This window comes from Ahaetulla prasina, chromosome 3 (genome assembly GCF_028640845.1).
Source record: "Ahaetulla prasina isolate Xishuangbanna chromosome 3, ASM2864084v1, whole genome shotgun sequence".
NCBI classification, from domain to species: domain Eukaryota; kingdom Metazoa; phylum Chordata; class Lepidosauria; order Squamata; family Colubridae; genus Ahaetulla; species Ahaetulla prasina.
This window is the reverse complement of record NC_080541.1, coordinates 148,846,339-148,990,517: the sequence shown is the minus strand read 5'-3', so window position 1 is coordinate 148,990,517 and position 144,179 is coordinate 148,846,339. Positions and strand designations below refer to the sequence as shown.

General features: G+C 40.4%; 1 protein-coding gene across 11 annotated transcripts; it reads left to right on the top strand.

Annotated features, from left to right (window-relative positions):
• Nucleotides 1-32,101: 32,101 nt before the first annotated feature.
• Nucleotides 32,102-120,265, top strand: LRRC8D (leucine rich repeat containing 8 VRAC subunit D). Of its 11 annotated transcripts, XM_058174971.1 has the most exons (4): nucleotides 61,206-61,465; nucleotides 61,674-61,822; nucleotides 63,475-63,540; nucleotides 117,268-120,265. In XM_058174971.1, exon 4 carries the CDS (start codon nucleotides 117,270-117,272, stop codon nucleotides 119,844-119,846), a length of 2,577 nt encoding a protein of 858 aa, XP_058030954.1. In that variant the 5' UTR covers nucleotides 61,206-61,465; nucleotides 61,674-61,822; nucleotides 63,475-63,540; nucleotides 117,268-117,269; the 3' UTR covers nucleotides 119,847-120,265. The 11 variants fall into 11 exon arrangements, with proteins under 11 accessions (XP_058030952.1, XP_058030950.1, XP_058030949.1 ...); XM_058174969.1 differs by lacking the exons at nucleotides 61,206-61,465; nucleotides 63,475-63,540 and adding an exon at nucleotides 32,102-32,367 and having other exon boundaries at nucleotides 117,268-120,264; XM_058174967.1 differs by lacking the exons at nucleotides 61,206-61,465; nucleotides 63,475-63,540 and adding an exon at nucleotides 32,102-32,372 and having other exon boundaries at nucleotides 117,268-120,264.
• Nucleotides 120,266-144,179: the final 23,914 nt, after the last annotated feature.

Genomic DNA, 144,179 nt, shown 5'->3' with positions numbered 1-144,179 from the left:
GGCTCGTTCAAAACATATCTCTAAGTCACTTACTGATATTATTATATCTCCATTTTATTTTTCCATTACAAAGCTCACATTTAATTCTCATGGATTCTCCACAGCTGGATTTTTATCTAGCTTGCTGCAGTTCATTCAACATCTATCATCCACATATAGTTTTGACAAGCTGAAATATTGAGTTTCATCTTACAGAATAATTTAGGCATCACGTAATACTTGTCCAACTGATTGGGTGTTGTATTAGCTGCAAAAGGATACACTAAGATTATGCTTCATGTAGCATTCTTGACAATTAAGTCCTAATAATTGCCAATGAGTAGTTGGGGCTTGGGGAGGTTCTATTTTTTAAGCAGCTCAGAGAACTGTCATCTGTTCTGTATTAGGAGTGCAATCTTGCACTTCATTAAAAATTGCTCTTTGCCGTAATGATATAGCTTTGGTCATTTTCCAGGGAAATTTAATTTACAATGCAACCTTATATTGATTATAACATTTTGATTATAACCTTGTATAACCTGTTTTATTTGTATTTGGCAGGGGCACTTTAATTTTCTGATAGAGTGTGTCTACTTTATATTCTTTGCCAAAAGCTTGAAGAGCTGCTTTTAAATATTAAAACAGAGTATACAATAATATGCATCAAAAACAAAATAGCAATTGAATATCAGCACAATATAAAACTGATTTCTTAAAAGATTTAAACGAGTCATTAAGGAAAATCAAGAAAATGCCAAACATTCCTTTGAAAAGAATCTACTACTACTACTACTACCATCCAGGGGTGAAATCCAGCAGGTTCTGACAGGTTCTGGAGAACCAGTAGCAGAAAGTTTGAGCAGTTCGGAGAACCAGTAGCAGAAATTTTGGGTAGGTCAGAGAACCGGCAAATACCACCTCTGGCTGGCCCAGAGTGGGCTAGGAATGGAGATTTTGCAATATCCTTCTCCCAGGAGTGGGAAGGGAATGGGGATTTTGCAGTATCCTTTTCCTGGAGTGAGGTGGGAATGGAGATTTTGCAGTATCCTTCCCCTGCCACGCCACGCCACCAAGCTATGCCCAACCAAGCCACACCATGCCCACCCGGCCACACCCACAGAACCAGTAGTAAAAAAATTTAGATTTCACCACTGCTACTACCATACTGCTACATAAATAGTAGAAGTAGCAGTAGTACTGCTGCTGTTGCTACTATTTAAGCCTGCTACTTTCTATTAAATGGACTTCATGTGGCTCATGTAAGATGCATCCCGTCCAATCATCAACAATGTATTCCCCCTCCCAATGTATTAAAATTTTAGCCTAAAATAAACCTAAATAAAATAAACACATAAAAGCTGCATAACAACAGCACAACCATAAAAGGCAACCTTCTCCAAAATGGTTGTCCTCCAGACACCCTTCCTGGACTGATCTTAATGACCAAATAGGAGAAATATCTTAATAATTAGGGTTAAACAGCATGCCCATGTTCCCGTTCTTTGGAGTCCTTCCACTTCAACACTTTTTAGAGCTGTACAGATAAGAGTTTTTATTTCATTGGTTGTATGCAGCCCAAGCATTTCCCTACCCCTTTGCATTCCTCGTGTAGAACAACATGGCATCAGGAAAGAACACTCTTCTTATCTATTTTTGATCATTTCTTTTTTGCAGGAAAATGGGCAGTGGTGAAATCCAATTTTTTTTACTACAGGTTCTGTGGGCCTGGCTTAGTGGGCGTGGCTTGGTAGGCATGGCAGGGGAAGGATACTACAAAATCCCCATTCCCTCCCCACTCCCAGGGGAAGGATATTGCAAAATCTACACTCCCACCCCTCTCTGGGGCCAGCCAGAGATGGTATTTGCCAGTTCTCCGAACTACTCAAAATTTCCGCTACCGGTTCTCCAGAACCTGTCAGAACCTGCTGGATTTCACCCCTGAAAATGAGCTTACATACCTTTTTAATGTATGAGTAGCCAAATCTGATACTTGGTTTGCTACAATGTATGCCTTCCAGGAGATAGAAAGAGAACCTAAGCCTCACAAGGAGTTGAATAACTTTACTTTTACTTTACTTATTTTTTATTACTTTATTTATTTTATTTCCCAGCTTCATTGTTTGGTTTTTTTACAAATAACTCAAGGTGATGAACATACCCAACGCACCTTCTTTCCCCTATTTTTCCCACAACAACAACCCTGTGAGATGAGCGAAGCTGAGAGAGAATGAGTGACTGGCCCAACTGGCTTTCATGGCTAAGGTAGGACTTGAACTCACAGCCTCCTGCTTTCTAGTGTAATGCCTTAACTACTAGACCCTAACTGGTTCATGAAACCTGAATGCCAACAGGCATCAAATGCAGAAGTCAGGGAGGAGACTAAATGAAATCAATAGGATAACATTTGATAATGCACTCATGGGGTAGTTTTTGAGGTCATGCTGAGCCATGATTTAATGAATAAATGACAAGTTTAAAACAATATACTGCCATAATCCATGCTTTATAAACCACAAAAGCTAGGATTCACCCAACGAACTATGTAAAAAACCAAGCAAACAACATTTTGAGTTAGCATGATGCATATATCTGGCCAGATATTTACTTGGAGATTCCAATTTATGTAGTTTTGTTTAAATATTTGCTCTTACAAGCCGGGGTTGGCTTATATCTGGTCTGAATTCTTCCAGCAGATTCTTGGCTCCTGCATTTAGTGAACATTTGAGTAAGTCTCCCTCAGTTGTCCTAATTTCCCTTCTCCAATAGATGTCTTTCAACTCTTGAAATAATGTCTTCAATCGTTTGTTTTACATCATTTTTCTTAGTTGAGAAAAAGGTAGGCCGATGCACATAGAGATCATTGGAGATAAATTTGAAAGAAAAAAAAAAGCATGGGATGAAATGAAACAGGATGAGATTCACATAAACAACTGAATAAGACAGGCGTCTGACTAAAGATGAAACTTTAGTCAGTGCCAGTAATGGAAATGGATTGCAAAAGGAAAAAGGGGGAAGGGAAAGCAACAACATGTTTATCCTGAGGCCAGAGAGGAAGTTATATTGTCTTAAATGATCTGGACTCCAGGAAAGAGTGAGCTCAATTTTAAAGTCATTTATTTTTTAAATTCAGTTATAGTATCTTAAAGGCCAGCAAGGAGTCATTCGGTCTTCAGTAATGGAAACGTGTGCATACAGAACCAAGACAACAGAACCAACTATCTTACAAACAACTTGGTATATTCAAACATTTTAATTTTTATCCTTGATCAGATGACCAATAATACATTTGGTCATCGTTTGAGAGACACATTTCTTTATCTAAACTTTATCTTCTGACTTCCTGCCACTTCCTCACTGACTAGGGAATTGGCAGGGAGCAATGAAAATGACAGTCACATAATGGAAGCCAGGGGTGAAATCCAGCAAGTTCTGACAGGTTCTGGACAACCGGTAGTGGAAAATTTGAGCAGTTCGGCGAACCGGCAAATAAGAGTGGGAATAGAGATTTTGCAATATCCTTCCCCCAGGAGTGGGGAGGGAATGGGGATTTTGCAGTATCCTTCCCCTGCCACACCCACCAAGCCACACTAGTGTTGTGACCCAGACCCAAGTAGGTAGCAACAAACTCAGTCCGTGATAAAATAAACTTTATTCAAACAGCTGGGAATTACTTCATTCCCAGCATCGTGTAACTCAAAATAAAACAAAGGCCTCACAAATACACATTCTTCAGTTATCATAAACCTGAGTCCAATTAGGCAAACTGCCAAAGGCCCTTCCTGATAAATGTCCAGAAGTCAGAGCAGAGAATGGAGCAAAGAAGGCAGTTACAACGTTTTTTTCCAGCAAGCTGAAACACCGGTGCTGGTCTTGTTTTAAAGCTTATGGGAGGGGCCAATCATCTCTTGGCCCTACTCCTGAGTTGTCCTCTCTGCTTGAGCTGCTCTTGCCTTTTGCAGCTCTTCTCATGCGAGCATTAGGAACAGGCTCCTCCAGTTCCTCTTCCTCACTATTATCAGTCTCTGGAGGCTCTGGAGTCCAAACCTCACTTCCCGATGGCCCTGGCCTCACCTCCACCTCATCACTGTCCGATTCCATTGTCAGCACCATAGACTGCTGACAGACCACAACACTATCCCTCACCGCAGGGCCCTTCCCCCGGGGCTGACGATCCGGATGCGGCCGGGACAGGAATTGGTCATGGAAGGCTTTCATTAAGGCAGGTGCATGCACAGAGGTTGCATCCTCCCAGGTGAAGTCCTCAAGCCCATACCCCTTCCATTCAACAAGATACTGGAACCGTCCTTAAGGGCTGCCTCATTCCAGGCTGAATCCTGGCTAAGCAGCCGAAACTCACTGATATATTCCTGCAGTGGTTTCCGGTCCTGCTTCGGGGTCTACAGTCATCTAGTGGCAGTCTGCATTTTGATAGGGTCCTCATACATCCGTCTGAGATGATCACAAAAACCCCTGAAATCATCCAACAGAGGACTATCCTGCACCAGCAGGGGCGTGGCCCAGCGAACTGCAGAGCCTGAAAGCAGGCTGAGTACAAACCCCACTTGATCTCAGTCAGTGGGAAAGTCCTCCCTTTTCAGGCTGATAAAAAGCCGGCATTGTCCCATAAAAGCAGGAAACATGGCTTGAGTACCATCACACTTGCCTGGCATGGCAATATGACCTCTTCTACGGAGAGAGGGAGAAGCTGAAGCTTGGAACTGAGCCATCTGTTGCAGATAACAAAGCTACTTGCTTCTGAAGCTGCTCATTCACGGCACGGAGCTCCTCCATTGTTAGAGGTTTGTTGACTACTTCTCCTCATGGGCCGGAAAACAAACTGTTGTGACCCAGACCCAGGTAGGTAGCAACAAACTCAGTCCATGATAAAATAAACTTTATTCAAACAGCTGGAAATTACTTCATTCCCAGTGTCGTGTAACTCAAAATAAAACAAAGGTCTCACAAACACACATTCTTCGGTTATCACAAACCTGAGTCCAATTAGGCAAACTGCCAAAGGCCCTTCCTGATAAATGTCCAGAAGTCAGAGCAGAGAATGGAGCAAAGAAGGCAGCTACAGCGTTGTTTTCCGGCAAGCTGAAACACCGGTGCTGGTCTTGTTTTAAAGCTTATGGGAGGGGCCAATCATCTCTTGGCCCTACTCCTGAGTTGTCCTCTCTGCTTGAGCTGCTCTTGCCTTTTGCAGCTCTTCTCATGCGAGCATTAGGAACAGGCTCCTCCAGTTCCTCTTCCTCACTATTATCAGTCTCTGGAGGCTCTGGAGTCCAAACCTCACTTCCCGATGGCCCTGGCCTCACCTCCACCTCATCACTGTCCGATTCCATTGTCAGCACCATAGACTGCTGACAGACCACAACACTATCCCTCACCGCAGGGCCCTTCCCCCGGGGCTGACGATCCGGATGCGGCCGGGACAGGAATTGGTCATGGAAGGCTTTCATTAAGGCAGGTGCATGCACAGAGGTTTCATCCTCCCAGGTGAAGTCCTCAAGCCCATACCCCTTCCATTCAACAAGATACTGGAACCGTCCTTAAGGGCTGCCTCATTCCAGGCTGAATCCTGGCTAAGCAGCCGAAACTCACTGATATATTCCTGCAGTGGTTTCCGGTCCTGCTTCGGGGTCTACAGTCATCTAATGGCAGTCTGCATTTTGATAGGGTCCTCATACATCCGTCTGAGATGATCACAAAAACCCCTGAAATCATCCAACAGAGGACTATCCTGCACCAGCAGGGGCGTGGCCCAGCGAACTGCAGAGCCTGAAAGCAGGCTGAGTACAAACCCCACTTGATCCCAGTCAGTGGGAAAGTCCTCCCTTTTCAGGCTGATAAAAAGCCGGCATTGTCCCATAAAAGCAGGAAACATGGCTTGAGTACCATCACACTTGCCTGGCATGGCAATATGACCTCTTCTACGGAGAGAGGGAGAAGCTGAAGCTTGGAACTGAGCCATCTGTTGCAGATAACAAAGCTACTTGCTTCTGAAGCTGCTCATTCACGGCACGGAGCTCCTCCATTGTTAGAGGTTTGTTGACTACTTCTCCTCATGGGCCGGAAAACAAACTGTTGTGACCCAGACCCAGGTAGGTAGCAACAAACTCAGTCCATGATAAAATAAACTTTATTCAAACAGCTGGAAATTACTTCATTCCCAGTGTCGTGTAACTCAAAATAAAACAAAGGTCTCACAAACACACATTCTTCGGTTATCACAAACCTGAGTCCAATTAGGCAAACTGCCAAAGGCCCTTCCTGATAAATGTCCAGAAGTCAGAGCAGAGAATGGAGCAAAGAAGGCAGCTACAGCGTTGTTTTCCGGCAAGCTGAAACACCGGTGCTGGTCTTGTTTTAAAGCTTATGGGAGGGGCCAATCATCTCTTGGCCTTACTCCCGAGTTGTCCTCTCTGCTTGAGCTGCTCTTGCCTCCAATTCCTCTTTCCAGTTCTCTCCTCCAGTTCCTCTTCCTCACTATTATCAGGCTCTGAAGGCTCTGGAATCCACACCTCACTTCCCGATGGCCCTGGCCTCACCTCCGCCTCATCACTGTCCGATTCCATTGCCAGCATCATAGGCTGCTGACGGACCACAACACTATCCCTCACCGCAGGGCCCTTCCCCCGGGGCTGACGATCCGGATGCGGCCGGGACAGGAATTGGTCATGGAAGGCTTTCATTAAGGCAGGTGCATGCACAGAGGTTTCATCCTCCCAGGTGAAGTCCTCAAGCCCATACCCCTTCCATTCAACAAGATACTGGAACCGTCCTTAAGGGCTGCCTCATTCCAGGCTGAATCCTGGCTAAGCAGCCGAAACTCACTGATATATTCCTGCAGTGGTTTCCGGTCCTGCTTCGGGGTCTACAGTCATCTAATGGCAGTCTGCATTTTGATAGGGTCCTCATACATCCGTCTGAGATGATCACAAAAACCCCTGAAATCATCCAACAGAGGACTATCCTGCACCAGCAGGGGCGTGGCCCAGCGAACTGCAGAGCCTGAAAGCAGGCTGAGTACAAACCCCACTTGATCCCAGTCAGTGGGAAAGTCCTCCCTTTTCAGGCTGATAAAAAGCCGGCATTGTCCCATAAAAGCAGGAAACATGGCTTGAGTACCATCAAACTTGCCTGGCATGGCAATATGATATCTTCTACGGAGAGAGAGGAGAAGCTGAAGCTTGGAACTGAGCCATCTGTTGCAGATAACAAAGCTACTTGCTTCTGAAGCTGCTCATTCACGGCACGGAGCTCCTCCATTGTTAGAGGTTTGTTGACTACTTCTCCTCATGGGCCGGAAAACAAACTGTTGTGACCCAGACCCAGGTAGGTAGCAACAAACTCAGTCCATGATAAAATAAACTTTATTCAAACAGCTGGAAATTACTTCATTCCCAGTGTCGTGTAACTCAAAATAAAACAAAGGTCTCACAAACACACATTCTTCGGTTATCACAAACCTGAGTCCAATTAGGCAAACTGCCAAAGGCCCTTCCTGATAAATGTCCAGAAGTCAGAGCAGAGAATGGAGCAAAGAAGGCAGCTACAGCGTTGTTTTCCGGCAAGCTGAAACACCGGTGCTGGTCTTGTTTTAAAGCTTATGGGAGGGGCCAATCATCTCTTGGCCTTACTCCCGAGTTGTCCTCTCTGCTTGAGCTGCTCTTGCCTCCAATTCCTCTTTCCAGTTCTCTCCTCCAGTTCCTCTTCCTCACTATTATCAGGCTCTGAAGGCTCTGGAATCCACACCTCACTTCCCGATGGCCCTGGCCTCACCTCCGCCTCATCACTGTCCGATTCCATTGCCAGCATCATAGGCTGCTGACGGACCACAACAACTATGCCCACCAAGCTACGCCCACAGAACCGATAGTAAAAAAATTTGGCTTTCACCAGTGATAGAAGCTGACCATGGCAACATGGTGGTGGTGCCGCAACACAGCAGCATTGAAGCAGCCAGGCCTTTTTGCCAAATTCAATCCCATAGGAGTCATGGGTCCCAAATTTTGGACACATGCTGTAAGTTAACTCTACTGAAGTTCTTTGATTCAGAAATGGTAACCCTCTGATGCGCTGTTTCGCCCAATTGAAGATTTCAAACAATCAAACAGACACAAGAGTTTCAGTAGAATATAGATGAATATAGATGAGTTCATTGGATGTTGCTGGAATATCTAGGAACACTTCCTGGGTTGTTGGGGAGAAGTAATTCAGTGGAAGATTGATGCTTTTAGTACAATTAAATCTGGAGATATGCTGATTCTCACAAGGAGCTGGAAGAGCAAAAATGGTGATGTAAGCACATCGATGCTACAATTTACATAATCACATCAGTCACCCCATGAAAGTACAAAATTGTGCTGTTTGTTTGATGATGTCACTGCATATGTGGCATATTGGTGTCACTGCAATTTGATGTGGAAGCTGTAGGCCTTTGGGTCTCTTATTTAAGGGAGTAAATAAGGCTGCTAGAATAGAACTGAGAGGAGAGATTCTTTTGTTTTTTTAATTAAAGTTTTATTAAACATAAAAATTAATGTAAACGAATAAAAAGAAAAAGAAAGAATTTCAAATTTCCTTTGTAGCAAATATCAATACAATTACAAAATTACCTCTAACCCTATGATTACAAATATTTTTTCTAATGGTATTACTCTTTCCTCCCCACCAAAAAATCAAACCACAAACATTTGTGCATTTTTCTGTTTCATGCAAAAAGTCTATAAGAGATTTTCAATCAACCATAAGTGTAATTATTGTTTTTGTCTCTACTCAAAGCAGTTAATTTAGCCATCTCTGCAAGCTCCATCATCTTCACCAACTATTTCTTTGGTGTAGGTACTGTTAAGCCTTTCCACTTTTGAGCATATAATAGTCTCATTGCAGTTATCACATATGAAAGCAAAGTTCTGTGACATCTTTTAGTTGCTTGCCCATTAATCTCAAAAGTAAAGTCTCTGGTTTCAGTTATAACTTAAAAAACCAACCTGTCTTCCATTGAGGACCTGTATACTGCACGAATCAAAAAGAGGGGTATGAAAATATTTACAGATTCCTCACATCCTGGACATAAACTGTTTCAACTCCTACCCTCAAAAACGACGCTATAGAGCACTGCATACCAGAACAACTAGACACAAGAATAGTTTTTTCCCGAATGCCATCACTCCGCTAAACAAATAATTCCCTCAGCACTGTCAAACGATGTATTAAGTCTGTACTATTATTAATCTTCTCATCATTTCCACCATCCATCTCCTTCCACTTATTACTGTAACTTTGTTGCTTGTATCTTTACGATTTATACTGATATTGTTTCCTGATTGCTTATTTATAGCCTATGACTATCATTAAGTGTTGTATCATTAAGTGTTAAATTTGTAACCTATGATTATCATTAAGTGTTGCACTTGATGAAGGTATCTTTTCTTTTATGTACACTGAGAGCGTATGCACCCAGACAAATTCCTTGTGTGTCCAATCACACTTGGCCAATAAAAAATTCTATTCTATTCTGTAAAAAAAACTTTAAAATCTTCTTAATTGATGCATGTGTTTGTATCCAAAATGATTCAGCATTTTAAAAATGTCCACCAAACATGATAAAATGTTACTTCAGGTTGTTCACATTTCGAAAGACATTTCCTTGACAATTTCTTGCTGACAAATTCCAACGATACCTCATTTTATAAAAATTCTTTTTACAGCTAAAAAACATAATGTGCAATCCTTTCAACTGCACATTTTCCCACTGGTCAATTTGTGTATCACAGCCAAAATGTTTAGCTGATTTTATCACACATTCTTTCACTTGTTCGTCTTCTGTCTCATATTTCAGTAAAAGTGCATACATTTTAGCAACAATATGTTCATATGAGTACGTAATTCTCTTCCAAATTCAGTCTTACTTTGTTCAAAACCACAAATCTTTTAACCACTTTAAACCCTTCTGTTCATTGTATATAAGAAAAACATAGGCAAGAATATCCTCGAGAGGAGAGATTCTCAAGGACTACAGTGCAAACAAGGTATTTGGTCTAATGCCTGGCTAAAAAGCAGGAGACCGTGAGTTCTAGTTCTGCCTTAGGCATGAAAGCCAGCTGGCTGACTTTGGGCAAATCATTTCATCTCAGGCTAACGCACTTCATGGGGTTGCTGTTGTAGAGGACGGAGAGTATTAGATATGTTTGCGACCTTGATTTATTTAAAAAAACAACAACAACTGCTGGACCAAACTGGCTCTGCTAATTCCTGAAATAGTGGAATCCTCCCTTTTTTAATAGTAGATCCCATTCTATTTTCTGTTAATCCTTGTGGTAGTAGATCATTCCATGCTCTTTTCTTCTTATGTTATGTATTTGTAATAAGAGGTGGGTTTCAGCAGGTTCTGACCAGTTCTGGGGAACCGGTGGAGGAAATTTTGAGAAGTTCGGAGAACTAGTAAATACCACCTCTGACCGCCCCCGTCCCCATCTATTCTCTGCCTCCCGAGTCCTAGCTGATCAGGAGGAAATGGGGATTTTGCAGTAACCTTCTTCCCCTGGAGTAGGGATGGAATGGAGATTTTACAGTATCCTTCCCCTGCCATGCCCACCAAGCCACGTCCACAGAACCGGAAGTAAAAAAATTTGAAACCCACCACTGATTTGTAAGTAAAGTAGACCATACTATTAGTACTCATTCTCCTCATACACACTGGTTCCAAAACCCAATGGAAAGGGCCTGATTCTATCTAGCACTATCCCAGAGTAGCAAATACAGACAAAAGCCAACAGATTGGGGGAGAGGTTGATTCCCTTTGCATCTTAAGAATGCTTGTCTTCAGCAATTGCATCATGGGATTTGTTATCATCAGAACCAAGGCCTTGAAAAATAAAATTAAGAGAGGTGGTGAGGAATCATCTGTCAGTGTCCCTTTCAAAGCATGGTTGCAATTCTGTTTAATCTTCTGCAAAAAAATAATAATAATAAATCACTGTCTATGTGACCAACTAAAAAGGTTGCCTTATGAACGTCTTTAAGGAAATGGTACACACCCTGACAGGAAGAGTTGGCTATTTTGAGACTTCCTTTAATCATTCTGAACTTTGACATTTCTTTCAGTCTCTAACTATGCTGTGCTACTCTGGAGCCTGGGATGGATATGACTCAGCAGGGCAAATTCTTCCAGCATTGCCCCAGGTCTGTGGTTGAACATCTGCAAGTAAACATATCAAGTAGGGAGGAACTCACCTATAATAAGACTTTTGTTCATAAGCATTCCTAAAACCTTTTATTCACTTTAAACCAGGGGTGTCCAAACTTGGCCCCTTGAAGAGTGGTGGACTTCAACTCCCAGAATTCCCCAGCCAGCATGAGCTATAAATATGAGCAAGTTGCTGGCTGGGGAATTTTGGGAGTTGAAGTCCACCACTCTTCAAAGGGCCAAGTTTGGACATCCCTGCTTTAAACCCTTCTGTAATTGTAAACCCTTTTGTTAATTCTATATAAGGAAAACCTGGATGAGAATTCTTGAGAGTTACTGGAATGCAAGAATAACTGCAAGAAAAAGGAGACACAAAAGCGTTTGGGGATAAATACTGAGGAAAGAGTAGATGAGAGGTTATCCTTAGAAATTTGTAAATAAATAAATAAATAAAATGTTGTGGTGCACAGTGTAGGAGTGTGTCTCCTACAGTTGCAGTTCAGCAATAATCACTAAGCAATGGCCAACAAATTGGCCATTTGCTACTTGCTCTGTTCACAAGGGTTAACAGCAACCAAAATGAGAAATTGAATGACTGTACTGAAATGCTGAAGTTATTATTAACCTAAGCACTCCCTCTATATTTTTGGGGAAACATTGTCTTTGTTCCAACATCAATCTGGCATCAAACAATCAAGAAACAGCAGATAATACAAATATATATATATGTGGTTCCATCACTTTGTTGGGAAGATGTTTCCATTATCTGCTCGCTGAAAGACTCAGAATAAATCACTCACATGGAACATCGTACATTCTTAAATGCCGACACTGATGATTATTAGAAGGAATGGCATGATGAAGATCAGCCGGGACATAATTTTGTCTGGCTTGGGAAAGATGGCTGATGCAACTGGGAGGTTAGACTTGGCTTGGCAACCTTGCTATTGAGAAGATATATCTTCAGAAGTATCGATTGAGTAGGCAACAAACTTTCTTGATCTTCTATTTAAGTAGAAAAACAGTGAAAGAGTTCTGAAGGTTCTCTTTTGACCACCCTAATAACCCCAAATTGCCTGAGTTCACACACTGCACCTAGCCAGGATGTTTCAATTTTTAATTTTGTTGTTTTGGGCTTCGTATGGTCATGGATGCAATTTTCAGCTTTGAAAACTCAGTTAATAGGCAACCAGTTTGGTTTAGTGGGCACCAGGCTAGAAAGCGGGAGACCATGAGTTCTAGTCCCTTCTTAGCCATGAAAGCCAGCTGGACTAGTCACACTCTCTCAGCCCAACCCATTTCACAGGGTTGTTGTTGTTATTGCGGGGAAAATGGGAGGAGGAAAGAGTATTAGGTATGTTTGCTGTTTTGAGTTATTTATTTATTTTTTATTATTTTTTTATTATTTGAATTTATATCCCGCCCTTCTCCAAAGACTCAGGGCGGCTTACACTGTGTCAAGCAATAGTCTTCATCCATTTGTATATTATATACAAAGTCAACTTATTGCCCCCAACAATCTGGGTCCTCATTTTACCTACCTTATAAAGGATGGAAGGCTGAGTCAACCTTGGGCCTGGTGGGGCTTGAACTTGCAGTAATTGCAAGCAGCTGCTGTTAATAACAGACTGTCTTAGCAGTCTGAGCCACCAGAGGCCCCCTTTTTTTATTTATAAAAATAATAATGGTGGGATATAAAGAGAGTGCATTTACTCAATAAACTATAGTTAAGTTATGCCTTAAGGCAGTGATGGCTAACCTTTTCTGGACCGAGTGCCCAGAGTGTGCGCGTGAATGTGCATGTGCAAACCCAAACCCCCAAAATGCATGCGCGTGCAGCCCCTACGTGTGCCCTGCCCCCCGTGCATGCGTGCACTGGCCCCCTCACACGCCCTGCCCTTGATTGCACATGCGGGTCCCCCACCGTTCCCCACTCCCCCACACATGTGTGCCCCCGCACACATGCACAGGTGGCCCTGCGCCCCCCCTGATGCATGCGCATGTGGGCCCCTGCACGCGCCCCACCCCATACGCATGCATAGCAGAGACTTGAAGACCAACTGGCTGGTGGGAGGCGTGTGCGCATACATAGCAGAGCTGAAGTGGGGCGATGGATCAAGTGCCATCAGAGAGGGCGCTCCGTAGCACTTCTGGCACAAGTGCCACTGGTTCACCATCACAGCCTTAGGATCATATATTATTTCAGTCACCTTTTTTGTTGTATACAGGGCACGATCATAAAGTTTCAATTTACTTTGTGAATATTGCAACTCAAAGCAGGCTGTTTCATAAAATTCCCTGGGCGACTATAGAATGGCCCTTGTGAGTGAAGGCCCTCTCTTGATCAGCTTCTCTCATCTTGCTTCTGCTTCCTCCCCATTGAAATATAGGTATGTATGTGTATATATACAGACTGAGTAACCAAAGAGAAATACCACAGCTTAAAAACGGAATGTTTCATCTTGCATCTTACTTCTTCATCTACTCTGATATGAGTAGCAATGAAGCTTTTGTCACAGTTCAGCCAGTCTCACATATTTTCAGTAATCCTTGTCTTACTTCCCTCCTTTGTGCTTGGAATTTCTCTGTAAATAAACAGTTTGCTTCCTTTCTGCCCCCAGTGGGACTGAGTGATAGCCCAAAGGCCTAGGACTTTTTATTTTTTTTCCTCCTTCTAAGATAGAAATCGAAGATTTTTGCACAAGCTTCAGGGCATGATCTATAAAAAGAACCTATCTGAGGAACTATCTCACCCCACTGGGATTGGCTAACCCCACCCAGGCCAGTAGAAGAGGCATAATTGGGATCCCATTGGTTAAGGAATTTCAGCTGCCAGTGTCCAGGAGAAGAGCCTTCTCTGCCATGACTCTTGCCCTTTGGGACCTTGGGGCCCCCAAAGTGAGATCTGCACCTATCCTTTTGACTTTTGACTAAAGGTTTGAAGACTTGGCTCTGCCAGTTGGCCTGTGGCCCCAATATGGATTCATCAAGATGGAGGGGCCTGAGGGAATTAAGACGAAACCCCACCTCTCCTCCGTGGGCCTCCTGAACCCTTCCTCCCCCAGCTTTTTAATTGTAAATCATTACAATATTGATTGCTTCAATATTTTATTGGCTTTTAATGGTTGTTAGCTGCCAGAGTCACCACTAGCAAGATGGGCGGCAAACAAACCTAATAAACAAAGGGTTGTTGTTGTTGTTTTTTATTTAAAATGACAGTGACTTTAAAGGAATGGTCCCCAACCTTTCTGGCTTTGTGGACTGGGAAGGAGGTGGGAAGGGGATGGTTCCAGGCAAGTAGCGTGCATGGATGACCATCGATCATCACGATGGAGCTTCATGCACCCACGCTCACCTGCCACTTCCATAGCCCAGTTCTGAATAGGACCCTACTGGCCTGTTGGTAGATTGCAGCTCAGAAGTTGGGGACTCCTATGTGGTAGACATGTGTAGAAGCAAAATAATACTGGGCAAGAATTTGTATGTGGTTGGAGAAGATGACGCAGCAGCATATTGATTTAAAACCAGAGATATTCCTGTTGGGGATTTTACCAGGGAATTATAGTAAAGAAAATGTATATTTGATTATTCATGTAATAACTGCAGCTAGAATTGTATTTGCACAGAATTGGAAAGGTAAAGAGATTCCTGCAGATGAAAATGTGATTAAGAAAATATTGGGATGTGCAGAAATGAATAGAGTAACACTTGCAATTAAAGGAAAGGAAGAATATGATTATTACAATACATGGGATTTATTTTATCAATGGTTAGAGAATAAATATGAAAGTAACGTATAATAAAGTTAAGAAGAGAAATGTTATGATAATAAATATGTTAAGTATTAAGCATTAATATTAAAATAAGAGTAGGTATAAATAATGAATATGGTAGTAGCTTTAATTGCTATGCCACAAAAAAATTGCACCCAGACGACACACTGTTTAATGAATGATGGAATGTTTTGTATTAAAAGAAAATTTTAAAAAAATTCAAAAAAAAAGAAGAAGTTGGGGACCCCTGCCTTAAAGAAGCTTCAGAAAGATTCAGTACCCCATCTGTTTAAACCCAGAACTTGGGGGATCTTATTCCACTGATATTTCCAGAAGGATAATATTTATCATGCTTTTATGTCTGTTTTCCTTTCTTTTTGATAGTAGATTTAATAGTGATCAGTAAATTGCACTAATTTAAAGTTAGTACAATTTATTAATCAGTATTATCAGCATCAGTAAATTGCGCTATCACATTTTTGTTTTGTGACAGGGAGTGCAGTTGACAAATCTTAGGAGAATAATCATTCAAAAAATCTTATACAGATAGTCCTCGATTTGCAACAATTCGTTTAGTGACTGGTCAAAGTTGCAACAGCAATGAAAAAAGTAACTTATGACTGTTTTTCACAGTGGAAACCTTTGCAGCATCCCCATGATCATGTGATCAAAGTTCAGATGCTGACTCATATTTATGATATCTGCAGGGTCCTGTGATCCTCTTTTGTGACTTTCTGACAAGCAAAGTCAATGGGGAAGCCAGATTCACTTAATAATTGGGTTACTAACTTATCAACTGCAGTGATTCACTTAACAACCATGGCAAGAAAGGTCATAAAATGAGGCAAAACTCACTTAACAAATGTCTCACTTAACAACAGAAATTTTGGGCTCGGTTGTGGTCGTAAGTTGAGGACTACCTGTGGTGAAAAATCTTCGGCCAGGTAAGGCTAAAAAGGTGAAAAACCCAAGTTAGTTCTTGCATATTCAGTGCATGGGTACAAAGCTTACATGGTACAGGTACTCCTCGATTTATAACCACAACTGGGAACCACAACAGATGTTCTGTTGATAAGTAAGGTGGTTAAGTGAATTGTGCCCAATTTTAAGACCTCTTTTTGACATGGCTGTTAAGTGAATCACTGCAGTTGTAAAGGGTTATCATACAATCGTTGGCTGAATCTGGCAAGCTTCCGCTATTGACTTCAGTTGCCAGAAGCTGGCAAGGTTGCAAATGATGATCACATGACTTTACAGTGCTACAACTGTTGTTAATACATGCTGGTTGCCAAGTGCCCAAATTTTGATCAAATGGTTGTGGGGGTGCTGCAAGGGTTGTAAAAATATGGACCAATCAGAAGTCACTTTTTAAAATGCCATTGTAACTTCGAAAGATCACTAATCAAATGGTTGTTAAGTCAAGGAGTAGCTGTACATACAAAACTCTTATTTCCAAGCAATAATATTCATCCGTGGCATATTTAGAAAAACAGAAAATAATCTACAGCACTGCAATCCAGTGGACACTGGAAAGGGGCATCATAAGATTTTTAAGAACAGAGAATAATTTCTTGCCTTAAAAAACTTCCTATTCGTGGAGAAATGTCCACAAGCAGGGGTGAAATCCAGCAGGTTTTGACAGGTTCTGGAGAACCAGCAGCGGAAATTTTGAGTAGTTTGGAGAACCAGCAAATACCACCTCTGTCTGGCCCCAGAGTGGGGTAGGAATGGAGATCTTGCAATATCTTTCTCCCAGGAGTGGGGAAGGAATGGGGATTTTTCGGTATCCTTTCCCTGCCATGCCCATCAAGCCACACACCCCAAGCCACACCATACCCCCTAAGCCACGCCCACAGAACTGGTAGTAAAAAAAATTGAATTTCACCACTGGTCCACAGTCCTTACCTTTAAAAAAAATAAGTCAGTGCTCTGACATCAGAGAAAGCAAATTATTCAGGCCTTGGGAAGGCCTGAATCAGTAAAATCCAAAGCCTTCCTAGTTACTTGATATTCTTCCAATCCAACATGGAAGTCCAAAACCAGCCCTGAACTGATGAGTTCAGGCCCCCCTTGTAGGTCCAAAAGGAAGGTAAAAAGGAAAGGAAGTGTAGGAAAAGACAAAGGGCCTGTCTCTGATTCACCCTCTTTTCATAGTAGACTATCTCAGTCTATGTTTCAAGAAAGGGAGCCCATTCCAGGCAAACGTTCAAGTCACACATGAGTTTTCAATTTTAAAGATGAATAACATTAACTTTCCATAACAAAACAAGGCACACAGGTGTCACTCAACCGCAAGTTATTGTTGAGGTCAGTTTCACTTCTAGGGGCTTCATGGATCAGAAAAAATGAGAGGTAAATTGAGAGAGAACAGTCCTTAAACAGATACATCAGTTTTATCAACATTACCAGCACAAAGCACAGAACCTGGGATTGAAGGTGGGAGGAGAAGCAGTGGATTTAAAATGGTAGAGACCAATCAGACTTTGAGAATGATTTCATTCCGGTTTGCAATAAATTTATCTACCTAGACCATTTACTGGGGATATGTGACTGAGAAGCTACCACTAAGTCCAAGCATAACAGCCAAGTCAAGCTATGTGAAATTGGGGCATTTATTGACAAGCTGTGATTTGGGTACCTTGACAAAAAAAACCAAACCCTTTTAGACAAAGGCCTATCTGATCTACTTTGCCCCGCTTCCTTTTTCCTTCTGTTCAGAACAATTCCCTAGTTTTCTTAGAAATGTTTTTAGAAGTGGTTTGCCACTGCCTTCTTCCTAGGGCTGAGACACCCATCTGGGTTTGTAGCGATAGAAAGACTAAGTCTCACAGGCTCCTGATTTCTAGCCTGATGCCTTAACCGCTACACTACACCGACTCTCAATGTACATAATTAATGTTAAATTATATTTAATATTTATTATGAACTTTTCTATTAGAATGTGCAACATCTGTTTTAAATTAAAAATGTGAGATTCTGTATCCATTTGGTATGGAAATCAGCTGGTAAGAGATTTGAAATGTCTCATCCCCTGACTAATAATTTGCTCCATTCAATGCTTCCATCTCTGGTTGTGCTGCAAGCAGAAACATGTCTTTAAAAGATCACTTAAAATACATCTTTCTTTCCTCCTTCTGGGTACTGAATCAAAGAATTGGACAGAGCAAATTAGGCCATGGAATTCAAACATTTGCTTGGTTTAAGAGCACAAATGAAAACATTCCCAACAAATGTCTCTCTCTCTTCTGTTTGTATACATCTGGTCAAGAGCAGCCCATTCATTTTCTTTGGAAAGCGATTCCACTGTTGACATGTTTTTGCTGTTAGGATGTTCTTACTAATGTGCAGCTAAAATCTGCTTTCTTGTAATTTTAGGCCATTATTCCATGTCCTGAACTCTATGATGATAGGCCTGATATCTGTGTGACATCTTTTCCTGTAATTAAAGAATGTCATCCTATTCCCCTTCAATCTTCTCTTCTTAGGGCTAAACATACCCAGTTTGTTTCCTCAACTTCTCTACTTAAGACTAACCGTATTTTTCGCACTATAACCATGATGGCGAACTATGGCACGTGTGCCACAGGTGGCACGTGGAGCCATATCTGTGGGCACGCGAGCGTTGCCCTAGCTTAGCTACAGTGCACAGGTACGCACTGGCCAGCTGAGTTTTGGGCCTTCTGGGCCCACCGGAAGTCAGGAAATGGGCCATTTCCAGCCTCTGGAGGGCCTCCGGGGGTGGGGGGGTGGGGAAGGCCTCTGGAGCCTGGGGACGGTGAAAAACAGGCCTACCAGGCCCACCGGGCCATCGCATGCCAAAAGCGGAGAGACTGCAGGGGGGTCCCATGCGCATGCAAGAGGAATCCCACATGCATGCAAGGGAGGCGGGGCGCATTGAATTATGGATGTTAGCATACACATGCAACCCCCCCCTGCGCTCCCCCCATTTTTGGCACGTGGTGGCAAAAAGATTACCCATCACTGCACTATAAGATGCACTGGCTCATAAGACGCACGGTAGCTTTAGAGGAGGAAAGCAAGAAAAAAAACCTGCTTCTGTCTCCCAGCATCCTTCCGGTATTCTTCTGGCTAGCGTCCTTCCAGCAAACAGCCTGGTCAGCTTCAGCACATTATTGCAGCCCCAGCACATTGTTCATCAGGCCTCCGCTCTTTTGTGTCCACCACCGGTCAACTGAGCTGAGCTGCCGCTGCCACCAGGGAACACTGGAGCCTTCGTTGCTGAGCAGCTGATTAAGGGTTGGATCAGCCTCCTGGAATACTGCCGATGAGCAGCAGGTGGTGGGAATTGACGCCGCTGTTGCCGATCACTACCGCTGCCTATTGCCACTGCCACCTATCGCCACCTCCTATCACCTATTGCCACCGCCGCCATCCCCACCACGTAGAACATCCTGATTGGCGGTATTCCGGGAGGCCAATCCAACCGCTGATCACCAGTGAAGGCTCCAGCATCCCCCAGTGGTGGTGAACGGTGGCAGTGGTGGCACTAACTCCCCTCCCCCCCACCACAATATTCGGTCTCTAAGACACACAGACATTTCTGCCCCCTTTTTTTGGAGGGGGGGAGTGCGTCTTATAGTGTGAAAAATACGGTAATTTCCAGTTCCCTGCTTTTTGCATTTACACCAGTTCCAGTTTGCTGAATCCTCCTTAAAGCATGGTGCTGAGAACTGGAGAGTTCTTATTATAAATTGTGACCAGTATAAAACAGGAGAATAACTATTTCTGGCAATTTGGAAACTTTACGGTACTTCTCTTGATGCAGCCGTGTGCTGCATTTACATCATACTGCTGACTCATGTTCACTTTTTGATCAATCAAGTGTAATATTTTTGCCAAACTAACCCTAACCTTAGCCCAAACTACAGAGTTCCCTTTTTGTGCGTTTGTTTTTTATTTCCTAAGTGAAGGTTTCCATTTTTTTCCAAAAGACTAGAAATGGATGAAAAACCCCAGATGCTTTCTCTGAATTGGTTAACCCATAGAGCCAAACTTGTTCTGTATAAATCTGGTTTATTAAGCTACCATTCATTTCACATATCACTTTAAGCCATTAACCATGATTTGAAACTACATGGAAAGTTAACTATTCTACAACCCTGATATATTGGCAGGCCAATGCTGTATGTGCTGTTTAAGTAAAAGAATCTTATTAAAATTAATGTATATATGTATGTATGAATAAATGAAGCTGGGATGCTGAAAAACATTTTGTAAACAAGCAAAGTATTATCTGTAATGACATCCTTATTTATGAATAAGGAATCCCCAGACATCTTTAGAAAAGAAGAATGATAGGGAACTGCAGCCCAGAGCATCGTTCGCAAGCATATCTAGCTACTCCTACCACCAAAAGGCAAATTAAGTGATAAATGAGGTGATAGAAGATGCTGGATGGTTAAAAGACAGAGCAGGGCACAAGTTCCTCAGTTTGCCTTCTGGAAAATGATTGTTTTGTGATTAGTCATAGGCCAACCCCTTCATGGCATCCATTTTTGAGAGGGTTTTTGCAACCTGTTCTCAACATTCTAAACCAGGGGTTTCCAACCTTGGCAACTTTAAGACTTGTGGACTTCAACTCCCAGAATTCCTCAGCCAGCTTTGCTGGGACTTCTGGGAGTTGAAGTCCACAAGTCTTAAAGTTGCCAAGGCTGGAGACTCCTGTTCTAAATTGTCTTTTGGACAAAAGATAGCCAATTCTTGAGCCAGAACCCTGAGAGGAGACTCATATGACAGAAGTACATTTTTTGGGGGTAATATTGCTTAAATGAGCTGAATTGTTCATTTAAAGCCAGTATTGGTGCTGGGGAAGATACAGTTAAGCCATCCTTTGGCTTCTTCCAAGATTCCATCATTCTATTCACTTTGCCTACTGAAATTCTCCGAGAATATAATCTTCAAAGCACCCTTTTCCTTTTAATAAAAATAATAACAAGGAGGAAATTATCAGCTCTATGTCTGTTTTCACGTCTGTTTCTAAAATTCCACATTGTATTACAGATGCTTCATAATTCTCATTCCTTTTCAAAAATAAATATATGAGAAATTAATTAGCAAGGCAGTTTCATCAGAGGAACTCAAGGTTCAAGCAGACTGCTAGAGTTACTGGCAAGGCAAAGAAACAGGCAGTTTTTCCATTACCTCAGCTCATGAGTATCTCTGGATTCAGTGAATGTGGCCGAAGATCATTGTAGGTGACTGATCTACTCCAGGGAAGCATATTCCTTTCTTTATTTGTAGATATAAACCCTTATTTTAGTACATCTAATAGTCTCCAGCAAGCAGAGATAGTGATACATTAGCCACTATGCTAAAAGCATCAGCATTCCATTTGCAATTTATTATAAAACAGTCAGAGAAATGGCCAACAGAAATGTATTCCCCTACCATACCACGCCATGGTTCTAACCATGATTTAAGGAATGTATTTCTACTGATTTGGGTGTACAGGATATCCTCCATCTATGCCCACAATTGAACCCAGAATTTATGCTGCTAAGTGAGAAATTTGTTAAGTCAGTTTCCACCCATTTTACACCTTTTCTTGCTACTATTGTTAAGTGAATCACCGCGGTTGTTAAATTAGTAACATGGTTGTTAACTGAATCTGGCTTCCCCATTGACATTGCTGGTCAGATGGGTCACAAAAGGTGATCACATGGCCTCAGGATACTGTAACCATCATAAATATGAACCGGTTTGTCAAGCATCCAAGTTTAAATCACGTCACCATGGGGATGATGCAATAATCATAAGTGTGAGAAATGGTTATAAGTCATTTTTTCCCCCAGTGACGAAGTAACCTTGAATGACCACTAAACTGTTGTAAGTAGAGGACTACTTGAACCTAATAAACCAAGCCACGCATCAAATCAGTGGTGAAATCCAAATTTTTTTACTACCAGTTCTATGGGGGTTGGCTTGGTGGGCATGGCAGGGGAAGGATACTGCAAAATCTCCATTCCCTCCCCACTCCTGGGGGAAAGATATTGCAAAATCTCCATTCCCTCTTCATGCCTGGGGGAAGGATATTGCAAAATCTCCATTCCCACCCACTCCTGGGGAAAGGATATTGCAAAATCTCCATTCCCTCCCCACTCCTGGGGGAAGGATATTGCAAAATCTCCATTCCCACCCACTCCTGGGGAAAGGATATTGCAAAGTCTCCATTCCCTCCCCACTCCTGGGGGAAGGATATTGCAAAATCTCCATTCCCACCCGCTCCTGAGGAAAGGATATTGCAAAATCTCCATTCCCATCCCACCCTGGGGCCAGCCAGAGGTGGTATTTGCTGGTTCTCCGAAGAACTGAAAATTTCCGCTACTGGTTCTATGAAATGCTCAAAATTTCCGCTACCAGTTCTCCAAAACCTGTCAGAACCTGCTGGATTTCACCCCTGCGTCAAATGCTATTATTATCTTGGGCACGCATTTTGTTTTTGTTTTTTTGGTGTGATGCTAAGAATTCTATCACTAGGTCACGTCCTCACATGGAGAAACAATAGACAATTAAATGTCCAGGACTATTAGAGGTACAAAATGTTCTCTATGGTACTGCGAAATTTCCAAGGGAAATACTGTGCAAGGCAGTCTGAACTACCATATCTGCTTTTTGAGTGAATCTTGGCTCAGGAAAGAGCACAGATCATGAACAAGAGGTATGGAGGATCCCAGAATATTACTAAGGTAAGGCTTTCCCTCTTTTAATTCATTTCTGATCTAACTACCCTATTATAGGCAGTCCTCAACTTATGACCACAATTGATCCCCAGATTTACATTGCTAAGTGAGAAATTTGTTAAGTGAGCTTTGCCCCATTTTAGATTTTTTTCTTGCCACATTTAAGTGTTAAGTGAATCACTGCAGTTGTTAAATTAGTAATCCAGTTGTTAAGTGAATCTGGCTTCTCCATTGGCTTTGCTTGCCAGAAGGTCACAAATGGTGATCCTATGACCCCGGGAAACTACCATAAATGTGAGTCAGTTGTCAGGCATCTGAATGTAAATCACATAACCAGGAGATGCTGCAACGTAAGTGTGAAAAATGGTCATATGTCACTTTTTTCAGTGTAACTTCAAACGGTCACTAAATGTACTGTTGTAAGTCAAGGACTACTTATATAAACTGTAATTCTGTAAAAAATAAAAAAGCCCAATATTTTCTATGGAAGCCAGCCTGTTATGCCATTTTGAAACAGCAGGCACCTGAAAGGGATGAAAATATTTCTCTAATGTAGGGTACATAGGTATAGGGTTCTTTGCTTTGTTTTGCTTTATTTATTTATTTTATTTATTTATTTATTTGTTTATTTGATTTTTATACCGCCCTTCTCCCAAAGGACTCAGGGCGGTGTACAAGCAAAAGTAAAAACAGACAATACAATATACAATTTAAAATGCAAATTAAAAAACTTATTATAATTGGCCTAAAACTTTAAAATATATAAAAAACTAAAACCCCATTTAAAAATTAGTAGTAGAAAATTTAAAATCAATAAAATTTAAGCTTTTTATGAGATTATCTCCCAGTTTCAACTATAATGAGAAAAAGAACATTTAAAAAAAACCCTGTACAATATAATCTAGGAAATACCATTAAACACACCCATCAAATACAATAGATGCCTCCTGAAAAAGCATCTGTTATCAGCCCTGCAAGATCTACATCAAAACATCAGGAGTATAAACATCAGATGTTTTATTTCTCCCCCCAATGCCTGGTGAATACTGAATTGGACACAGATGTAACAAACGTTATCACGATGCTAATGAACCATAATTCTGCATCAACGTGAGATGAAGTAAAACAAACAGGCGGTAATGGTTTCCCAAAGGACTATGAAATCAAATCTAAAGGGATGTGCGGAATATACAGATGATGTTGCTAAGAAACAGCAGTAATTATTGAAAGGTTCAGCTCCAGGAGGAAACATCCTTGATTGGCCATTCTAACTAGCTAGCAAAATACTTAATTGGTGAGGAGGGAATAGTGACCTGGTAGCAAAGCCTTCTCCAATTTGACAATAGCTCAAGCATAAGTTGTTTATTCTAGTCAGCCAAAATATTAAATGACTGGTTGTAAGGGGGAAAGCGGCTTCCATTATTTCTCCAGCCCCACCCACCCCTTTTGGCCCAGAATTAAAAGCTCCCAATGGCTACTGATTCCATGGAAGGGGGTGGGTGGGGCAGGGAATCAAGACAAATTAAATTAGCTAAACAACTTAACAATTTAAAGTTACATGGAAGATACAATCAGTGTTATTGATACAATAAGGATAAAATAGGTGATACACTGAAAGAAAGAAAGAATAGAATTTTATTGGCCAAGTGTGATTGGACACACAAGGAATTTGTCTTGGTGCATATGCTCTCAGTGTACATAAAAGAAAAGATACGTTCATCAAGGTACGACATTTACAACACAATTGATGGTCAATATATCAATATAAATCATAAGGATTGCCAGCAACAAGTTATAGTCATACAGTCATAAGTGGAAAGAGATTGGTGATGGGAACTATGAAACGATTAATAGTAGTGCAGATTCAGTAAATAGTCTGACAGTGTTGATGGAATTATTTGTTTAGCAGAGTGATGGCCTTCGGGGAAAAACTGTTCTTGTGTCTAGTTGTTCTGGTGTGCAGTGCTCTATAGCGTCGTTTTGAGGGTAGGGGTTGAAACAGTTTATGTCCAGGATGTGACGGATCTGTAAATATTTTCACGGCCCTCTTCTTGATTCGTGCAGTATACAGGTCCTCAATGGAAGGCAGGTTGGTAGCAATTGTTTTTTCTGCAGTTCTAATTATCCTCTGAAGTCTGTGTTTTTCTTGTTGGGTTGCAGAACCGAATCAGACAGTTATAGAGGTGCAAATGACAGACTCAATAATTCCTCTGTAGAAATGTGTATATCTGTTTTTGTTGCTGATATTTTCACTGGAATTCCAAGACCCATTAGCCTGAGATCCCGGATATATGACCTAATATAATATGATTTATTTGGTTCTGGCTTTGTTCATAAATGTAATATGCTGTTCAAGTCTATGAATAGCTGTATGTTCTGTTCTACCAACTGCAGTATTTGAGGACTTCCTGAAACCTGGTATATTAAAGACATTTTAAAAACGAATAATTGTGGAGCGTGAAATAATGGGCACTTTAATGACTATAGGAAGCTGTGTTGCGTTTTTATTATTCTTTAGACATTTTATGGACTTGTAACATTTGAGCCTGAAAGTAGATGAGTCAAATAATGCTATGAACAAAACAACTTGAAATAATTATGCTTGCTGTCTGGATCTATGTTACCTGGGATAGCTTTAATTCAATCCTGTGAATCCATTGGGTGTGCATGTATCAATATACTTGACAACACATCTTTTGCCCGCCCAATTTACTTGATTTGATATTAGAGTTTGTTAAAAAATAAATAAAAAGGAAGCTTATAGACAGAATTTTATTGCCAGGCCTTTTCTGCATTCTACATAAAGCACAGTCACATTCTTTGAAACTAAAAATGATGGTTCTCAGTGTGTTGTTTGAAAGGTAGCATCACTTTGCCTTCTGGTACTGTTGGTTCTTCATGATTTACTGTTCCAGCCATGACCATCATTTTGTAAAACCTCTCATGACAACGTGCCCAGTGGACCATAAAGTTTGAAGACCCATAAACCAGATATCAATGTCTGTCACACTCTTTGGGCTTCCTGATTTTAATTTGGCCAGGGATCTCATCTGACCTAGCTTACTTAGTACTGTCCTTCTTTTAAAGCTGCTGTGATGTTCTAATTTAAATCTGATTTTACTTCCATTGAGGTTATCAGCCAATCTTGCATCCACTGTTATTTCTGGAGCCTGGTAGTTATAATTTGCCATTCTCCTTTGCAAGCACCAACTTTCACTCTCTATTATTGGCTTGTCATCTAGTTCCAAGTTCACTTTAGCTGTTTTATGATCCAATTCTGTCATCAGCCATATTCCATTTTGCTTGAAATGCCTATCCACATGCTATTTTCTACTCTGTTCTTACACTGGAAATAGTGACTTGTGTTTTGGAGATGAGATAGAAATAAGTTCATAAAAATAAGAGTAATAAAAGAATAAAAGTATTATTTGTCAACTAGAAAATATTGTATTTATTTCAGGTTTATTAATAAGGCATGATAGGAATATTATTTTAAAATAAGAATATACATTAGCTCAGATGTCATTTCTCATTCCTTGACTGTCTTTGTAAAATCCATGTTTCTATTCTTGCTTCAGCTGATACTATTTTAACATATGCTGTCCTGTTCCTTTGAGAATTTATTTTCCATGTCATCCTTTACTCATAAAAATGAATAGAAAACAGGGCACAGTTACCATTAATCTATTTGGTAATTTATTCATCATGTGTGTGGAAATAGCAAAGAATTCTAAGAACAATCCAATTATCTGATTTCCTTGTAGGTTTCTGCTTTCCATCAGAAGGAAATGCAGTAGAATATGACTTTTCTCTATCTTGTATTTACTCTTTTCTAATTTTTAGTATAAAGTATAATATTAATGGCATAACTAAATTAAACCATAGCTGCATCTAAAATTTGTAATGATTGGTTCATTCAACTCCTACCTTATGCATAAACTAGTTTGGTTATCTATAAATTGTAGCTTTATTTGTACAGATAGATATAGAAACCCAGACCAAGCTCAGATAACGTTCGATAGCAACATTCAATACACAAACGTCTCCTAACAAACTAACGTTTATGCATAGTTTTATGCATTTGTATTTGATAAACAGAAACAAGGCCTGAGTAAATGCATAAAGGTTTTCACAAATCTTCAGTTTAGCTTTTTATTACTTTACAAAGGTAAAGGTTTCCTCTGTCCAGTCATATCTGACTGTAGGAGGCATGTACCATATAACCATAATGTCACTTAAAAGTTTTAAAGTCGGATCAGTGAACTTGATTTTATTAAGCAGGTCCGCTGGAGTAATCGGTCTTCTTCATTTGTTTCAATTGAGATTGGTGTTGCAATTCTTGTGGCTCTGGTCTTTATACACAGACACTAGACAGCAGAGGGAGCTCTTTGAGAAGAAGAAAAGTCAAGTCTACTAGAGTCATTAAACAGCAATTTGATCTTTAATATGAATACATTAATTTAAAAATATTTCAAATATTATTTTAAAAATATTATTTTTAATCCTAATTGATCAATTAGTGACTTTTTAAAAATATTCAACATGAAGAGTTTGGGGATGCAAGAATAAAGACAGAAGCAAGTCAAAGAAAAATCAGATTTTTGCGTGGTTCCTGCACTTAACATTCTACATACTGTAGTTACATTCAAATTGAATTATTGAAAAGTTTACTGCCTCGGTAAGACAACCATATTTGGAATGAATATTAGATGGCAACATGGTGATAGAGAAAACCCCAACTCTCTGCAGCCCGGATCTGGTAGATCTGTATATTAGGCCTCCTTGAAAGAGGAATAGCCCACAAAATATATTTAGACTTTCAGTTGGACACATAATAGTTAATATTTTTTGTTGCACCCCCTTCAATAATGCAGAAATATCTTAGGCATTTCCCAAGTCATGTACAGCTTGGAAAATAAGCCTGTCAAGTTTTTCCCATGACATAAACATCTCCCACTTCCCTTTTAGTTTCATTTTTTCCCCCCAAGGCGGTGATAGGGGAAAACTCTAATAGTTCAGCACACTACGGTAGTTTTCCAGATAGCTCAGAATCCTCCTGGGTTCTTAAACTGTTCTGGAAAGAATTAATGCAGGGTTAATAAAGTTTATCTTTCAGCGTTTATGTCTATGCTACTAAAATTCTCATTGTCATAACCTTTATTTGGACAAAATGGTACATCATAGTTCGATGTTTTAATGTGTACTGTATATTCAGTTTTGCTAGAGTTAATAAAATTAAAGGCATTCTAGATGCTTGAGCTGCCAATTAATCTTTGAGCTTTTGTAATATAAATTTGTTTACCTATTAATGCTTCGTGCCCAGTTAATTTGGAACCTTGAACCTTTTCTATCTCATACCCTGGCTGTTAGTTAATATTTATTATTGAAATTTAAAATACATTTAGTACTTTTAATGGCACTTGCTTATTCATTATTTATGTTTGTCCTCCCTTTCCTCCAGAAGTTCAAGGCAGTTTATGTGGGAGACCTCCCTTCATTGGATTCCCACAATAATCTTGCAAGGAAGGTTGGAATGAGAAAAAATGATTGATCAAAAGTCACCAGTGAGTTTCCACAGCTGACAGTAGACTAGAACCTGAATCTCTCATTTTTCACACTTACGATTATTGCAGATTCCCCACGGTTCACGTGACCAAAATTCAGACACTTAGCAACTGATTCATATTTATGACGGTTGCAGTATCTCAGGATAATGTTACCACCTTTTGCAACCTTCTGACAAGCAAACAATGGGGAAGTCAAACTCACTTAACTTACTAACTTAACAACTGCAATGATTCATTTAACAAATGTCTTGCTTAGCAACATAAATGTTGGGCTCAGTTGAGGACTACCTGTACCATAATCTTTATTACATTGCTATGTATGTATCAGTGGTGAAATCTAATTTTCTTTCCTACCAGTTCTGTGGGCGTGGCTCGGTGGAGGTCATGTGACTGGGTGGGCATGGCTATGTAATCATGTGACTGGGTGATCAAAAGACATAAACTCATTAACAATGTTCTGCTGGAGCAGGGTTGGACTAGATGACCTCCAGGTCCCTTCCAGCCCTGGATTATCCTCTGAAGCTGCGTCTAGTGCCAGGTTGGTAGTCCTTCCTTCCTCTCCTTTTTCCTTCTTTCCTTCCTTCCCTCACTCCTCCCTCCTTCTTTCTCTTTGCTCTCCTCTCTCTCTCTCTCTCTCTCTCAAAAACGAACCCCCCCCCACTTTTTGCCTAGCAGGCTTCAGCTTTTTTACCTTTTAAAAAATGCTTTTAAAAGGTAAAAAAAAGGCTCTGACGATCCCAGCTGAGTTGCAGATTGACATAGGTTTTTTTTTTACTTTTAAAAGCACTTTTTTACAACCTATTCCAGCCGAAGAGGTTGTAAAAAATGCTTTTAAAAGTAAAAAAAAAAAAGGCTCTGACGATCGTGTGGCTCAGCTGGGTATGGGCAGGTGGAGGGGAGGGATTTTTGCTACCGGTTCTCCGAACCACCCACTGCCATTGCTACCGGATCGGCCGAACTTGAATTTGGCACGGTGATTCTAAATCACGGTTTAATATATTGTGAGAATCCTCCAAGTTGTGGCTTTTCTATAAACCAGTGGTCACCAACTGGTGGTCCGTGGAAAATTTTGGTGGTCCGCAGAAAAATTATTTGTATTTTTAATATTGCATTAAATTAAGAGTCCTCAAACTATGGTCCCTTGGCTGGATACGTGCAATGAATGTTTGTGTTGCTGCAGAGTCTCCCCCTTTGGGGTCTTTTTGTGCAGGTCGGAGGGGGACAGAAATTCTGACTTGGGGTCTGCTTCAGCCTCCTTGGGTGGGGCTTTGAGCAATGGCTGGAGGAAAGTGCCGCTGGTGGCGATGAGAGAGAGAGCCTCATTCCAGTGGGACTGCATCATGGCCTGGAACTGGCTGACTATCTCAGCCTGCTAAGCCTCTAGGTGCCAGTACCTGGCCTTGCACTCCCGCAGGTCTTCCCTCTGCTTGGAAAGCCTATGCTCCTAGTCCTCAGTGAGGTGCTTCTACTGAGCGTCCTTCTCGGTCAGATCCAATTTGAACTGAGCTGTTTTGCCAACTCTTTCTCATAGTGGTTGCTTAGCTCCATCAACTGCTTCCTGCTGGGACTCTAAGGAACCCAGGCTGGCAGGCAAGGAGTGGCTGGGAGGGAAGGGGCGAGTAGAGGCTGGTGAGGCAACCCTTGACGTGAATGACAGTGAGTTGGCCACACCAACCCAGTCACATGACCACCTAGACATGCCCACCCAGCTGGTCATTAGGCAGATCATATTAGTGGTCCATGGGATTTAAAATTATGAATTTAGTGGTCCCTGAGGTCCGAAAGGTTGGGGACCTCTGCTATAAACCATGGTGAAACAAACCATGATTTAAAAACCATAGCTTTCTGAAAGGAAGATGGGCCGTTAAGGAGTATCTGGCCCCAAGTCAGCCCAAGCCTCAAGAGGGAACATCAAATGCCATTCTGTTCCTTTTCTCAAACCAAGTTCCATACAATTCAAGGATAATCCAGTTATTTTGACATCCAAGGCAATTAAAAAAACAACTAACAATCATGTCACTACCGGAACCAAGTTCTGCTACTAATGGAAATCACCCATTAAAGGCAGGCCTAGACTCAAAATTTTCTCTTAATGCTTTCAATGCATTGGGTGATCCTGGGACCCTTGTTTCCAGCTTATTTGGCTCAGAGGGTGACTATTACCTGTCTGTCAATTATTACCTACCTGTCAATGACTACTTCAGTTTCAACCACAACAATACAAGAGCACACAATAGATACATACTTAAGGTAAAGCGCTTCAAACTCGACTGCGGAAAATATGACTTCAGCAAGAGTGGTCAACGCCTGGAATGCACTACCCGACTCTGTGGTTTCATCCCCAAACCCCCAAAATTTTAACCTTAGACTGTCTACTGTGAACCACATCCCATTATCTAAGAGGTGTGCAAGGGGCGTGCATAAGCGCACCAACGTGCCTACCGTCCCTGTCCTACCGTCCCCATTTATTCGTATCCATTTCCTGTATTCATAATCATGTTTATACTTATATCTGTTCTCTTATACATGACAAATAAATAAAAAAAATAAAAATTGGGGGGGGGGAACTTGAAAGGAAGGACCACTCCCTCCCCTCAACTGGGGTGTGTGTGTTTGAAATAGAATAGAATAGAATATGAATATGAATAGAATTTTTTATTGGCCAAGTGTGATTGGACACACAAGGAATTCGTCTTGGTGCATATGCTCTCAGTGTACATAAAAGATACAAAGAAATACAAAGGAAATCAAAGCTGGGTTATGACAGACTAGAATAGAATAGAATAGAATAGAATTTTATTGGCCAAGTGTGATTGGACACACAAGGAATTTGTCTTGGTGCATATGCTCTCAGTATACATAAAAGAAAAGAAAAGATACGTTCATCAAGGTACAACATTTACAACACAATTGATGGTCAATATATCAATATAAATCATAAGGATTGCCAGCAACAAGTTATAGTCATACAGTCATAAGTGGAAAGAGATTGGTGATGGGAACTATGAAACGATTAATAGTAGTGCAGATTCAGTAAATAGTCTGACAGTGTTGAGGGAATTATTTGTTTAGCAGAGTGATGGCCTTTGGGAAAAAACTGTTCTTGTGTCTAGTTGTTCTGGTGTGCAGTGCTCTATAGCGTCGTTTTGAGGGTAGGAGTTGAAACAGTTTATGTCCAGGATGCGAGGGATCTGCAAATATTTTCACGGCCCTCTTCTTGATTCGTGCAGTATACAGGTCCTCAATGGAAGGCAGGTTGGTAGCAATTATTTTTTCTGCAGTTCTAATTATCCTCTGAAGTCTGTGTTTTTCTTGTTGGGTTGCAGAACCGAACCAGACAGTTATAGAGGTGCAAATGACAGACTCAATAATTCCTCTGTAGAGCTGGATCAGCAGCTCCTTGGGCAGTTTGAACTTACTGAGTTGGCGCAGAAAGAACATTCTTTGTTGTCCTTTTTTAATGATGTTTTTGATGTACTAACTGCCATTGCCCTCCTCTGCCTCACAGCAAGGCCCGGCCTGGATGCAAAAAAAAAATAAAAAATGAATCCAATGGGGTCGCCGTCAATGGGCTGCAGTGTTAGCCGGCATTCCCCCCCCCCCTTCCTCCTGGGCGCATCTCCGCGCTCTTCCCCGTTCACCTGTCATCCGGGACGGTGTAGAGGAGAATTCCCGCCATTGGAGGCAATCTGTAAAAAAAAACAAAAAAACCCGAGCAAAACTCCCCCCCCCACCACCAAAAAAAAAGCAACCGGGCACGCGCCGGACTTCCCTTCCAGGGGCCCTGGCTTGGTTTGGCTGCAACCGCACCTGAACTGCGAGGCGGGGAGCAAAAGGCGTCGCCAGCAATCACATGGGCTCTGCTTCTGGTGCCATTGGATAGGGCCTAGCCATTAGCTTCGCTCTGCGTTGAGAGAAACGAGCGATAGCCGGACCGGGCGTGATTACAAAAAAAATAAAAATTAAAAAAAAAATGGTGGAGGTTTGCTTTTTTCTTCTTCCAGCCAAGGCCGAAGAGGTAAGCTTGCGGGCTTCGTCTAAACCTTGCCTCGCCCGGGTTTGGACCGCGCTCCCTCGCCCGGCGCTTTTGGCCCCGCCTGCATGGGCTCGGCTGCTAGAGTGAGTCGCTTCGCCGGGGCTGCTGCTGCTGCTAGGTGAGGTGCGTAAAAATATACCCGGTGTGCCGGGTGATTTAATATTATTGCTAACCGGTCCTCGCCCGGTTGTGTTGCGGATCAGAGATTTTTGTGCAGTCTCAAGCTAATGTCGGACATCCTTTTTTTTTTTTTTTTTACAACAATCTTGGTCGGTGGGCCGGTATTGGCGTCCCTTTGTGGAGTAGGGGGGAGGAAGAAGAGGCGCTTAGTTCGCGAGGAAGCGATTCGCCTTCGGTCTCTTGAAGCACAAAGCTCAGATCGTGTGTGTGTGTGTGTTTGGAAAGTCAGACTTTGCCTTCAGTGAATCTTGTGCTCAGGTAAGTGAAGGTAAGATTATGTAGCCTTAAGACTTTAAACTTGCACCTGTTTACCTGGAAGTCAGTGCAAGTAGTAATCACCTCCAAGCTTATTTCGTGGTTTGTTTAATGAGTCAGGATTGCGAACGGTTGCAATATTGACAAAGCCATGATATGGCAGTATGTGATACTGAACACAACTTTTGCTGGTATTAATAGGCGTGTTTATTCTTGCCCTGCACATAAATTTGGATTTGAACTTTGGATTCTCTGGGTTTTTTATTTTGGACTGTGCTGCACTATAGCTCTCTTTTGCAACTAGAAAGACAAGATAGCTCTTTTCCGCGCATTTCTGACTGCTTGGAAAGGGTGCTTAAGACTTCTGGTTTCTTGGGCCACATACCTCTCTTCTCTCCTTTTGTAAAAGTTAAGAAATATCTGAAATATTAACAGAGTGGAAGGCTTGTGACAAGGTCTGCAAACTATCTTCCGTGCTACTGTGTAAACTATATGGTATTAACTATCTGAATGAGAATGGATTTTCCCGGTAAAGATGAAACTTCATCTCCTTGTAAATTAACGAAATAAAATTCAGTCAACTATAGTTTGTTTGTTTTTTGCAGAAACCAACTTCATTCACAATATGAGAAAAATAAAGTACTGGGGGTTTGCCTTTTTGTTTTAAAGACAAGCCTTGCAATGCTGGATTAAATTAAATCTTATTCAGAAAGGTGTATGTCACAGTTGTGTGACTTCATCTTCTGAGGGAATCTTCAGGTCACTCCCTTCCCCTGTTTCTTTGGGCTGATGTAAGAGAAGTGGGTTTTTTTTGCCTGAAGAACAAACCCAAAATCGATATAAGCACTATCTAAAGGTGTAAAAATAAACAAAGGTGCTAATATCACTTAAAAAGACATCAACTGCAAAGGCCAAGCATTCTAAAACATGACACCAATGTATGAGAAATGCTTAGGGTTTTTGCCATACCAATAGACAACACAGTAAAATATCCTCTTACCAAGATCTGATGCTTCCCATTCATGAGAAAGACAGTTATGAATGGAAACTGGAATGCATCCAGAATTGTAGCTAGACCACTGAAATTGGGAAGGCTAATATCCTCAGATTAAATTCCATTTCAAAAGTCTTTTGTTTTTTCTCTCCCCCCCCCACCTCTTTCTCACTTCCACCCCACCCACCCCTTTGGCTGCCAACAGAGACTTGTCCTAAATGTTGAGGATAGCAGCTGCTGCTGAGAAAAGAAAGTAACTAATTGTACTGCTGATATGGGAAGGAAAGTACGGTAATTGGAGGGAGATGAATCTCTCCATCGTTGAGTACTGTATGTGCCAGGAAAAAGGAGGAAGTGTGTTACAGTGTAGGTGTGGTAGAAATGAAAGGCTATAAAATGAAATGTTATTTGCCATGCCCTCCAGGCATCGCTCTTTTAATTTGTGACGCCTCAGGTGGCAGCAAATGCATTCATGTCCTTTTTTGTGCTGGGAAAAGCATCGTAAGGACTTTTTATAGTTCAGTACTATGTCTTCAGGTAGTATAATCTTGTTTATGGCAGATTTAACAGTTTTCCGCTGGATTAAAGATTCTTTGGTTTGCTCTTAAATGGCAGCTCCATAATATTTCTATACAGGTAGTCCATAGTTGAGCCCAAAATTTAGAATAGAATAGAATAGAATAGAATAGAATAGAATTTTATTGGCCAAGTGTGATTGGACACACAAGGAATTTGTCTTGGTGCATATGCTCTCAGTGTACATAAAAGAAAAGATACGTTCATCAAGGTACGACATTTACAACACAATTGATGGTCAATATATCAATATAAATCATAAGGATTGCCAGCAACAAAGTTATAGTCATACAGTCATAAGTGGAAAGAGATTGGTGATGGGAACTATGAAACGATTAATAGTAGTGCAGATTCAGTAAATAGTTTAGTTGTTTGTTTTTGCAGAAACCAACTTCATTCACAATATGAACGATATTGAACTGTAACCCGATTATTCTTTTGTTACTTATGCAGTTGGGTATCTGTCACATTTTGCGACAAACCTAATACCAAACAAGCGTGCAACTTGAAATAAATCAATCACATGACTCCAGGATGCTGCATCAGTCATAAATGTGAGTCAGTTGTCAAGCATCCATATGTAAATCACGTGACCATGGGGATGCAACAGTGGTTATAAGTGTGAAAAGTGGTCATAAGTCACTTTTTTCAGTGCCGGTGTGACTTCAAATGGCCACTAAATGAACTGTTGTAAAGTGAGGACTACCTCTAATTCAAAATAACATTTCAAAATATTGTGAAACGATCTTGTGAGAGTTCCCTGCTTTGCCATCCTATCTGTCGTTCAGTTAGTTACCAGGTAAATCTGGCTTCCCTATTAACTTTGCTTGTCAGAAGGTCGTAATCACACTGACCATTTGAAAAATGGTCATAAGTCTCTTTTTTCAGTAACGTTTTAACTTTGAATGGTCACTAAATGAACGGTTGTAAGTTGAGGACTACCTGTAATATTAAATCAGGGGTGGACAACTTGTGCCCTTTCAAATGTTGCAAACTAATGGAATAAAAATCACTCGGCTATAGGTTTTTTTTTTTGCAGAAGCCAACTTCATTTATAATATGAACGATATTGAACTGTAACCCCGATTATTCTTTTGTTACTTATGCAGTTGGGTATCTGTCACATTTTGCGACAAACCTAATACCAAACAAGCGTGCAACTTGGAAATAAATCAAGATTCATACCATATAGCAGAGGTCCCCAGCCTTTTTGACACCAGGGACCAGTTTTGTGGAAAGCAATTTTTCCACAAATCAGAAGGGAGGATGGGGAGGGCCGCACAACCTAGATCCCTTGCATGTGCAGTTTACACAAGTGTTTGAGAATCTAATGCCTGATGATCTGAGGTAGAGTTGAGCCTTGATGCTAGGGAGCTGGAGAGCGGCTGCAAATAAAGATGAAATTTCGCTTGCTCGCCTGCCGCTCACCTCCAGCTGTGCAGCTCGGTTCCTAACAGACCATGGACTGATAGTGGTCCATGGCATGGGGGTTGGGAATCCCTGCCATATAGGGCCTACAGCAAGTTTTTCTCTGTAATCTTAAGCATCTTTATTCATTGGAGATAGGGAACCTTACTCAGCAACATCTGGAGGGCTAAAACTGCTGGGAATTCAAGGAACAGAAGTTGCTTGAGCTATGTTATGGTTTAGCATTGTGACCCAATCAAGTCACAATGCTAAACCTCTGGTGGTTCAACAGACTAATGCAGTCTGTTATTAACAGCAGCTGCTTGCAATTACTGCAGGTTCAAGTCCCACCAGGCCCAAGGTTGACTCAGCCTTCCATCCTTTATAAGGTAGGTAAAATGAGGACCCAGATTGTTGGGGGCAATAAGTTGACTTTGTATATAATATACAAATGGATGAAGACTATTGCTTGACATAGTGTAAGCCGCCCTGAGTCTTCGGAGAAGGGCGGGATATAAATGCAAATTAAAAAAAAAAGTCTGTTTAGGAAACAACTGAGAAGGGAAAAAGTGTTTCAGCCAGCGTAGTGTAAGCCAAGCTGCAGCTACCTTGGCAATAACAGGTCCATTTTTCTTGATAAATAAGCAAAGGCTCTTGAAGATGAGGAATTAAGCATGTGGATTGTTTAACCATTAACATCACTGTACAGATAAACAGTCTATTGGCCCTGTCCTGATTTAGGAAGGTATGACTTATGATCCTTTAATAGTACAATGAAGTCCATTATATTCAGTAGGTTGATAACTATTAAATAGAATATTTATATCCCTCTTTTCCAGGAAAAAATATACTGTTAAGGCAGTTAAAAATAACATGTGGATAAAATAACAGCATTTTGAATTAAGCTGTTACATCTCAAATAAAAACATCCAATAAAAAAGATTGTTGAAGAAGTATATTAAGGAAGCCGAGACAGCTGTCAACAGGGTTTGAATAGCACCAAAAAAAAAAAAAAAAAAGGAGGGAGACCAAACTTAGTCAAGGAATGAGCAGGCTGACGCTGAAGACAGAAAGAGGCTTCTAAGATCAATCATAGTTATCTCCTTGGACTTTGCAGCTGTCTTATGGGAATTTGGCCCAAATTATGAGATGGGATAGCTGTCTCTCTAACATTCCTGTGAAATTGCCATCTACATTAGAGGGATTTAAGAAAGCAGTCTGGTTATTTTAGCAGGTCTTTGAGAGGGAAATGAATTGAGGGAGATACTTCCTGCGTACAAATATACATACATACATAAATTAATTAATTAATGATTCTTCAACATAGTATTCAACTGTGTATTCTTGTTTATCTGGTTTATTTCTTAGTTGTTTTAATCTTTCTTATGCATAGAGGGTTGTAAACCGCCCAGAATCAACTAACAATTGAAGTGGTAGGTAAGCCTAATAAAACCAATAAGTACTTTGCAGGGAACAGTTTTCTACTCTAGAGTATGTCCTGAACAGCGATCATTTTTAAAACAAACCATCAGAAGGGAAGAAAAGCAGGAACTTGTGTTACCCCTTTAAGCCAGCCCATATATCTCTTGTTTACAGTATTCCCGCTATGCTAAGAATATCCTTGGTTGGACTCAAAAAAGTCAAAATGGCAGCTACAGCAGAGGTAGGCTACTGCTGGTGGTTCTGACTGGTTCACCTGAACCGGTTGTTCTGATTCTGCGCGGTTTGGAGAACTGGCAAATCGCACCACTGGCTGACCATTTTTCCAGCCAAAATCTGCCCGAAAAATGGCCCGAAAAACACCTAAAGCAGGCCGTTTCAGGGCCATTTTCAGGCCCTGATCTGTCCCCAAAAAAGGCCTGAAAATAGCCCTGTAAATGGCCCAAAAAAGCTGGCTGTGAGGGGAAAAGAAGAGGGTGAGCAGGACCCACACGTGTCCCGGGTCCCCTTGTCCCAGATGTAGTAACCTTGCATTCTTCCCCTCTCTGCTAACCCCCTTCTTCGCAACGGAGACTGAGAAGGGGGCGGCTTTTTTGTGTGCTCCCATCTCTGTGTGGCACTCTCCCCTCAATGCTAGTGGCCACTGCTGGTCCCTTCTCCCTCTCCGTCTCTTCTGCTGGATCCAGCTTACCCAGCCTAGCTTGATGCAGTCTCTCTCTCTCCTCTCTCTCTCTCTCTCTCTCTCTCTCTCTCATACACACACACACTGAGGTTGTATTTTTTTTCCTCCCGCCCACCCCCCCCACCAGAGACCCCTGGATTCCCTCCCCAACCCTGCCTGTTCCATACTGGTACCACCCACACTAGTGATGTAGAGTTGGCCATGCCCACTCAGTCACATGACCTCCCAGCCAGTCATTAGGGCAGAGAACTGGTTGTTAAAAAATTTGAAGCCCATCACTGAGCTACAGTGCCCCTTTTAACCGCCCCTTTGCTGTGGTTGCGGTTGCCATTTTGACATTCCCCGCTCCCCGGCTGAACTGTGCTGAAAAATGTTACTTGTGTTTCTATTGAATTTACAGCAGCTAATTATGAATTTGCATCTGTATGTCTTAGATTTGCAAATGGAAATGGGTCGATATTATTTTGGCAATATAGGAATGGTCACTCTAGGGACTTTTCACTTTTTCTCACCAATGCTGTTTTACCTAGGAAGGAGAATCAATCTGCTTTTTTCAGAAGCTCTTTTCTCTCATCATAGCAAATCAGAGCTAGATCTCTTCCTTAATTTACGATTCACACTACTTCCCTGTGCATAAGTCTTTAACCTACTTTTTCCAAGGCCTTTTTAAGGGGCATTAAAGGAAGAAAACTATTTTCTGCTTCCCTTCTAAACTTTGTTGAGAGGATTAATCTGGCCTTTCATGTTTTTGCATTATTACCGACATTACAAGACATGAAAGCTAGATAAACCTTCTAACTAATGCGGTATAATCATGATTTTTTTATTTTTAATATGAGTGCATGATCAATATTGTGTACACCTTCATTTTTGAGCCCTTGAAAGTTGTTGTTCATTAACCTGAGTTGCCACTTTTCTATCATTTGCAGATTTTTCTGTTTAATCTGCTGTGCACCAGCCCACTCTTAAGTTGTGGTTAAATATGCCACAGTTGGTTCTCAAGGACTATCTAGTCATTATTTTACAATCATAGCTTTTGCTGAAGATGAAACTAATAACAAATTGCATCTGTTCTTTTTGGCATTAGAAAAATGTTTTTCTTCCTTCTACCAGAAGTAAAGAGACTAAGGAGTCATCCAGACAGCTGCTTTAATGTGCTTTCCTTCAATCAGTGAAGTTGCACTGAAGTATGTTGGCAGAATTTGGACTGTCCTGATAGCTGATCTTTATTGATTTATAGGGCCACCTTTATGTAACTCAACCAACATCATTCTCACCAAACATGAACAATAAGAATATGTTGAACAAACATGAACAATAACATGAACAATAAGAAGAAAACTTACGTTATTAAAAGATAACTAGGATGTGTAAAATGGTAAACTGAATGGAATAGATGAAAACGACCAAAAGTTATTGACTGGGAAAAAGTCAAGGCTTGACTGCTTTTCCAAAGGCCAGCAGGGTTGGGCTTGTTGTATGTGGGAGATGTTTGTAGACAGCATGGACCCTGAAAAGGCCCACTTCCTAGGTCCCATGAGATGGCAGTACTTAAATGAGGGGAACCTGGAGTGTGTCTTCCTTAGGGGGAAACAAAGCCCTAGTGGCATAGTGGTTACAATGCAGTATTGCAGGCTGATTCTGCATTCCACTACCAGGAGTTCAATCCTGACAGGTTTCGAGGTTGACCTTTCATTCTTCCGAGGTTGATAAAACGAGGAGTCAGATTGCTGGGGGCAATAGGCTAACATTGCAAACTACCCAGAGAGTACTACAAAGCACTGTGGAGCCACATATAAGTCAAAGTGCTATTGCTATATGTGAGTCAGACAGATGTTGTTGGAAGCAGGACTTTCAAGGTGATAACCAACATCTTGAATTACATCTGGATTAGTGGTGGGTTGCTACCGGTTCTGCCCGGTTTGGGAGATCCGGTAGTGGAAATTTTGCTGTGAGAGTGAACCGGTTTGCTCCTAATGTCAGTTGGGCCCTCTATCCCGCCCCCACGCTATACCTACCTTTATTCCTTTGTTTTTAGCTCAGCTGTAAAGTACGGCAGACTGGATTGCTATCCCTCAGCTGTTTTTTTACTCCTTGCGCTTGCATGAAATGCAAGTTTGGTGCGCGATGCGAACGGGTGGTAAAACTGGTTAGAACCCACCACTGATCTGGATGCTTGTTGGGAGCCAGGGCAACTTGGCGCATAGCAGTGTCCCAAGTGCATTGGGTGCATAACTACCTACACTTGCATTCTGGACTGAAATAAAGAACTTAACATAAACTAAAGTCAGGAAGAAAAAAAAGAAAAACTCAGAGAAAGTGAAAAATGCAAGAAAGAAACAAATTAAGGAAAAGGAAGACACAGAGAAGTGGTTTCTGATATTCTTCACAGCATTTATAAGTACAATTATACTTTAGCCTCTCTCTACATCATGATACCGTTTTAGGTCAGAGGGGAAACTTGTTAACGTTAAAATAAGCCATAGGTTTCTCCTCTTGTTTGTTCTGGCTAAAAAGGCCATTATGCTCAGTTCAGCCCCAAGGGGCATGGCAAACAACACCCAGCTGGCATTAGTGTGCCACCAAGCTTTAGTCAGAGTTGTCTGAAAAAAATATGGTTGCTTTTTACTTGTAGATAATCTAAAAGTATAAAATAGGGTAAAAAATAGTTGGAAATGGAGACAGTCAAGAAAAAAAAAAACTCTTATACTGTATGCTATGAAACTCATCTGTTTAGGATATGAGTTTACATTTGGCTTTATAGTTCACTATACAAAGTTCAAAAGAACATCGTTTTAAGAGAGGGTAGGTTATTACCTTAGCAAGATTGCACAAAGAGAAAACTACAATCCCTTTCTAGTGTAAATGTCTGAAGCAAGAAGGTACAATAGTTATTTCTGTGTATAGGGAACAGGAAGAACCTTTGCTTGGTAAAACATAATCTTGGCATTCAAAAGTCAGTACCTGTCTGCTGCTGCTGCCATGATCATCTGCCTGATTTTGTGCCTGGGATCGACCTTTCCAGAATTTTCCAACCTTGGTAAATCTCTGGTATGTGGTCTACAACTCCCAGAATTCTCAGCAAGCACTATACTGGCTTAAAAAAAATCAGGCTTCGAAATCTATACACCTGCAACTTGCCCAGGCTGGGAAATACTGAGTTAGAATAGGCAAAAATCATTGAAAATGCAAAACGTTAGATCCATGATGGCGAACCTATGGCATGCGTGCCAGAGGTGGCGTGTGCCATCACCAGCTGGTCTTTGCGGGTGCCGGAGTGCCGGAAAACTGCCTGAAAATGGCTCCAAAACCAGCCAAAAAACAAACTGTTTTTTGGGCTTTCAGGCCTTTTTCAGGGCCATTTTTGGGCCATTTTTGAGGCCAAAAATGGGTGGAAAACGGCCTGAAAAACAGGCATCCATGCGCCGGCCAGCTGGTTTTTGGGTTTCTGGTACTCTGGTTCCGATTTGGACACTTGGTGCCAAAAAGGTTTCCCATCACTGCGTTAGATGTTAACATGATATATAGTTTTATCTGATAGAATTGACCCTACAAGGAACAAACTTTGGAAGAAAAGGAAAATATAACTAAAATTACTTTTTAAAATTCCCATTATTTTCAGTTTTTTAAAAATATTGTTACCTTCTATTTCTTAGTGTAGTCCTGAAATATTAATCAGGATTTCTATTTGAAAATTTGAGGATATTTGTAAACATTGCAGTATTTTCCAGTGAAATATAACACTACAGCCCAAGATTAATTTCTGTGTGCTAAGCAACTACATTAGACCAACATTTTATTTTAATGTGTAAAAAATAAGTTTGTTTCTATCGGGTGGATATTACTGGAGTTTTGTAAAAGTCTGTAGCTGCAGAAACAGCCTGTTCAATCAAACCTGGGATTTCATACTAGGAATCAGAAGCAAAGAAACTGAAAATAAAATTGCCAACATTCTAATATTCATACACTAATTTTTTAAAATACAGTATATGCATGTATACAATTTTGATTGCTAGATCTGAAAAAAGATATAAAGCTGGAAAAAGAAGCCTTGAGAATCTTCCTTACAGGAAAAGACTGTAACATCTGATTTTTAATTTTTTTTTGAAAAAAAGATGACTCAAGGAAGATATGGTCAAAGAAAGTATTATTATGCATGGGCAGAAAACAATTTCATTAGGACTAAAATGAAGATGCTCCCTAAAATGGGAGTTGGTATGATCAAACACAGATGCAAAGCACGATTTGGAAAACAGAATAGTGTTCTCTGGGGATAATTCTCCCTATGGTGTAGACTAGAGAAACAAAACATCTCTCTCAGGTGATTTTGATTCTTCTTCTCTGTTGAGTCTAATTGAGAAATGACCCTGAGACCAGCTGCTGTGCCTGCCTTTTCCCAAAGATGCTTAGTGTAAAGAATTATGAGGCAGCCATTCCCAGTTACAACCCTTCCCTGTTGTAACGTCCCAATGCCATACAGTCTCTCAAGAAACATTAAACAGAGGGCTGCGTGATAAGCTGCTACCCCTCAGATGACCATACAAGTCTTGCTACCAAACTTGCTAGAGAGTAGGAGGAAAGGAAAAATTGATACTGTTTTCCTAAAGTGTAATGACTACTGTGACCCAGCTTGACCTCAGCTCAAATAGCCACCCTTTGGATCAGATGTGTTTCTGTAGAGACATCCTTCACTGTTTTGGGGAACAAAGTTGCCTTCAAACCTGACCAGCTACATGTTCTGGCTTCTTTTGCAGAGTCTTCCAAACTCCTAATAAATTCTTTGTGCTTGCAGTTGAATGATTGACATTGCTTATTGATGGCAGACCATTGATGACACTGCCATCTATTAAAGGCACCACTCCTGGAGAGGACAGATGGGTTGATCATTTAGTCCAGTTCTTCTCCTCCCTCCTATCCCCATCATGAACTTTTAAGTGTTCCTTTCCTTCCCTTTCCCTTTCCCTTCCCTTTCCTTTCCCTTTTCCTTTCCCCTTCTTTCCTGTCCTGTCCTGTCCTGTCCTGTCCTGTCCTGTCCTGTCCTGTCCTGTCCTGTCCTGTCCTGTCCTGTCCTGTCCTTGTCCTTGCCCTTGTCCTTTCGTCTTTGGGAATAGGGCTTCAATACCACTAGTTTCACAACAGTAGGACTTTGCAGAGAATTTTGAATACCATAGTGCAGTGTTGGCAAACCTATGGTACGCGTGCCGGAAGTGGCACGCAAAACCATCCCGTGCCAAATGCGTGGTCTCACCGGCTCCTCAGCTGGCCGTTGCATGCGTGGTGCCAACAGACCCTGGAAGTGCAGCGGTCCATCGCGCATGCGTGAGCTGGCACCCGGCATTCCGGGTTGGCATCACGCACATGCGCGATGGATCGCCACACTTCTGGGGTTGCCGGCACCACGCGCGCGATGGCCAGCTGGCCGGCGTGTGTTTGAGCGCATGAATGCGACAAGAGCCGGCGAGGCCACGCATTTGGCACGGGATGGTTTTCCAGCACGCGAGAACACGAAAGGTTCGCCAATAGTGAATTGAAACTATTCCTTCTCAAGTAATCAACATCCATTCTGAATTATCTTGATCTACCTTGAAATGTTCAGATCTTTGTTCAGATCTGAAGCATAGCTTGCTAACAAGAAAGAAAATGATACAGTACTTCAGTGTTTTGCTAATCAATATTTTAGGCTCAATATTTTGTGTGCAGAATTGTAGCACTCTCAACAAATTATTATTATTTTTTGATGTAAAAGTACCGGTAAAATCTTTCCCATCTTTGCCTACATATTCTCTTTAAACATATATAACAATTGCCTGTACATCAAAGCTGTTAAATGTATCTTCGTATTGAGGAAGTTTTGTTCAAATATAGAAAGTCACATGATTTCTTTCCCTGGCTTAACCATTTGTAAGTTGCTACTCATTCCTGTTATACTGCAGTATCTGAATTTCTTGTTAAATGTAAATATTTTTGACATCAAGTAAAACAGTAACATGTTTCTTGAATTTTAATGTTATTTTCTTTCAGAATTGATTCTTCCAGCATGGTGATTTAAAAAAAAAATAAAGCTTGAAAAATAGTTTCTGAAATATCAATGCAAAGAGAAACATCTCTTTAAAATTAAGTTCAAAACACCTTTACTAGCCAGAATTGATGTAATCAATTCAAGTAAGTTTTTGGTAGTGTGAGACAAACGTCTTGTCCATTTGGAGTGACAGCAAGATTTTCAAGATTCCTGACCCGCTTCTCTGAGCCATGTTTCTCGGTTGGTGCAAATTATAATTGGCAAAGAGATTTAATACTTTTTCTCTATTGCTGGGATCTCACCCATTATTCCTCTTTGCCTCCTTGTAGCTACTTTTTAACTACAACATTTATACAATAATTGACTTCAAACATTTTCTGGTTTGGCGTGACTTTGGTGCTCTGGCTTGGTGATTTAAATTGCAATGATAGTTATGAATTTTTAGGTTAGAATATTGCCATTGGAACGAATAGAGTAAGTGATTTGATAACCCTTTAGCTGCTTTTATTATGGCAGAAACGTCAAAAAGTTCAAAAACTTGGTTGAGTTTATATGGTCCTCATTTCAGCTACCAGCTACTGAATTTTAATTGTACCTTTCCTTTTATACAAGGAAATAAAAAATATTTATTGCTCATAATCAATTCATTTACAATTAACTTTTAACCCTATGACTGTATAACTCAAACCTTTTGAACTTTGAGAGGTGTTTTGATATTGATGCTGTTCAAGTTTATTGTTTTATGAGAATTTGATGAGGGGGAGGGCTGTGGTCTACCCTGATTTTGGTCACAATAGTGAACAAGCAGTTTTAGTTATATAATCAAGACCACTCCTTTCAGAGAATTGACTTTGAGTAACAAAAATACTGGATATACTATAGAACTAGATAAATGACAAAGGGCCTCTGGTGGCTCATCAGGCTAATGCAGCCTGTTATTAACAGCAACTGCCTGCAATATTGCAGGTTCAAGTCCCACCAGGCCCAAGGTTGACTCAGCCTTCCATCCTTTATAAGGTAGGTAAAATGAGGACCCAGATTGTTGGGGGGCAATAAGTTGACTTTGTATATAGTATACAATTGGATGAAGACTATTGCCTGACATAGTGTAAACCGCCCTGAGTCTTCGGAGAAGGGCGGGATATAAATGCAAATAAAAAAAAAACAAAAAACTTTGGGATAGAAACTACAAATTGACAATGGCAACCATGTACAAGGAAAACCTGTATAAAATGTTTTATAGCTGGCATTTGCAACCGGCAAAGCTAGCAAAGATGTTTAAAAACATGTCCGCTAAACATTGGAAATGCAACCAGGCTCGTACTATCATATGTAGTGAACTTGCTCAAAAGCTAAAAAAATTTGGACATGATAATGATAAAGCAACATAAAGATTTAAAGTCAGAAATATTTTTGTTAGGAATTTTGCCAGAAAAATATAATAAAGGAAATATATATCTAATACTACATATTAACGGCAGCAAGAATTGTATTTGCACAACACTGGAAAAATGAGGAAACGCCTTCAGAAGAAAATATAATCAAAAAAATATTAGATTGTGCAAAAATGGATAGGTTAACGCTAAAGATAAAGGATAAAGAAGAGACAGAATATTTTTAAACTTGGGATTTGTATTATCAATGGTTAGATAATAACGGTAGAAATTAGAAGTTGGAAGAATAGTATTATATACAAGTAAAGAATATCATTATTACTATTATGTATATGTAAAATGATCCAGACAATACACTGTCTATTAAATATTTATATATGTTAAAGAAAAATGTATAAATAAAAATTATTTTTTTTAAAAAAATACTAGCATTTGGTCATAGGACACATGGTTCTGGTTCTGGTTCTGATATTGACTTGAATGTGCTGAGATAAGGATCTGGGCATTTGATTGACACATTTAAAATGTGACCTAGGCAGTTGTGGCTTGGATCTTTTCTGGGCTCTTTCATTGGGAAGAATCCTAATACACTCTGTGTGACCAGCTTATGTCTAGATAGATTGAGCTGTATAATCTTCCTCATTATGGGTATTATATAAAATCTTGAGTTTTACAAGCAAATTTGTTGTTTTCTACATTATCCAGCAACTGAAAATATGTCAGCCAGATGTCCTTTTTGAAACTTCCATTGCTTCTATTAAAAATCTATCTACTACTGTTTATTTAGGCTTTGAAGCTTTATCATACAATGCGTATTTTTTCTTTTTAAGAGTCAAACTAGATATACTGTAATTCTTGGTGTGTTGTATAGACTGATATTTGTTTTAATTGCTTAGTAAATAGTTGGTCTGAATTGTAGAGCAGGCCAGATAGTTTTCAACTGTTTTTGCTTTTGTAAACACAGATGGAATTAGCTTCTCCCTCCTTTTTTTAAAAAAAATAACGTAAGGTAAATTAAAAAATGTGGCCACATATGATCAAACTATCTGACAATCATTGATTGGGTTCACATGTCAAATTACCGTAAGTCATTATGTAATAAATCACAGAGGCCTGGTTCATATGTAAAACAAACCAACCAAGTTAGCATCCTGTTAACCCATCTATCATATCTACGTACTTTGAATTGTAATGAGCATCTTTCTTATTCAGCTCCTGCCTTGAGAAGCAGATAGAAGCTCTCATGGGCTGGTTTCAATCAGGACATTCTTTCCAGAACCGTTTTTTAAAATAATAATTCCAGTTCCCTGAAGCTGTATTTAATTAAAAATAATAATTATTCTTTTTTGTATGCATAATTTGACGATTTAGAATGTGCAATAATTAGACTAGTTGAAATAGTATGTCTGCTGTTACGGAACAAAGCCAGCTTTATTCAGATTTAACTTGAATAATCTTTTTGTGTTTTGGTAAAATTTGTCTCCCAAGTCAAGCTGGCCGTTCAGCACAGTAAGTAATGCTCACTTCCCCATTACTAATTTTAACTGACATAGCCCCTCTGTCTCTAGTGGTAAAAGTTATTTTAATGTGGAGGAATCAACACTGTTTTTGAAGTATAGGCCTTCACTGTTCTTTGGAACAGCATTTTCCATCCTCTTATAAACAACCATGGAAATCTGCCAGAGAGGATTTAAGGGCTACGACTGTTGAGGAAAAAAAAAATTTCAAAGCTTGAAATGTTCTTTAAGGAAGTGAATTATGCATTTCCTGAAATGCTTCTGTTAATAATGTTTTACTGTCATATTTTAAGAAATAGAATAATTGGTTCAAAATTATTGCCTGTTATATCAGCCCTTTACATCTCTCCTTGTCACTCATGTTTTTTTGGGGGGGTGTATGTGTATGTGTCAGTATGACCACTGACTTCCTTTATTTTTCTACTCTGTTGTTACTTCTTGCCCGGTCAGTCTGTGGTCTAGTAGTTCATACCTCCAAGTAAGCCATAGTGCACTTTGTTTGTTTTTGGTTAAATGTGGTATGTGAATCCAGTCAGTTGTGTTTTAATAGGTCATGTTTAATGGCTTAGAGCAACGTGTAAGCTCAACTCTTGGGGCTTACTTAACAAACTGTGGCTTGGCTTGATACATGGATCCAGACAATATATTTTCAAGGAGATGAAAGGAATCTGTGTTTTATCAAGTGTCAGGGAACGTTTTACTCAAAGCTGAAAACCTAATTTCAGTTGTGGATGATTCATAATGTAACAATAATGAAATTATAATAAAATTATACCATATATATAACTTTATTAACAATCTTAATGCAGCTAATAAGGTAACTCAAGTCAGATGTCAGCTTTGGAAGCCATACTAGGCCGAAGGCTTCCACGCTGCCACTTTCTCCTGTGTGGGAAAGTAGGAGAAGGGGGAGTTGGTACAAGGGGCCATTAGACATAATAACATTCTTCCTGCCAGTCAAGGTCAGGCCAAGACTGCATCTGGACAAGGAGTGGTCGGAGTGATGCCTCGAGATGGGACGGTTGGTGAGATGGGACGGTTGGTGACTGGACCACGTGATCGGCAGAGGAGTCAAGGAGGGGGTGGGGGGTCTGGGGTTTTGTACTGCTGAGGGAAAACCCGGATCTCCAGATTCGGAGTTTATCCAACTGTGCCAGTTTACCTATGCTAGTAAAAGAACTTTTAAAGATGTTTGCCACGGAGTCTTTTCTGCAGGAAGGGGTTTTCTGGAACGTTGACATCAGATTTGATTCATAATGACTCCATATATAATTTTGGGCAACAATATAGAAGTAGCTTGGCTTTGCTTTCTCCTAAGATTTTTTTTCAGTTCCCCAATCTACTTTACAGCCCTGATATTCCTTGGCAGCCTCCCAGATTTTATCATGCTTAGATTCTGAGTCCAAACAAGATTGACCAGATGCTGGAAGCTAGATATTTGTACTACTTATTATTATAGAATATTGTATTAAATTACCACAAGGAAACTACAGAGATTCCAATAATTTGTATCATATTTCATACAAACGTGTATATATTTGATAGATATGAATCTAGATTAGATTTCTTTTTGTACTTATTGCATAAAGCCCACTTACTATAATCGCACTCTTTAATAATGTTAACATTTATTATACAGGTTTTGAATTTAATAAGGGCAACAAACTGAAGTTACGTTGTTTTATGCTCCTACAAGACCAATATGCTGAATTTATCAGCATTTTTTCTTTTCTGACTATCAGGTTTCAAATATTTTTCCTATGAATATTTCAGTATTTGCTGAAATAGCATGGTACTCTCCCAAGGTCCTCAGGTTTGTCTTTCCTTCAGCCTATAAACCAGGCATGTCAAATTCAAGGCCCGGGGGCTGGATGCGGCCTGCGGGGTGCTTAGATCTGGCCCGTGGGGCCGCCCTGGAAACAGCAAAGGATCGTCCCGCAGTGCCTCTGCCCCTCCCAAGCTCCGTTTTCGCTGGCAGAGGGCTGCAGGAGGCCATTGCAGCCAAAAACGGAATTTGGGAGCCTGTTTTCACTGGCAGAGCTCTCAGGCCACATGAGGCGCCCCTGACAGTAGTGACATCGAGCTGGCCACACCCATCCTGGCCACACCAACCCTGCCCCCCCCAAGGTCAAACACAACCCTCAATGAAACAGAGTTTGACACCCCTGCTATAAACATTATCAAGAAAAACTAAAAGCCTGGTTGAACATAATAGGGCACTATATTTTAACTTTAGCCACACCATTTTACAATGGTGAGCATATCCTAACAATTGTTTCATGTAGAAAGGAATGTGCCCAAAACATGTGTCTCGAAAGGCCGAGCTATTGTTTCTTGTTGGCCTGCCATTCTCCAGATACAGTAAACGGATCCCAGATCACATTTTTGATTAGCTGAAAGGAACCATCCCATCAACTATTTGAAACTGTCCAATGACTGCAAAAATTGACTACCTCACTGTTTTCCAGGCATTACAAATGGACACACGTCTCTTTAGCAAATGATACTTTGTGGCGAACAGTTTCTTTAAATTCAGGTCCCTTTTTGGATTGAAACTATGCTTCAATTTTCTGAAGAGCTTCTCATGTGCTCCTACAGTTGAGAGAAATATGGGTAGTCCTCAACTTACAACAGTTCATTTAGTGGATATAAATTCAAATTAAAAAAAAAAGTTATAACGGCACTGAAAAACAGGGACATGACCATTTGTCACACTTACAACCATTGCAGCATCCCCAAGGTCACATGATCAAAATTCAGATGCTTGGCAACTGGTTCATATTTATGAGGGTTGCGTTGTCCCCCTAACCAAAATCTTGTAAGGCATGTTAGGCTTAGAGAGGATGAGTGGCTTAGGCCAGTGGTTACCAACTGATGGTCCGTGAAAAAATTTTGGTGGTTCGCAGAAAAATTATTCACATTTTTTAAATATTGCACTAAATCGGGGTCCTCAAACTATGGCCCCTGGGCTGGACACATGCAATGAACATTGCACATGCAATGAACACGTGCAATGCAGAGAGTCTCCCCCTTCAGAGTCTTTCTGTGTGGGTTGGAGGGAGGAAGAAATTCCGACTTGGGGTCTGCTTCAGCCTCCTGGTGTAGGGCTTTGGGTGAAGGCTGGAGGGAAGTGCCGCTGGTGGCTAGAAGCCAGAGGGCCTTGTTCCAGTGGACTGCATCATGGCCTGGAACTGGCTGACCATCTCAGCCCGCTGAGCCTCCAGGAGCCGGTAGCTGGCCTTGCACTCCTATAGGTCTTCCTTGTGCTTGGAAAGTGTATGCTTGTAGTGAGGTGCTTCTGCTGAGCCTCCTTCTCAGTCAATTTGAACTGAGCCAGCTGTTTTGCCAACTCTTTCTCATGGTGGCTGCTTAGCTCCAACAACTGCTTCTTGTTGGGGCCCTAAGGAGCCTGGGTGGGGAGGCGAGGAGTGGCTGGCAGGAGAGGGGTAAGTAGAGGCAGGTGAGGTGCCCGTCGATGTGAGTGACATCAAGTTGGCCATCGAGTTGGCCATGCCCAGCCAGTCACATGACCACCTAGCCACACCCATCCAGCCAGTCATTAGGCAGATCATGTTAGTGGTCCATGGGATTTAAAATTATGAATTTAGTGGTCCCTGAGGTCCGAAAGGTTGGGGACCCCTGGCTTAGGCAACTTTCAGGCCTAAAATCTTGGTCTCCTGTTCCTAGTGCAACATTGTAAGGTTGGTATGCAATGATATGGCAGGGAAGCTTTCATTTTTCTCGTTTTAATTTTGTTTTGAAAACATTGGCAGCTGACTGGTGAGCAGTGTAAGAGGTTGAAGGATTCTTGTGGCCCACTAGTGTGATCTGGATGGGTGCATCTAGATTTTGGACTTGATCAACTTTATAGAGGAGGAGCCACCTCCTCAATAGTTTTGGATCTCCCCCTTTGGTCACCGGAAAGCCAAGGGTAAGTAATTCCCATTTAATGAAAAAGCCAGATACCCATTTTCAGTTATTTGTCCTAATATTACCCTCGAGAAAAGAACTTTAATTTTGTTGATGATATGATAAATAATTTATGTAATAAATGTTCTAATTACATGATACATTCTAATTTGTGCATTAATAAAGAAAAATAAGAGTATGTGGCTAGGAACATTTTCTGTAGGTATTTCTAGCTGGCTTTATAAAGCATTCCCAGGAGCTTCAGTGCTTAATAGGAAACCCACATTGCTGCAAAACCTGGGATTATCACATGTCCTACAGCAGAAAATGTTAAGAATGATCTAGCCATGTTCTATTTAAAGGTTCCTAATTTCACAATGGAATTCAATACTTGAAGATAATTTAATCTGAATATTCTCTGCCCCAACTACATTTTTTTCTGGGAAATCCTAAGACTATTCTTTATCACATTTATTTCAAAAGAGTAAACACATAATTATTTTAAAAGGTTTGTTAATGTTAAAGTTAGATCCATTTTTTTAACATTATTTCATAAAACACATAATTAGATATAGATACTTAGCCAAAAATATCGGTCTATATATCTTTTTCAGAACTAATTACCTATTAACGTCTTGTAAAATGCCACAGAATCAAAGAGTCCAATATTATTAAAGTAAGAAGATTTGAAATCATTATAGCAAAGAAGATTAAAAAGTAGCTAACTAGGATAATTTTGAATGCTTATTTTAGTAACAGGTCATTATTGGTATCCCAAAAATATTGAATGAATACCAAATTTCAATAGATTTCAACAATTTTTCATTCTTTTTTTAAAAAAAAAATTAATCCATGCAAGACAATATTTAATCTTAAGGGGAAAAAATTAAAACTATATTAAAAATACAAACTATGGAGCAAAAAAACATTTTATACTTACCAATACTCTGTTTTTCCCAAAATAAACATCCCCTGATAATTAGCCCAATCGGGCTTTTGAGCGCATGGCAATAAGGCTAAGCGCTTATTTCAGGGTTCAAAAAATATAAGACAGGGTCTTATTTTCAGAGAAACACGGTAGTCATGAGTTCACTACTATAATATGAGCAATACAATACAGTCAGTATAAGACATCACAAAATCCATGCCATATTAACACATATTTCCACATCCTTTGAATAATAGAAAATATTGTCTTTTCCAAAACAAGTAAATCACACATATGCAGGAGGCATTTTTTGTTCTTGTATTTATGAAGTGGCCATTTCAAAAATTTGCATTGTTTATTAGGAATACATAAAATATTGTGCCTGGAGAACAAATTAAAAAGAAAAGAAAATTGCTAGGACTAGCTACAGCACATCTCTGAAGAGAAAACTATTACATTTTTTTTTTTTTGGTCAAATTAACTAGACTCTGGGCCATAGGTAATTTCACTGAATCTTCCATTTCATGCTACTTATCTCATCAAATTTTCCATGAGAATGAGAGTATCTTACAAAATAGTCTCATAGAATTTATAGGATATTTAACTTATCAATCTCTGCCTTACAGAATAGACTCATAGATCTCATAAGTGAATTGGTTGGTGGTAAATTTTCTAACTACAGTTAACGGCCTACCTATAACCAGCTCCTGTAATAATGTAAATCTATCTGAAATTTCTGAACATTTTTAAAACAGTGGCTCATATAACTACAGACACTAATCTGGGTGGGTGGGTGAGAAATACACTTACCTGCTTAGCAAGTCTTCACAGGAGGGCAAATCCATCCAAGAGAAACTGAATCTGTTCCATGAATGATTAAAAACATCACTAACTTATCTGGATTCCATGTTAGGTTCTTCTATTTATTTCAGTCCATTGTCACTAAAAGGCAGCAGTTCATAATTTAAGCAGCTTCCTTCTAAAAGGCATGGATTTAATTATGTAATTATGCACCTATGTTTATATGGAATTTATATTTATATGGAAAGAGGTATGTATTTTATTAACAGTATTTTATTGGTTAAAGCCCCCACTATTTATCTCAGCAGTTCAATAGAAATATTAAATAGCTGGAAGAGTAAGATAGAATCCTGAGAAGTTCTACTGGCCGATGACCACATAGGAGTCTGTTCTAGCCTCACATGAACTGTATAGAATAATAAAACAGTTGCTTCCAAGTCCCAAACCAGTTAAGCAGCCCGGAAGAGTAATATGATACAAAAACACACAGATCAGTTAGCAAACTGGCAAGGGTGTACCCTTTTCTATCCAGTTTCAAATAAAGATAGTCTCCTAAAGCAGTCAACACTTTTAATTGCTACCCATGGTAATTACCTAGGCCTAATCCAGCAATTCATTGCATATATTGATTTAAAAAAGAAGTATGTCATTGCATTGAAATTACCGGATCTTCTTCTGCCTGGCCACTGCAAAAAAGTGCTGGTATTCTGAAAACCACCTGGTTTGTATAAACCTCGATATATAAACATTGCACTCCACAGAACTATTGTTTCATAGGTGGCTTTCGAACATGAATCTCCTGGGCTTTCTTCATCCTGCTGTGCAACCCAAAGACTTTTTGTCCCCAAATTGGTTGACTCTCAAATAATATTGGCCCATGACTATTTATCTAATGGGAAGAACTGCAGTAAAAACCTTTTGAACAGCATGGACCTGGGTTGCTTATATAAGATGCTTTTATGTGTTTTGCACGGAATGTGTCTCAGATTGCATCTGAAGGTACGTAGGCAAAGGATTTATATGAGCTTCATGAATACACAACCATTCTGTTCTTTTCCATATATAGCTCTTGAAAGAGATATGTAACAATTTAGCCATCTTATTGTATAGTTTAAAAAAGGGAAGTGGTGGCTCAGTGGCTAAGATGCTGAGCTTGTCAATCGAAAGGTCAACAGTTCAGCGGTTCGCATCCCTAGTGCCGCGTAACGGTGAGCTCCTGTTACTTGCCCCAGCTTCTGCCAACCTAGCAGTTAGAAAGCACGTAAAAAACGCAAGTAGAAAAATAGGAACCACTTTTGGTGGGAAGGTAACAGCGTTCCATGTGCCTTTGCCGTTTAGTCAGGCTGTCTACATGACCACGGAGACATCTTCGGACAGCGCTGGTTCTTTGGCTTTGAAACGGAGATGAGAATTGCCCCCTAGAGTCGAGAACATATGTGCAAGGGGAACCTTTACCTTTACCTTATTTTATAGTTACCACTGGTTTACAGGGCTATTTTAATCAGTTGAAGGTAAAAATGATAAAGGCAATGGAACAATAGACCTGACATAGACTCTAGAATGGATCTGATGTCCTGTTCAGTGACAGCAAACAAAGCTGTTCTTAGCCATCATCACTGCATCTGCAGAAACGGTGCATGCCAAGCTATGATCGATGCTTGTCAAGTTTTTATCTTCTAAAAATGGGGGGGAAAAAATATTCTTAAAGAAGTGAAATCTTTCATGCATGTACCTGATGTTTGTTCTTCTTGATGTTGGAAACTAGTAATGGTAAAGAATGAATGGATAGATAACTCTTTTACCCTTGATACATCAAAACTTACATGGAATTCAGATGTTATATTTTTGTGTTACGGGAGGAAACCTTGTTAATCTATACAGGTATACAATTCTATACCTGATTTAATAGCCAAAAATCAGGTAGCACTTTTTCCAGCTAATACCTTTTACAGTAGCCTTCGACTTACAATAGTTTGTTTAATGACTATTCGAAGTTTTAATAGCACTGAAAAAAGTGATTTATGGCTGTTTTTCCACACTTAATGACCGTTGCAGCATCCTTGTGATCACATGATCAAAATTTGACACTTATCAACTGGCATGTATTTACGACAGTTGCAGTGTCCCAGGGTCACGTGACCCGCTTTTGCGACTTTCTGACAAGCAGAATCAATGGGGGAAGCCAGGTTAACTTAACTGTGTTACCAACTTAATAACTGCAGTGATTCATTTAACAACTGTGGCAAGAAGAATGAGTAAAAATGGTAAAAATTTTGGTAAAACCCACTTAAAAACCATCTCGCTTAGCAACATAAATTTTGGGTTCAATTGTGGTTGTAAGTCAAGGACTGCTTGTATTAAAATGTGCAGCATTTTTGAACTGCAGTTCGTTTCATCAGAACTACAGAATGGTATTCTGTGCCTTTTAATAACATTTGTTAGAAAACATGGTGCTGGAAGTTTCTATGAAGCTAACTTTTGTGTGTTTTCAGTAGCTAATCCTTGAACAAAGGAAATCAGTTAAACAGCTAAAGAGATGACTGCTGTACAGTACTTTCTCTTCAGTGGTCAACCTAATTTTTTTCTTTTTTCACGAGATCAATAACCAACATTACAGCTTTTTTGATTTATTTAAAACTTTCATCACTCTGAGTTAATGAAAAATGTTTGGTAAGAATCTCAGGCAGTGATTTGAAAAAAAAAAAGTCCCTTACAGTCTGAACAATGTGTAAGAATATTTCACGAAGTCCTGCTAACTATGGAGTAAAGCCATGTAATTGCTGATATTGCAAACAGCCAAAAGATTAGAAGATTCACTTATAATCTCAGAAAGTCAGATGTGGACTTAAAGCCATTACATAAGAGTGAAACCGCATACTTTTTTGATGATTACATAAATATGAACCCTGAACGGTTCAATCTCATTAAAAAACAAACAAACTGGTGAATGAAGAATGGGAATACTAGGTAAACTTTGCACAGATCTTAGTCTCTTTGCTGAAAGATGAACAAAGGATTCCTCTTCAAAGAATACCAGAATTTTTGGGGGTGGTGCATCCACGACCAATTGTAGGATCCTCTGTTGTCAAATAGCATCAGGAATCTCCCCCCCCCCCTGTAGAATCCGAGTTCTATTGAAAGTTTTTATCTAGTCCATATATCTCCAGCTGCGGGTATGGGACTTATTTAATGGGATTGTCTTCCTATAGGTCCCTCTCTGCTTAGGGAAGTATATGGAATTGTGGAGCTGTACATGCTGCAGAACAACCTCCACCAGAACACCATTGAGATATATACCAGTGATACCAGTAATCAGAACCTTTTCTTCACCCTTTAAATACCTTTTGTGGCCACGGACACCCAAGACTTAACTCAAGATTTAAATCGTAACATTTCTTCAAGTCTATGCAGACCGCCCCTATGATGACGTCTCAGTTCGACTCAGGGGTCCGTGTAGTTTGGCAACAAAGGGAAGATAACAGATTCCTTAACCTGACCTAAAAGACAAGCATTCTCTTCTTCCTAGAGTCTAACATTGCATGTGTCTTAAAATGGGGGTGTACTAAATTCACCTGCAATTTGACCTAGTAAAGTCTGGATATGTCAGGTCTGATTGGGAAAATGGTTTTATAGCCTCTAATGGCTGCAGGGGAAAAAGAATTAGGTCGCTGGAGGGGATGGACCTGATATTTTGGGGTCTTGAGGAGAAAATTATTTTTATCCGTTAGTTTTAAAAAGAATGATTTTGCCATTTCATTTCAAAAATGGAAATTAGGAATTTCCAAAAACAGGGCTAGAGGTTTACATACAGTTCGTGGAGGATTATTCAAACAGGCTTGTCCCTGTTTTATGAAAGTTTATTTAAAATAATATATTTATTATATTATAAAATGTTATACAAGTAGTCCTCAACTCAATACTGTAGAAATGATACCGTGTTTCCCCAAAAATAAGACCCTGTCATATATTTTTCTGAACCCTAAAATAAGTGCTTGGCCTTATTGCCATGTGCTCAAAAGCCCGATTGGGCTTACTATCAGAGGATGTTTTTATTTTGGGGAAAACAGGGTAGTAGATTTTAGAAAAATACTACCACCTCTTACAATACTAGACAACACAGTATCAACAGTAGAGACCTTCAAGTTTCTGGGTTCTATCATATCTTAAGACTTAAAATGAAAAAAAAAACTAACATCAAAAACCTCATCAAAAAACCACAACAAAGAATGTCCTTCCTGCACCAACTCAGAAAGCTCAGGGTGCCCAAGGAGCTGCTGATCCAGGTCTACAGAGGAATTAATGAGTCTGTCATCTGCACCTCTGTAACTGTCTGGTTTAGTTCTGCAACCCAACAAGACAGACACAGACTTCAGAGGATAATTAGAACTGCAGAAAAAACCATTGCTACCAACCTGCCTTCCATTGAGGACCTGTATACTGCATAAGCCAGAAAGGGGTCTGTGAAAATATCTACAGACTCCTCACATCATGGACATAAACTGTTTCAACTCCTACCCTCAAAACGACACTATAGAGCACTGCACGCCAGAGCAACTAGACACAAGAAGAGTCCCCCCCCAATGCCATCAGTCTGCTAAACAACTAATTCCCATGATACTGTCAAACTGTTCTTCTTCTCACCTTTCCTATTACTTATCTCCTTATCTTCTTATGATTATAACTTTGTTGCTTGTATCTTACAATGTATATTGTATTGTAGTATGATTTATGTTAGTTGCTTATGTAGTGTCCTATGATTATCACTAACTGTTGTATCTTATGATTCACAATAAATGTATTTTTATGATTATGATCACGATTTATCACTTGTTGCTTGTATGTACACTGAAAGTTTATGCACTGGAGACAAATTCCTTGTGTGTCTACTCACACTTGGCCAATAAAGAATCCTGTAAGTCTATCTTTTGGAGATACATATGCAATGTCTCTCATGCACATACAAAAGGGGGTAGGATTTACAGCAAACAATTTGTTGTTCTGCATCTTCTCATGCTCCCCCTCCACCAGTTGTTTCTCATGGAATGAGACAAAGCACAGTTCCCTGAGAGTTTTTATAGTGTATACACAAAAAGTACAAGTATCCATTTTCCACATTACCAGATATAACTGTGTAGTTGTTACAACTGGAGGATTTATCTAGTCTTCCTGCTTGGAGAATGGGTAGCAGGTGCAAATCACAAAAGAATATTTGTAGCTCAGGGTTGAGCTGTGGAGACCTTGGTATTCTCTGCACTTGGTTGTTTTCTTGCAGACACTTCACTACCAAAGTAGGTAACAATTTGCTAGGAGACAGTGGGGTTCAACTCTGATGAATGCACAGCAATTGTGTCCAGCCCTCAAGGCCTTCTACTCTGAGAGTTATGATTGTGTAGAAACAGCTGCTCATCTCTCAAAAAAAGAGTAAGATTTCAGTAAAACCAATTTCATTTTATATATGATGTAAAAAGGTAAAGGTTCCCCTTGTGTTAGTCGTTCCCGACTCTAGGGGGCAGTGCTCATCTCTGTTTCAAAGCCAAAGAGCCAGCGCTGTCCAAAGACGTCTCCGTGGTCACGTGGCTGGCATGACTAAACACTAAAGGCGCACGGAACGCTGTTACCTTCCCACCAAAGGTGGTCCCTATTTTTCTACTTGCATTTTTTACATGCTTTCGAACTGCTAGGTTGGCAGAAGCTGGGACAAGTAACGGAAGCTCACCCTGTTACGTGGCACTCGGGATTCGACTGCTGAGCTGCCGACTTTTCTGATCGACAAGCACAGCATGTTAGCCACTGAGCCACCACATCCCCTATATATAATGTACAATGACAATAAAGGCAATACTATTTTGCTTGTTAGAATAGTGTGGAGCAGAAGAGCAGAAACTCTAGCAAGCAGAATGGTGGACGTTAGCGGAGTCTTCATTTGAACAGACTTCCTTTTGCTAGTCCTAGATAATAGCTGTGTGAGCTTTTTTTTCCTCTTCTCCATTGGAATGAACAAAGCAGATTTAAACTAGTTAAACTTCCTGTTTCTTGTTCTTTTGATATATTCTAGTTTGTTTAGGTGCCTGATTATGGACTTTGCTCCCTTAGAGGTTGAATAGGATTGTATCCAGATCAGGGGTGAAATGCTCCTGGTTCAGACCAGATTGCCCGATCCGGTAGTGATGGCGGTGGGTGGTTTGGAGAACCGGTAGCAAAAATCCCTGCCCCCCCCCTTGCCCAGCTGAGGCGTACGATTATATTGACCAAAAAAATTCTTTTAAAAGTAAAATAAAAAGCCTCTGAGGATCGGGCGGCTCAGCTGGGATCATCAGAGCCTTTTAAAAGCATTTTTTCTACAACCTCTTGTAGGAAAAATGCTTTTAAAAGTAAAAAAAAAATGTTGGCCACGCCCACCCAGTCACATTACCTCCCCCATCAAGCCACACCCACAGAACTGGTAGTAACAATTTTTACATTTCACCCCTGATCCAGACTCTTTTTATGATGCAGAGATCATAAAAAAAAACCTGGTTCACGGCAAGTGAAGTCATGGCAATAGTGAGGTATTTAAAACAATACTAAATTAACTTTATGAATGTTTGTACAGCTTCATTGGTCCTGAACTATCCACTCATTATGAACTATCCGCCCATTATAGTGAAAAACCCTGTTGCTTTTAACATTGTATTTAATTGGTAAAGAAGAAAGGAAATGCTTAAAAAGTGATAAATATGTTTTAAAAGGAGTGTCTGGCTTCTGGTTCAGAAGCACACCAACTTGGATTAAAGGAGTAATTGCACATTATGTACATCTTAGGGCTGACAAGTAAAAACTGGGAACATTTTAGATGTTTCAAGAACGTGGCAAGTCTGGAAAATCTTGCGAAGGCATTTTTCCTGTATGCATAGCCAGTTCCTGTATGAAGATATCAGAGTAGGAAAGATGCACAGATAGTCCCCAACTTACAATGGGTTACTTATTGACCATTCAAAGTTATGACGGACCTCTCCAGGGCTACTTATGACCCAAATTCATAGTTCCAACATCCTCCCAGGTCATGTGACTGCATTTGAGGTGCTTGGCAACTGGCCCACTTTTACAGTTGTTTGCGGTTATGGGACTGCAATTTATGACAGGATTTTTTGCCAGAAAACCAATCCTTCTGGTTGCCAACAGTGGATTTGCTTAACAATTGCTGCAAAAAAAAAAAAAAAAGAATAAAGTCGGGTGCAGTTACCTAGTGACCTGCTTAAGGACTGGAACAACTTATCATTGTAATTCTAGGTTCAATAACAGTTGTAAGTTGAAGATTACATGTAGGCAGTGCAGTATAGTACTTATGTGCAATATAGTACTTAGGTGCAGACTATTATGTTTAGCCTACCATTTTGATATTGCACCAGACTAAAACTGGGAGATTGTGAGATCTAGTTCCGCCTTAGGCACAACTGGGTGACCTTAGGCCAGTTATTCTCTCTGACTCAGGAAGGAGGCACTGACAACCCGCTTCCAAACTCTTGCCAAGAAAACTGCAGCAACTTGTCCAGATAGTTGCCAGGAGTCAAAAATGACCTGAAGGCACAATCCCTCCCCCAAAACAAACACATTTATATTGTGCCTTTTATAAATAAGTTCAAGATATAGAATGGTCTCTTCAACTCTTCTCCATGACAACAACCCTGCAAGGTTGAGCTGCATGAGAGCGACTTAGACAAAGGCACCCCCTGAGCTGCTTCCTTCTAGAGTAGAGGGAGTAGTGTATTAGAGAGCAGACTAAAACCTGATTTAATCCAACATTGGAAGGGCTAAATCACATTGTCTCTTTCCCAGTTCTAGAGTCTGATATTTGGGAAGGATGGAGATGCCGAAAAGGGACTTGATGATAAAATAAATATCCCTAACTCAGCTCTGGTTGCTTGCATGGCACCAGCACATTACTTTCCAAAGTATTCAGGTAGACTGACTTTCTCTCAATGGTCCAGTAAAAACCAGAACGCCCAAGTTTGCCCAACAAACAGGAAGTATAGTTACATTGCACTGTTTCCCTGTATATCAGTAAAACTTCCTGCCTGCTCATAGCCTTATCTTGTCCACAATACTGGAGGAATGGATAACCTTGAGGGGTTGTTGAATAGCAGACAACTGTTTCTGAGATAAGCCGGAGAAGGCAAGGAGAGCGAGATCGCAGTGTATACATAATATAATAACACTTATTTCAAGTTGCTGCTTCCATTTTAACTCAGTCTGTTGTGATTAATGTGGCGGCTTAGGCTAAATCGTTTTGAACCCGGGCCAAGCCTCCTCCAGATCTGTGGCTACAGCAGAGAGGTTTCTAGTAGGGCAATATTCAAAGCCTTTATTAAAAACAACCACCTGTGAAGGTGCTTTTTCAAGAGGCAGCTGGACTTTCTGGTTTGTTTTTGAAGACGTTTCCCTTCTCATCCATGAAACTTCTTCAGCTCTGAATCTTGTTTTTCTCTGAAGACGTTTCGCTTCTCATCCAAGAAGCTTCTTCAATTCTAGCTGAAACCTCTTCAAAGAAAAACCAGAATTTCCAGTTGCCTTTTGGAAAAGCACCTTTGGGAGAACCGTGACCTGGATGACTGAGAATCTCCATAGACTATGAAGTTATTCATCTAGGATGATAAATCGGAGAGAAAGCGCTGTTTTTGAGTGGTGGAGTCTGGGATGAAATATCGGGCAGGCGTCCAGAGTGGATAAGGTCCGTTCTGGCTCGCGCGTGGATGGGAACTGAGCGGAGCATTTCCACGGCGGGAAGTTTCCCCTCTTTTTGCTGTATAAGGCGGACGATCGATCCCGCCTGAGGGACGGTTGAATTTTTCCCCCCTCCTTTAAAAAAAAAATGCAAGCGGATACTTGGACGCAGAGTCCGGCTCTCGTGTTTTATGCAAAACGGGGAGCCGGTTGAACGAAAGAAGAAGAAGAAAAAAAAAAAGCCCTTCGCTGTAATACGTCGAAGGTTCCTAGTTCCCGCCTCATACCAGCTAGCAAGGTGCCGAGGTGAATCAGCCTGGGTTGGCGATCCAGCGCCAGAGAGCTAAGAAGCGGCGGCGCCGCCAGGCGAGGGAAACTTTGCAGACTTTGCAAGAGAATCGCGGGTCAAACCAGGTGCTGGATCGGGCTGAGAGGGAGGATCAGCCAAGGTTCCCGCGTTTGGGGGAAGGGAGGGAGGGAGGGGGCGCGCCCGGTTTGCGAGGAAGGGGTGTGGGGGGGGGGACTAAACGGGAAAAGCGGGAGAAAATGGAGGTTGGTAGTAGAAGCGTCCACGCTGCCGAGGACAGCCCGAAAGCCCACCGTCGCTTTTCTTCTCTTCCAGGAGACCCCCGCGTCTCTGCAGGACCGACCAAAATGACTGAGTGATCATCTCGGGCTCGCTGCCTTCTCCGGCTTTCCCCGATCTTCCAGGAAACCGCAGCTTGAAGGAAGGAAGGAAGGAAGGTGTAGAAAAGAGCGCGGCTCGCTCAGGTACGGACGACTCCCCCCCCGGAGCCTGAATACCGAGCAGTCTATATACATGCATAATGTATATACATACATATATACAGTGCTCGGCCGCCTGGCCCCTGCTCGCCTGCTTGCTCAACGGCAGCCTCAGCGCTGCTCGGCGCAAATGCGCAGTTGACAAGTCTGGTTGGGAGGGAGGGAGGGAGGAGGGAGGGAGGGGGAAGAGGCGAAGGGCGGGGGTAAAAGGCACGTTGTTTTCCTCGGTCGGGGCTTCCCAGCCCAGAGTGGGCTTTTCCGGGACCGGCTTATTCCAGCCTGCGAGCGCCGGTTGCTCTTTGTTCGCTCGGCCGGCCACCTGAGCTCCTGTGTATCGCGATCCGGGGAGGGAGCCCCGGGCAGACAATGGTGGAGCCGCTCACGAAGCAGACCGAAAAGTAGGAGCATCAGAGCAAACCGGCTCTAGCCGGGAAGCGCTGGAGGAGGGGAATTGAATTGACGCCGGACTGCGAGAGCGGTTTTCAAGGAGAGCAGGCGCAACTGTGGGCTGGATATTGGCTCTGCTCTCCTAGATCCTTTTTTTAAAATTGTTTTTTTTAATAATAGAAAGAAAGAAAAAAAGAAAGAAAGAGGGAAGGGCCTGCGGTCGCCTTTGTCACATCTCCTCCTCCTCCTCCTCCCTCTTGGCAGTAAGTTCAGCCTTCGATCATGTTGGAAGGAAATACAATCCGGACGGGGCGAGGGTGTTGGATTGAGCCGCCTACGGGGGGGGGGCATTGAGAGGAGGAGGAAGGTTTCCGGTGTTTAAAGTTTTTTTTCGGCTCAGCCATTGATGGGCTGGGAGAGCTGGGTTTGTCGAGCGTGCGTCCTGCCCTAACGGGAAGGGAAGCTCTTGGTGACATGTGTGATGCGCTGGGGGCTTTTGAAACAAAAGATGGGGAATGCATCAATCACTGTCTTTGGGATTGAATGGGTGGGTGGGTGGGCAACGTGCAGGATAGAAAATACATCCCTTTTCCTAGTGTAAAATCCTCATTTCATAAGGATCCTTAACGCTGGTTATGATCCCTATGCAACGACCAATATTTTTGTATGTGCAGTTGCTGGGAAGCCTCTACCATGATTTGATGCAAGGACTGTGCATGTCCCCCTTTTTGCAAGTTGTTTTTGCAGCCTGGCAGAGCAAAAAGTACATAGTTGATACAAAAAAATAAATAAAAATCAAGGCCTTTGGTGGTGAAAAAAGCTGTCCCATTTTCCCACTGAAATATAAATGGAGGAAGGTGACAACCTTTCTGCCTGTCTTCTCTCTTAACTGATGTATGTAACAGTATAGTTTTGCAACAAGGGCTTTCATTTTGAGAGTTGCAGATGTATTGATAAGCAGGCATAATACAGGTTAAATATTTTTAATTGTATGATTGGGTTTAATGTAGAACCCTTATTCTTTTCTCTGGAAAATCCCGTGACTTTAATAATTGTGCGGTATTCAGCCGGTCAGTTTTATTTAATAAATAAGTCAACCTAGCAAGCTAATAGTAAGTGCACAAAAACTTGGTCCAAGTGAATATTCATTGTATTCACTGTTAAGTGCTCTTGATTTCCTTTTTTCTTTCTCTTTCTTTCTTTCTTTTTGCTCTGTTAATAAAATACTAATGTTATAATCTCCTCTCCAGATTAGCTTTGAGCTGGAATTCTTGCTGATTTAGGCTGCAGCCATGAGATACTCAGTACTTCTGAAAGTGAGTTCAAGTTGCTTATCCTCTACCCCAATCCCTTCTGGAAGATAAAAGCAGTTTATCTGGTTTAGGAATGTGTATTCCTCTAGTCAGTGCAGAGTGTGGAAAATGGTCAAGACTGTTTTGAGTTTGCAGCGTCTGAAAAGAAAGCTGTTGATTAGATTTTTCATAGGTTAAATGAAAATTATACCCCAAGGCTTACTACACTTAGTAGTAAAAGTGACTTGGATATAGTATTTATGAATAGTTAATTATCCATTCCTTAGATATCTGAGGCCTACATTGTAGGAACTAGACTACCAACTCTTTCTCCAAAGACCAAGCTACATACTTTGATGGCAAATCTGTTTCCTAAAAGCATGCATGTTGTTCAAGGGACAGGAGATCATTCCTGTCAGAAGGAATAGCCAAAATAAATCCTTTTCCCTTGCTTGGAAAAATGGTATTTTCTATTTCAGTTTGATAGAACCCAATATTTTTTTGTTTTACTTTGTCCTCTGTAGTAATTTCATTTTTTCAGACTTTTTATATCTACGGCCTATGAACTGTGTCATCACTCTTAATTTTTTCTTGTAAGACCATATTTGGTTTTATCCAGTTCTGTTATTCATTTCTGTCAGGGAAGTCTAGAAGAAGGTGGTGCATTCCTTTTTCCTTCATATTTACTCTCAGGAAATTTTTTTAATGCCATTAGTGGTACTGAGGTTGGAAAATTCCTGGAGAATTTGGTGGTAAAAACTACAGGGCAATGAAGACATTTTGAATCCCCGTTGCTCTCAAGCTGTTGATTAGAATATCCTTGGAAAGTTCTGCAGAGCTAAATCTAGCTCTCAGTAATTCCTCAGGCTTATCTTGGTAGTACCCATCATAGTTGTAGACCAGGGGTGTCAAACTCAATTTCATTGAGGGCCGCATCCAGGGTTGTGTTTGATCTTGGGGGGACGGACGTGGCCAGGGTGGGCGTGGCTAGCTCAACATCACTCATCTTTGAGGCACCTGTTGTGGCCTGTGCGCTCTGCCAGCAAAAACTGAGCTCTGTTTTCGCTGGCAGAGAGTTGCAGGAAGCCGTTGCAGCTGAAAATGGAGTTTGAGCTCCATTTTTGCTGGCTTAGGCACCGCAGGCCTGTCCTTCGATGTTTCCACGAAGCCCCGCAGGCCAGATCTAAGCACCTCACGGTTTGGATCCGGCTCCCGGGCCTTGAGTTTGAATCCTTGTAGTCAGTAGAGTATAGTTATCCAACCTGCCTGGCAAAATATTCTTGTTTAGCAGAAGGGCTCTGTATATTCTTCCTGGTCTTTTCAAGGCTTATCAGACTATCAAAATAACTTGCATGTTACCAGAAAGTTCTAAATAATATAATTACCCCCTTCATGTTCAGTCTCAGTTACAGAATGTTATATTATTATGCATAAGTGTAGTTCTTTGAACTTAACTCTTGAACCCTTAGGGATGATTCTTCCACTCTCCGGTCTCCAACAAAGATTGGACAGTAGTTATTTTCACGGACCATCCTGAGCTTGTATGTGGCTTGTTTCAGATGTGAAGCCAACCCCTGTAGTACATTCACTATAATGTACACACGAATTAAGTCACTATAACTAATTGTACAAGTGATGCCTGAAAAAAGCATTACATAATGTAATGCATGAATCTATATTGTCCCTGATGATTGATAAAACTTCATGCCATTTATTTCTGAGATTTTATCAGGATACTGCTTATGCAGTTTGCCAGGAAAAGAAGAGGTAAAGCAGATTTATCAACTGAAGTTTTTATCAGCTTGTTGGAGCTGAAATAGATGTGTCATGTGTATACCAAGTCAATATCAAATGGTTTGGCGAACTTGGGTGTTCTCCACATAAACATTCTTAATGGCTTGAGAAGAAGTTGTAAGATAAGATCCTATCTGGTTAAGTTATTGGCAGAATGAAGCTGTTGGCATGATGATCTGGATATGACTTAATTTTTAGGGAAAGTCTATACAGGTAGTCCTTGGCTTACAACAGTTCCTTTAGTGACTGTTCAAAGATACAACGGCCCTGAAAAAATTGACCTAGGACTATTTTTCACACTTAAAACCATTGCAGCATCCCCATGATCAAAATTTGGATGCTTGGCAATTGGTTCATATTTATGACAGTTGCAGTGTCTTGGCGTCATGTTATCTCCCTTTTCTGACAAGCAAAGTCAATGGTTGTAAGTGTGAAAAAGTTTATTACAAGTCACTTTTATCAGTGCCATTGTAATTTTGAATGTGTAGGAGATGACCTGACTGATCGCAAGGGAGGGGTCAAATGCATCATCAGTCATGAGTTCCTGCGCGCCCATAAGAGATCTAAGTCCAGCCCACCGTGAATTCCTTTCTTAACTCCTGCGTTTTCTGAATTTCTCTTGACTTGTTAGTAGTTTAGATTCTCGTAGGGGGCTTAAGCTTGCAATAAATCTTTATATATTTGAACTTCCCGGAATCTCCTGATTTCCCTGCACTTGACAGAATGGTTGCTAAATGAATTGTTTTAAATCGAGGGCTACCTGTGTTTATGTCTTGATCTAGCTTTTTAATGAGGTTTTGGGTTAGAGAGAACTAGGATAATCCTGAATAAAGCCCATTTAAATTGCCAGGTTGAACATTTTACATATTGGGGATAGTTAGGCCGATGGACGGGCAGACCGGTGGATAATTTTACATTTAAAGCATTATATACACACATACAATCTTAACTTTTAAAGCATTTTACAATATAAAAGTTTACATTTAAAAAGACAGCTGCATAAATATATTTAAATTTTGTGTGTGGGGGGGAGGTTACTGTCAAAAACAAAAGAGGAAAAGTAGGTGAATGCTTCCAACATCTTACCTTGGTTTGGTTTTGCTTTCTTCAGATTTCCAGGTTTTGAAAAGTGGTGTTTCTATTTTGTTTATAGAATTATATTTTCATTGAAACCAGGGATATAAGGCAGCATTTATTCATATTTATAGTTACTGTGTATTTTGCATGATGCAATTTGTCTTTAGGCAGAGACATTTTGGTAAAAACATATTCTGGCGCCCCCTATGGTTCAGTTCATCATCTGATTTTGTTAGGGATTTCAAAAAGGCGCCTTCTCGGGGTGGGGTTGGGGGTCCCTTCAAGTTTTTGAGTTTTATGCTTTCAGTTTTCAGCCTTGAACATTTTTTTTCTTTTCCTGAATAGAATCAGAGTCCATAATTTTATTTACATCAACATACATGGTCGACATATGGCAACCATTCCACAAAATTACATCTAACCAGCAGGATTGCTGGCACAGGGAATGTGCTATTACTGCTTTTTTTGCCTTTTTAAAAAATTGTGGTGTTTAAAAGTCTTTTTTATTTGAGTTAATAGATGGTAGATGTGATGGAGTCTTCTGAAGTGCTGGGTGGAGTTAAGAGATTGGCTAGCATGAAATCCCTGAAGGGGAGGAAGTGATGTAGACCTGGCTTTCCCTAAAACCCTGAAGGGTTTATCTGGTTGTTTTCTAGAGTAGGGGTGTCAAACTCAAGGCCTGGGGGCCGGATCGAGCCTGCGGGGTGCTTAGAACTGGTCTGCGGGGCCGCCCTAGAAACAGCGAAGGATTGGCCTGTGCTGCCTCTGCCAGTGAAAACGGAGCTCGGGAGGGCCATACGCGAAAACGTACTCCTGAACTCTGTTTTCACTAGCAGAAGGTTGCAGGAAGCCGTCACAGCCAAAAATGGAGCTCGGGAGCCCATTTTCTCTGGCAGTGTGCTCGGGTCACCTCAGGTGCCCCTGACACGAGTGACGTTGAGCTGGCTACACCCACCCTGGCCATGCTCACTCCGGCCCCCTGAGGTCAAACAATCCTGATGCGGCCCTCAGTGAAATCGAATTTGACACCCCTGCTCTAGAGAGTACAGTTAGTCTGGTGAGATTCTTGTAAAAATGCAAGTAGCAATCAAGAAACTTCTCTGATCAGCCCATGGTGCACTTGACAGTAGAAGAATGCATTTCTTCAGGAAAGGAATTCTTAATTTGTCCTTTCATTGCATTTTTATTTGTTAAATATGTAGATTGGTTGGAAGTTTGCCTGACACAAGGCAAACCACTTTAGTAACATTTCACCTATTATTAAACTGTTTCTCCCTTAGTTTTCAGTGTTACTGAAGAAATGCAGTGGTTTCAAAAACTGCTGAGAATTTCTGCCTTTAGCCGATATTTTGTTGCTATCACATCTGAAGATAAGGTAAAGCAACTAGCTCAAGTTGCTAAAGCATCCATTGTACCGTATTTTTCTGAGTATAAGACGCTCCGCACTATAAGATGCACCTACCTTTTTTGGTAAGGAAAACAAGAAGAAGAAATCTGCCTCTGCCTCCCAGCAATTTTGCTTCCTTGCAGCAAACAGCCTGCTTTACTTTCATTTTCGTTTTCAGCATAGCTTGATTGGCACAAGAAAAAAGAATTGCTCCCAGCAATTTACCTCCTTGCAGCAAGCAACAGAGGCCCGCGCAGCAATAGGCAATGGCAATCCCTACAGCCTGGAACAGCTGAGAATTGGAGACAATCAATTTGTGCTAATTAAAGCACAAATGAAGCTGAAATGGGCTGTTCCTCCTTGCTGCTTGCTGCAAGGAGGTAAATTGCTGGGAGGCAGAGGCCAAAGGGTAGGGGCCAGTAGGTGGGCGGGGCTACATTCAGTGTATAAGACGCACCCAAATGTTCACCCCCTTTTGGGGGGGGGAAGATGCGCCTTATACTCCAAAAAATACGGTATATTGTAGGTAAGTCTCCTATTGAACAGAAACCTCTATCAGGTTATAGCAGGCATCTGCAAACTTGGCTCTTTTAAGACTTGTGGACTTCAACTCCCAGAGTTCCTTAGCCAGCAAAACTCTGGGAGTTGAAGTCCACAAGTCTTAAAAGAGCCAAGTTTGTAGACCCCTGGGTTATAGGAATAAAAAGAGAACTGAACTAAACCCATTGAGCTGTTTTTGTTTGGAAATGTCTGGAACAATTCTGATTAAGTTCAGCATTTGGGTTAATTTAAAATGGTTGTGTTGTGCCGGTAGCAAAGACGCTGTTAGGTGTAAATCCTGGTGAAAGATTAGCGAATGCCACTGCTGATGTGGCTTCTGAAGCTTCTGAATTGCAGAAAGAAAACTAAAGACTTACATCAAAGAAGGCTAGGAGAAAATTAAAACTGATCTTGATGATGTGGTCAGATTGCGGCACATTTTTATCACATTTTGGTCTTCAGATAATTTTTAATTGTGAACAGAAGAGATGATAACATGTATTATAAAGATGAGAATTTTGTGACCAATGAGCTATGTGTTTTAGTATCAGTTCTGAGGCACCTTGCAGTTTACCATACGGATCATGAAAATTAAAGGGGAGGGGTATTAGCAGAATGTTTAACCTAGGCAACTTTATGTGCATTGTGTATGTGTTTGTATATATGCATGTAAATATAAGGCATGCTTGAATAACTGCGATTCATTCAGAAAGCTGTAATAGTCTTATATCCAAGCATACAAAGTCTATTGAAGATTTTTTAAAGCGTGGGCTCATAGAAGAGTTTCAAACAAAGCAGAAATTGTTTGCTATTTCAAAAGCATTGATATGTATCTCAGTTGCCCTATTGTTAAAGGTTGTAATTCTAGTAGTTCAGAAAGAAATACATCCGCTGCGTAGAATCTTTCGGGTTCGGAATGCTAATTAATGCATTGTTTTAAAAGCTAATTACTCAGTGCTTTTCTGAATGCTTCTACTGAAACCTGTGTCATTATATATAAATAAAGGCCATTAATAATTTCAGTTTCGTCTACCTGAATGTAGATTATACGTAGTCTTCAAATTATGACCATTCATTTAACAACCTTGTGAAATTATCATGGCATAGAAAAAAATGCCCTACAACTGGTCCTCACACTTAACACTGTTGCAGTGTTTCCGTGTTCACATGACCGTGGCAACAGGCATGTATTTATGATGGTTGCAGCATCCCAGGTGTTACATGATGGCCATTTGCAACCTGCCCAGCTGGCCTCAATGGGGGAAGTTGGATTCACTTAAAGACCATGGGGGGAAAAAGGTCATAAAGTTGAGTGTGGTGACACGCTGACTCTCTGCATTGCTTATTGATAGTTTCTGGTTCTAATTGCCGTCGTAAATTGAGGATTACCTGTACATTCTAGAATAAATGTTTAGATGTATTGTCATGAAAAGAAGACTTAAGAAGCCATCCGAAGCCTTCTATTGATACAATTGCTCCCATTTCCAGGAGAGTTTCCCTATATCTTCATGACTTCAAAACTATGAAGAGTTGGGGAACCCCCCCACCCCCGGATTGGGAACATGCAGAAGAAAGGAAGGGATGATTACATTTCTTAGCTTTAAAAGACTTCGGTTTGTATAATGTTGGGTTTTGCTCAATGGCTTGTGAAAACTCTAATTTGAAACATAGCTCTACACTTTATGCAATGTATTTTCTTTTTTCTTTGTCCAGGTCTTCTTGTAAAAAGGAAAAAAAAACCCTCAAAAAATAACAGTTGAAACTAGTGAAAAGTAGAAGGTTCCCTCCCATTCATTGCTAGGTTTTTTTCTTTCTTGTCTTTCCCTCTATTGTTTTCATCCTAAGTTACATGACAAGAAGTTTCATAATATATGACGCAAGATGAAGAAAAGGGCAGAGTTATTTTTGCAAGTTTTAACCCATAGAACAAGGGCATTTTTACTGTCTTCTATCTGTCCTGTGCTAGCTATAATTTATATATGTTCTGTTTTTTTTAATATTGATTTCTTGTTTTACTGTCTGCCATTCATTCAAAAAACTCAAAGGAGGTAGCAGAAGATATAGCTGCTATATATTTTGTAAACATCTAAATATACCCTGCCATAGACTTTGTTGTTAATAACAAAAAAGAGGAATAGAGGTAAAAATGAGTCCAACAGCAAGGTCTTTCTGAGTCCAATAGTAAATCTTAGAGGCCTTGTTCATAAGTTATATTTTTAACCCTATTTCTAGAATATTGGTTCTTGGCAACAATATCCCTTATCTTGAACAGAACAGATATACATTATTTTCATTAATTATAATGAAATAATCTGCTTGGATCATTCTGTCCATTCTTGGATCCTATTATGATTGGATCTCCAATCATAAGATCCTGTTGGATCTTATGATTAATCTTAATGTGGCTTGTTTGGTTTGGACCTGGTACGATATGAATCCAAGCAGTGTGGTTTTCAAAACATTGGCTTATAGTTTTATGTTGCAGAATAGTTTGCTTACATTACTGAGTAAGGTCATTGTGTGTGGCCAGTATCATCAAAGTGCTAATACAGGAAGTCCTTGACTTACGACCACAATTGAGGCCAAAATTTCCATGCTAAGCAAGACATTTGTTAAATGATTTTTGCCCCATTTTATGACCTTTCTTACCAGTTGTTAAGTGAATCACTGTAGTTGTTAAGTTAGTAAAACGGTTGTTAAGCGAATCTGGATTCCCCAATGATTTTGATTTCCAGAAGGTCGCAAGAGGTGATCACATCACCCCTGGACACTGTAACTGTCATAAATATGAGCTATTTGCCAAGTGTCTGAATTTTCATCATGTGACCATGGGGATATTTCAATGGTCATAAGGGTGATAAATGGCCATAAATCACTTTTTCCAGTGCCATAGTAACTTCGAACGGTCACTAAATGAAATGTCAAAGACTACCTGTATTGGTATTCTGTTAAATTATAAAAACTGTCTAGAACAATGTTTTCTAAATTGGAATCCTCTTTTGCTATTTAAATGTATTTTGTTTGGGATAGGAATCTATGAGGCTCCGCTACTTATAGCAGTTAAATAAAATGCACTTTTCCATATATCAATAATTGATTAAATCATCTTATTTGTTTCGAGCATTTATGCAGAAATGTTTGGAACGGGAGAGTGAAAAGATTAATGTAACTCTATTCTTCTTACTTGCTCAATTGTGATGAGACTGTGATTGGAATATAAATTGGGACTGGAGATCATCATGTTTATAATATATTTAAATTCCCAATTATAAACATGCATTCACTTTTTTCCCCCTTGTAAAAAGAGAAGAATATTTTTCTGAAGTTTCAAGGAAGCCTGCTTGTATCTGGAGATCTGTTCTAAATCCTGACTTTCCACTTTTGTTATGGCATGTATGAGAAGAAGCCATGATCAGGAGTGCCAGACTGGCAGTGTGGGCTTTGTTAAACATCCATATATGGTTTACCAAAGCCATCAGTTTCCCCATAATCATGCCAAGTCCCAATATGAGGAGACAGAAGTTAGCACCAATTGAGAGTTGCCACAGTGAAGCTGTTTAGTATTATTGATGTTGTGTTACGGACAATGGCGAGATCGGAGATGATAGAGAAGGATAAGTTCTTTTCTCAAAAAATTATCCAAAATTAGGTATATAAATACAAGATAGTAGACAAAAGAGACTTAATGAGGGAGAGAATCAGAACACAGTGTACCTATTTTGAGAATAAAGTAAGCAAAAGAAATGTAAATTATTAAACACACTAACATGCCCTGAGACTCTCTGTACCTTTCTATTCATGCAAATCATCCTTACTTCTACCACATCTATTTGCCCTTCATACTTTGCTTTTTGCTCTTTAACTTTCTCATTCTTTTTTTTTTGAAGATTTCATCTGTTCTGTCTACTTAGTTTTCACGATTTTTGTCTTCCTCTCAAGCTGTTGACGCGTCTTTCACGTATTTTTTTGTGATTCAGTTGTTACTCATTCCTTCTATAGAATTAACCTTATATTTTTAATTCTTAACCACGAGACCAGTTTGGTCTCGTGGTTAAAGAATTAGGCTAGAAACCAGGAGATTGTGAGTTCTGTTCCCACCTGGCCATGAAAGCAGGCTGGGTGACTTTGGGCTAATCAGACCAATTAACTTCATAGGGGAAAATAGGAGGAGGAAGGAGTATTAGGCAGTGGTGAAATCCAAATTTTTTTACTACCAGTTCTGTGGGCGTGGCTTGGTGGGATGGCTTGGTGGGAGTGGCAGAGGAAAGATACTGCAAAATCTCCATTCCCACTCCATTCCAGGGGAAGGACACTGCAAAATCTCCATTCCCGCCCCACTCCAGGGGAAGGATATCACAAAATCTCCATTCCCACCCCACTCTGTGGCCAGCCAGAAGTGGTATTTGCCGGTTCTCTTAATTACTCAAAATTTCCGTTACTGGTTCTCCAGAACCTGTCAGAACCTGCTGAATGCACTCCTGGTATTAGGTATACCACGGCCTTGACAAAAATAATAATAAAGGTGGAATACACACAAATGCACACACACAAACACACAGGTAGTCTTTGAAATACAACCACAATTGAGCCCAAAATTTCCCTTACTAAATAAGGCAATTGTTAAATGGATCATATCTCATATTATAATCTTTTTTTTGGCCATGATTATTAAATGAATTATTATAATTGTGAAGTGAATCATGCAGTCATTATCAAAATCTGGATTCTTCCATTGACTTTACTGGTCAGAAGCTTCTTAGGAAGGTTGCAAATGACGACCCTGGGACACTGCAACCATGGATGGTTGCCAAGCAGCTGAAGTTTGATCATGTAACTACAGCAATGTGGTCATAAGTTAGAGAACTGGTCATAAGTCACTTTTTTTCAACACCGTTGTAACTTTGAACGGTCCTTAAATAAATGGTTGTACCTCCCCTACCTTTATTATTTTTATTAATAATTCAAGGCAGTGAACATACCTAATGCTGCCTCCTCCTATTTTCCTATAACAGCAGCTCTGGGAGGTGAGTTCATCTTAGAGAGATATTTCTTTCCTCTGTTAATTCAGGTTCAATCAACCTTCTTTCAACATACATTCTTTTTTCTTTTTTGACTCCCTCTTTCTCTCTTCATGTTTTATGATAAACCTTTAAGTAACTGTTAGCCCTTCTAGGTAAACCAGACCCAACACATGACTAGAAGAAATAATTCTAGTTTATTGTAAGACTACATTAACAGAATCTTGCATCTCTGAAAGAACAAACTTCCTGCCACCAATTTTAACTGCTTGATCAATAAAGGTGAATCTTCTTAAATTTCATTGTCTGATCAGGAAGCCAATGGGGAACCCTGCCTCTTTTATCTGATTGTTTCCTTGGTAGCATCTCTTCCCAACTTTCCCCAAAGTCATTCACACTTTCTATTACAGTAATGTTGTGGTCCATCAGCAGCCTATGGAGCTGACAACGGAGTTGGACAGCGATGAGGCGGAGGTGAGGCCAGGGCCATCGGGAAGTGAGGTGCGGACTCCAGAGCCTCCAGAGACTGATAGTAGTGAGGCAGAGGAACAGGAGGAGCCTGTTCCTAATGCACGCATGAGAAGAGCTGCCAGAAGGCAAGAGCAGCTCAAGCAGAGAGGACAATTCAGGAGTAGGGCCAAGAGATGATTGGCCCCTCCCATAAGGCTTAAAACAGACCAGCACCGGTGTTTCAGCTTTGCTGGAAAACAATGTTGTAGCTGTGTCTTCTGCTCCGTTTCCTGCTTTGTCTACAAATTTGTTTTCGTGACTTCTGGACGTTTGCCAGGAAGGGCCTTTGGCAGTTTGCCTAATTGGACCAAGATTTGTGAGATAACTGAGGAATTTGTGTTGGGAGGCATTTGTTTTACTTTGAGTTGAACGACGCTGGGAATGAAGTAATTCCCAGCTGTTTGAATAAAGTTTGTTTTCCACGGACTAAGTTTATTACTACCTATTTGAGTCTGGGTCACAACAAGTAATCCATTTCTGCTACAGTCGGTATATCCTTCCCTATACCAGTCCTCAGTTTTCTGTAACAAAATGGGCAGAATGGGACTGATATACAGAAGGATAAAAATACAGGTAATCCTCGACTTAACGACCAGAATTGAGCCCAAAATTTCTATTGTTAAGTGAGACATTGGTTAAGTGAATTTTGCCCCATTATACGACCTTTCTTGCCTCAGTTGGTGAGTGAATCACTGCAGCTGATAAGTTAGTAACCCGGTTGTTAAGTGAATCTGGCTTCCCCTCTTTGCTTGTCAGAAAGTTGCAAAAGAGGATTACGTGACTGCGACAAAATGGTCACAAATAAGAACCAGCTGCCAAGCATCGGAATTTTGATCACATGATCATGGGGATGCTGGAAAGGTGGTAACTGTGAAAAACGGTCATAGATCACTTTTTTCAGTTCCGTTGTAACTTTGAATGGTCACTAAATGAACTGTTGCAGATCAAGGGCTGTCTGTAAACTAACTTGTAGCAGAAATGGGTTACTGTACTGGGGAATGTGTGGATGACCTTGGTAATATACAACCATTTTCATTTTATTTTTTGAACAATCACTCATCCCTGGCAATAGAACACCAATTAAAGACAAAGGTTTCCTTGACAGTTGTGTTTGATTTTAGGGCACGGTGCTTGTTTATCTCCATTTCTTGGCCGAGAGAGCCAGCATGGTCCATATATATATATATATATATATATATATATATATATATATATATATAGCATGGCTATATGCCAAAGGCGCACGGAACACTGTTACCTTCCCACCAAAGTGGTACTTATTAATCTACTCGCATTTGCATGCTTTTGAACTGCTAGGTGGGCAGGAGCAGAGCACTCGGCAAAGCACCAATTTTATCCATTACTTCTTTATCAGTATTTGAACATCTACATTTTCCCATCCGTTTCCTATCTCTAATAAATATTCTGCCTGACTGCACAAATTCAGCTACAGGTAATCTCCATTTAGCAACCATAGTTGGGACCAGCAACTCGGTTGTTAAGCAAAGAGGTTGCTGAGCGAAACCATGACTGAATTTATGTTAGTTCAGCTTTCCGTTGCTTTATAGACCCATGGATATCATAATGTTAGGATTGGCTGCAAAGTTAACTTTTCGTCACCATTGCAACTGTGAATGGTCACTAAACAAGTTAGTCACCAAATAAGGATTACCTTGTTTGCACTTATTTTTGTCATTTACGTATAGCTATTTTATTACAGTTTTTCTTGGCAAACAGATTTGCCTTGGTCTTTGACAAATGAATTTCAGATCATCCTCAGTGTATATGACATAAACTAACTTTTTGGCTTTCAGTCAGCAGCCTAACTTAATCTGCATTATAAAAGTGCATGCATATATATAGGTCCACAGCCATATTTATACATATTTACATCTTTCTGCATTTTTGCTCTCTTTGACTATATCCTTAGCAGCTGTCTTCCGCCCCCCTCACCCCTTTGAAGTATACAATGTCTTTTTTTTTTTTTTTAAATATTCTGAGTTTGGGTAGCAGTCATTCTGCTAAACACACTTTTTTCTCCTCCGTAGCCTCTTGTTCTCATTATTCCACCCAGTCCCAGCATTCTTTTTCAAAGTTCCCACTAATGTAACTCCATACACTTCTATAGCAGTTTGTAACACTACTCTTTTCACCCTCTTCCAAGCAGCTGCCACATCCTTTTCTCTCTTACGTCTGCTTTCCATTCAGCCTGTTGGGAGATTAATCCATCCTTTTGATACCCTTTCATGCAGAACCCATACGTTTTCTTCCTGCAGTTGGTCTGCTTTCACTTTAATTTCTTTCCTTCTAGGATTTTATTTATTTAAACATTTATATAGCCACCCGTGTTTCAACCATCTCTGATACATTCTTGATACTGTAAATAATGGTCTGGTTCATTTTCTATCCTTCACAATTCCTCTGAAATCTTCCATTGTAAACAATTAAATTAATCATGCTTTTCGCTTCATTTAGATCTATATACATACATGAATAGACTTTCACATATACGGTTTAATTTGAAACAGATATTCTGATAAGAGGAGATTCACCATATAGTCACAGTTCTCTTTCATTCTTTGGTCTCTGAGTAGCCCAGTTGCTTTATTTGTATTGAATCTTGTCTCGTGAGAATAAGTAAAAAGTTGCACAGCTGCCCCCTCAGAATGATTTCCCATTGATTTATACCACCATTTTCTGGAGCAGGGGTCTCCAACCTTGGTCCCTTTAAGACTTGTGGACTTGAACTCCCAGAGTTCCTCAGCCAGCTTTGCTGGCTGAGGGACTGTGGGAGTTGAAGTTCACAAGTTTTAAAGGGACCAAGGTTGGAGACCCCTGAACTAGAATGATATTCTGTATAATCCCCACCAGAGCAGGAGGACACAAGGCCCTTCCATTATTTCTATCTAGGTGGTCACTAGGAGTCAAAAATGAGTTTATGGTACATAATCCATCAATTTCTCTTATTAGAGACACACAACTTTTTTTTTCTGTTCATTTCTTAGTTCGTACTTTTTACTGTGTTTTCCATTTACATTCCAAGGTAATTTTCCATTTATTGAATGGACATCATTTTATTGGCAAGCCAGCGCAACCCCCTCACCTCCCCGCAACTTCTGCCAAGGGAGCCTGCCCGTTTCCCGTTCGGCACATCTCTTACCCTGGTGCTGGACAGATGTTTCTTCGGCGTGGACTCCGCTCCTGCGGCAGCACTCTTCTTCTTGGTGGTGGGCGAGGGGGGAGGGCAGCGTTTCTCCTCCAGAATCCCAGGCGCAAGCAACAGGGTGAGAATTGCTGCACAGCTCTGGGAAAGTAGCAGGGGCAGTGCTGCTTGTTCTTGGTGGCTGGCGAGGGGGGGGCGGAGGTTCTCACCCTGCTGCTTGCGCCTGGGATTCTGGAGGAGACCCACCACACACCCTCTTGCCAGCCACTGAGAACAAGCAGTGCTGTCCCTACTACTTTCCTGGGGCTGTGGAACGGTTCTCACCCTGCCACTTGCGCCTGGGATTCTGGAGGAGAAACGCTGCCCCACCCCCCGTCACCAGCCACCAAGAACAAGTAACGCTGCTGCTGCTGCTCTTCTGGGGTGCCCGAGTTGGTCAGGCGCTCCAGACCATGGACGTGCATCACCATGGGCTGGAGGGCTGGGGCCGCGCAAGAAGCCAGCTTGGGCAGGCAGGGAGGGAAGCCCTGGCATGCCCGTCCTGGCCGACAGCTCTTTCCCCTAGAAAGCAACCGCTGGGATCCTATCTCTGCGTCTTTGGGCACGCGAGCTGTTCTTCGCATGCACATGCATGCCAGAAACCGGAACACCAGGTGGCCAGCGTGCATGTGAACCGGGCAACTGCTCTTTTGGTTTCTGGCACTCGCGCGTGTGTGAAGACCAGCTGAGTGGCGCGCCAGAACCCGGAAGAGCAACGGGCGATGGCTCTGCGTGCTTGGAGAGATGGTGTCGTGTCCCACCCCCACTTCGACGAACGAGTCAAGGAAGTCTGTAACAAATTTGGCAACGAAGCCTCTGCAGCTTGCCAAGTTCCTTTGAGGTTTATCAGGGCAGGCAGGAGTCCAAGTTGTGACTTCAGCGATAGGGTCCGGTATCAGCGAACTAGATAAGACTTTGCTTGACTCAGGGTTGGAATGCCAAAAGCAGGTCCTTTATATAGGCTATGGGGTGTGACCCCATGACTCAGCATTTATCCAAGCCTGCCCCACCCTTCCTTCTGCTGGCGTCGCCTCTCGGATCTCCAGAAGCAAGGGTCCTCCCACGCTGAATTGTCTTCAGCTGGATCTGCTGTCAGTGTCTGGGAAAGGGAGGGGTCGGAGGGAGCAGGCCCGGGTAATTCTACTACCTGGCTGGCTTCCTGCTCTGAAGGTTGAGCCAAAGGAACACACGCTGTATGAGTGAGGTTTATTGGACTTCTCCTTTCACTCCTTGAATCCTCTCCGAGCATGGGGCCAGGGCCGGGGGCTGGAGTCATGACAGGCCGTTCATCTTCATTATCAGACTCGGAGTCTGATAAAAGGCCTGGTTGGAGACGGGAGGGGCCCAGCTGAGGAGAGGAGGGAGGACGAGTCACAACAGATGGCTCTGTGTGCCGCTTCCGGCACGCGTGCCATAGGTTTGCCATCATGGGACTAGGATATTAACTTATTGCGATTTATTTTACACGCACAAGCACACAAATACATATAGCATTTGCTGCCAATGTTCAGGGTAATACCAGTCCGTTTTGGCACATTTTGGTCAGTCTCGGTGTTACTCCATGTATGCCCGTGCTATTCTGTGCAAACCAGGAATTTTGATCTAGACATTATTTTAAAAATCACTATACTGTGAATGAAATCCCATTAACTAGGAGATATATAAAATATACTGGCACCCACTAGATCCTGTGGCACCACCTGAATGATGGAATCTTCATCCATTTATTTGTTCGATTTCTATCTTGTCTTTCATCCAGGAGATAAGGGTGGCCTACATAGTCTACTCTTGCCCTCAGTGTTGTCTCCTTAACAGCAATCTCGTGTGACAATTTGGCCTCATTCAAAATTGCCCAGTGAGCTTCCATGGCAGATGGTAGTTAGAAACATTTCTTTAAAAGTGACATTCCAGTCTCTTAAGAGGATGATTTTCACGGCACCCTTTGAGTCAGGAGATCCATATTTGATTTTTTTTTTAATTTGCATTTATATCCCGCCCTTCTCCGAAGACTCAGGGCGGCTTACACTATGTCAAGCAATAGTCTTCATTCTATTTGTATATTTATATACAAAGTCAACTTATTGCCCCTCAACAATCTGGGTCCTCATTTTACCTACCTTATAAAGGATGGAAGGCTGAGTCAACCTTGGGCCTGGTGGGACTAGAACTTGCAGTAATTGCAAGCAGCTGTGTTAATAACAGACTGTCTTAGTCCGTTGAGCCACCAGAGGCCCTTTCAATTCATTTTGATAAAGAGAAAACAAATGAAATTCTAAGATTTGTATTATCTTTGTTTTCCTGTTACAACCCACTTTGCTATTGTGATACCTTTTGCTCATTTCTACATTCTGCATTTTGGAAAAATATTTTACAGTGCATGCTTTTACAGAAGTTTACAAAAGCTGATTCTCTCTTTTATAAAGCCAAATCCTCTTGAATCTGCAGATAGTATGAAATATATATAGCCCTAGATGTCTTTTACATTTACATTATAGTTGGGTTCACAGAACTAACTGTGAAGTTCTCCTTTGTTCTGTGGTAACATAATTGTGGGATCCAGAATTAAGACACACAGCATCAGATCCAGTGGTGAAATCCTCCGCGGTTTGCCACTGGTTTGCTGCCCATGCATGCGTGGTGTGTGCTAAACGTATGCTGTGTGCGCATGCACATGGTATGCATGCGTACTATGTGCATGCGCATACGCGCACACGCGCACACATGCACAGTGCGTGCAAAATACGTGCTTTGCATGGAAAAAGGACACTTAAAAGGTAAGTAGAACAACGGGGTGGGGGGAACAACTGTATTTAGATTCACTAGAAAGCAAGATTTCGTGCTTTCTAATGAATATAAATCGTGCAGCCAGCTGATCGTCGGAAATTCCAGTTCGGATCAACCGGTAGCTTTTTTTTACTACCGGTTCGCTGAACCAGTAGCTTTTATCACTACCGGCTCACCCGAACCGGTGCAAACTGTTAGGATTTCACCTCTGATCAGATCCCATTTTGGCCCAAAAGCAAAGAATAAATAGAAAATAGATCCCAAAATAGCTCCTGCAGTGATCTGGAAATTTTTTATTTTTATTTTTTTGCTGTGTATTATAGTAATCTTTTATTAATTACTAGCCCCTGTGCACAACTGCATGTGACTTAATTTTCAAAAAAGAAATGGGAAAAAGGAAGAAACTATGAAAGAATGAATCTTGTCTTACGAACAGTGTCAAAATCATAGTTGTCCAACTTTCTGGCTTGTCTGGGCTACATCGAGCAAAGAGGAATTGTCTTGGGTCGCACATAAAATATATAATATAGTTAATGTATACCAATAACAAACTTTCTTTATTATTTTATCAATCTTGTGGGCCTGCATTACTAGCTTTCCGGGGGGAACATGTGGCCTGCAGGTTGCCCACGCCTGATGCAGACCATTGAAGCAACAAAAAATAGAAGACTTCATGGAATTTAAAAAGAAAAAAGTTTTAATTATTTTTGTTTATTTACACCCCACCTTTATTTTGTAAGTAATTATTAATAAACCATACCTGTGTTGAATTGGGGCTCACAGGATGAAAGTATAGTGGATCAAAAAAAAAAAAAGAGATTTTTAAAAATGAGACCACAGATTTTGTGTTTAGGCAAAGCTTACTGGCAGTGCAGACCTTTCTATCTTTATTTTATTATTTAATACAAATAAAAAGAGAGTGGATTAATTGAAAGAGTCCCTTATTTACTTGGTCCGTTTACAATAAGTTAACTTAGATTGCTGAAGAAGAAAACTCCGAGTCCCAAAAATGGACAAGCTGTTGTGACCCAAAGTAAATATATTTGAATCTACTGAGTAAAGGGACCGACACCCACAAAACCCTGCCCTCCATTTTTTGAGACATGGAAGGGTTGAAAATCAGAATCAAAGCAACCATATGTTGCAAACTAATTAGATTGTCCTGCAAATCTAATCGCGTCGCGCAGCTCCCATGTAACACCTCTCCTGCGCAGGCTGCATTGGCTACTGGTGGTCTTCCGGGTGCGATTCAAGGTTTTGGTCATCACCTTTAAAGCGCTCCATGGCATGGGACCAGGATACTTACGGGACCGCCTTCTGCCGCCAATAGCCTCCCATCGTCTGGTAGGCTATCACAGAGAGGGCCTCCTTAGGGTGCTGTCGGCCAAACAATGTCGGCTGGCGGCCCCCAGGGGAAGAGCGTTCTCTATGGGGGCTCCGGCCCTGTGGAATGAACTATCTGTGGGGCTACATCTTCTCCCTGACCTTCGGACCTTTAAGCGCAAGCTCAAAACTTTCTTTTTTCGCCTAACGATTTTATTGAGGGTTTTAGTGGGGTTTTTAGAAACTTTTAGACTTTTTACATACCGTATATACTCGAATATAAGCCGATCCGAGTATAAGCCGAGGTCCCCAATTTTACCCCAAAAACTGGGGTAAACTGGGGACTCGAGTATAAGCCGAGGGAGGGAAATGAGGCACCTACCAGTTGGGGAAACCCTCCCTCCCTCAGCTGAGAAGGCTGGCGGCTCCCCCGCCCCGCCCTCTCACTGCACCGGCAGGGCTTCCCCGCGCCGTCCGGTAAAATGTGAAAAAAAGAAAAAAAAAAACTCGAGTATAAGCCGTATATACTCGAGTATAAGCCGAGGGGCTTAAAAAAAAACAAAAACTCGAGTATAAGCCGTATAGACCCGAGTATAAGCCGAGGGGACGTTTTTCAGCACAAAAAACGTGCTGAAAAACTCGGCTTATACTCGAGTATATACGGTATTTATTTTATTTTACATATTTAGCATATTGAATTAGATTTTTAACTAATATTGGATTTTAAGTTTTTTGGTACCTATGTTTTATTTGTGCTGTACACCGCCCTGAGTCTTCGGAGAAGGGCGGTATAAAAATTTGAAAAATAAATAAATAAATAAATAAATAAATAAATAAATAAATAAATAATAAATAAATAAATAAATAAATAAATAAATAAATAAATAAATCATCCGTAATAGAATAAACAGTGGGAAGAAGAAAGAAAGTGATGCATTATTCCCAAAGTCAGTTTCTTCAGTGTCAATTGAACGCCAATTCAGCCACAACTGGGATCAACATTTCTGTTGCTAAGTTAGGCATTAGTTAAGGCAGTCACCCTTGATTTTATGACTTTTTTTTTACCATGGTTGTTAAGCAAATCATTGCAGTTGTTAAGTCAGTCACACAACCGTTCAGAGAATCTGGCTTCCCCATTGACTTTGCTTGTTGGAAACCATCTAGGAAGGTCACAAATGATGATCACATGACCCCAGGACATTACAACAGGCATAAATACATACATGCTGGTTGCCAAGTGCCTAAATGTTAGTCACATGACCGTGGGAATGCTGCCAGGGTTGGAAGCGCGAGGAGGATCATAAATAATTCTTTCCAGTGCCATAATTTTGCATGTAAACAAATGATTGTAAGTCGAAGTTGACCTGGATTATGCAACTAACTAACATTTGGCGGAGAGGCTTTCTAGTAAGGTGGGCTGTAAGCAAATCCTACTGACATTCAATCAGTCCATATTTCCAAGTATGCTTTTCAAAACGAAGCTTATGCTGACTACTTTCCTAATACTCCAAAGGCTTGTGTTTTGTGAGAGTCAAATCTCACCACTTTTTTGAGTCAGTACCTCAAGATGTTGCCAGCATTTTAAATGAGAATCCACTGGTCCTGTCCCTGGAAGAAGCTTATTCAGATAAACATTTAACAGGCAGTGAGAGGAGGAGAGATTGCAGCTGAATCACTGGAGGCAGAATTAATTGATGCCTTTGGAGCCTTGCCAAGCACTGAACAGGAAGATGTATTGAAAAAGTTAGAGAATCGTATGCAAACCTTAACCACAGTGCATGAGGCAGCTGCCCCATTAATTGATTTGACGTCTTTGCCCTGATACAGAAGAATGAAAAGCAATACTATGAGCCATGGTGACTCAGTGGTTAAAATGCAGTGTTGTAGGCCGACTCTGCTCACTGCTAGCAGTTCGATCCTGACCTGCTCAAGGTTGACTTAGCCTTCCATCCTTCCGAGGTAAATAAAATTAGGATCCGGATTGTTGGGGGCCATATGCTGACTCTGTAAACCACTTAGAGAAGGTTGTAAAGAACTAAGAAGCGGTGTATAAGTCTAAGTGCTATTGCTACTAATATGAGTTTGTCTCCAACACCCCTCAGAGACAAGCAACTAGGCAGGTAACCAGTTTGTGTCACAAATATATTCAAATACACAAGTGGGAGATGCAAATTCCATCCTGCAAATTACAGAGATTGCGGATCAGCCCTTACTGGGCTCAATCTTAGCTTTATTAAAAGGGTCTTAGATATTTGTTCCAGGACAAGAGCTGGCAGCTTAGGAGCTACCGGATATACACCCTCCCAGTGTTTCTGGGAAGCGTGTTCAGCAATTCAACTATTACTTCCCTATCTTTCATTTCATTTCATTTCCTGTAGTGTACTTATGATGCTTTTCCCAGGATAAATTTTTTCCTAAATTATTGTGTTGTCTCATGGGCAAAATGACCCATTTATCTTGTTCGTTCAAAAAGCAAAGTTGACACCTTGAAAAGTGTTGGTTGAGTAAAAATCCTGGTCAGATACATAGTACAAGGTAGACTTCTTTCTCTCATGTTAGGTGTTTCATGCTAAATTTAATCCTAAATGTTTAATTACTTATGTATTTATGTAGGTATTTATATAGTTATTGGTATCCTGCCTTTATTATTTTTTTACAAATAACTCACACCTTCCTCCTCCTATTTTTCCCATAACAACAACTCTGTGAAGTGGGTTGGGCTGAAATACAGCAACTGGCTGAAGGACTTCATGCCTAAGATAAGACTATGATGCTATGGTGTTTTTTTAATTAATGCTTATGATGGTTTTATTACTATTTAGAGACCTTTTACCCCTTGAATTGCATGTGGCTCTCTAATAATTTAACAATAACCATCTTTCAGTTTAAAAGAAATAAAAGAACAAAAGTACAAATAGAAATAGGCAGATAAAGTTGTATTGTAAGTCTCTTCTCTCTGAATTGTGTGTTCTTTTGAATAATTTCTGTTTCTTTCTCTCCAGAAATGCAAAATTTTTGTCTGTTTCAATCTCAGGATGTAGCTGTTGATGACTGATAATATCTGTATGTGTGCATCTTAGATAAAACATACAGCAAGACCTTTCATTCGCCACAGATCAAACACATTAACAGAGCTTTCATGTAAACATCGGGGCCATTCATGTTTTAGGAATCTTCTTGGCATTTGAGAAGAGATGTAGTCTCTATTAAGCTACTATTTTACTCAGCCAGTCATCCAGTTTGTTTGTGCCTTACCCTTCCACTGCAGCAAGAGGTTTATCCTACCATATTGTTTACTTTTTATTTGCAGTATGAACAAACCAATAGACCCTCAGTCCATTCTAACCTCACTGTGGTTGAGTTTTACTGAAAGGTACAGCACCAAAGGAAATAGATAACGGGGAGGGAAAAGAAAAGCAAAAACAATGCAAGGATCATAATGTTAGTAACAATTGAATAGTGACCAACTATGATTCAAATTTAAAAAAGGGTGTGGTGGCTCAGTGGCTAAGACGCTGAGCTTGTCGATCGAAAGGTTGGTAGTTTAGCGGTTTGAATCCCTAGTGCCGCGTAACGGGTAAGCTGCCGTTACTTGTCCCACCTTCTGCCAACCTAGCAGTTCGAAAGCATGTAAAAATGCAAGTAGAAAAAATAGGGACCACCTTTGGTGGGAAGATAACAGTGTTCCGACTTCCGCTTGGCTCCACCTTTCTCGCTGGGTGCTAATTTATGGCACTCCGCGCTGGATATTGTAAAAGCCGGTGTAAATAGCTTTCGAACAGCTGTTCCTGACTTAATTTTCCCTCTCTGGTTGAGAGAGCAGGGGAACGAGCAGGGGGGAGAGAGGTAGATTCCCTTAGGGGCTTTGTTTTTGTTATGCAAAGTCCTGGAAGGTGAGTCCCTTTGAATCCCTCCTATCTCCATTATCCACTCTTGCAACAGCAGGAAAAGAGGAAGGTGTCCAAGTTCTGCTAATAATTGATTTCTTTTTGTGGATTTATAAGCAGGCGGAAGAAGCATAAGTGAATAATCATTGGTTTGCAAGTATTGTTGATTTCCTGACTTCCTCCTCTTTTTAAAGAGAGAAAAATTATTCTTTTTTTTCCTTCTCTTAAAATGGCGTTTTAGACTAACTGCAAATAGCTTGCTGTGAAATCGAAACTGAATGGAGACATCATCTTATTGTGTTGGATTCTGGTTTGTTGGATCATATTACGTTGTTTAAGTATTTCATAAGGGGATTTTCAGCAAGAACTTTGTTATGAAGGTTCTTTCAGAAGAATGGATTCGTGACTTTATACAGGATTACACAGAAAGAATGTATTTAATTACTCAAAAATACGAACTGAAACAGGACTTAAATGCAATGGATGAAGATATGATCATGAATAAACAAGCTGATGTAAAGAAGCTTCCTTTAAATAGTTTGGATGAAATGTCAGTATTAGTGCTACAGGAGGCTGTCTCCCGAACTGGAAAAACTTATAGGCTTAATGTTTATCAAGAATTCCCTCTTTGGACTGATGGAATATATGGTAGTATTTTGTGGATTTTTGAACGTAAGGATTTACTAGGTAATATTGTGACTGACTTTTCAAAAGGAGAAATGAAGGAAAGACAGAGATTAATGCATCAAAAAAAATGGCAAGAGACAAAAGTATTATTCTTTGAATTATTAATAGACAAAAATATTATTGTCCCCGAAAGACAATGACCAGGACCTGGAAGAAATGGGTTGATTATATGTTTTATATCTAGTATAAAAGACTAGGTATTTGGATTTATACTGGATTTTGACGAGGATGGATTAAACTTGAATAGCTACTGTAACGCTTGGTATTGAAATTTTATAATGTGTTGTATTGTATCTTGAATAGAATATTTTTGAAAGAGTTTATGTAAGGAAGACCTGGGGGGAAAAATTATATGGTTATAGAAGCTATAAGGGAGATATTTTATGAATTGGATTGCATTTTTATGTTTTAGTTGATTTTAAATACTTTAGGATTAATTTGTTTTATTGATTTATATATTTTGTTATTCTTAATTCTTAATTTTCTTATTTTTTATATATATATATTTTTCTTCTTGAAGGATTTTGGATGTGTTAGGAGGAAGCCAGAGCTAGAAAGGGAAAATTGGTATAATAGTTTTGGGGGGAAATTTTCTTAGCATATGTTTGTTTTATTTTTAACTATACCTTGTGCTTCATCCGGGAAGTCAGGGGGGAGGGGGGAGGGTTTAGTGAAGGGAGGGGGGTTGGGGGAAAAGTGGGGGGATTTTTTTTTGTAAAACGTTTTGAATAAAAAAACAACAACAGTGTTCCGTGTGCCTTTGGCGTTTAGTCATGCCGGCCACATGACCATAGAGACGTCTTTGGACAGCGCTGGCTCTTTGGCTCTGAAACGGAGATAAGCACCGCCCCCTAGAATCAGGAACAACTAGCAAATATGTGTTAGGGGAACCTTTACCTTTGTCTATCATTCAAATTAGATTAAAATAATTGCATAATCTAGGCAGGCTTTCAAGAAATACCCTGGGAGCCAGACTTTCCTTGAAAGGGTAGCAAAACAATTGCTGGTCTCAGCGGATGTGCTTTAGCTTTGTGAGGCCTTTTTGAATCTGCCGGCTTCTTCCTACTCATTGCCCCAGGTAAAGCGTTACGGGTGATATGGACTCCAGTAAAGAAGATCCTTCATAGGTAGGACCTGTAGTCTGAATCAAAGGGAAACACAGTAAATAGAAATGGCAAGGATGACTGTTCATATCATTGTCCATGTCGTCATGGAACTTGCTGACCTTTTCTGTTTTCTTTTGGTCAAGATGTAGATATTATTATGAGAAAAGTTTCTCCCCCCCCCCCCCAATGAAAAATAATCTCGCTGGTATTTTGAAAAACAGTCTTTAATTTGTCAGTATTATTTGATAGGGATTTGGGGAGAATTAATTCAGTCCAGTGGGTTTGCCTTTTGAATATTAACTCATACTGTCAGACAGGCTATGAGGAACACATTCCAGCAAGATCAAAAGCCCTTTTATGACCACTCTCTCTGTTGTAATCGCATAAGCAGTAATACGGGTTTCAAAAATGCATTTCAAATGTGAATCCTTGAACCTTTTCAAGCTTTTTCCTTTTAAAAAAAAGTAATTGTTTTCAAAAATTAATCATTGTTGCAACATTTCTCAAGCCCAGCAATTTTCTCCCCCTCTCCTACAGTATAATTGTTTAAATCTGAGATCTAATCAGAGCTTCAAATATTCAAGAAAGCTTTAAAATGATATTTCAAAGGTGTCTGGCTTGATCTTTCTTAGCTTCATTCTATAATCAGTAGCAAAGTGTTCTGTTTGCTGGAAAGGTCAAGCACGTCTATGAATATTGTCTTTGATTGAAGTTGAAAGGATTGCACAGTCTTATGCAGTTATGAAAAAAATGGTTTTCAGCTCGTAAATCAATGAAATGAAGACTTTGCTCTGTTCAAGGGACAACCAGTGTATCTCCATCCACAGCAGAAAATACTGAAATAATTAAAGTAAAGCTTCTCTTTAACTTGTGGGCCTGACAAAAACCGGAAGAACCGGATTTGTTCTAGATACTTCATGTTGCTTTCTCTTCACATAACAGGGGAAAAAAACTTTTTTGAAAAAAAAAAAAGATACCTTAAAAGCCTTCTTCTTCTTTCGGGAGAAATTTTGTTTTGTTTTTTTCTTATGGTATCACAACAATTTTTGCCTGTCCAAACAGCTTATTTCCAAACTGTTACAAGACTACAGGATGATGGTGAAAGAACAAGCATTTGACATTTGAAGACTAAATTTGCCCTCAGTATTGACTTTGCCAAAGAGGCTTTATGTAATTATTTAACCATTTCATCTAGTGAAAGAAATGCTAATCAACAGCTACTCCCAGCCTGTTGCTTGAATGAAATTCACACTGGGTTTTCTAGTATATGTTTTACAGTTTTCCAATTCCAAGACATACGCAGGATCCACTATGCTAACGTTTTTTGGCTAAAGTGCTGACACGTTTTTTCAGGTGTTAAAATAAAAACTGTAGGGATATATTTTTGGTATGGAGATGGAATGCTTCTAAATTTGGCTATAAAAGATTGCAGATTTAAGATACTGGGTTGAGTCATTAGCCTATTTCTAATGTTATAAAAGAGATCAGTAAATCTTTAAAATAGACATAAATATTTTTGCTGATTCTAGTTTCCATGTATTGAACAATATGCCCCACCCTCCCTGAAAATTTCTGGGAAAAAACCCACCACAATGTGATGTGGTAATGAAAATAGTGACCTTACTATGGAGTCACAAATCCATCCTCCGAGTTCAGCAAATAAACTTCAGCCAGCTCGCCCAATCTCATAGGGATGCCTGTTGTGAAACTGGGAGGACAAAACATTACAGAATAGTTCTTTCGAGCATCTTAACTGAAAGGTGGGATAAAAACCATAACAAGAAATCAAGAGACTCATTATTTCTAGGAATAAAAGCTAGTGGCTAGTTCTAAATCAAGTTATGCCATAGTTTGCTTTAATGTGATTTATTAACTGAACCACAATCGTTGGATACACAGACATGGTAAGCCATAAATTATGGCTTGAAAACCACAGCTTGCTTAACCAAATAACTTTATGACAATATGACAGTGTTTGATATAAATTCAGCAGGCTGTTATCATACTTGACATCTTGAAAGCATTCTGTAAACTTGTATAGTCGGCCTTTGTTTTTCCTCCGTATAATTTTTCTTTGATTCCTATGCCTTTGGCAGAATCAAAAGACAGTAATGCTTGTATGTAAAACTGCCTGGTTTCTATTAGTCTTGCAGTCAGAGAAACTCATATTAATTCTTCTCTTGAGTTGTGAGCATAATTTGTAACATCCTTCTGTAGAAAATAGAAAATGTCTTTAGAACAGCGGTTTGGATTAAAAATCCTTCCAGGTCCTTTCTATCCCAGTGTTTCTGTGGAATTCCTTTCCCAGTTGGACACTTCGATATACCTGCCTTACAATTGGTTAAAAACCCCCACAAGTATAGAATATGAGTATGGAATACACACACACACATATAAGGAACTCAAATGCTATGGTGCAAAAATGACTTTTAATTTAATTTTAATTCAGTTCATGGACAAATTAAAGAAACTGTTTGAATGTGGAATGCATAGACTCGCATGATTAATATGCATTTCAGATCATTTTCTTGTGACAAAGCCCACCAAAGTATAATGCCGCCTAAGTTTTGTAACTAGAAAAAAATAAAACTTTGCATATGTAACAATCAATTCTAATTCTGCTTAGCTGCCAAATGTATAAAGTTGCCCACGTTTTGTAGCTGGAAAAGAAAACTTGGCGCCCTGTAGCAATCAATTTTAATTCTACTAAGCTTATAATTCTGTAGAATTGCAGTTCGCATGAATTCATGAACTGTCATTGTGTCTCTGCCATGAGACTTTTTCTGCCTAGTGAGTCTGGGACACTGCATTCCACTGTTGTCTATTTGCAGATGTTTCACGTGCACAACTCAAGTAGTGCCATAAATTAAACACAGAAGGGAATGAAAATATCAGAATAATCAAAAAATTGTGATTGTCTTGGATAGGAACAAATGAATGGAATTTCAAATGCATGGAATACATTCTCAAGAATGACACCTTCTCAGGAAAAAGTCCTAGTCTTTCCTATTGCTGCTAGGCTGAATGATTACAGGTTGTCCTGAGTTTATAGCCATTCGATTAGGGACTCTTCAAAGTAACAGCAGCACTGAAAAAGCGACTTATAATCACTTTTCACACTTAATTGTTGTAGCTTCCCCATGGTCACAGGATTAAAATTTGGACGGTTTGGCAACTGTCCTTTATTTATGATAGTTGCACTGTCCTGGGATCAGGTGATTACCATTGCAAACCTTCCCAGCTGGCTTCCAAAAAGCAAAGTCAATGAGGAAAGCTTCGCTGAACAACTGCAGCGATTTACTTAACAACTGCGGCAAATAGGTTTAAAATTAAAATTAAATGGGGTGAAACTCACTTAATAACTACCTGGCTCAGCGATGGAAATTTTGGCTCAGTTGTGGTCGTAACTCGAGAACTACCTTTATATTTCAGCATAAATGACATCTTTCAAAATAACCAACCCTAACTTTGTGGTCGGTACAGTCACAGCAAAAAGATATTTTTGCTATGTAGTATCAGGGATTTCCTTTATACAAAGATTATTTCCATTCACCACTTGCCAGAGATTTAAACCAGTGGTGAAATCCACATGTTTTTACTACTGGTTCTGTAGGCGTGGCTTGGTGGGCATGGCTTGGTGGGCACGGCAGGGGAAGGATACTGCAAAATCTCCATTCCCACCCCACTCCAGGGGAAGGATACTGCAAAATCCCTATTCCTTCCCCACTCCTGGGGGAAGGATATTGCAAAATCTCCATTCCCACCCTACTCTGGGATCAGCCAGAGGTGGTATTTGCCAGTTCTCCGAACTATTCAAAATCCCCGCTACCAGTTCTCCAGAACCTGTCAGAATCTGCTGGATTTCACCCCTGATTTAAACCTCCCTCTAATATCCTTCATAGACTTTTGCTTCCTTAGATCCCCTTTTAAAAAAAGATGCCATTCAATCTCTGAGAGTTCTAAGAGCTACTGAAGGTGCAAACCAGGCAGTTGGTGGAAAGAAATAGCTGCTTTAAGTGACATAACTCAGAAGAGGAACTGTTTGCAATGAATAGATAAACCTGTAAAAAATGCTTCTTTACTTTGTAGAAATATCATATTAACAAGTCAGCATGATGTTAATTTATCTGAAATTGACAACAGTATAGCTGAGTAAAGTAATACTATTGGCTTGATGGAAGCTTAGGCTTTGATTCTAGCCAAGGATGAGTAACATGAGCTCTCAAGACTGGCTGCAGCCTCAAGACTGCAGGAATTTGTGATAGAAATGCATGGAAAAGGTAGTGGATGAAATTGAAGCACAATTTGGAAACAAGGAACCAGAATTCCTACCAACAGCAAATTTGGGATCAATAACGTGTTATATAACTAATCATTTAATGCCTTGTTTGGTTACTGTCAAACAAAAGCAATTGGATATAATAAATACATTGGGTTCTATTAGAATGAAACTCTTTTGTTATAGATCAAAGATAAAAATTTAATTTTCGTCTGAATAAATTATTCCAACCTGAGAGCCCTCTAAGTGTGTGTAAGTTTGAATATTAAATTTGTTTTGTTTATCAGGGTCGGAGAAAATATTATTTTCTGTATCATACTTAAAAAACCCTTCCTTTCTGAAACACCAAATTGTTTTATAAAATTCTCTCACAAAGTAATTCTTTTATTTATATTTCTTTGGTTTTGAATAGATGATTCTTGAGTGCATGGCAGGTGTATTTGTATGTTAACAATATACTAAAACCAAGGAGAAGTGAAAGCATCGTTGGACTTCTGATTTGGTTTGAAGGGTGTTGTTTTGTGGGAAGAACAGCTGGGTGCTGCAGGACATGAAGTCTGTTTTTTCCATTTTGTGTATCATAATAAACTGTAGTCACAGGAAGCATTCCTGTGGAAGTCAAAGCTATTTCTTGCATGAAAAATCATTACTCAAACTAAGATAGAATTAGAAATTGCACATTTTTTGCAAACTTTGATGATTTGTGCGTTCTATTGTTTTTGTTGTTAACCTTGCACTATTGATTGTGTCTGTGTGCGCGTGCATGCGCCTTTGAGTCATTATTGAACTTTGGCAACTGCCTGGATATAACCCCTGCATTTTTCTTGGCAAGATTTCAGAAGCTGATTGCCGTTGCCTCCCTCCTAGGGCAAGAGAAACTGGATCAAAGTCAACCATATGGCATTGTGGCTAAAATGAGACTAGAATTCGCAGACGCCTAATTTTTGGTCTGGTACCTTAACTACTACCTTAACCTGGTACCTTAACCATAACTGTCTCTCACTTTTGAAATACCTCTCCATAAATAACAAAAGCTAAAACGTTGAGTCTAAAGAAAAAAATCTAAAAGGAGTTTGTGGAAAGGACTGAATTATGTATTTTTGTTTTATATTGTCCCCTAAAGATAGTGAATGATTTTCTGACATATTTAAAATCACAAGGTTTTGGCAACTCTTTTTGAAGTTTTGGGTGGTTACACTTCCCCAAGACCTCTTAAATGGTGCACTGTTGAAATAAGTCTCCTGAAAATCTTCCATACCATTAAGAAAAATCTATTTTATCTCTATTCTGTGTAGAAATTAAGCTTTCAGGTGACAGGGATAGTGACTTGCTTATTTGTTTCTTTTTTGAATGTGGTCATATCCTTATTAATAAATGTTATCATGCCAGGTCTCACAAGGGATTTCCTTGTTGTATGATTACTTGGTCACATTAACAGCATTTTGCAAGAGTCCTGTTGTTGCTGCTTTTTATGCCTTACATTTACCCACTGCTTCTATTATTTTTATTGTTACCCAAAAACACAAATTAAGGAAGAAAAAATAGAATAGTAGATTAGTGGCTTTAATTTTATTTTATTTTTTTAGATTAAGAGCTGGTCACCTCATAAATATGAAATGTTCGTCTCTTAATGTCTATGGAGATTCTCAGTAACCCAGGTCATGGTTATCCCAAAGCTTCCCCCCCCCCCCAGAACTGAAGAAGCTTCTTGGATGAGAAGCGAAATGTCTTCAAAGAAAAACCAGAAAGTCCAGTTGGCTTTTGAAAAAGCACCTTTGAGTTCAGCTCCTCAGCAACTCTTTGCTCTAAATCAGGGGTCTCCAACCTTGGTCCCTTTAAGACTTGTGGACTTCAACTCCCAGAGTTCCTCAGCCAGCTTTGCTGGCTGAGGGACTCTGGGAGTTTAAGTCCACAAGTCTTAAAGGGACCAAGGTTGGAGACCCCTGCTCTAAATGCATAGCAAAAGAGTATAGATTACCCATTGGACTGATATAATTTAAGAACGATTACCATATTTTTCGGAGTAATAAGATGCACCTTATTCCCACCTAAAAGGGATGAAAATTTGGGTGCGTTTTATACGCCGAGCGTAGTCCCTCCCACCAGTGGTTACATTTTTTTCTTGTGCTAATCAAGCTATGCTGAAAATGAAAATGAAAATGAAAGTAAAACAGACTGTTTGCTGTAAGGAGGCAAAATTGCTGGGAGACAGAGGCAGATTTCTTTTCCTTGTTTTCCTCACCAAAAAAAGGTAGGTTGCATCTTATACTCCGAAAAATACAGTAAATCAGAAGCCTGCAGTCTAAGCAGCATCTAAGCATCTAAGGCAATGCTTCTCAATCTCAGGAATGTACAGTAGACTCGGACTTTTAGAATTTCCCAGCCATCACCATGCTTCATGATTCATGGCTGCTGAATGAGTGGTCATTAAAGAGAACCACCTTTATTTCATAGTACCTTTAAGTCTAAACTATTTTTATCAATAGGGTTTTTGTTTATCTGTCCACTGATCTTGTTAAAACTTATAGGCAACCAATACAGTTGAAAATGCTCTCGCAGGAAAATCTAAAGACAAAGTCCTATCGGATCCGTTTTCAAAGGCATACTCAGGACTTGGAATTTTCTGGCTTTACAAATTTGTTACAGCTAACCACTTTTGTTCCAGAGCAGAGTCTTTCAATTCTTAGGTCTTGTGTTTAATCCATCAAGTTAGGTCTTCTGTACAAACTTAATTATTCAGTGATAACGTTAAATAGAAAACAGTAATGTTAATTAGTGGATGTGTGTAATATTGTTCTCAGAACTAAAAAAATGTGCATTTCATGGTGAATAATAGCTTCAGTTTACTCCCTTTCTGAAGTACAGAAGCAGTGGAAAATCTAATTGCTTTTAATATAAAATTATATAATAGTGAATTATTTATCACTGTCAACAACAGCAGTGAAATTTCTGGATCTGCATTACTTTAGGGATGAGCTGTAGAAATATTTGCAGCAGAGATTAAAAACGTTTAAGGGTTAAAGAAGCAAGAGCTGGATTTTGCTGAGGGTTTTTTTTTTAAATCATTTGTAAATCTGCTTTTCTCAAGGCCACAAAAACAAACCTTTGACAGATACTCCATCTTAGAGAATTCAGACCCAAGGCAACCTTGCTGATTAAAAGGAAGTACGTAAGAAGTAAACGGATTATAAATCGGGCAGCATTCCTCAAGCATGCATTTCCCAAGTATATTGAATTACAGCACATATAATCTTGGCCAACACAGCTGAAAAGTGTTGATCTATGATCCCCATACCCTGAAAGCTTTAATTCATTTCTTTTTTATTTTACAACTTTCTTTCATGTCATGTAAAACATAAATATGATTATTTTTAAATTAAAGGTTATATTAACTGAGATTACAGAATCACATACAGCCTCAAAAAATGCTCTAAAATTGCTTACCAACCTGTAATTTTTAATATGGCAGGATGAATAAAACATGTCCCTGGGGAAAAATCATATTAACTTTCTTTAATGGAACTTAATGTCAAATAAATTTACATGAAATTAAATTTAGTTTTTGCCCTGGTCCGCTTTTATATCATGGGCTCACTTTTTGAATGTGCCTCTTTACACAATGGGGTCAGTGGTCCCACATCTGAACTCCCGAAAAATTTCTAACCTTAAAATTACAGCTGTGGAATCTCAAATAACTGTTCTTTCAGATAAATCGAAATATCAGTCAACTTTTCTCCTTGGTACATTTGATAAGCTTTCAATAAATAATGCATGAATTTAATTTAGAAATAGATTAAAAGGACAAGAAACTGAAAACTGAGAAATAGGACAAACACTTAGGGAATGGCTCATCTTTTAAAATAAATATTGGAAACAGGAACTCTTTATGGGGACAGACTTATTCAATAGACAGATAAATTAGTGAGCAAGATAGTCATATTGCCGTTGTTCCAAACAGATAAGATCACAGTGTTTTGTAACTCCTGCCCCCAGAATTCACTGGGGAACAAACAGGTCTGCTCTTTGTGCAGTTTAGATAAAAATCTTTGAAGATCTTACTTAAGGTTCCTAAAAGTGTAGAAACCTATGCATTGCTTTGTCTGTTTTGAAGCACTTGATATTAACTGTAGTTGGAGTAACCCTACCGGTGTATATTCCATTAAAACAAATGAAATTTTAAAGGATTTTCTTTGACTTATGGCCAAAATAATAATAATAATTGATGTGCTTGTAGTGTTTTCTCCCCTTGAATAAAATGTCCTTGATAAATCTTTTAATGTTATTTCTATTTCTTAAAAAAACAGGTTGTGTAATCTGTCATTAAGAAAGACATTAATAGGATCCAACAGTTAACTTTCAGAAAAGAGTGAAGAAAACATGAGATCTAGTGTTGACAGAAAGAGTGTTTCTGCATCTATAGCTACCTTTTACTCGTTGTGGAACAGTGTACTGCATATTATTAGCCCATCCTTTTTTCACAACATTTTTTTTTTGCAGGGAGTTCTGTATCCAAGATGGTGACCTCAATTCCATTGACAGAATGAGATATCTGGAGATGAAAGGATTGAGTCACGATTCCAGCAGCCTCCAATTAACCTCTTGACTTGTTTACATGAAGAGATTTCAAGGTTTTTTTAGCTCAGAATAAACAGTATTGCTTGGGGTTTCTGTAAGTTTTGATCCTCCCTTAGGCGTGGGTGACTTTAGGCTACTCACTTTTGCTCAGTTCAACCCACCTCACAGGATTGTTATGGATAAAATAGGAAGGAGGAACATTAATTGCTTTGAGAGATGCAAAATAAAGACTGGGTGTACATCAAGTAAATCAAATAATAAACGCATCTGGAATCCAATAGATTTTTGCTTTGTGTCTGGCCTTCTTTAACCATAGCTCTGTGAGATCAAAGGGAAAGAGAGGTGGAGAGATGGAGTAATGATAGCACAGCAACTATATGTAATATTTCCCAAATATTGTCCCTCAACATTTCTGCTACTTCCACCTGAAATTATTATGCTGGCTGGAGAAGATTGGTGTCTTTGTACCGCACATCTAGGGAAGGAACCCACTAGATTTCACACAATTCTCAATATCCTATTTCCCCCCCGCCCTTCTTGCTGCAGCCATAATTAAGCATTCTGAGACCGTCAGAAGATGCTGAGATTCAGCTTTGCAAAACTCTGTCCATGCAGGTGGCAGAATCTGAATGGATTCTGTTGTCAACCATAGAGTTTGCAGAACGATGGCCAGAGTGGTTACTCCGTTGGGCCTAACTAATTTTGTCAGCAACTGTGTTTTCTTGCTGAGGAACAATGATGAAGGAGGGTAAGAGTGAGAGGATAAGCTGGGATTATCATTGATTGGTTGATTATATTGATTTACATAGCCTTGCTTCCCGGTTATTGTGAACACAAGATCAAGAAACCAGAAGAAGAAGAATAAAGGATCACAAAACAACAGCCACGCTATAGCAGCATAATGGCCGCCGAGGGCAGTCTTATCTCTAACCACATATTCCTTAGTCATAAGAAACTACAATGACAAGCTCACCTCACCTACATCTTGGTTAGTTGTTGGTTCTTCAGGATCTCAGTGGTTTAAAAAATGGCAATGTTTTCTACCACTAGGGTAGTGGTAGAATATAAGAATACAAAGCCTCTTTCTCTCACTAGCGTGTGTGCATGTGTGCACTTGGGAATGTGGGTGTGAACGGAAGGTGAGGTAATTTTCATTTACAGTAGCACCCGTTCACAGATATGGGACGACAAGGTAGATTTGTGACCAGTCCTCGCATTTATGACCTTTGTCAAGTTTGTAAAGCAAAGGAAATAAGATCATAAGCACAGTTGCAGTTTTTAGTATCCACTTCACTTAATGACCGAATTGTTGGTCCCAATTGTGGTTTGTTTTGTTTTTTAACTTTGTCTTTTCTGTTCCTTCTAGTAATAAATAAATTGATCATCATGATTTTTATCATGGTTAATTAGCATTTTCTGCCACTTATCTTAAAAGTATATGGCATGGGCAGTTTTGGAATGTGCTCACAGATGTTGGAACTACTGAGATTTAACACTAATTTTAATTTTAAGGTTATATTTTCCTCTCTTCTGTTGATATCAAGTTGCTGAAGAAGTTTTCATAATGCTTTCATTTATCTTTAACGTTATTACTTACCAAAACCTCTAAAATCATAGTATTCTGAGAACAAATGAGTTATGGAGATTTATTAGTTTTGCTGTGATTGTTAATTATTAGTTCAAATAAAAATATTGAAAATAATCATTATAGTTAAAGGTGTAGTGCAACTTCAATAATAGGCACAAATATACTTGTTCTCTGGGATGCAATTAGCTAGACAAAAAATGAGTTTGAATGGGATATTTTTTCCTTTTATGGAGACAGCTGCGATAAATATGACAAATATGACATGTACACTTTTAGTTTTGTAATGCTTATAAACTGCAAAGCTAAAGGACAGTGGAAATGATGCTAATAGTCTCCAAGTACATCCACCTTTAAATTTTGAACATTTACATTTACACAACCAACTGGCCGCAGCTGGCTGTCGGAGGCGAGTTATTGGCCCCAAAGGATAGTGTGCGCAACTTAGGCGTCCTCCTGGATGATCGGCTGTCGTTTGAAGATCATTTGACGGCCGTCTCCAGGAGGGCCTTCTACCAGGTTCGCCTGGTCCGGCAGTTGCGCCCCTTCCTTGATCGGGATGCCTTATGCACAGTCACTCATGCCCTCGTTACCTCTCGCTTGGATTACTGTAATGCTCTCTACATGGGGCTCCCCTTGAAGTGCACTCGGAGGCTTCAGTTAGTCCAGAATGCAGCTGCGCGGGTGATAGAGGGAGCTACCCGTAGCTCCCATGTAACACCGCTCCTGCGCAGACTGCACTGGCTGCCTGTGGCCTTTCGAGTGCACTTTAAGGTGTTGGTTACGACCTTTAAAGCGCTCCATGGCTTAGGACCTGGGTACTTACGGGACCGCCTGCTGCTACCACATGCCTCCCACCGACCCGTACGCTCCCATAGAGAGGGACTTCTCAGGGTGCCGTCCGCCAAACAATGTCGGCTGGCGGCCCCCAGGGGAAGGGCCTTCTCTGTGGGGGCTCCCACTCTCTGGAACGAGCTTCCCCCTGGTTTACGTCAAATACCTGACCTTCGGACATTTCGTCGCGAACTGAAGACCCATCTTTTTATTCGCGCGGGGCTGGCTTAATTGGATTTTAAAAGGGAATTTTACCAATTTTAAATGGGGTTTTAATTGATGATGATTTTTAATATCAGGCTAATTTTGAATAAGTTTTTTAAGGGTATTTAAATTGTGTATATTTGTATTGTTGTTTTTATTTTGCCTGTACACCGCCCTGAGTCCTTCGGGAGAAGGGCGGTATAAAAATCAAATTAAATAAATAAATTAAATAAATAAATAAACTCATTTGTGTTAAGTAATTAAGAATTTGAGTAAATTGAGTAATAAATTTCTTGGCATTTATTAGGCTTTTAAAAAAAGATACATTTGTAGTAGTAGATAAATTATATATAATATGGAATGTTTCGAAGCTATACAAGGTAGAAGTGAATCCCTTTGTGAACTAGCATCCTTGAAATATATGTGCTGATGGGGGATGAGGGGAACTGCAGTCTAGGATCTTCAGACTGGAGGGAAAACGCTTCTAGGTTTTCAGTGCCCATTGTCTTTTTTTCCTGAATTTTTTTGAAATTAAAGCTGATTTTGAATTTAGCTGTATTTATCATAATGGCAATATATATCTACATCTTTTATGGAGTCTTGCAATTTTTTTGTGAACATGGATTGGAGTATAGCACAGATCCCACTGGGATTTGCTTTGCTTCATAGTAGATACCTTCTTGAACCTGTAGTTTTTGCTCTTGAATCCTGAGAACTCGAACATACATCTAAACCTGTTCTGTTCTGCAATGTTTTTCTGTTGGCAAAAATCTAATGCATGCTATACTTTAGTGTACAATTACTTATGTAAACATTCAGCCCTTTTCATCTGAAGGGTGATGATGAAATATGTTGGTTTATTTTAAAAAAAGCAGTTGCAATGTGCAGTTGGTTTGCAACATAAGTCACGTAGCCTACAGAATGTATAAAACTTGCAGTCAAAGTCAGTCAAGTTCATTTTCAACTTATGGTTCTAGTTTTTGAAGGCCTGGTTCTTTGAAGATCCTTGGCAAATGGCCCTTGGTATACCTTTTCTCAAAGTACCTGGTATGTGTGTTCCCCAGCAGGTTTGCTTCAGTTACCAATTTTCCAGTTATCTGTTGAGCAACCTGGCAATTAAGTTTTGGATGCAAGACTATACATACTTTTTCACATCTGATTAGTGCAGGTCACCCTTTTTTTTTTTTTGGGTCAAGAATATTATGGTAGATAAAAACTGGTCTCCTTTAATCATATTGAATAACTCAACTGCTCAGCTTCCAACCCTTTACCAAGTAAGATTGTATGAATGGGATTGAAACGCACTACTAGAGTCCAAAACTAATACTATGTGAGGGACAGCAGGAAAAGCATCAGCTCTAATCAGTTTTATCAATTTCCTTGGTATATATTTAGTTCCTCAAACCTTAATCAAGTACTATTCTAAATTTTAAGGACTTTTAAACATTGCATTGTTTTCTTAAAAAAAGAAACTAAGGAAAATGCAAAAAATCACCAGAAATATATATCAGTCATACTACAATTTGTCATGATCTTGTACAGAAAATGAATTAATTACTCATAATATTTAGAAATATTTTATATAGAAGAATTCCTTGGTTTCATCTATATGTTAAACAACAGTTAATACAGGTAGTCCTCGACTCACAACAGTTCATTTAGTGACCGTTCAAAGTTACAACAGCACTGAAAAATGTGACTTATGACCATTTTTCAGAGATACGACCTTAGTAGCATCCCTACGATCATGTGATCAAAATTCAGATACTTGGCAACTGGTTCATATTTATGACCGATGCTGTGTCCCAAGGTCACATGATCCCCTTTTGCGAACTTCTGACAAGCAAGGTCAATGGGGAAGCCAGATTCAATTAACAATTGAATCTGACTGAATACAGGTACCGGTAGTCCTCAACTTACAACCACAATTGAGCCCAAAATTTACATTGCTAAGTGAGAAATGAACTAAGTGAGTTTTGTCCCATTTTATGACTTTCCTTGCCACTTTTGTTAAATGAATCACTGCAGTTATTAAATTAGTAACACAGTTGTTAAGTGCTGCAACGGTCATACGGTCCAATGAAGCCGTTGAGGTGATGGGCCGGTGTCTTGAAGCTGTGCGGGTCTGGATGGGGAGGAACAGGCTCCAGCTCAACCCTTCCAAGACTGAGTGGCTTTGGGTTCCGGCGTCCTGGTACAGTCAGCTCACACCATAGCTGACTGTTGGGGGGGGGAAGTACTGACCCCCAAGGAAGGAGTGCGCAACTTAGGCGTTCTCCTGGACGATCGGCTGTCCTTCGAGGAACATCTGACGGCCGTCGCCAGGGGAGCATTCTATCAGGTTCGCCTGATTCGCCAGTTGCGCCCCTTCCTTGACCGGGACTCCCTACGCACGGTCACTCATGCCCTCGTCACTTCCCGCCTGGACTATTGCAATGCTCTCTATATAGGGCTCCCCTTGAAGAGCACCAGGAGGCTCCAGCTAGTCCAGAATGCGGCCGCGCGGGTGATGGAGCACCGCGTTGCTCCCATATAACACCTATCCTGCGCGGCTTGCACTGGCTGCCGGTAGCCTTCCGGGTGCACTTCAAGGTGCTGGTTACCACCTTTAGAGCACTCCATGGCTTAGGACCGGGATATTTACGAAACCGCCTTCTGCCACCGTTTGCCTCCCAACGACCTGTGCACTCCCACAGAGCAGGCCTCCTCAGGGTGCCGTCGACCAAACAATGTAGGTTGGCGGCCCCCAGGGGGAGGGCCTTCTCTGTGGCAGCACCAGCTCTATGGAACGAGCTACCTCCGGGGTTACGATAACTTCCCGACCTCCGGGCCTTCAAGCGTGAACTGAAGACCTTATTATTTCATCGAGCGGGACTAGCCTAAAACATATTTTAAATGAAATTTTAAATACCGTATATACTCGAATATAAGCCGATCCGAGTATAAGCCGAGGTCCCCAATTTTACCCCAAAAACTGGGGTAAACTGGGGACTCGAGTATAAGCCGAGGGTGGGAAATGAGGCACCTACCGGTTGGGGAAACCCTCCCTCCCTCAGCTGAGAAGGCTGGCGCCCCCCCCCCCCCCCCCCCCCCCTGCCCCGGCAGGGCTCCAGTCCGGAAAAATGTGAAAAAAAGAAAAAAAAAAAACTCGAGTATAAGCCGTATATACTCGAGTATAAGCCGAGGGGCTTAAAAAAAAAAAAAACTCGAGTATAAGCCGTATAGACCCGAGTATAAGCCGAGGGGACGTTTTTCAGCACAAAAAATGTGCTGAAAAACTCGGCTTATACTCGAGTATATACGGTAGTTTTAAAGCGGTCTTTGACCGTTTTTAGTGATTGGGCCATTTAATATTTGGTTTTAATTGTTTTTAATATTGTTATTTATTACTTTGTATTTATCGTGTATTTTAATATGGCTGTAAACCGCCCTGAGTCCTTCGGGAGATGGTGCGGTACAGAAATTTAATAATTAATAAATAAATAAATAAATAAATAAATAAATAAGTGTGATGCATCATTATAAGTCATTTTTTACAGTGCCATTGTAATTTCAAACGGTCACTAAATGAACTTGTTGAGGACTACATGTACTGTTTTCTGTTTCATGGAAAAGGACAAAATACCCTTTAAAAAACTCTCAAAAACTTAGAGAACTCATTCTGTGATAACTGTTCTTCTGTTATCTTATATAGAGTGCTAAAGAAAGCCTTGCTTGCAGGAACATGTTTCAGTGAGTAACGTGCTTAGAAAAACTGTTGCCAGGAGAAGAAAACACACTGTGGACTGATTCTCTGCTTGATTATGTGCCTGAGCTGCAAGTTAGCCAGAAGATGTAGATGCTGCCTTTTTACCTGTAGTATATTAATGAATTACAATAAGAAAGATGATAAAGATCTAGAGGAGCCACTAGAAGACTTCTGGAGGCATTTTGTAAAACCTGCAGATATTTTAGTAAGAAGTAAAATTGGATTTAGTCAGGGGTGAAATCTACTTACCTTCCCTACTGGTTCGGGAGTGTGCACGCCATGCATGCTCGCTCTGTTCGCGCGCGTGCCATCATCAGGTCCAATTTTTGACCCTCTGCGCATGCGCAGGTCAAAAACGGGTTACTTCCTGGTAAAAACCAGGAAGTAATGATATCTGGCCCGGTGGGTGGAGCCTCACACTGCCACGACTACCGGTTGGCTGAACCACCCACTGCCGCCGCTACCGGTTCACGTGAGCCAGACAGAACCAGCAGGATTTCACCACTGGATTTAGTGCTAAGGAAATGAAAGTAACTGCAGAATAATTTACATGATTTTATTTTTTATGGTTTTTTTCCAATTTATAATTTTTGTGTTAATCAGAATTCTGACAGATGTTTAGAAAGGCTTTTTCCTTTATTGCAACATTATTTTTAAAGAAACAAATTTTAAAGATGCAATGTGATGAGTTGTAAAATTAAAGAAATGTCCACTCAATAAAGGGAATAAATTTGCAATATAAAGTATCTTTCAAGATTCTGACAACATGAACTATCCTCTTTTATTATAATAGTTGGGGAAACATTTTTCTTGTTGCTGTTGCTTAATGTGTAGAGGTACATCCTTTAGGAATTCCACTCTAAATCTATAAACAGCCTAAATATTCCTCTGGAAAGAACAGAATTATGAGGATATGTTGTGGGTATGCACAAAAATTTCTCAAAAAGCCTAAGCATCCATTCTGAATTCCTTACTTGACTAGATCATCATAATGTTGGATTGAACCTATGTACAATTCTCTGCAACACCAAGAGTCAAATTATTGTCACTTTTAGCTCTGAGGAATATGATAGAGAAACACTACTTGATAAGAGAGAACCATTACACTACACTAAACTACACTATACTACACTACACTGGAGCATGTTTTCATTCCTGTTTTCTGTTAAAAGAAAGATTGTGTTCATGCCCTGTATATTTCCTTAAAGCTGTAGTAATTTGCTGTTACAATATAATTGAGACATGACACAGATTTTTTGGAGTACTGTGTGTGTGTGTGTGTGTGTGTATATATATATATATATATATATATATATATATACATTTATATATATTTATATATATATATATATATATATTTATATATATTTTCAATATTTTTCCTTAAGAACGCTCTTAGATCTACTCCATCATTTTTTTTCCTGCAGTGACCAACCAAATTTTATAGATTGTCCATCTTTAAAAAAAAACATAAGTTTATTGAGCACTAATAAATGTAATAGCTAGTTTATTTCGGTTATATTTGCATTCATACGTTTGGTCTTTTGCTATTGTTAATAAAATTAAACACTGCAAAAGCTACTGAATACAAAATGTATTCAGTAAATAGATTGCATTCTCCAATACGTGTGTTTTTGCGGTTTGAGTTAAGAAAACACTAATATGTGACTACCACCACTGGCTTTCTAGTATATTCTGACTAACAATTCATTATTATGGGATTAGAACTGCGTTATGCATTCTTTAGGGCTGAGCATTTCTAATCAAATAGAAAATTACTTGAACTATACTAACCTGATTTGATGAAAATGCCCACTTGTATTTATAAAACTTTGTATTTAAAGCTTTTAAAAACTTGCTGCTATTGTATAGCTCCACTATATTGGAAAACAAGTGTGAAATACTAGTTTAATATTTCCATATTGGCAGCTGCCAAAAAAACCCCAACACAGTTCTAGGCTGTATAAACAGAGGGATAGAATCAAGATCATGTGAAGTGTTAATACCACTTTATAATGCCTTGGTAAGGCCACACTTGGAATACTGCATCCAGTTTTGGTCGCAATGATGTCAAAAATATATTGAGACTCTAGAAACAGTGCAGAGAAGAGCAACAAAGATAATTAGGTGACTGGAAGCTAAAACGTATGAACAGTTGGAGGAACTGGGTATGTCTATTTTAATGAAAAGAAGGATTAGGGGAGACATGATAGCAGTGTTTCAATATCTCAGGGGCTGCCACAAAGAAGAGGAAGTCAAGCTATTCTCCAAATAGAATATTCTCCAAATAAAATTCTCCAAAGCACCTGAAGGCAGGACAAGAAGCAATGGGTGGAAACTAATCAAGGAGAGAAGCAACTTAGAACTAAGGAGAAATTTCCTGACAGTTAGAACAATTACTCAGTGGAACAATTTGCCTCCAGAAGTTGTGAATGCACCAACACTGGAAGTTTTTAAGATGTTGGATAACCATTTGTCTGAAGTGGTGTAGGATTTTCTGCCTAAGCAGGGAGTTGGACTAGAAGATATCCAAGGTCCCTTCCAACTCTGTTATTCTATTCTGGTCTAGTCTAGTCTAGTCTATATATTTGATCATGTAGCATTTTCAGCCTTGTTGTCCTCTTCTATAAGATGCATCATATCCAATTCTGTTTTGATGAAAAAAAATGCTTGCATTCTTTCAGTCCATTTTTTTTTATTGTTTGCATTCATTTAGAGAAAGAAAATAATGAGGTAAAATATTCAGAAATGATGCTTTGCATTAGCTAAGAATTGGTAAGCAGATTTTTTTAATGTAAAAAATCAAATAATACTTTTTAAGGTGTTTTAAAATCCAGGATATGTTGGACTAATTAACTATTTGATTATAATTCCGTTTCCTTTGAGGTATTTTACTTTATGCAGAATGAAATATAGTTAGAACAAGACATATAATCAAGGGAATGACACTCTGTATATTAATCTATAATCTGTTAAATAGAACTGTACTTCACTTGCTTTTCTTCAGCGTTTTATATCATTTCCTTCTCTAGTAATTTCACCAGTTCTCAGATTTTCTTCAACAACTAAGGATTTATCCAGACCATCTGTAGACTATAATTTATAATCAAGTAGAAACTTGAATTAAACTTTCTTGGATTTTAATATTTGAACAAAGCTACTGTACACAGAGACTATGAGACATTTAAACATATTTCAAAAGGCACCATTAAATAGTGTAGGTCTCATAACTACACTCTGTACATCTCTGTTTCACTTGAGGCCCACCATATTCCTTCTTAAATATATGGCTGTGGGTTGTTTATTTATTTATTTACATTTTAAGAGCGTAAGCCATCCTTCCTTGGGGATGGGGGTTGGATGCCACACTATTTGGTAGCAGGGGAACTTTAGTAAACAGAATCTGTTATGGTCCTTTAGATATATAGATTGGAATATAGAAATCTATACGGACAAGAAAAGAGATCAGACTCCTTTTATTCTCTGAAGCATTTTGTACAACTTTCATAAAGTTCACCTTGGGTAATCTAATTTGATTTAAATTGATTTCCTTTTGGGTAATCCTAGCAAAGTAAGATAAATGAATCCTTATTCACAGCATGCTTAACAGAGGTGGTATTCAGCCAGTTCATGAAAACCATTGGCAAAAATTTGGCCAAGGTCGCCGAACCAATAGCAATGGCCAGCTAGCCATGCCCCCAAATCGCTCGCTTGCCCCACCCACCATGTTCGTCACCACCATGTTCTTCGCGCACGAGCATCCCATTGCCTTGCAAGTCCAATGGATGCACATGCGCGAAGAATATGGTGGTGACGGCAGCAGCTTTTTCTGTGACCTCTGGTACTTTTCGGTGGCGTGTGGCCAGCCGCTGCCTCTTTGAGAGCTGCTTTACGACTGCGGTGGCTGGCCGGGGGCTGCCGAAAACTCCAGTCAGTTTCCCTTCCGGACTCTGGACCAGCCGCCATGGAAGGTAAGCAGCCTGAAGAAAGAGGTAGGGGTTGGGGAGAAATTGGGGCTAGGGCCAGGGCCACTAAAGGAGGGGAAACAGGAGTGACTGGTGAAGGGAGGGCGGGGATAGATAGGTGGAAATTCCAAAAATTTTCCTACATTTTCCTGTGGGTGTGGCTAGGTGGGGGAGATCATGTGACTGAGTGGGCATGGTGTGAGTGATGTCAAGTTGGCCAAACCCACTCAGTCACATGCCTCCACCTAGCCACATCCACTGAACCAGTAGCAAAAATTTTTTGAAACCCACCACTGATGCTTACCCATAGATAACCAATCCATAGTTTGCCCAACTAACCCATTATTTTACCATAAGCTAAGCATATTGGCTGAATTCACACAACAAATTAGTTTAAAATATAGATGCCTATTTTGCTCAGTGTATCTTGTAAAAGCCAACTAATTGGGATGCTGTACTTTTATGTCTTTGGCTGAGCTTTGTTTTGTAAAAAGCTGGATAATTAACCCAATCTGGGTTGCTGCTATTTTGTCTCCACTTCATGCAGCTCCGAAATGGCTCTTCCTCTTCAAGGAAGAACCCCTTGATGGCTCTTATTTGCTTAAATGTGTTATACAGTTCTTAAATGTTCGTTTCTGATGAGTTGTTAGTTTATATTGTGATCACTGGCTAGTTATAAGTAAGAATGATAAACATGTTGAGACGTGAATATTTTGTGGGACCAGAAATAATAAAGTATTACAAGAAAACTATTGTTTTAGTGTGAACATCCCAGATAGGTCAGTATTAACTAACACTAAGAAAAGATCAATTTATTTGGAATGTCCACCCCAGAATAAAAGATTACAGCTGAAATTAAAGAAAGTGGATAGCTCATGTCTGACATTGATTGTCTGGTAGCAAAACTGCAGGCTAGACTGGAAAATGGAAAAACATGGGAGAAAGTGACAATGATTAACCATTTCCATACTTTTGTCAAGGAAAGAGTAAGCGTCTGCTCATAGATTCACCAATAGTTGATTTTGACTCAAAGGAGGCCTTATCCAGTTATGTTTGGTGCTAACCGCTTGAAGTAGAAATCAAGGGAAACTATTTGCATTCAAGCCGGTTTTAAGCATACCTGCCATTCAGAGATCCAACGGAAGCTATAAAAGTTAGAAAAAGAAAATAGAATTAGGTTCTTCTAAAAGACTCTTTCTCTGGAAGCTGTTTAAATAAAAGTAGCTGCTTTTGTAGATGACAGTATACCTCCCAGTTTCTCTGTTCAATATAAGATTACTGCTGCCTCACCAGTTACCATTTTGTTGTCTGGTCCAAAGTGCAGTTCATGTAGCAATTAATGAGTGACAAATTAGCTAAGGAGGATGGTATTTTTTTGAATCTGTCATTGATCTTTTGTTATCCTTCTTCTTCCAATTGTAGCCAAAAGTCTAGCAAGTATTCATAGTGATCTGAGCATAACTAAACAGATTCCACAACCTTTCTGGCCTCCAGACCATCATGTTTCCATCATTCAGAATACTGGCTGAATTAATATGTTTTTTAATTTTAATACCTACAAATGTAGGGATTAGCAGGATTACTTTTGAAATAACACATTTGAATCACATGCAATGAAAATATTTTTCTGAACTGGTCATTTATGGTATAAAATAGGAAAATCCTGTGAGTATAAGGCAGGCAAAATCTACTACGTATGATCATGGATTTATATAGTTTATGGTCAAAGGAAAGGGAAAAGTGCGCATATGAGAATTTTTCCTGGTGTGCTTTCATTTGAAAAAATTGCACTGCATCATACTGTTGTCTTCAAATTGTGGGATGGGTTGATTAATGCCAGCTCTATTTAAAATGTTTTTAAATACTTGTGATGACAGAGAATTAAAAGTGTCTTCCTTCTTTTTTTAAAATTTAGAATGATTAATTTAGAAATGAGTTTATGTAGATAAGCTCTTGTAAGGAAGTTGAATCACTACTTTGAAATTCTTGAGCTTTTATAATATTTCTAGCGGAGATTTAATTCAATCCCAAAGGGTTTCTTTGATTCCCTGGTTGCATTGTGACACCTGTTCAAACAAAAACTAAAATCTTTACTTTGTTTTGTAATTGTATAGAGTGGAAAAAGTTGATAGGCTTTCATAGAAAAGGAATGTTACAAGCTGTTTTAGATATTCAGACAAAATGGTGCATATGTAACACCTGAAGGAAATCTTTTTACAAGCAATTCACTATTAGACACAGTAATCAAAATATTTCATTTTAGATATGTGCATGCTTTTCATTTTTCAAATCTTGGGAATGGTTATTTGTGAGGAAGAAGGAGAACACATTCAAAATTGTAACAAGAGATGCAGAACTAGAAACTCCTTTAGTGCCATACTTTCTTTCTAAAAGCTATTTCAGTAGAACCTAAGCCCTGTTTTGCAACTACTTTTTCCTTACAAAGTTGATGAAGAGTGCTACATTAGACTTTAAACTCTTAAATTACTCTGTTCGCACATTCTGTTTTCTTGGATGTCTTTTTCTCCTCTGCATTGACAGCTCCAGGTCTTGGCAGTTTTCCTTAGATGGATTGGTTCAAGATTCCATCCAAACTATATGGAGAAAGCAACTCTTGAATTAGTTTAATCTCATGGCCTATATAAATACTGCCGTGTGGGTGATGTTCTACTTGCTGGTTTTTACCACAACAGAAGGGTTCTGATGCTGACTGACATCATTTTATGCTTTGCCTCTATAAATGATCCATCCATGATTAAACAGAACAGGAAAATTGTCTCATGTAATTTGGAGACAACAGTGCTCTGCAGTGGGACTAATTGTCATATTCATCTTTGAACCATGGACCAATTCTGGATATGCATTTATGATTCTAATCAGAATAGAATAAATTTGAAAGTGCAAAGGGAAATGCTAATTTAAGAACATTTATAATTGTAATTCTTTAGATTGTCATTGGGCATAAGGAGAAGTGGGAAGGTAGAATTAGACAAAGTCAATCTCACCTATTTAATAATATATGTGATGATTTTGTATTTCCTTTATCATCTTCTGCCCAGTTTAGCAGCTGTTTAGTTAATTTTGTACTGAAATAAAATTTCAGATTGCACAGCTTACTAAAACAATGTTGTACAAAACCCATTGACCAAGAAATATGGAATGACTCAAAATAAAAGGAAGGATAGTAATCTCGAGAGCCAACTCCTGTGGCCTTACAGAGTAAGACCTATATATTCCCCCAGATATCTTTGTAGAGCACTGCTTAAATTTATATTTATTCTTCATGAGTTGCTATTGTATTTTCTACTTTGGTATGTAGAGATGGAGAAAAACATAGAATAATTGTAGAAATATGAGAATTGAAATTCTTGACTCTTATAGTTTTAGAAAAATGATGTATATCCATGTTAGAATTATTGATGTGGATGAAAGTATTAACTTTGCTTATGTTTTTCAGTGGGCCCATAGATCATAAGATGCACTTATGTGGGAAACTTATTGCCCACAGCCACTGAGTAACATATTAATTGAATATACATAGGTTTGTTTTCATGCAAAGTCATCTCTCCTCAATTTCACTGAGTAATCCAATAACTTGTCATGTGAAATCTGTGAATGTCAGCTTGGTCATTAAATGGTTTAGTCTCTTGGAGGTAGCATTATGAGGAGTTAGAGGAAATTCAACTGTTCAGACTTAATAAATAAATGCTTATCTTTCTGGAGTAATGCAAGACTGAAATGAGTTTGTAGGATTACGTTAGTAGATGTGTTGCAACACTCCTGACTTAACTCTCTTATCTGCACACAATTCCTTTTGAACTTCAAAACCTCAATTAAATAAGATACTTTCTTTCCATTCATGTTCCTATTACAAGTTATGGATGTATAATTCAGATAACTGAATTATGTTGGAATTTTTCCTAACACATTTACATAGCTTTGTTATCAATACACAAAGTAAATTGTTTATGTCTTGTAATATACTGCTGGTTTTATTGTTAGAACTGCAGACAAATAGGACTTATGCCACAGCTCAGATAATTTACTTGGACTTCAGTAAAGTATTTGATAAGGTAGACCATAACCTACTACTAAATAAATTAGAAAAATGTGGGTTAGACAGCATCACCACCAGATGGATTCGTAACTGGCTGACCAACCGCACTCAATGTGTAGTCCTCAATGGAACTACATCCACATGGAGGGAAGTATGCAGTTTTAGGCCCAGTACTCTTCAACATCTTCATCAATGACTTGGACGAGGGGATAGATGGGGAACTCATCAAATTTGCAGATGACACCAAGCTGGCAGGAATAACCAACACACCAGAAGATAGGCTCAAGATACAGAAGGATCTTGACAGACTTGAACATTGGGCGCTATCTAACAAAATGAAATTCAACAGTGAAAAAAGTAAGGTTCTACATTTAGGGGGGAAAAATGTATAGGTACCGTACATGTGGTACCTTGCTCAATAGTAGTACCTGTGAGAGGGATCTTGGAGTCCTAGTGGACAACCATTTAGATATGAGCCAGCAGTGTGCAGCAGCTGCCAAAAAAGCCAACACAGTTCTGGGCTGCATAAACAGAGGGATTGAATCAAGATCACGTGAAGTGTTAATACCACTTTATAATGCCTTGGTAAGGCCACACTTTGAATACTGCATTCAGTTTTGGTCGCCACGATGTAAAAAAGATATTGAGACTCTAGAAAGAGTGCAGAGAAGAGCAACAAAGATGATTAGAGGAATGGGGTCTAAAACATGAAGAACGGTTGCAGGAACTGGGTATGTCTAGTTTAATGAAAAGAAGGACTAGGGGAGACATAATAGCAGTGTTCCAATATCTCAGGGGCTGCCACAAAGAAGAGGGAGTCAGGTTATTCTCCAAAGCACCTGAAGGCAGGACAAGAAGCAATGAGTGGAAACTAATCAAGGAGAGAAGCAACTTAGAACTAAGGAGAAATTTCCTGATAGTTAGAACAATAATAAGTGGAACAACTTGCCTGCAGAAGTTGTGAATGCTCCAACACTGGAAATTTTTAAGAAAATGTTGGATAGCCATTTGTCTGAAATGGTGTAGGGTTTCCTGCCTGGGCAGGGGGTTGGACTAGAAGACCTCCAAGGTCCCTTCCAACTCTGTTGTTATGTTATGTTATGTTATGTTATGTTATGTTATGTTATGTTATGTTATGTTATGTTATGTTATGTTATGTTATGTTATGTTATGTTACATATTTAGTAGCAATTGGTGCTTTATTTTATTCTTGAAAACAGCAAAGATTGAAAGAGCGAGCTGTCCTTCTTGTTTTTGTAATAGTTGGGGATAAATTTATCCTGGAGCCCTTGGTCTAATTTTAAAAGACTTCAGGAAAACAGTTCAGACCTTTGATAAGCATTGTGTCTTCTTTACAGCAAGGTGTTTAGAAGAGAAGAGAAAAATATTGTCCAAGAAAAAAAGAGGTTAGAAAATAAGCTTCCGTGCTCATTTTTACTCTGAGCTTAAGCAGGGTTTGCTTATACTCTGCCCCACTATGTGGCCCCACCAGATTACTCTTGAAAGAATATGATCTCCTAGTGAAAAAAACAACAACCTTGTCTTTGCCTTGTATAGGGGCCAGCCATTCAAGGAGAAATCTCTGCACAGTTCCTTTTCTTAGAGCAAATAAGGATTACATAGTAATAAAATGAGTACTTTGAAGTGCTTTCAAACACTTTTATTTCAATAATTCTTCAAGCAGCTTTGATGAATTTGTTCCACATTTTGGTGAAAAGTGATTGAGAGCAGTTTTTTGAAATATGTTTTTAGAGTTTGAAAGTAAAATGAACCAAGGAAGTGGAGTTTCAAAATTTCTGTGTTTAGTCACAGCAATTCTGTAACATTCTGAGCATCAACTTATTATTATTACTGTTATGGTTGGTCACACAGTCAGCCAGATGTTTAGACTAGATTTGGCATTTTTATCCACCTATTGAATCCTTCCCCAGAATCTGGGATAGGCAGATGTTGTTTGATGGAGCAAAAGGTATCATAACAGAATGTAAGCTGTTTCAAGTAAAAACTGCCTTTTGCAGTTGACTGATTGTGATTTTGTCAATGTTGATGGCATTCAAGTAGTACTCCTGAAGTTTTGGAATTGCACCCAAGGTGCAAAGTGCCTGTTACTATTGGTCCTATCTTTGCTTTCTTTTATCATAGTCATTCTACATCTATTTGCAGATCTTCGTATTTTGTGATTTTCTCCACTTCTTTGTCTTCTCTTCTGTTTTCTCCAGGAATTGCCACGTCCACTATCCAGATGTTTTTATCTTTCTTATAAACCATGGTTAAATCTGGAGTGTTGTGTGGCAGATGCTTGCGTGTTTGAATTCTAAAGTCCCAGAGCAATTTAGCTTCTTCATTTTAGAAACCGTTAGATAGTCTAATCTAACATAACATAACATAACATAACATAACATAACATAACATAACATAACATAACATAACATAACATAACATAACATAACATAACATAACATAACATAACATAACATAACATAACATAACATAACATAACACAACATAAATAGTGATTCCATTATCCCAATATACTTTTGTTTCTAAACATAAACTTCTTGGGAGTTTTTCTGCTATATTGTATAAAGTTGGTACCAGTTAAGTATTTAATTAGTTTCATACAAAATGGGGATGCTGTTCTGTTTTAAAACTGGGCTGTTTTTAAGCGGAAGTGCAGAGTGCATCTTAACCTAAGAACGATTTCTGGGTTCAAATCCCTCATCAAACTCACTTGCTTACCAGGTTAAGATCCTTTATGGAGGAATGATGAAGATATAGTATAATCATAGGAAATGGTAATTTGGTGATATGATGAGGTTTTTGTTGTATCTGTTCCTGCAGCACAACAATTCTTAGGATTCTGGGAAAAGAATATAGCTATTATTTTTACTTTTAAAGTGCACTGTGGATAAGTGAAGGTGAAAAGGTGTCCTAGAAAATACAAGAACAGCTAGAAGGTTCTTTATGTGAAACAAATCTATTTTAACTGGAATAATTACTTTAGCTGACTGAGTATAGTGTTCCCTGGATATTTTCTTTTACTGGATTTTTTGAAGCCGGTGTGTTTTGCTTGCAAGGGTAACTTTTCTGAACATAATAAAAACCCAGGTTTTCACCTAATTATACTCAAAATGCATGTTATTATCCCTTCATTGGAGAGGTGATTATGCACAATCCCCGCCAAAAATCATAGAAAGTCATGAGATATTAAATGTTTTCCAGCCTGTACAGGTTATTAGCAATATATACAGAATTTAATATACCAGACTAAACTGGCTTGCTAAGTACATACCAATCTCGAGGCAATGTGTTTGTTTTGCAAGCATTTCTTAATACAAGTAGTCTTTGCTGAGCAGCCATTCCAAGTTATGACTGGCCCTTGAAGTTGTGGTGGTGACAACATGCCCGCAGTCATGTAATTGGGATCTAGGCACTTGGCAATCGACTTGCACTTATGGTTACAGTGTCCTGCGATCACATAGTCACCATGGTGGCTCAGTGGTTAGAGTGCAATACTGCAGGCAACTTCTGCTGACTGACAGCTGCCTGCAATTTGGTAGTTCAAATCTCACCAGGCTGAAGGTTGACTCAGCCTTCCATCCTTCTGAGGTGGGTAAAATGAGGACCCAAATTGTTGGGGGCAATATGCTGATTCTGTAAAACTGCTTAGAGAGGTCTGTAAAGCACTGTAAAGCGGTATATAAGTCTAAATGCTATTTCTATTTGTGATGTTCCCTGCTGGCTTTCTGCAAGCAAAGCTAATGGGGAAACCAGCAGGAAAAGTTGAAGGTTACTTCAGTAAGGCACTTGCATCATCCCCCGCTTTGCACCAGGTACCCCTGCCTATAATTTTGCTAAGCCTCTCAGGCCACTTGCACACCTACTCCTACCCAACAGCAGCCACTCCTGGACCACTATGCCTTACCTGCCTGCAGGCCTGCTTGCAACCACCTGGGAGTTGCTTAACACCCCAGGATCCTCGCTTAACAACAGCAATGGGGGAGTTGCAGGATTGTCATCATTAAGCAGTGCATTCCGGCAACATTGTGCTTTATAACTACATCACTTAGCAATGGAAATTCTGGCCCCAGTTACCTTGTTATTAACTGAGGAATAACTGTAACTCTTTAAATGAACATCTAATATGTCTACAGCATGATTTGCAATGGTAAATCAGTTCACTGAGTATAGGAAAGCTTGTGAAGAAAAGAGCCATTCAGAACTGACGTAGTTTATCGCAATGTACTTTCTAGGCTACTGTTCTCTTTAAATTGAAACATTCTTCACCTATCTCCTGAGAATAAATTAGTAAGCATTTTTAATTCTATTTTCCCCATTTGCAGTCTTGAAAGTATCTACTGGCATACTGAATTACATATATAATACCACCACATTTCTGCATTTCAAACTTTCTAGAACACCTGGTGCCACAAATATAGTTAAAATAATCAGAGACAGGAAAAAGATGTGGTTAGACCCAGAACAAAATCCTTGTTTAAGTTAAATATAGTTAAATTATTGAACAAATGGTTTATAATATATTTAATTAATATTATTCTACATCAAGGGTGTCAAACTCACCTCGTCATAGCGTCGTCGTGACGTATCATGACTTCCCCCCCTCCTTCGCTAAACCAGGCATTGGTGTGGCCAGCGCATGATGTATGTGCATGTGGCCCACGAGTTTGACAGCTGTGCTTTACATGAAGTCTCTTTTTTTGTCATATAAGAAAATTCACTTTCTTAGCAAGTTTTGGAGCTGTTTTCTAAACTATAGCCAAGACTTCTGAAAAATATTTCTGGCCTTCAGATCTAAAGTTCTGAGCTTTTGCTGTTGATTTACTTAATCACAGTTTTGTTCCTTAGATAATTTTGACTTTTCCACATATTGATAGTGGGAGATGGAAGATTAATGTTTAAGTTTAAGTTTGACCGAAAGAGGGGGAAAATGCTATTATGAAACGTGGGCTACAAAACTTTGGACCACCAAATGGCAACAAGGGGATTAAAAAACAAGCTATTTGCTAGCATCTAGTGAACAGACAGATTTTTGCAGTCCATAGTAAATTGAATTAATTGTGCATAAAATCTACATGTGTAAATCTATCTAATAAATCTATCTAACCAGTAATGAAATAATTATTTTTAGTTTTTCCTCCTGGCTTCAAAGTTTTAAATTATTATAGCATTAACAGTTAAGTCTTAACTATATTTATTTATTCACATTAGGTTCAGTAATATTGCAGCCTTAAAACTGATGGTTATTTAGGCAGCAAAACATGAAAGATCATTGTATACCTTTATTTTCCCCAATCTCACTTTACTGCATGTAAAAGTCAGGTATGTATGTGATTTGGAGAATGCTGGCTTATGATTAGTGACTTTCCCAATTTATATCAGTTCTGCTTATATGACGTGGTTTTTGGCATGGCTTCTTAGTTACACTATTGTAAACCAGCGAGTAGTAAAGTGCTGCATTCTGACATACTAATTGTAGCAGAGGTCCCAACCTCCAGGCCACAGACCAGTATTGGTCTGTGGTCTGTTAGGAACTGGGTTGCATAGCTGGAGGTAAGCAATGGGCGAGCAAACAAAACTGAAATTATTCTCTCCCCTCCCCCCCAGTCTGTGGAAAAATAGTCTTCTATGAAACCGGTCCCTGGTGCCAGAAAGATTGGGGAACGTTGAATTGTGGCACAAAACTTTCAACTGAAGAAGCAATGTGTGTGTGTGTGTTGTGTGCATGTGTGTAAAATCCATTTTTATTCATATGAGAAGATGTTAGAAGAACACCTTGTCAGTAATTCTGTACCTAGTACCAGTACTAGTATCTTGGCTTTTGAAATCTGCTTATATTTTTTCATAATAAAAATATACATTTTCATTCTGTTTATTAACATTATTACTTGAAAGCTTTACAAAGAATAACTAAATTACATCATGCTTCCTCCTTAGATTTTCTAGAGCTCTTAAACGGCTAACAAAGCTGGTTTTAGTGAATTTCTTGTAAAATCATGATTAGGTTAGCCTACATTATTGCAAAGATTTGATTATATCAAGTAGCTAATTTCTGATAATTTGTATTTTCAGAACTTGTGTTTCATATTTACCGGTATATCATATTTGCTACTCAGAAGACATTGAGACTCCAATTGTCTCCTGATTATTTGGAAATAAACTTACACTGAATTTAGGGAATTGTTTTTTTAATCAAACAATTTAAGATTGAGCTAAACATGGACAGGGCAGAAATGTCATTCAAGTTCATGATCATGAAAACATTTTCATTCTCTTTTATTTCAGTGGACGAGAGTAAAGATGTGCTTAACTCACATTGAAAAATATGCTGAATTACATTAATTCTGCATTCCTGCTTCTAGGCCTTCCAGTATTCCAAAGAAACATAATTTCTTTGGCAGTTCAAAGCAAACTTTGATTGTTTTGGTTTTGAGACAATTAATCCTAAAATCAGCCTGCAGGTTATTGGATAGACCATAAAATCTTGAGTATAATGCCTGTCTTATGGGAAAAGATTAACAGGAGGATTTACATCTGCTAATTATTTAATAGCATTGAAGCATCACCTATCCATTACATTAGATTGATTTTTCCTTACCGTAAGAAATGTTCAGGGTTTTGGAAACGGGAATATAGCAATATATCCATATTGGAATAGATAAGTATATATGAAGTTGGAAAAATAAAATCCCATATGTACTGCTTACTGTCCCTTTTATATGGACTACTGCTTTGATTTAATAATACTATTAATGGCTATAATTTATAAGATAGACTATTACTATGTAGCCCACCTATTACAGAGTGATTCTCATTGAAGGTCATTTGCTCTGTATTATTTTCTTTCATTTCTGTCTTAAAATGTTAAATTAAGATGGTAACCCTAAAACATCTACTAAAACGTTAAAATACATTTAAGGAAAATGTTTTAGTGTCACAGTTTTAATTTTTTGTCAGTACAGCTGGAAAGACCTTAAAATATATTTATTTTATATTTAATAGTGGCTGTTGTCCACCGTTTATATTTTAAAAGTGGCTGCTGTTCACAGTTTATAAGAGATAAAATTGAAATTAAAACAAGTAGGAAAAATAGAAATTAAAAATAAAGAAATGCATAAATTATTATTGTGTTTCTCAGCAGTGATTAACAGAAACTTCTGTTTTGTTACAGGAATGTTTACCCTTGCAGAAGTTGCATCTCTGAATGACATACAGCCAACGTACCGAATTCTGAAACCATGGTGGGATGTATTTATGGATTATCTGGCAGTTGTAATGCTAATGGTTGCCATTTTTGCTGGAACCATGCAGTTGACCAAAGATCAGGTGGTTTGTTTGCCTGTGTTGCAGTCTGCTGTAAGTGCGAAAATGCAACCCAGCCCCTTGGGAAGTGCCAAAGCTACAAATATGCCAGAATCCGAAATGCCAGCTATTCAGGACAAAGACAAACAGGCAGCCATGACTGTATCTCTTGACACAACACCTGTCACAACGCCTGATGTACGTAGAACTGCCTATCCCCCATTACACTCAACTGCTGCAAGTCAGGAAGTAAAGAAGGAGCAGAAAGATTTTCTGGGCCGTAAGACTAACTTGGATTATCAGCAATATGTTTTCATTAACCAGATGTGTTATCATGTGGCTCTTCCTTGGTATTCGAAGTACTTTCCCTACCTAGCTCTTATACACACAATTATTTTAATGGTCAGTAGCAATTTTTGGTTTAAATACCCAAAAACCTGCTCAAAAATTGAGCATTTTGTCTCTATTTTAGGAAAATGCTTTGAATCCCCTTGGACTACAAAAGCATTGTCTGAAACGGCGTGTGAAGATTCTGAGGAGAATAAACAGAGACTAACTGGGGCCCAGTCCCTGCCAAAGCATGTATCAACTAGTAGTGATGAAGGAAGTCCAAATGCCAGTACCCCCATGATAAACAAGACCGGTTTCAAGTTTTCAGCAGAAAAGCCAGTTATTGAAGTTCCGGGTATGACCATTTTGGACAAAAAAGATGGAGAGCAAGCCAAAGCACTCTTTGAAAAAGTACGGAAATTCCGGGCCCACGTGGAAGACAGTGATTTGATTTATAAGCTCTATGTTGTTCAGACTGTCATCAAAACTGTAAAATTCATATTTATTCTCTGCTACACAGCAAATTTTGTCAATGAAATCAGCTTTGAGCACATTTGCATGCCCAAAGTGGAACATCTGACTGGCTACCAAGAATTTGAATGCACACACAATATGGCTTACATGTTAAAAAAGTTGCTTATTAGTTATATTTCTCTCATCTGTGTCTATGGTTTTGTCTGTCTGTACACTCTCTTCTGGTTGTTTCGGTTACCCCTGAAGGAGTACTCTTTTGAAAAAGTTAGAGAGGAGAGCAGTTTCAGCGATATTCCAGATGTTAAAAATGATTTTGCTTTTCTCTTGCACATGGTTGACCAGTACGATCAGCTTTACTCCAAGAGGTTTGGTGTATTTCTGTCAGAGGTCAGTGAAAATAAATTGAGGGAAATAAGTTTGAACCATGAATGGACTTTTGAAAAATTGAGGCAGCACGTTTCTCGCAATGCTCAGGATAAGCAAGAATTACATCTTTTCATGCTATCGGGAGTCCCGGATGCGGTTTTTGATCTGACAGATTTAGATGTGTTAAAACTTGAGCTGATTCCTGAAGCAAAAATCCCTGCTAAAATATCTCAGATGACTAACCTTCAAGAGCTACATCTCTATCATTGCCCTGCAAAGGTGGAGCAGACAGCCTTCAGTTTTCTTCGTGACCACCTGAGATGCCTGCATGTGAAATTTACTGATGTTGCAGAGATACCAGCTTGGGTGTACTTACTTAAAAATCTCCGAGAGTTGTATTTGGTAGGCAACTTGAATTCTGAAAACAATAAAATGATAGGACTTGAATCACTTAGAGAATTAAGACACCTTAAAATTCTCTATGTGAAAAGCAATTTGACCAAAATTCCATCTAACATCACAGATGTAGCACCACATCTAACCAAGCTGGTCATTCACAACGATGGTACCAAGCTTTTTGTACTGAATAGCCTTAAGAAAATGATGAATGTAGCAGAATTAGAGCTGCAGAACTGTGAACTGGAACGTATTCCCCATGCCATTTTTAGTCTCACTAACTTGCAGGAACTAGACCTAAAGTCGAACAACATACGCACAATTGAAGAAGTCATCAGCTTCCAACATTTAAAAAGACTAACTTGTCTGAAATTGTGGCACAATAAAATAGTTAACATTCCTTCTTCCATTACCCATGTTAAAAATTTGGAGTCGCTTTACCTCTCCAATAATAAACTCGAATCCTTACCTGTTGCAGTATTCAGTTTACAAAAACTCAGATGCTTGGATGTAAGCTACAACTCCATTGCGGTGATTCCTGTGGAAATAGGGTTGCTTCAAAATCTCCAGCACTTGCATATCACAGGAAATAAAGTGGAAGTTTTGCCAAAACAGCTGTTTAAATGCTCCAAGTTGAGAACTTTGAGTTTGGGACAAAATTGCATCACCTCAATTCCAGAAAAAATTGGCCAGCTGTTGCAACTAACTAACCTAGAGCTGAAGGGGAACTGTTTAGACCGTCTACCAGCCACTTTGGGTCAGTGTCGGCTTCTCAGGAAAAGTGGACTAATTGTAGAAGATCATCTTTTTGATACATTGTCCTCAGAAGTTAAAGAAGCATTGAATCAAGATACAAGCATTCCCTTTGCTAATGGGATTTAAATAGAGCTCGAACTTGATGACCAATATAGATCATATTAAAGAGCACACTAATAAAATGTTGTGTTGAGAATTTGGAACTTTTTCTTTTTGTAAGAAAGGACTGTTAAGCCCGGTAGAATCTCCTTTGGTGTTTGTAGTATTTTTAAACATCACTTCCAAAATTTTGGGAGGGCAAAGAAGAAGGGGTGGGGGAATCGTTAAAACAATCTTGATTTTTGTTTCCCTTATGTTTGTAACATGGATGCTGCCGCTTTTGAATGTTTACAGATTGCTTGCCTGCTTACCGTACATGATTAAATTGGTGACCTTTTCTTACTATAAATAATTTTAAACGGCTCTGTTCATTTAGCGCTGTGTTAAAGGCCATAGTTTTCTTTACTTTATAAAATTGGAATGATAATTCAGGCAAGTATTATTGTTAATGATGAACAAGAAAAATCTATAGATAATTCAGTAGTAAGTAATTCAATATAGTTTTCATCTGCCCCGCAATATGTAAATAGAAATGTGTTTACATATAAACCTAATTGCAATTAGGTTTGAAATTCTTTATATTTTCAATCAGAATAGAGCTAGAAGGGACCTTGGAAGTGTTCTAGTCCAGTCGCCTGCTCAAGCTGGAGACCTTATACAATTTCAAATAGGTGGTTGTCCAGTCTTTTCTTAAAAACCTCCAGCGATGAAGCACCTACAACTTCTGAAGGCAAGCTCTTCCACTGGTTTTCACTGTTAGGAAGTTTCTCCTTAATTCCAGGTTGCTTCTTTCCTTGATTAGTTTCCATCCATTGTTTCTTGTCTTGCCTTTTTGTGCTTTGGAAAATAAGTTGACCTCCTCTTTTTTGTGTCAGCCCTTCAAATACTGGAATACCGCTATCATGTCCTTCTTTTCTCTAAACTGGCCATACACAATTCCTTCAACCGTTCTTCATATGTTTTTGTCTCCAGCCTTTAATTATCTTAGTTGCTCTTCTTTGCACTTTTCCCAAAGTCTCAACATCTTTTTGTAAAGTTGTGACCAAAACTGGATGCAGTATTCCATGTTCCATGTCTTAGTAAAATTTATAAATGGTACTAATACTTCATATGATTTTGATTCTGTGCTTCTTCTTATACAATCAAGGATTGTATTAGCTTTTTTGGCTGTTACTGTATACTGCTGGCTCTTATTTAAATGATTGTCCACTAGGACTCCAAGGTCCCTCTCACAGTTACTGCTTTTGGGCCAGCTTTTGCCTAATCTGTACTTGTACCTTTGGTTTTTTTCTGCCTAGGTATAAAATGAAGATATTTTCTCTTGGATAATATTCATACAATTCAGGCAGGCTTCTGAATAGAAACACATAGCATTTGACTACAAATTTTAGCTGGATTTGGGGCAAAAGTTCTATTTGCTAGTTGTGTTTGAAATTTAAGGTTTATTCATGGAATACTAAAAAAAATGTTTTTATTTACCATCCTTCAGTTTGAAAAAAATACTAAAATGTCTTAAACTTTCTATGCTAAATGCCTCTTAGATTATTTAAAATAGGTGTTTCTTCTTTTTAGGGATATAATTACATATGAAAAGTTTTTTAAAACTGCCACTTAGCTTTTGTTCTACATGAGGAAATAGAAATGACTTGTAAAAAAATTTAAAATATACAAAATCTTTAAAAAGCAGTGAAACAATTTGCATAATAGTTAAAGTAGACTAGTAAGGCCTGAATAGGCCAGTGGCAGATAATATTTACGCTTTGCAGTGCCATCAGCTTGTGGAAGAATTTTTGCTTTATCAGTTGACACAGAAAGTACATCATCAAGAAGCATGCTTCGAGTATCTTTGCAAAAGAACGTGGAATTTCTTCAAAGCAGGTAGTTGTGCATTAGTAGCTAAAGAGCTTCTCCCTCTTTTAACACATCAGGTAGAAGTCAGTATAATGAACTCAACATTCTGCTCAACCACATGAAGAAAGCATTTTCAGCCAGCAGAATATGGTTGCCATAGCACTTTAGATATAAAAGCAACTTTGGCACAGGTACCAAGGGCAAAGAACCACAGAGGTTCCTGGTTAAATGAGTTCATCTTCCATTATATTCCCTAAAACAGAGATGTCTAACCTTGGCAACTTTTAAGACCGGTAGACTTGAACAAGTCATGGGCTGGCTGGGGAATTCTGGGAGTTGAAGTCTACCGGTCTTAAAGTTGCCAAGGTTGGACACCCCTGCCATAAAACAAATATACATGCAGTATAAATACTGCTGATTTGTTTATTTAAAATATGGCAACAAGGACAGCTGGATCTGCAGAAGAGAGGATGCTTGGGAGAAAGTGAATCAAAAGACACCGACTTTCCTAAAGTGAGAATTCAAGTCTAGTTGAGGAAGCAAATCCCTTCATTAGAATAGAAGGACTGATCTGGGAAAAGGCACACTATAAAAGTAAGAGATGCTGGAGAACATGCCTGATGATCACAAACTTGCATTTCAATGCATAGAGCTGTGAAGGCGGACACTGCATTTTCAGTGGCCCTCAGAAACACCTTTACGCATCTGGACCGCAGCCACCATCACAAAAGTGAGGAACCAAATCAGTTAAAGAGCAGCTCTTTCAGCAGCAGCAGCCAAATCAGATGTGGCGTTAGAGCTCAAACTGGTCCTTCCGTGCTTGGCTTGTTTACTACTTTAGTTGTTATCTTATGTAAGCTGGTCAGTTACCATAAATAAATAAATAAAAAGTCTTATCATGTGGCCCTTTAATTATTATTTGCAGCTGCCAGTTTCTTTTGCTTTGCGCTGCTCTGTTGCTATTTAAAATCAAGGAGCTAGCAAGAGGCAATATGCCATTTGCTAAAAGGCGGGTGGGGGTGGGGGGAGACATTTCAATAAGAGGACCAGAGGAAGAAATGTACAGTATAGAATTAAAATCCAGTCCCCCATTTCACAGATGAAAATGCTGGAGCCATGACCAAAGGATTCTTTTCCACAAAACACTGCAGATTTTGCATAAATTGATCCCAGGTCCACACCCTGGATTTCCAGAAAATAGAGAGCAGCTGTAAAAACGTAGCAGGGTAACAAGCTAGGGCAGGGCTGCTTCTGAATCTTTTGCTGTGTTATTCTGGCCTCAAACTGCACTCGCTGAAAATCCATGAAGAAGTGACGTTAGTGCGCAATCAACTATGACTTGCATACAATGGCCATCACCTCATGAGTACTGTTCCATGATCTCAGAGTACGCAGTTACTTGAAAGGATTTCTAAAGAAATATCTGTAAAACTGAACAGCATTCCTTTAAGAGAAATGAAGCTGGAAGTGCTACCTAATTCCATGGAACGCTTAAAGACTGTTTACTGTAATTATACATGTCATTTGAGCAGAGCCTAATCTAGAAGCAGGCCCCTGTTTAGAACTCTGATAATCCTTCACCAATTTGCTGTACCTGCCAGTTAAACATTGATTGGCCCATACTGAGGTCTCAAAATGCTTCCCTGGGGAAAAAAAATAGACTACAGGCTTGACGTAACTAATAGGAGAGGTGTTTTTCTTTCCAAATCCAATATCTGCAAGATGACCTATTTTTGAGGAGGAGGTTTGCTTCCTTCCCTGAGCTTTGTCTTATTGCTGCTTGTTCCAGAAAAAAAAAACCACCCCACAATACTGTCTGCAAAATAACAAAATTATTATTTGAAATTGTTATATGAAATTCTATATCTGCTGTCTTTACAGCAGGCAAAACAATGCACGTGACAACAAAAGGAAACCTAAAGGTAGTAAAAAAATTCCTTAAACTAAAATTTCTCATAGCTGTGGCATTTAAAACAAGAGTTCCCATTCTCAACCTCTTTATGATTAATTAATGTATCTATTCCTCCAAAAAGCAAGAGGGATTGTCTACAATTTCCCCACCATTCAATTTGATTTACACAAGCCATTGTGGCATACAGAGCCAATCTGGTGGTGTGGTTAAGACAAGAAACTAGGAGACTGTAAATTTTAGTCCTGCCTTAGACACTTAATCAGCTGGCTGGCTTTGAACCGGTGGCTTTCTCTCAGCCTTAGGAAAGATCCAATGGCAATCCAAAGAAATTGTCAAGAAAATATGAACTGCTCCATATTTGCTAGGAGTCAATACTGATTCAAAGGCACCAAACCAAACCACCTGTCATATAAGCTATAGAAGAGAGCCTTGGTTCCAAACTCAATCAGTGGATACTTGAATTCAATCTTCTATCAACCCTGCACCGGCTGCTGCTAAAATACTTTGCAGTGTGGCTATTGTTACAAGTAGTTTTCTTCTATATAAGAGGAGATAAAACTCTCTCATTCTCCTTGTAATGGAGGCAGCATCCAAGAATGGATTGTCCTCGTCTATCAGCCAATTAGACTGAGTCTGTCAAAGCTGTTTGAACCCGCCCTGTGCCAACGGTTCCAGCTTTCGACTCAGCTTTAGGTCAAGACAGACGTCGTCTTTTTTGCTCCAGAACAACCTATTCCTGGATAGCTTCACTACCATCCACATTTTTCAATTGTCATCCTTTGTTGCATGCTCCCAAACACACTGGTAGAGTTATCAATTCCAGCGTGAAGGGCTTTAGCCGACCCGCTGAAACCGTGCTACAGCGGATTTGAGCACGGATGGTGCTTCTGAAAGGAGGGCAATACCTTCCATCTCTGCCACTGACCCTTGGGCTGTGCATTTGGCGGTGTTCTTTGACTCCGGCTGGCTGCGGAGGCTTCGCTTGCGGCTGAGGGAGTGCTGGCTGCCAGGTTAGTCCTGGATCGCCGGGAAGGACTGGTTTTTGTGCCAGACAGCTGTCCTAAGCCCTGCCTTGGCCCTAGGGCCCAGAAGGCACTACAGTCCCTGCCCGGTTGCCAGGTATACTACTCAGGCCGGCAAGCGCTATTGCGCAGCGGAGCAGCGGAGCCCGACTCGGGTGTGCCTGCGCAGCTTTAAAATGGTAGCAAATGCCCCACCTGTCGCATTTGAAGTGGTTTGGCTGACAGACCTCAGGCTCCCTTGGCCCCAGAGACTGGCGAGGTGGCAGGAACCTCTGGACAGAGGCCCGCAGACAGGGGAGCTATGGAGAAGCTGGCAAAACACCGCAGAGCCTCCAAAAAGGCTTCTAAAGCATCAGAAAAGGAGGCTATGAGGAGACAGAAGGCTATCGATCAAGAGATTGATAAAGCCTTGAAGAAAGCCAAACGCCTCAAAGGTTTGCCTCTGCCAGCCTCTGCCAGGGCTGCAACTTTGTGCCTTTTTTCATTGCAGCCATTGGAGCTGCCTGAGCAATTTGACAGCCAGCCTGAAATACAGTGGTCACCAGATGGCGCTGGTGAGCAGGCTTCAGTAAATCTGCCTGACAACAGGGAAATCTGCTTGGCAACAGACAGCTTTTGCTCAATTTACGGCCAGAGGACAGTTATAGGGGTGTCCCTGGACACCAACTTGGGAGGCAGAAGGCTGGAATAGAGGCCACCTTCATGCCAACGGCCGCTGGCCTCCATTCAGGAGAGGAAAGCAGGGATTACATTCCTGCAAACATGGGTGACTTCATTTCAGCAGCCATTATGGAAGTCCTGCTCCTGGCCCTGTACTGGCCACATCGGCCATGGTTTGCTGACTTAGTTGCCCTCTTGGTGGCCAGACCTTGGAGGATACAACCAGACAGAGTCTCCCTCAGCCAGGGGGTGCTGGTCCACCTAGACCCACAGTGGCTCCAGTTGACTGCCTGGTGTTTGAGCGGAGTGATCTGAGCTGGGACAATTACTCCTCTAAGGTAATTGCCACCATTCAAGCCTCCAGGAGGCCTTCCAGAAACAGAATCTATGATTCCACCTGGAAGGCCTTTTGTTCCTGGTGCTCCAAATCAAGATTGGACCCAACTTCGGTGTCCGTGCCCCAGATACTGGATTTTCTTCAGACGGGGCTTGACATGGGTCTCTCGCCAAACACAATCTGTTGCCAGGTGGCTGCCTTTTCATTGGTCCTTACTGGCAGGGTTGGACTCCCTGGCTCAGCACCCAGCTGTCTGAAGGTTCATCAACAAAGCTTCAACCTCCAGTGGTTCACCATTATCCAACTTGGGACCTCACTAAGGTACTGCAGGCACTGACCAAGGACCCATTTGAACCACTGAGAGAGGCCACATTGCACTACCTGACTTGCAAGGTGGCCTTCCTGGTGGCCATAACATCGGCCAGGCAGATCTTGAAGTTGGTGGGGCTTTCCATCCGACCGGACCTCTGCATGTTCCACCCAAACCAAGTGATTTTACATTTGGACCCTTCCTTCATACTGAAAATTAATATGTGTTTCCACAGGGCCCAGGAACTTATCCCATTTGATTTCTGTCCCAATCCAGAGAATCCACTAGAAAGGAAGTGGCACACGCTAGACGTAAGACGAGCACTCCGGATTTATATTAAATGGACTTCCTCCTTTCGGAGGATGGAGTCGCTCTTTATATCCTTTCAGCCTTCCACCTTAGTGGCTAAGGTCACTCCATCGACCCTGGGCCACCAAGTCATATGAGATACAGGCCATTCCATTGCCCAAGAGCATTATGGCACACTCCACAAGGAGTGCGGGCACAAGTGCAGTGTGGACAATGCAGGCCTCTCTGGAAGAGGTTTGCCACGCAGCTACTTGGTCCTCTCTGTCCCTCTTTATCCAGCACTATAAGCTGAACAGATATGCCTCTGCTGAAGCAGCGTTTGTAGGCGGGTGTGCTGGTGGATGGGGGGAACTTGGACCAGGCCACGACCCACCCATGAGGATATGACCACTTTGGTATGTCTCATTCCTGGATGCTGCCTCTACTAAGGGAGAAGGAACGCTGGTCCTACCTGATACGATTCTTCTCATTGAGTAGAGGCAGCATCCAGCCCCACCCTAGAGTAGGGCTGGCCCTCAGTCCGCATTGGATTGCATCGGAGCTGACCACGTTGAGTCTGTCCCTTCATCTTCGCCAAAAGCTGGAACCATTGGTACAGGGTGGGTCCAAACAGCTTTGACAGACTCAGTCTGATTGGCTGACGGGACAACCCATTCCTGGATGCTGCCTCCACTCAATGAGAAGGATCGTATCAGTAGGACCAACGTTCCTTTCAATTTTCATTAGCCCTAGCTACCATTTCCCCCTGAAAATAAGACCCTGTCTTATATTTTTTTGAACCCTGAAATAAGCACTTGGCCATATTGCCATGCACTCAAAAGCCTGATTGGGCTTATTATCAGGGGATGTCTTATTTTGGGGAAAACAGGGTAGTTAAAGCTGGGATGTTGGTAGTTTAGTAGGATATGGAGGATCACACATGCTATACTTCTGATACTTGAGGTCAGTGCTTGTATTTTATTTATTTTATTTTATTTATCCCTCGTTTATTATTTTGACAAATAACTCAAGGTGGTGAAAATAACCAACACCTTCCTCCTATTTTCCTCACAACAACAACCCTGTGAACTGTGTTGGTCTGAGAGAGAATGACTGGCCCAAAGTTACCCATTTGACTTTAATGGCTAAGGTGGGACTTGAACCCATGATCTCCCCTTTTTTAGTGAGGTGCCTTAACCACTAGGCCAAACCGGCTCTTGGATGAAATCTGACATTTAGAGAATTCTGATCGATAAGACAGACAAAAATGGATAGTGGACATGGTAATATCTGGAGAAGAAGCAGAAAAGAAGGAACTGGATTAAATCACCAAATACAAAGACCTGAGGGTGAAGGTTCATTCTCTGATTGGTTGGTTGGTTACCGAACATTTCATTACCAAGCTAGGTAACATTTTTAGCAGAGTTTAGGGGATGTCAGTGTTGTGTCTGCGCCCCCCGAGCCGGGCCTCCTGCCAGAAAGTGACTTGGACAGTGAGGGGGAAGGGCCGTCAGGACTTACCTCGGGAGCACCGGCTTCCCTGGCTCAGCTCCAGGAGCCAGAAGCATGCCAGGTGAAAGAGATAACGAGGCCTCCTTCCCCTGACTCTTCCCCCCCCCCCCAGGCCATGCCTGCAGACCCAGCTGACAGCAATCGGGTTTGGTTGAACCCTAGGTTTCGTACACAGGAGAGGAGGGAACAACAGAAGCAAGGGTGGGGCAGGCCTAGGAAGTGCTGAGTCATGGAGCCACACCCCACAGGATATAAAAGACAGCGAGAGCTGCTGTGTCTCTTTGTAACAGGCAAATCCACTGATTAAGAGCTGAAGTTTGTTTTGTCTCCAGCCTTTAATTATCTTAGTTGCTCTTCTTTGCACTTTTCCCAAAGTCTCAACATCTTTTTGTAAAGTTGTGACCAAAACTGGATGCAGTATTCCATGTTCCATGTCTTAGTAAAATTTATAAATGGTACTAATACTTCATATGATTTTGATTCTGTGCTTCTTCTTATACAATCAAGGATTGTATTAGCTTTTTTGGCTGTTACTGTATACTGCTGGCTCTTATTTAAATTATTGTCCACTAGGACTCCAAAGTCCCTCTCACAGTTACTGCTTTTGGGCCAGCTTTTGCCTAATCTGTACTTGTACCTTTGGTTTTTTTCTGCCTAGGTATAAAATGAAGATACTTTCTCTTGGATAATATTCATACAATTCAGGCAGGCTTCTGAATAGAAACACATAGCATTTGACTACAAATTTTAGCTGGATTTGGGGCAAAAGTTCTATTTGCTAGTTGTGTTTGAAATTTAAGGTTTATTCATGGAATACTAAAAAAAATGTTTTTATTTACCATCCTTCAGTTTGAAAAAAATACTAAAATGTCTTAAACTTTCTATGCTAAATGCCTCTTAGATTATTTAAAATAGGTGTTTCTTCTTTTTAGGGATATAATTACATATGAAAAGTTTTTTAAAACTGCCACTTAGCTTTTGTTCTACATGAGGAAATAGAAATGACTTGTAAAAAATTTTAAAATATACAAAATCTTTAAAAAGCAGTGAAACAATTTGCATAATAGTTAAAGTAGACTAGTAAGGCCTGAATAGGCCAGTGGCAGATAATATTTATGCTTTGCAGTGCCATCAGCTTGTGGAAGAATTTTTGCTTTATCAGTTGACACAGAAAGTACATCATCAAGAAGCATGCTTCGAGTATCTTTGCAAAAGAACGTGGAATTTCTTCAAAGCAGGTAGTTGTGCATTAGTAGCTAAAGAGCTTCTCCCTCTTTTAACACATCAGGTAGAAGTCAGTATAATGAACTCAACATTCTGCTCAACCACATGAAGAAAGCATTTTCAGCCAGCAGAATATGGTTGCCATAGCACTTTAGATATAAAAGCAACTTTGGCACAGGTACCAAGGGCAAAGAACCACAGAGGTTCCTGGTTAAATGAGTTCATCTTCCATTATATTCCCTAAAACAGAGATGTCTAACCTTGGCAACTTTTAAGACCGGTAGACTTGAACAAGTCATGGGCTGGCTGGGGAATTCTGGGAGTTGAAGTCTACCGGTCTTAAAGTTGCCAAGGTTGGACACCCCTGCCATAAAACAAATATACATGCAGTATAAATACTGCTGATTTGTTTATTTAAAATATGGCAACAAGGACAGCTGGATCTGCAGAAGAGAGGATGCTTGGGAGAAAGTGAATCAAAAGACACCGACTTTCCTAAAGTGAGAATTCAAGTCTAGTTGAGGAAGCAAATCCCTTCATTAGAATAGAAGGACTGATCTGGGAAAAGGCACACTATAAAAGTAAGAGATGCTGGAGAACATGCCTGATGATCACAAACTTGCATTTCAATGCATAGAGCTGTGAAGGCGGACACTACATTTTCAGTGGCCCTCAGAAACACCTTTACGTATCTGGACCGCAGCCACCATCACAAAAGTGAGGAACCAAATCAGTTAAAGAGCAGCTCTTTGAGCAGCAGCAGCCAAATCAGATGTGGCGTTAGAGCTCAAACTGGTCCTTCCGTGCTTGGCTTGTTTACTACTTTAGTTGTTATCTTATGTAAGCTGGTCAGTTACCATAAATAAATAAATAAAAAGTCTTATCATGTGGCCCTTTAATTATTATTTGCAGCTGCCAGTTTCTTTTGCTTTGCGCTGCTCTGTTGCTATTTAAAATCAAGGAGCTAGCAAGAGGCAATATCATGCCATTTGCTAAAAGGCGGGTGGGGGTGGGGGGAGACATTTCAGTAAGAGGACCAGAGGAAGAAATGTACAGTATAGAATTAAAATCCAGTCCCCCATTTCACAGATGAAAATGCTGGAGCCATGACCAAAGGATTCTTTTCCACAAAACACTGCAGATTTTGCATAAATTGATCCCAGGTCCACACCCTGGATTTCCAGAAAATAGAGAGCAGCTGTAAAAACGTAGCAGGGTAACAAGCAAGGGCAGGGCTGCTTCTGAATCTTTTGCTGTGTTATTCTGGCCTCAAACTGCACTCACTGAAAATCCATGAAGAAGTGACGTTAGTGCGCAATCAACTATGACTTGCATACAATGGCCATCACCTCATGAGTACTGTTCCATGATCTCAGAGTACGCAGTTACTTGAAAGGATTTCTAAAGAAATATCTGTAAAACTGAACAGCATTCCTTTAAGAGAAATGAAGCTGGAAGTGCTACCTAATTCCATGGAACGCTTAAAGACTGTTTACTGTAATTATACATGTCATTTGAGCAGAGCCTAATCTAGAAGCAGGCCCCTGTTTAGAACTCTGATAATCCTTCACCAATTTGCTGTACCTGCCAGTTTAACATTGATTGGCCCATACTGAGGTCTCAAAATGCTTCCCTGGGAAAAAAAAATAGACTACAGGCTTGACGTAACTTATAGGAGAGGTGTTTTTCTTTCCAAATCCAATATCTGCAAGATGACCTATTTTTGAGGAGGAGGTTTGCTTCCTTCCCTGAGCTTTGTCTTATTGCTGCTTGTTCCAGAAAAAAAAAACCCCACAATACTGTCTGCAAAATAACAAAATTATTATTTGAAATTGTTATATGAAATTCTATATCTGCTGTCTTTACAGCAGGCAAAACAATGCACGTGGCAACAAAAGGAAACCTAAAGGTAGTAAAAAAATTCCTTAAACTTTAAAATTTCTCATAGCTGTGGCATTTAAAACAAGAGTTCCCATTCTCAACCTCTTTATGATTAATTAATGTATCTATTCCTCCAAAAAGCAAGAGGGATTGTCTACAATTTCCCCACCATTCAATTTGATTTACACAAGCCATTGTGGCATGCAGAGCCAATCTGGTGGTGTGGTTAAGGCAAGAAACTAGGAGACTGTAAATTTTAGTCCTGCCTTAGACACTTAATCAGCTGGCTGACTTTGAACCGGTCGCTTTCTCTCAGCCTTAGGAAGGATCCAATAGCAATCCAAAGAAATTGTCAAGAAAATATGAACTGCTCCATATTTGCTAGGAGTCAATACTGATTCAAAGGCACCAAACCAAACTACCTGTCATATAAGCTATAGAAGAGAGCCTTGGTTCCAAACTCAATCAGTGGATACTTGAATTCAATCTTCTATCAACCCTGCACCGGCTGCTGCTAAAATACTTTGCAGTGTGGCTATTGTTACAAGTAATTTTCTTCTATATAAGAGGAGATAAAACTCTCTCATTCTCCTTGTAATGGAGGCAGCATCCAAGAATGGGTTGTCCTCGTCTATCAGCCAATTAGACTGAGTCTGTCAAAGCTGTTTGAACCCGCCCTGTGCCAACGGTTCCAGCTTTTGACTCAGTCTTAGGTCAAGACAGACGTCGTCTTTTTTGCTCCAGACAACCTATTCCTGGATAGCTTCACTACCATCCACATTTTTCAATTGTCATCCTTTGTTGCATGCTCCCAAACACACTGGTAGAGTTATCAATTCCAGCGTGAAGGGCTTTAGCCCGACCCCGCTGAGAGCCGTGCTGCAGCGGATTTGAGCACCGGATGGTGCTTCTGAAAGGGAGGGGGCAATACCTTCCATCTCTGCCACTGACCCTTGGGCTGTGCATTTGGCGGTGTTCTTTGACTCCGGCTGGCTTCGGAGGCTTCGCTTGCGGCTGAGGGAGTGCTGGCTGCCAGGTTAGTCCTGGATCGCTGGGAAGGACTGGTTTTTGTGCCAGACAGCTGTCCCAAGCCCTGCCTTGGCCCTAGGGCCCAGAAGGCACTACAGTCCCTGCCCGGTTGCCAGGTATACTACTCAGGCCGGCAAGCGCTATTGCGCAGCGGAGCAGCGGAGCCCGACTCGGGTGTGCCTGTGCAGCTTTAAAATGGTAGTAAATGCCCCACCTGTCGCATTTGAAGTGGTTTGGCTGACAGACCTCAGGCTCCCTTGGCCCCAGAGACTGGCGAGGTGGCAGGAACCTCTGGACAGAGGCCCGCAGACAGGGGAGCCATGGAGAAGCTGGCAAAACACCGCAGAGCCTCCAAAAAGGCTTCTAAAGCTTCAGAAAAGGAGGCTATGAGGAGACAGAAGGCTATCGATCAAGAGATTGATAAAGCCTTGAAGAAAGCCAAACGCCTCAAAGGTTTGCCTCTGCCAGCCTCTGCCAGGGCTGCAACTTTGTGCCTTTTTTCATTGCAGCCATTGGAGCTGCCTGAGCAATTTGACAGCCAGCCTGAAATACAGTGGTCACCAGATGGCGCTGGTGAGCAGGCTTCAGTAAATCTGCCTGACAACAGGGAAATCTGCTTGGCAACAGACAGCTTTTGCTCAATTTATGGCCAGAGGACAGTTATAGGGGTGTCCCTGGACACCAACTTGGGAGGCAGAAGACTGGCATAGAGGCCACCTTCATGCCAACGGCCGCTGGCCTCCATTCAGGAGAGGAAAGCAGGGATTACATTCCTGCAAACATGGGTGACTTCATTTCAGCAGCCATTATGGAAGTCCTGCTCCTGGCCCTGTACTGGCCACATCGGCCATGGTTTGCTGACTTAGTTGCCCTCTTGGTGGCCAGACCTTGGAGGATACAACCAGACAGAGTCTCCCTCAGCCAGGGGGTGCTGGTCCACCTAGACCCACAGTGGCTCCAGTTGACTGCCTTGTGTTTGAGCGGAGTGATCTGAGCTGGGACAATTACTCCTCTAAGGTAATTGCCACCATTCAAGCCTCCAGGAGGCCTTCCAGAAACAGAATCTATGATTCCACCTGGAAAGCCTTTTGTTCCTGGTGCTCCAAATCAAGATTGGACCCAACTTCGGTGTCCCTGCCCCAGATACTGGATTTTCTTCAGACGGGGCTTGACATGGGTCTCTCGCCAAACACAATCTGTTGCCAGGTGGCTGCCTTTTCATTGGTCCTTACTGGCGGGGTTGGACTCCCTGGCTCAGCACCCAGCTGTCTGAAGGTTCATCAGGGACGCAACAAAGCTTCAACCTCTAGTGGTTCACCATTATCCAACTTGGGACCTCACTAAGGTACTGCAGGCACTGACCAAGGATCCATTTGAACCACTGAAAGAGGCCACATTGCACTTCCTGACTTGCAAGGTGGCCTTCCTGGTGGCCATAACATCGGCCAGGCAGATCTCGAAGTTGGTGGGGCTTTGCATCCGACCGGACCTCTACATGTTCCACCCAAACCAAGTGATTTTACGTTTGGACCCTTCCTTCATACTGAAAATTAATATGTGTTTCCACAGGGCCCAGGAACTTATCCCATTAGATTTCTGTCCCAATCCAGAGAATCCACTAGAAAGGAAGTGGCACATGCTAGACGTGAGACGAGCACTCCGGATTTATATTAAACGGACTTCCTCCTTTCGGAGGATGGAGTCGCTCTTTATATCCTTTCAGCCTTCCACCTTAGTGGCTAAGGTCACTCCATCGACCCTGGGCCACCAAGTCATATGAGATACAGGCCATTCCATTGCCCAAGAGTATTATGGCACATTCCACAAGGAGTGCGGGCACAAGTGCAGTGTGGACAATGCAGGCCTCTGGAAGAGGTTTGCCACGCAGCTACTTGGTCCTCTCTGTCCCTCTTTATCCAGCACTATAAGCTGAACAGATATGCCTCTGCTGAAGCAGCCTTTGTAGGCGGGTGTGCTGGTGGATGGGGGGAACTTGGACCAGGCCACGACCCACCCATGAGGATATGACCACTTTGGTATGTCTCATTCCTGGATGCTGCCTCTACTAAGGGAGAAGGAACGCTGGTCCTACCTGATACGATTCTTCTCATTGAGTAGAGGCAGCATCCAGCCCCACCCTAGAGTAGGGCTGGCCCTCAGTCCGCATTGGATTGCATCGGAGCTGACCACGTTGAGTCTGTCCCTTCATCTTCGCCAAAAGCTGGAACCATTGGTACAGGGTGGGTCCAAACAGCTTTGACAGACTCAGTCTGATTGGCTGACGGGACAACCCATTCCTGGATGCTGCCTCCACTCAATGAGAAGGATCGTATCAGTAGGACCAACGTTCCTTTCAATTTTCATTAGCCCTAGCTACCATTTCCCCCTGAAAATAAGACCCTGTCTTATATTTTTTTGAACCCTGAAATAAGCACTTGGCCTTATTGCCATGCACTCGAAAGCCTGATTGGGCTTATTATCAGGGGATGTCTTATTTTGGGGAAAACAGGGTAGTTAAAGCTGGGATGTTGGTAGTTTAGTAGGATATGGAGGATCACACATGCTATACTTCTGATACTTGAGGTCAGTGCTTGTATTTTATTTATTTTATTTTATTTATCCCTCGTTTATTATTTTGACAAATAACTCAAGGTGGTGAAAATAACCAACACCTTCCTCCTATTTTCCTCACAACAACAACCCTGTGAACTGTGTTGGTCTGAGAGAGAATGACTGGCCCAAAGTCACCCATTTGACTTTAATGGCTAAGGTGGGACTTGAACCCATGATCTCCCCCTTTTTAGTGAGGTGCCTTAACCACTAGGCCAAACCGGCTCTTGGATGAAATCTGACATTTAGAGAATTCTGATCGATAAGACAGACAAAAATGGATAGTGGACATGGTAATATCTGGAGAAGAAGCAGAAAAGAAGGAACTGGATTAAATCACCAAATACAAAGACCTGAGGGTGAAGGTTCATTCTCTGATTGGTTGGTTGGTTACCGAACATTTCATTACCAAGCTAGGTAACATTTTTAGCAGAGTTTAGGGGATGTCAGTGTTGTGTCTGCGCCCCCCGAGCCGGGCCTCCTGCCAGAAAGTGACTTGGACAGTGAGGGGGAAGGGCCGTCAGGACTTACCTCGGGAGCACCGGCTTCCCTGGCTCAGCTCCAGGAGCCAGAAGCATGCCAGGTGAAAGAGATAACGAGGCCTCCTTCCCCTGACTCTTCCCCCCCCCCAGGCCATGCCTGCAGACCCAGCTGACAGCAATCAGGTTTGGTTGAACCCTAGGTTTCGTACGCAGGAGAGGAGGGAACAACAGAAGCAAGGGTGGGGCAGGCCTAGGAAGTGCTGAGTCATGGAGCCACACCCCACAGGATATAAAAGACAGCGAGAGCTGCTGTGTCTCTTTGTAACAGGCAAATCCACTGATTAAGAGCTGAAGTTTGTTTCTGAATGACTCACCAGCGTTGTGGAAGATAATGGAGGCTCTTGGCAGACGCTGGCTATTCTGCTGCCAGAGCTGATAGTGCTGGCTAATTAAGCCATCACTCGGACGGAGGCGAGGGAGGACACAACAGTCAGTGTCAGTATTCTGTTTTTAAGGGCTTCAGCTGTGGGTGTGTCAAGTGAGACCCTCACTTGACCCCTGAAGCCCTTCTGTTCTTACAGAAGAACACTGATACTGGCATCCCCTAAAGTCCCCTGAAGATGTTACCTAGCCTGGTAATGAAACGTTCGGAAACCAACCCACAAGCTCAGAGAAGGAGCCTTCACCCTCATCGGACACCCGAGCTACAGATATTTGCCACTATTGCAAATACAAAGACCTGCAAATAGATGTAGAATGACTGTGAAAAAAGAAAGTAAATATAGTATCAATAGTAATAAGTATCTTGGGTACAATTCCAAAAACAACTGGACACCATTTGGCCACCATCGACATTGACAAAATCCCCATCAATCAACCGCAAAAGGCAGCTTTACTTGGAATAGACATTACCTTTAACGCTATCAAATATCTGCCTATCCCAGGTTGTTGGGAAGGTCTCACTAAATGGACAAAAATGCCAAATCCAGCCTAAACATCAGGCTAACTCTGCAACCAATCATACTGATATAGAAGTGTGTGTGATGCTTTTTGACTGATAGCCCTAAGATATCTTCTTGGAAACCCCCTGGAAAAATTTGCTATCAAAATTTAATCTAAAGGTAAGCAATCTTTTGGACTAACTTTGCCACTGTTAATTGTTGTAATGTGAGAAACAGTTAGACGATTCACATTTGAATCCTACTTTTTGTCAAGGAGCTCAGAGGTTTCTCTGCCTCATTTTTCTGAAGTCATCTAATTAGCTTTGGGTTTGTTGCAGCAAGTTTAAGGCCAGAATTTTAACCTTCACAACTCTGCTGGCTTAATGCTGAAACAGCCTTCTCTTCGGCTGATTCTGCCTCCTGTTTAATAAATAAATGAGTTTGTGGCAGGGGAACTGCTACACTATTGCTGTGGGTAGAGGTATGAATTTAATATGGTTTGATTCAAAATATTTTGCCGCATATCTAAACACAGGCTGAGTCACACTATTTCTCCATATATTACAGCGCTGTCTTCTCTGACAAGCTGCAGTCCTCTAGAGCTTCAGACAAAGAAAGGGTTTGCAATCACTTGCAACTTAATCCTTTAAATTGAATTGATGCCAAGGATGCATTTCCATTTTGCAGACCATATGCTCCCAACACTGAACTACAGCCCATCTTCTTAAGCCTTTCCGTGGCTATTATCTGGCTCTAATCCAGCTATCATTTAAGCAACCCAATTATTAAATGCATAGTCCATCAGCCCTAATGTTTTTTCCCCTCCCGAACAGGAAAGAATTAATCTTATTTTTCCAGCTTCTAATGTAGAGTTAGAAGCTTAGATGTGACAAGCAGCCCCTGGATTTAATTTCAAAAACGGTTTGTGAAATTGTAAGCAATTTACTCCTTAGCTAGCAAAAGAGAAAGCAGGTCAGTCAAAGGGAAGAGGAATAGGCCCATCCCACTTGGATGCCCGGCCTTGCCCAGGCCAAGCAGATTATTCCAGAGGATAGCAACAGAAAAAGCAAGTGCCCAGCCCTGTTATAATGTTGATGATGATGTTATCCATTCAGTTGCTTCCCAAAGGTGCTTTTTCAGGAGGCAACTGGATTCCTTGTTGTGTGTTTTTTGAAGACGTTTCGCTTCTCATCCAAGAAGCTTCTTCAGCTCTGACAGCAGTGGGGGTATTCAGCCAGTTCTACCCGGTTTGGGAAAACTGGTAGCGGTGGCTCCGTCCACCCGCCCGGATGTCATCACGTCCCGTTTTTTATGCTCTGCGCATGCGCGGAAGGCCCTGTGCATGCACTCACATTTGCGAACCGGTAGCGATGGTAAGTAAATACTGTCTGATAGGATAGTGGGGAATGGCAGGATTTATATTCCTTGCAGACAGCTAGTCATTTGCATCCTTTTAGAATGTCGTTGAAGCACTTGGAGGTTTATCCTCAGGGTCACCTGAGTGGTGCTTCTGGTTTCTGTAGTCTGCAATTTTTTCTTCTGGAAATCCATTCCTACTCCCACACCATTTGAAAGGTGTTCATCTCAAATTGTATAGCTAAAAGTCTGTAGAGATTCTCAGTCATCCAGACATGTTTGTCCCAAAGGTGCTTTTTCAGGAGGCAACTGGATTTTCCTGTTTTTTCTTTTGAAGATGTTTCACTTCTCATCCAAGAAGCGTCTTCGGCTCTGACAGGATAGCGGGGAATGGAGGAGTTTATACTCCTTGCAGACGGCTGGTAATTCGCATCCTTTTCCAGGGTTGTTGAAGCACTCAGTTGTGTTCGACTCTTGGTGATTCTATGGGCCAGGTCTCTCTGTATTTTCCGATCTTGTACTACTTCTTTGAGTTTTTCCATGCTCTGGCTGGTGTTAGTTTTGATGGTGTCCAGCCACGGAATGGGACAATTCGCTGCGGCCAACTGATCATGGCCATTTCACCATGCCATCTCGCCATGACCAATTTGATGTGGCCATTTTGATGCAGCCAATTCGCCACAGGACAGCTTGCTGTGGCCAGCATGACACAGAACACAGAACCATTTTTGTGAATGGAAATGACGTCAAAGAAGTGGTTACACTGAGTTATTCCACATGGAATTTTGTGTAGTCAGTTGTCCCATAGCAAGTTGGCTACAGCGAGTTGTCCCATGGTGAGGTGACCATGGTGAGACAGCTATGGTGAGGTGACCATGGCGAGATGGCTGTGGCGAAATGAATTGTCCTAGACCCGTCCAGCCACCATATTCTTTGGTGGCCTAATTCCCTTTTACTATTAACCCGTCCAAACATAATTGCTTTCTCCAATGAATTCTGCTGCGTAACATGGCCAAAATAAATGAAACATAGTTTTGTGATTTGCTTTCAGTCTGGTTTTAGGAGATTTAGTAATTGCTTGTTGGCCATCTGTGCTGTCCAAGGAATATACAGGAGCCTTCTCCAGCACCACAGCTCAAACAAGTCAATTTTCACCCTGTCTCGTTTTTTTTAAGCTCCAACTTTCACAACCATAGGTAGCTATAGGGCAGGGGTCGGCAACCTTAAACACTCAAAGAGCCATTTGGACCCGTTTCCCACAGAAAAGAAAACACCGGGAGCCACAAAACCTTTTGATATCTAAAATGAAGATAACAGTGGATATATCATTTTTCACCTTTATGCTATGTACAAAAAAAAAACTATAGTGTGTTGCATTTATGGAATCAATGACCTGCTGCAGAGAAAACACATTTTTATTTCTGCATATAACAAAAACATTTTAAACTAAAAAAAAAAAAAAGATGGGTCGAAAAGCTCAATAAATCATGTGCCGGCAGGTGTCACATGTTGGCGGTTGTGATGCATATTTTGAGCGACGGAGCCACAGCAGAGGGATGAAAGACCCATACATACGGCTTCAGAGCTGCGGGTTGCAGACCCCTGCTGTAGGGAATATGATAGAGCGGACTAACCTTACATTTGGTTGCCAGGCTGATGTCCTTGCTTTTCCAGTTCTAACGTTTAATGAGCTTACAAACGGGGATCACCTGAGAGGGTTTATTGTCTATCTGCCTGCCTGGCTGCCTTACATGCTGTCCATGTCACCAAAGGATGTTTTCCTAACCTTGGGATAAAATCTTAGTTGAGGCCTCAAAGCCAGCTGCAGTTCTCTAGAAACTTCTCAGAACCGTGATCAAATTGTTAATTTTTAATGAGTGTGGTAGGAAAAGATCTTAGATACACAATTGGAGAATAATATTTTAATATGAAAATGGGATGAAATCAATTTTAAATGGTTCTGGAAGATCCTGCCAGGCACCAATATCTATCTATCTATCTATCTATCTATCTATCTATCTATCTATCTATCTATCTATCTATCTATCTATCTATCTATCTATCTATCTATCTATCTATCTATCTATCTATCTATCTATCTATATCTATCATCTATCTATCATATATCTATCTATCTCTCTATCATCTATCTCTCTATCATCATCTATCTATCTATCTATCTATCTATCTATCTATCTATCTATCTATCTATCTATCTATCTATCTATCTATCTATATCTATCTATTCATCTATCTATCTATCATCTATCTATCATCATCTATCATCTATCTATCTATCATCTATCTATGTATCATCGATGTATCTATCTATCTATCTATCTATCTATCTATCTATCTATCTATCTATCTATCTATCTATCTATCTATCTATCTATCTATCTATCTATCTATCTATCTATCTATCTATCTATCTATATTGGGTATGTGTGTATGACCTGGCAGGACCTTCCAGAACCAAGATTGTGCAGGGAAAAAAAATCATACCGGGTGCTAGTGAAAATTCCAAAAGTTGTCTAATAAAAAATTATATTGCGGCATGGTTAATTTGAGTGACGAAAAATCCAGGGTCTGCTGCAGCAGTTTGTTTCTCTTTGGATAATCTGCCTAATTGGAAGTTTTAGCACGACTTAATTCGAAAAGGGCAACTAATTGCTAAGCTGTTCTGTGGGGTACAATTACCATCAGCTGCAGAAAGGTAGCGCTCAGACACTAATGCATTCTGTTCACCAGCCTTGCAGAATCCAGAGGCTACCCTTAAAAAATGGGGAGCCTGTTATAACTTACCCAAAGCTTTTCTTGTACAAAATTAGGGGTTGGGATACTGCTAGGTTTCTCTAGGCCAGTCTTTCCTAACCTGGGAATTGCACTTCCCAGAATTCCCAACTAGATCAGAGGTCTCCAACCTTGGCAACTTTCAGCCTGGTGGACTTCAACTCCCTCAACTCCCAGAATTCTCCAGCCAGCTTTGCTGGCTGGGGAATTCTGGGAGTTGAAGTCCGCCAGGCTGAAAGTTGCCAAGGTTGGAGACCTTTGAACTAGATGACAAAAGAAATGGCTTTGGCCTGGATCAAAAAAAAAAAAAAAAAGTAGTAGTAGTATGAAGGAATGCAGTACAGGTAGTCCTCGACTTACAACAGTTAATTTAGTGACAGTTCCAAAGTTACAATGGCACTGAAAAAAATGATGAAAGACTTTTAAGTTTTTCACACTTATGACTGTTGCAGGATCCCCCTTTGGTCATGTGATCCAAATTCAGCCGTTGACTCATATTTATGACGGTTGCAATCCCGGGGTCAGATTCACTTCACAACCATGTTACTGAACTGAACAACGGCAGTGATTCGCTTAACAACTGGGGCAAGGAAGGTCATAAAATGGGACAAAACTCACTTAACAAATGTCTCACTGAGCAACAGAAATTTTGGGCCCAATTGTCGAGGACCTCCTGTATTTAGTCAGAGAGTGGAATGGTTAATTATTTTGTCCAAAACAATTCTATTGGTTGGAGGAGAGCCTCCTTAGCCTCCAGGCGTCTCAGTTTCCATCTAACTACCATGGGATTCTTCACAGAATAGCCTCTGTTTCAACTAGCTGTAAGAAAGGGACAACGAAAGATCTCCAGAAGCCATAATTTCATTCCTCCTTTCTTACCTTCTCCTCCTCCTCCTTTCTTTGTATTTTGGCAGAAAGACAAGCAAAAAAGCAAGGTATCAAAAGGAGCGGCCTAGCTTTTTATGAGCAGCTGTCCTCCAAATCAGAATTCCCAGCCTTTTTCTTACCGTCCAATTCAGGTGGAAACTTGTCTGCCTGTACAAAACTGGGAGGTGTTCTCCAATCCTTGCATCCAGCAAGTAATAGCTGTATCCCCAGTTGGCGCCCTTTAAAGGTCTAAGAAAGCAGTCATCGCACCATTCATTTCAAATCCCCTCAGGTTGTATTTTCTAACCTTTTACAACAGAAGCACTACCCTGAATATAAAACAAGCCTGAACGTATATGAGAATTAGAACAGATGCATAGATAATTGTGGGAAGTTTGATTCTTCTGGATTGCAAATGTTGAGTCTATCTGAATTTTGGTCATGCAAGGTTCCCCTGGACCTGTCTCTACAAATCCGAGCGGTACCAGTTGAAACAAGCAATTTAGACTGGCAACAGTGAAAAGGTGTGTTCCGTTGAAAGCTTTGCTGGCTGAGGGATTCTGGGAGTTGAAGTCCACCAGTCTTAAAGTTGCCAAGGTTGGAGACCCCTGCTCTAGGAACACTCTGTACCATTTCAGTCTTTGCAGCTTAATAAACTAGAAAAGAGCGAAGAAAATGATGGAAGAGCTGAAACAACTGCCCTGCCAGAAAAACTTGGAACGTCTTAGATTTAGGGGAAAAAAAGTGGTTTTTCCCCCCCCAAAAAAGGTTTCTTTAAAAAGAGAAGCAGACATGGTAGATGTTTGTCAAATTACAGATGGTGTGGAAAATGTGCATTGGTCTTTTTGATAATACAGGTAGTCCTCGATTTACGACCACAATTGAGCGCAAAATTTTTGTTGCTAAGTGTAAGACGTTTGTTCAATGAATTTTGCTCCATTTCTCGCCACAGTTGTTAATCACTGTACTTGTTAAATGAGTAGCACGGTTGTTAAGTGAATCTAGTTTTCCCATTGACTTTGCTTGTCAGAAGGTCGCAAAAGGTGGGTTACACGACAGTCCTAAATATGAGTCAGTTCCCAAGCATCTGAATGACCGGGGGTGGGGGGGGTGGGATGCTGCAACGGCCATACGTGTAAAAAACAGTCATAAGTCACTTTTTTCAGTGTCGTCGTAACTTTGAACGGTCACTAAATGAACTGTTGCAAGTCAAAGACTACCTGTATTAGAAGCCAGATTCTTCCAAGGAATCAGCTGAATGATGGAAAAATTTACAACTGACCAAGGAAGTGCTTCTGCATACTCTCCATAATCGAACTGTGGTAGTAGCTATGTTTGCTATACCAAGAAGAGATGAAGGCTATTTGCCGAGACATGCTTTCAAGCCGTGTTTTGTTAATCTGGCAACTCTAAGATGTGTGGTCTTCAACTCCCAGAATTCCCCAGGCTGCACTGCTTTAAAGGAATTAAATTCATTCTCATAGATAGAATAACACCTCTCTCACTATGTTAAGAAAAATGGTGATTTATGTCCAGCTGCATGTCTCTTGTTTCTCCTGGAACCTTGATTGTGATTCATAGCAGCCAAGCACCAAATTGTTGTTTTATTTATTTATTTATTTATTTATTTATTTATTTGATTTTTATACCGCCCTTCTCCCGAAGGACTCAGGGCGGTGTACAGGCAGCAGTAAAAAATAACAATACAATGTACAATTTAAAATAGAAATTAAGAAACTTATTATAATTAGCCTAGCATTTTAAAAATTTATAAAACTAAACCCCATTTAAAATAAATAACAAATTTAAAATCAATTAAATTTAAAATTTATAAAAATTAAAAAATTTAAGCCAGCCCCGCGCGAATGAAAAGGTGTATCTTCAGTTCGCGGCGGAAGGTCCGAAGGTCAGGTATTTGGCGTAAACCCGGGGGAAGCTCGTTCCAGAGTGTGGGAGCCCCCACAGAGAAGGACCTTCCCCTGGGGGCCGCCAGCCGACATTGCTTGGCGGACGGCACCCTGAGAAGTCCCTCTCTGTGAGAACGTACTGTAGTGTTTAACTGTAGTGTTGAAACTTGAACGTTCCTGTTGAATTCGGCTGCAAAAGAGGAGTAGCACAGGGCAGAACAATACCCCAGCTTTGGTGTAGCTCAATCACATTTTTAAACTCTGCACATCAGTGTCTGATAAGAACTCCAATGGTGCTACCTTCGCAAAGCCCATTTAAGGTTGTTAAGGTTTCTTCAGTAGAAATTCTTCAGTCTGAAGTTTTGAGCTGTACCCTCAAAACAATAAACCTGCGGCTGTTACTGACTGAGGAAAAAAATAGGATTGATATAGAATAAATAAAACTTGTTTACAGGGTGTGTGCATGAATTGTTTCTTCATAGAGGATATACAATGTTTTTAAAAAGACTGTGCTCTTCAAATCTTTGATATGGATATTGGTTAAAAGCAAGCAAGAATAAAGTACAGGAAATCAATTGCATATCCGTTTAAACCAGGACGCCTCCTGCAGCACTTTGCTGGCCAAAACGGGCCACGGGGTGTGTGTGCACATGCTTCCCCCACCCCGTGGCCAGTTTTCAGCATTTTGCCAGCCAAAACTGGTGGGGGAGGGGGGGCGCACCTCCTGCAGTATTTTGCCAGCCAAAACAGGGCATGGGGGTACATGCACCCCCCCTCGCGCCCTGTTTTGGCTGCAAGAGGCACCGCAGGCCAGTTCTTTCCTATTTCCAGGCCGGCCCCGTCCCGTGGCCCAGATTTAAGCACCCTGCAGGCCGCATCTAGGCCCATAGGCCTTGAATTTGATATCCCTGGTTTAAACCCAATGCTTCTGGTAGCAGGTGATCCCCTTGAATTATGCATCTCTGGCTTAACTAAAATACAAAAAAGGAAGCTATGGATCTCGAGAAACTTGCTGTGATGGAGAAAAGAATATGAGCAAAGGTGGGTTTCAGCAAGTTCTGACCAGTTCTGGAGAACCGGTAGCGGAAATTTTGAGTAGTTCGGGGAAAGGTAGTAAAAATTCTGACTGGCCCTGCCCCCATCTATTCTCTGCCTCCCGAGTCCCAGCTGATTGGGAGGAAATGGGGATTTTGCAGTAACCTTCCCCTGGAGTGGGGTGGGAATAGAAATTTTGCAGTAACCTTCCCCCTGCCACGCCCACCAAGCCATGCCACGCCACCAAGCCACACCCACAGAACCGGTAGTAAAAATATTTGAAACCCACCACTGAACATGAGCCATTCCAGTGGTGGGTTTCAAAATTTTTTACTACCAGTTC

Coding starts and splice junctions, on each gene's coding strand:
- LRRC8D (XM_058174971.1), top strand. CDS start 117,270: ATGTTTACCCTTGCAGAAGTTGCATCTCTGAATGACATACAGCCAACG.